This window comes from Ursus maritimus, unplaced genomic scaffold (genome assembly GCF_017311325.1).
Source record: "Ursus maritimus isolate PB19 unplaced genomic scaffold, ASM1731132v1 scaffold_4, whole genome shotgun sequence".
In the NCBI taxonomy this organism is placed as follows: domain Eukaryota; kingdom Metazoa; phylum Chordata; class Mammalia; order Carnivora; family Ursidae; genus Ursus; species Ursus maritimus.
Window position 1 is genome coordinate 83,487,936 of NW_024426552.1, and position 144,179 is coordinate 83,632,114.

At 38.8% G+C, this 144,179-nt stretch overlaps 3 protein-coding genes across 7 annotated transcripts; 1 reads left to right on the forward strand and 2 right to left on the reverse strand.

Annotated features, from left to right (window-relative positions):
• Window positions 1–8,487: 8,487 nt before the first annotated feature.
• GNB4 (G protein subunit beta 4) lies at window positions 8,488–63,840 on the forward strand. 3 transcript variants are annotated; one of them, XM_040621577.1, is made up of 11 exons: window positions 8,488–8,666; window positions 19,220–19,267; window positions 34,108–34,205; window positions 41,571–41,609; window positions 42,525–42,631; window positions 44,055–44,118; window positions 45,930–46,092; window positions 47,221–47,287; window positions 47,391–47,592; window positions 57,517–57,733; window positions 59,635–63,840. In XM_040621577.1, exons 3-11 carry the CDS (start codon window positions 34,149–34,151, stop codon window positions 59,739–59,741), a joined length of 1,023 nt encoding a protein of 340 aa, XP_040477511.1. In that variant the 5' UTR covers window positions 8,488–8,666; window positions 19,220–19,267; window positions 34,108–34,148; the 3' UTR covers window positions 59,742–63,840. The 3 variants fall into 3 exon arrangements, with proteins under 3 accessions (XP_040477511.1, XP_040477510.1, XP_040477513.1); XM_040621576.1 differs by lacking the exon at window positions 19,220–19,267; XM_040621579.1 differs by lacking the exons at window positions 19,220–19,267; window positions 41,571–41,609; window positions 42,525–42,631; window positions 44,055–44,118.
• Window positions 63,841–64,343: 503 nt separating this feature from the next.
• Window positions 64,344–95,413, reverse strand: MFN1 (mitofusin 1). Of its 2 annotated transcripts, none has more exons than XM_040621575.1 (18): window positions 95,395–95,413; window positions 94,001–94,119; window positions 92,695–92,830; window positions 90,957–91,119; window positions 88,557–88,681; window positions 86,831–86,939; window positions 85,326–85,433; window positions 82,614–82,767; window positions 82,444–82,511; window positions 76,488–76,609; window positions 74,768–74,894; window positions 74,382–74,486; window positions 74,006–74,108; window positions 73,640–73,869; window positions 71,843–71,995; window positions 70,734–70,930; window positions 68,511–68,645; window positions 64,344–66,463 (listed from the first exon to the last, which is right to left on the reverse strand). In XM_040621575.1, exons 2-18 carry the CDS (start codon window positions 94,110–94,112, stop codon window positions 66,376–66,378), a joined length of 2,235 nt encoding a protein of 744 aa, XP_040477509.1. In that variant the 5' UTR covers window positions 94,113–94,119; window positions 95,395–95,413; the 3' UTR covers window positions 64,344–66,375. The 2 variants fall into 2 exon arrangements, with proteins under 2 accessions (XP_040477509.1, XP_008703528.1); XM_008705306.2 differs by lacking the exon at window positions 95,395–95,413 and adding an exon at window positions 95,091–95,224.
• An 8,641-nt stretch (window positions 95,414–104,054) lies between these two features.
• On the reverse strand, window positions 104,055–116,827 carry ZNF639 (zinc finger protein 639). Of its 2 annotated transcripts, none has more exons than XM_040621580.1 (6): window positions 116,520–116,827; window positions 113,153–113,224; window positions 112,439–112,507; window positions 110,978–111,088; window positions 108,785–108,919; window positions 104,055–108,651 (listed from the first exon to the last, which is right to left on the reverse strand). In XM_040621580.1, the coding sequence occupies exons 3-6, from the start codon at window positions 112,494–112,496 to the stop codon at window positions 107,498–107,500; spliced, it is 1,458 nt and encodes a 485-aa protein (XP_040477514.1). In that variant the 5' UTR covers window positions 112,497–112,507; window positions 113,153–113,224; window positions 116,520–116,827; the 3' UTR covers window positions 104,055–107,497. The 2 variants fall into 2 exon arrangements, with proteins under 2 accessions (XP_040477514.1, XP_040477515.1); XM_040621581.1 differs by lacking the exon at window positions 116,520–116,827 and adding an exon at window positions 116,295–116,392.
• Between the last annotated feature and the right edge of the window lie 27,352 nt (window positions 116,828–144,179).

Sequence of the window (144,179 nt, forward strand, 5' to 3'; positions counted from 1 at the left end):
TTCATGTCTTCTGTCCATTTCTTGATTGGCTTATTTTTTCTTCAGGTGTTGAGTTTGATGAGTTCTTTATGGATTTTGGATAATAGCCCTTTATCAGATATGTCATTTGCAAATATCTTCTCCCATTCTGAAGGTTGCTTTTTAGTTTTGTTGATTGTTTCCTTCACTGTGCAGAAGCTTTTTATTTTGATGAAGTCCCAATAGTTCATTTTTGCTTTTGTTTCCCTTGCCTCCAGAGACGTGTCTGGTAAGACGTTTCTATGGCCAATGTCAAAGAGGTTGCTGCCTGTGTTCTTCTCTAGGATTTTGATGGATTCCTGTCTCAAATTTAGGTCTTTCATCCATTTTGAGTCTATTTTTGTGTATGGTATAAGGAAATGGTCCACTTTCATTCTTCTGCATGTGGCTGTCCAATTTTCCCAACACCGTTTGTTAAAGAGACTGTCTTTTTTCCATTGGATATTCTTTCCGGCTTTGTCGAAGATTAGCTGACCATAGAGTTGAGGGTCCGTTTCTGAGCTCTCTATTCTGTTCCATTGATCTATGTGTCTGTTTTTGTGCCAGTACCATACTGTCTGGATGATTACAGCTTTATAATAGAGCTTGAAGTCCAGGACTGTGATGCTACCAGTTTTGTTTTTCTTTCTCAACATTCCTTTGACTATTCGGGGTCTTTTCTGGTTCTATACAAATTTTAGGATTATTTGTTCCAGCTTTGTGAAAAAAGTTGATGGTATTTTGATAGGGATTGCACTGAATATACAGATTGCTCTTCCAATCCATGAGCATGGAATGTTTTTCCATTTCTTTGTGTCTTCCTCAATTTCCTTCATGAGTGTTTTATAGTTTTCTGAGTACAGATCCCTTGCCTCTTTGGTTAGGTTTATTCCTAGATATCTTATGGTTTTGGGTGCAATTGTATATGGGATCTTTCTTCTGTCTCATTGTTAGTGTATAGAAATGCAACTGATTTCTGTGCATTGATTTTATATCCTGCCACTTTGCTGAATTCTTATATGAATTCTAGCAATTTTGGGGTGAAGTCTTTCGGGTTTTCCACTTAGAGTATCATGTCATCTGCAAAGAGTGGAGTTTGACTTCTCTTTTGCCAATTCAGATGCCTTTTATTTCTTTTTGTTGTCTGATTGCTGAGGCTAGGACTTCTAGTGCTATGTTGAACAGCAGTGGTGATAGTGGACATCCTTGCTGAAGATAGCTTTTCATCTGAGAACTCATCAAGTACTTACAAATGAATGAGTGATGCTCCCAGTGACTTCTTCTTAGCACTCTCATTCATTCCTTCATTCATTGATCAAACATTGATGGGTCCCTACTATGTGCAGGTGCTGTGCTAAGACTATGAATATAGTGATAAAATGGGAGCCCTTCAGGAATGAAATTTTGGCATAAAATAGTCAGGCAATTGCAAACTTTTAGATCATACAAAAGAATATATTGTGCTCTAGATGCTGTAATTATGGGCATAATAATTGCACAAGGAGGAAGGTATGTAAGTGTAACTGAAATACATCATACACTTGACCTGAACTGAATTTGCTATCATTAACAATTTCACTTGATTTCTTTAGAATTTATTTGGGCTGGTGGAAACATGATTTGAATATTCTGGTCCACTTAGAGAAGATGGCTAAGGAAGTTGGAACTCATAACTCCATTTTAAGCAGAGCAAGTTCAAAGTCATTCCCTTAATCTTAGAGATTTGTTTTAAAGAACAGGTTCATTAATGTTTGTTATTAGTGATGTTTCTACCACCAAATAAAAATGTTTAGAGCAATAATTGATTTACATACCTGCTTTTCATTTTTTTTAAACCTCCTAAGAAAAGTTTGAAGCCCAGGCAAAATGATTTGGTATCAGACCAAAGCAACTGTTTCCAACAGAAAATTATTAATGTTATTAAATTATTCTTTCTCAGCTTCCAGTGCTAAAGGGAAATGACATATTGTTGACAGCTATCAGAACTCTTTATGCTTTATCGGAAAGTTACTTGAAAAATTACCATATCATTAAACTCAAATCTCGAAAATATTTCAAAAATCTCTCTGAGAACTTCTAAGACAGACATAATATCATTACTATATATTCACTCTTTGCCTTCTAGTGTTCAGACATTGGTTAAAGGGGGAATGAGTTTGGGGAAGGAAATGTCCCAAGGCGAATGCAGCATCAGGAAGAGAGATTAACCCCCTATCTTGGTTTCTCTCCCCTCTCCAAGGTAGGGGTTCTTAATAGAATTGCTTGGAAAGTTTTTGATCTCTATAAGCAAAGGAGATCCATTCCCCAGCTGGATACTTGCCCAGTCCTGGATTTGCTGACCTGTCCAGGGGGGTCCTCTAAGAGCCTGGGAGAGTGTCTGAGAGAGATTGCACAGCACTGTATAGTGGTGTAGCCAGCACAAAAGGGCCAGGAGAGTCCCCTTACAATTCTTGGGTCTTGAAAGATACAGAGGGAAGAATGGAAGAGCCGGTTTTGAGAACAGCACTGAGAAAGATAAAAAGGCACAGGACCCTACTCTCTGAAGAGCAAAAGGACTGAGTGGAGTGAAAAATAGAGCAAAGTAGTAAAAGATGGGCCTGGAGAGGTAGGTTGGAGCCAGATTCAGTAAGGCCTTGCGTGCCAGGGCAAGGAAGATATATTCAATTCAGTAAATAATTGGAAACCATTGTACGTCCTTTGAGCCAAAAAGGGATCTAATCAGTGCTGTGTTTCAGGAAAATTAATTTGACAGAAATGCATGGAATGGATCTGGGCAGGAAAAGGCAGGAGATAACATGCATGTGTGATGCTGGAGAAGATTCCAAATTAAAGCACTGTTATGAGACACCACTACACACTCATTTGAGTGGCAAAATTCTTAAAAATGTAAACTGACAGTATCAAGTGCTGGCAAGGACCCAGGAGCATCTGGAACTCTCATACATTGCTGGTGAGAATGAAAAATGAACGATCCACTCAGGAAAACAATTTTGCAATTTCTCATAAGGTTAAACATACACTAGCCATATAACCCAACAATCCCACTCGTGGTTATCTACCCTAGAGAAATGAAAACATATGTTAATATAAAAACCTGTACATGAGTGTTTATAGAAACTACTCATAATTATGAATTATGAATCCCAAAACTGGAAAGCACCCCAAATATCCTTGAGTAGGTGAGTGAATAAACAAACTGTCGTACTTTCACACCATGGAATACTATTCAGCAACAAGAAGGAACAAGACATTATGATGAATGAAAGAAGTCAGTCTCAAAAGTTTTCACATGGTATGATTCCACTTACATAATATTCTTGAAAAAACAATACTATAGAGATGGAGGACAGATTAATGATTGTTGGGGGTTAGGGGAGGGAGGTGAGCTAGTAACAACAACAATAACAACAACAACAACAACAATAATAGTAATAATAATGGGATAGCATGAGGAAGTTCTTTGGGGGTGATGAAACTATTTTGTATACCGATTCTAGAGGTGGTTACATGAATCTGTACTTGTGTCTAAAATCATAGAACCATAAAAAAGTCATAGAACCATATATGAAGAGAAAGAGGTCAATTTTACAGTATGTTAATTTTAAAAATTAAAATTAAAAAAAGAAAGCAAGGCCAAACAAACAAATTAGCAAGGAAAGCAAGATATTTTCCCTTGTTTGAAATATCTTTTGGGTAGAGCACATTAGTATAAATAAGCAAAGTCAATGCTAAGTGGGAGGAAGGACTGGAAAAACAGATTCTTAGATTGTGAGACTCATAGATTAACCCAGGGTTAGCAAATACGCTTGTTTGTGGCAGACTGTATTTCCAAAAATGGCTGCAACATTAGGTGTCAGCCTATCTTACTACTCCTCCATCAAGAGGTCTGTGTCCCTACCACTTGAACTTGAGATTGCATACACAAGAGAGTACGGTGAAAGCTGCGGTATGCGCTTCCTGAGGCTAAGTCATAAAAACGCTATGCACTTCCTCCTTGTTCCCGCAGAACACTTGCTCTTAGAACCCAGTTAGTGTATCGTGAGGACTTCCGAGTAGCCCATGGAAAGGCTTATGTGAAGAGGAATGGAGGTCTTTGTCCACAGCCCTGGCCCATCTTCCAACCAGTAGCCAGCACCAACTTGCCAACCCTATGAGAGCCACCTTGAAAGTAAAATCAAACTAGGTGAATTGCCTAGAGCAAAGAGTGTGTTAGCTAAGGCCTGTCTAAGTTGTCTAAGTTACCCATGGGCAAAGTAAATGATTTTTGTTCTAATCCACTAAGTTTTGGGATGACCTTTTACACAGCAATGGGGAGCTAATAGAATGTTTTCACTTGTCAGCACCAACAGACGAGACTTCCCTGGCATTCCTGGGATGGGTCAAGTTTAGAGGAAGAGAATGCATGACTATCAGTGAAGTTGGACACTGGGCATAGTACTGAGTGCTGGTATCCGTGCTATTTGCCCGTCCTGCCACATCCAGCACTCCCGTTTTATATTTGAGTAAGAGACAGAGTGCAGGTTGGTTGTGGTCTGCTCGAGATCACACAGATATTTCGTTGCAGAGTCAGAACTCAGAATCAAGTCTTCCGATGTGCAGTTTAGTAGTCTTTTCACTCTGCCTGTCCCTTTCCACTAACAGATTCCAGAGACCCGAACCAAGGATCTGGGGCAGTAAATATATGCCGGGTGCTTCTCCTTACCCTTCTCACGCCTGTGACAGACATCGTTAGTTAAGTACAGCGCTCTCCTAAGGTCACTGATGAGCGTGGAGATCATAGACCCAAATTGCCACTAGAGAATCTGAGTAGAAAGATGCCAAGAGCTCTAACTGATTTGTATCAGGAGTGTCAGAAGAATACAGCAAAGGCAATCTTGAAACGTAAGCTGGAAAATGATCTAATATGGAAGTGCATCTTGCATGAGAAAAAGGAAAGTATTTAGATATAACCACTTAGGATCAAGGATGTCTGAAATGACACGTAAACTTCTTATAGAATTGACTAAGGAATCAATTCCCACATCGTTGAGGAAACCTGTTGTACATTCTATTAGACAATTTCCATTTCATATTTTAAAACTTATTCAGTGGGGTGCCTGAGTGGCTCAGTCAGTTGAGCATCCAACTCTTGGTTTCAGCTCAGGTCATGATCTCAGGGTTGTGGGATCGAGCCCTGTGTCGGGCTCCATGCTCAGCAGGGAGTCTGATTGGGATTCTCTCTCTCCCTTCTCCCTGCCCCCCCCAACTCTAAAATAAATAAATAAATCTTTAAAGAAAAACTTATTTTGTTGTTAGAAGAAAATCTGTTACTTTAGTTCCATAAAGTGTATTGTATATTTAAATTTTAGCCTCATCCTGAATACAACAGAATTGGAACGCTTACAACACATTCAACAGAGCAGTGCTGGTGTATCGTACACTTTGATGGTTCTGTTCTTCGTAATGTGCTTGTCATTGAGAACCAAGCAGGCTCAGAAAAAAAAATATATGATTTTTAGAGTATAATTTAAAAGCGGAGGTTATAAAGCTAGGGCACTGTGAATTTTAGGGTCACTCCCTGAGAACCAGATTCTCAGGTTCATTCAACATAGGACCGAGAGCGGGGCTTCTCTGAACTTGACCGTAGGCGTACCCTTCTGTGTACCCTGCAGAAGCAACCGCAACCAAACTCCCAGAAAAATAATGATCACTCTCTCCCTTTTTATGATTCTGAGTAGGGCATGGGGTTAGGGCTAGGTATGAAGATTATTTGAGTAAACCAAAGTGGCCAAGTTCCTTCATTAATTCATTTGTTCACTGAGTACCTACTATGTGCAAGGTCTTCTGTTAAACACTACTTGGAATACAGGGATGAAATGGGGCTTTTATCTTCAAAGGTTCTCTAGCTCGGACCCAATCCTCTCTTTTCATAGAGTAAGATTTGAGAACAAGAGCCTAATGAATTAGAAATCTAAATATCAGCCAGTGACACCCAAACACAAGAACTGGGTTTAAGCGTTAGAAGCAGGATACATCACTACAATTGTTTACACAAATCAGCAGGCTTCAAAAATATTAGCACAACCCTTTCTCTCTCTCTCTCTCTCTCTCTCCCTCGTTTTCTCTTGACGTGGATTACATTACCATTTGCAATATTACTAATTGCTGGATCACTTAGACGCATTACTGTGCTCTTAGGAAATTATTCCTGGTAATGAAATTCTTTTCATCAGTTCTACTTTCAGATTTGCAATACAGGCTTGTCCTTTAACAAGTAAGTATTCTTTTCAGAAAAAATATGCAGCAGATGTGGCAAAACAGAAATATAATATTCTTGGAAGTGCGTTAGTTTGGATAACAATTGAACTTTCGTACTTGGACTTTATTCTACTAGTAATTTCTCTGTCCGCATCAGATTTTCATTAAGGTTGAAGTCATCATTTTGTGTAATTTATTCTCAAATCTTCAACTTTTTTTTAAAAGATTTTATTTATTTATTTGACAGAGATAGAGACAGCCGGCGAGAGAGGGAACACAGGCAGGGGGAGTGGGAGAGGAAGAAGCAGGCTCATAGCGGAGGAGCCTGATGTGGGGCTCGATCTCATAACGCCGGGATCACGCCCTGAGCCGAAAGCGCTTAACCGGGCGCCACCCAGGCACCCCTATTCTCAAATCTTCAAACAAAGGTCAGTAAAATTCTTGTTACATCTTTTTAGATTTTTGTAGTAAGGAGCTGTTGATTTATATTTCCCCCATTCTTTTCTGCAATAGACTATCTCAGTAATTTCCACCAGGTTTTCCTAAATACCAGCAACTTGTTTTTCAACTAATAAACTTGACCTGATTACCTCTCAAGGGCCTATAATATCTGTTACGTTCCAGGGCACAAGAACAAGAAAGAAAATATCTAAAGAAAGTGGATTTGGAAGTCAATCCAATCTGGGTTCCATGTAGGCTTTGCCATTCCCCGTGTGACTTTAGGTAAATGACTTAATCTCACTGAGCCTCAGTTTCCTTATCTGTGAAATGGGGATAAAGTGCACATTGTAAGGTCATTATGAGAGGTCATTATAAGCACAGTACAAGAAAGCAGAGAGCCTGGTGTATAATAGGAGTTCCTTAAATAATAATTTCCCTTTGCTTCCTTTTAAAAACGACAGTGCTTAAAGCTCAGGATTTAATCATTAAAACAAACGGTGACAGATGCAAACCATTCAAGTCTCAATCAACTTTTCTGACACTTCGGTATGTAGAATATTTGACATTTCTCCTTCTTCATGGAAAAAGCACCTCACATTAAGGAAAATGAAAAATTTGGGGGAAAACACCTATAATTTCATCATCTTAGCACTACAACAGTTTCCATTTTTGTCATGGTCTGGCTTTTATACAAAACGGCCACATTTTCTGCACAGTCGCCATCAGACCGCGCTTCGCATGGCAGCATCTTCTTTAAGGTACGAAGAGATTTATTCCAGGTGATAGTGGGAAGCTGCCGAAGAGGAAAGCATGCGAAGCTGCGGAGGTGTTGAAGTTCTCTCACATTGTTCAAACCTTCCTCCGGCACAGAACTCCACAAAGAACTCCTCTGCAGTGTTCGTTACCCAGGGCGGTTTCTTTAAATTGTTTGACGTCAGAGAAGGAATGCTATAGCAACAGTCTGTCAAACTGGAATTAACTCCGAAGAAAGATGGGGGTGGGGAGAGGAAAACTGCTCCCGGGCGGTACTGACTTCAGAGGAAGCAAATTGGGTAGTTGCATTCATTTTATGACATTTTAAACATAAAACACCCGGAGAAATGTGGGGAAAAAGTCGGTTGAGATGCATGTGATGTTTAACTCATGCAGGGATCAGCGACTTGCCAGGGTTCTCTGAAAGGCCTGGTTTCATCGGTAACAATAACTTCCAAGTATTGATCATTTATCTGGAGGCAGGCCCAGTGCAAACAGTATCTCATTTGATATTTTAGCACCTTTATGAGGCAGGTATCATCCCTATTTTGCCCATGACCAGGCTCAGTCGCTGAGACGTACACGGTCACCCGACCAGCGATGGTCAGAGCTGGGATTCCAACGCAATGTAGTGTGACTCTGGGCTCCAGTGTACTTTCTTAAACGCAGAATTCCCGACTGTTAAACCCAAACGGGACCTTGGGGTCTTCTACGTCAGCCCCCATCCTGCCCACGAGCAAACTGAGGCTTCTGCGGTGCCAGGAAGGAAACCGGCCACACCACTTGGGCGCAACTCAGAAGTGTGCTCCGGCGTCCAGGCGCCACAACGACAAGAAAACGAAACTGCCTGGGAATTAATGTTTTTCTTCTTCTTCTAGCAGGAAACGAGAGAGAAAATAGGAAGCAGAAGCTGCGCGCGGCGCCCGCTGCCTTCGCCCCCCGTCCCCCGCCCGGGCGACGCGCGCTCCAGGGTGCGCGCGTGCCCGCGGCGCGTCCCCAGCGGCCCCGCGCGCCTCGTGCCTCGCGCCTCGCGCCTCGAGCCACGTCCCCGCCCCGGCCCTGGCGCGCCGCGGAGTTGGCTGCTGGGCGGCGCGGGCCTGGGTGTGGCCGGCGGATCTCCGCGGCGCTGGTCTCGGCGGTGCGCTGTGCTCTGCACGCCGGCTCCGCGCTCGAGGGGCTGCTGAGCTCCCCGCGGACTCAGGCAGCGGCCGGTCGACGCGGACCCGAGCTCCCTCCAGGTAGGCGGCGACCGCACGCGTCGCGGCTTGTCGGAGCGCCCCGCAGGGGGATCCTGGGCTTCCCGCAGGGGGCGTGGGGCGCCTCGGGGCCGCCCCGGCGGAACCCCGCCCGGTGGTGGCGTGGGGCTGGCCGGGTCGGGCGCCCTGGGCGGCGGAGCCTGCCCGGGAGGGACGGGACGGGCGCGCCTTGGTCGCGCTGTGCTCCCGCGCGGGGGCCAGCCCCTCGGCCGCCGCCTCGGGCACTTCCTGGGCGGCTCGGACCGCTCGCTCTGGGAGGCGAGGGGGCGGCCTGTAGTCCCCGGCCTCCAGACCCCCAGGTCGGTCCCGACGCCCCGAGGCCTCGCTGGGGGACCCAGAGCGCGAGCTCGTGGCTGCCCCGAAAATAGCGGTTATTCGGGACTGCCCAGAAGGGTTATTGGGTGGAGAGCTCTGGGAAAGCTCATAAAAGTTTTCCGCTGAGTGCTAAAAATGAGACTAGTGGTTTCGTGTTAAATTTGTTTTGGAAATGATATGTCCAGTATTGGGGCGGGGGTAATGGATTATGAATTCTTGTAAATTCTGTACGTGATCAAATGTTTTCCTTTTCTCTCCACATTCTTTTTCTGCTTCAAAACACAAATGATTGCCTTCTTTGATATTTATTGCTATACGGTAAGGGAAGACTGAATTTCCAAAAGTTTAAAAACAGACTTTCATTTGTTTATAGAAGTGATGCTTTGTTATTTTGCATCTCTCTGCCTGTCTCTCTCTGTCTCTCTTCCCTTTTCTCCCACTCCTTCCCTTTCTCTTTTGGTAGAGGATGTGGATACATCTTTTTCTCTTTCGGCCACTGGCAGAATAGCTCGGCGTGTGGATTAGCACCCTGCTGGGAAGTTTTCTTAAGACATTTGAGATTTAATTGTTGATCGGAACGCTTTATTATCATTCCTTCTTAGTTGCAAACTGAGATTGTGACCTTTGAGTACTTCTCCTAGAACACAGAGCACACACTGCTTATTTAAGATGAAAGGGAAGTCTTTTCTAGTCGTGGAGGAAAAGGACGGTTTGGATCCATGAAATTGTATGCTTTGAGTCTCTTTGCCATTGTACATTTTAAGATTCTTTAGTGTGGGGCTTTTGGGTTATTACAGATCCGCGGCTCTGAAAGTTTATTGTATATTTCAGAATTTGGCTAAAGATCATTTTAAGATTTTCTGTGTTGCATTTTGGTTTGTAGGTGAATTTGAAACTGAAATAGAAGCTGTTAAAATACCGTTATATTGAACGTGGTTAACTGTGTTGTGTACACACATTTATAAAATTGGCTAACGTGGCTTGCAGTGCGTTGAGGTTCATCTCTGTGAGCCGTAAGCATTGCTTAGGAGGTTATTTCTGAGTTTTTGGTCTTTGTTAACCTGTAGAATTGCTTCTTTGATCATTTTTTTCCAGCTTTATTGAGATACAGTTGACATACAACATGATATAAGTTTAAAGTGTACAACGTGATGACTTGATATTCATATATATTGCAAAACGATGATCGTGGTAAGGTTAGTTAACACATTCATCACCTCATGTAATTACCTGTGTGTGTGCATGGCTGTGTTGAGCAATTTTCCAGTATAGAATACAGTATTGTTAACAATAGTAACCATGCTGTACCTTATATCCCCAGAGCATACTCTCTTGTAACTGGACGTTTGTACCATTTGATCAACATCCCCCCAGAATTGTTTCTTTTAAGTCATTGGCGCTTTAGTATGTCAGCACATATTTTTACACTTTAAAAATAGATTCTGGGACATTTTGAAAATTGAGAATTGGAACAAAGTATCGGACATTTTTTTGCCCTTACCAAGTACTGCCTGAGATGGTGTGAATTCTCAAAGAGTTTTTCAGGCATGTTACTAAAGTACACTTTGTTACTAGTTTCTTTACCTTGTTGACTGGTTTAACCTGCATTTGTTATAGGGACTAATTAGACATTTGTTCTGGGCCAGGGATATGCTACACATTATTCTATTTATATGTTACATGAACTTGGCAAAGGAGGCATTATCCAGTTCTACAGGTGAGGAAACGATGCCCCTGAGATCTTAAATAACTTGCCTGTGGTCCTGTGGTCATGTAGCTGTTTAGTCACTCAACTGGCGTTCAAAGCCAGACCTCTCTGAGTCTGAAGACTACGTTCTTTCCTCTGTGCCACATTGACTTCGTGCCAGAACATGCGGAATGACCCTCAGTTACTAGTTAGCATATTTGTGAATTTTCCAAGACGTGCCAGAGATGTGGGTTTGTTTTTCCAGCATGACTGTTACTAATCTGTGTTATTGTACAGATCCTCGTGTCAGCCGTTCTCCTCTCACCTCTCTGTTCCTGGTTCAATGTCTGGCTTAAAGTTCAAGACCTCCCTCTTGTGAGGGCAGGTTTTCTCCTATTGACATTAATAGGTAGTGAAAACTTGATTATCCTTCCAAAATAAAATCCCCATTTTAATGTGGGTTTTCTAGAGCCATAGATGCAACTATTTTGGAAGGTTATAAACAGTATGGCAGTCTCTTTTGGAATATGGGAGCCCTCTGATATTCCTCAAATTAAACCAGAAGATATTTCTTTTAAAGGTTTTATTTTTTGATTTGTCAGAGAGAGAGAGCATAAAGAGGGGGAGCAGCAGGGAGAGGGAGAAGCAGGCTCCCTGCTGAGCAAGGAGCCCAATGCGGGGCTGGATTCCAGGACCCTGGGGTCATGCTTAACTGACTGAGCCACCCAGGCACTCCTGTGTCTCCCATCTTAAAATTCTTTTCTTGATCTAGTATTCTGCCCCATGTCTCTGGCTCCACATTGAGAAAGCATCATTTTTTTTTTTTTTAGAAAATGTAATTTTTTTGGTAGAATAAAAATAAATACAGGAGAGGATAACAAGAAACTAATTAGTTACCTTCGGGGGGTGGGTAGGAACTGAGTAGAAGTTATAGCGAAGGGAACAGCACTGCTGTGATTATCTCTTTTTGTATAGTTTTGGAAACTTGTTTATGTTTTGTATGTTAAAAAATAAAATTAACAAGGTTGAAAGAAAAAAACCTCCAAAATTGAATACAAACAAAACAAAGGAACCAACTGTATTTCAATGAATAACATGAACTCTCTGAAGAAAAGAAAAATCCAAGTAAGTTTTTAACACAGCACCTGGAACTATCTACCTTTAATCTAAAGATAGAAAGGACTGCAAAAAAAAAAAAAAAAAGAACAACAACAACAACAACAAGAAAATCAACTTGAACCCTGTGTAGCAAACTGGTTTTTTATAGTGGCAGAGATATAGCAACTCTGGAACTATTTTGTACGTATCATAGAAATGAACAAATGAGTAAATTCATTGATATTTTTTTGAGGTAGCATTTTCACTGTGGGAGAAGGGAAATAAAGATACGAAATGGAGAAGGCGGTGAAGCACTCTCTGGTGTTGGATTGGATTTAGAGTTATATATTTCCTAGCTCTGTCTGATGGAAAGGTCTAGAAGCAATGATACCCTAGAAGCCCTGAGCACAAGTAGTGCCCAGATCTAAATGGCTGGTTCAAGGGCTGGGGCAGGGGAAGTAGAAGGCAAGAAAGTGTTCCCAAAAATGGTGGCGGCACATCAGAAGGACATAGGAACTAGCTTGAGCAGCCAAATCTGGGAAAATTTGAGCTGCAAAATGAATAATGATAGTAATGGATTATAACCCACTGAATAAAATAAGAATCCACAAGTTCATAATAAATAAAGGAAAAGCAAGTAGACTGCCAATAAAAAGGTAGAAGGAGCAATAAAGTTAGAAGAGTGACTGGCTTGCCACCATCATGGTCATGTTGATTCACGAAAGCATTACTGATGGAGAAAATGGAATGGGGAAAAGGGTACTAATACAGTTTCCGGTGGTCTCTCCAGAGATTAATGACCCAGGGGAAAAGGAATACTTCACAGTGCAGAAGTCTGGCAGACACCATCTCAACCAGATGATCAAAGTTAACATCACCAATAGCCAGATAAACAGGTTCCTCTTGGGGCGCCTGGGTGGCTCAGTCGGTGAAGCTTCTGCCTTTGGCTCAAGGCATGATCCCAGGGTCCTGGGGTGGAGCCCCGTGTTGGCCTCCCTGCTCAGCCGGGAGTCTGCTTCTTTCTCTCTCCGCTGCTCCTGCTCTCTCTCAAATAAATAAATAAAATCTTAATAAACAAAACAAAACAGGTTCCTCTTGATGTGCTTGAACTGGGGACATCATAACCTTTCGGTGGTTTTTCTAAAATGCATAACCAAAATCTACAAAGAGGAAACAATTGAGGGACCTTAATTGAGGGTCCTCCCACAAATGAGCTTTTCCCAATATGTTAATGTCAGGAAAGAGAAAGGCAAAGGAAATGTTCTAGATGAGGTTTGGGGTGCTTGAGTGGCTCAGTGGGTCAAGCATCTGCCTTCGGCTCAGGTCATGATCCCAGGGTTGTGGATCCAGTCCCCATCAGGCTCCCTGCTCAGCCGGGAGTCTGCTTCTCCCTCTCCTTTGCCCCTTCCCCCTGCTTGTGTGCACCCTCTCTCCTCTCTTTCCCTCTCTCTGTCTTTCGTGCGCGCCCTCTTTTGCTCAAATAAATAAAATCTTTAAAAAAAAAAGAATGCTAAAAAAAATAAATAAAGGAAGCTTAAGAACCCGACAAAGTGCAACGCATAAAATCCTGCGTTGGATCTTGGGTTGGAAAAGCTAACTGACCTAAGACTATTATCAGGACATTGGCAAAATTTGAATATGTACTGAATATGAAATAATAGTATTGCATCAATGTTAAGTTTCCTGAATTTGGTCATTGTACTGTGTTATATAAGACAATGCCCTTGTTCTTAGAAGATACACAGTGAATTATTAGGAGTAAATGGTCAAAATATCTTCAGTATACTCTCAAATGAACAAGCCATAATTAATTATTACATATGAAGAGAGAATGATAAAGCCAACATGGCAAATATTAACAATTAGTGAATCTAAGTGAAAGGTCTAAGAGTATTTATTCACCATACTACTTTTTTCAACTTTAAATTTGAAATTTTAAAAAATGAAATGTTAAAAATAAAACTTCAAAAAACAGTAAAGCTTTGTGTCCAAAAACAACAAAAAAAATCTTCGAAGGAGTCCATGCCGGCTGTGTCTACTCCTCAGCTCCCCATCTCCTCTTTTCTAAACCCCCTGCAGAGTGACTTTGTCCTTCCTGTGCTGTGAAAAAAACCATTCTTCCCAAGGTCACCAGTGACATCAGTCTTGCCACATTAGATCGCTCGGCCACATTTAACACGGGTGATAGAGGACTCCTTCCTGTTGAAGCAATTTTCCCTTGGCTTCTGGGACACGGACTCTGATTTTCATCCTGTTTCACCGGCGAGAGCTTCTTACTCTCCTCAGAAAATGGTGTTATCATCCACCCAGTTGCTTAGGCTAACAATCCTAAGAGTTAGCTTTAATTCTCCTGTTTCGCTCATGGTACATCTCTTCCCCCATTGGCAACTATAATGGGCTCTAACTTATTATTATCCCCAATTTGGCTATTTTTTATTGTTTCTACTGCCACTACCCTTGTGTCAAACCAGCATCTTCTGGGGCCTGGACTACAGCAGGAGCTCCTGACTGCTCTTTCAGCTTCCAGTCTCAGGCAGCAGAGCCCATTACTGTTAGATAAAATCTGAAGCTTTTACTGTGGTCAAGAGGCCCACATGATTACATGGTTGGTCTCCTGCCCACCCCCTCTAATCTCTTCTGCTTTGCTCACTCCCCTCCAGCCTCACTATCCTCTCTGCTGTTGATTCAACATGCCAAGTTAGTTTCTGCCTCAGGACCTTTGCATTTACTGTTTATTCTTCCTGGAATGCTCTTCTCCCATTTAAGGCATGGCTCATTGGATCATTTCATTCAGACTTTACAGATTGATTTATTTAAAAATAGCCTTCCTTGTTGCTAACTTCTTGCAGGTTTTTTTCTCCTGCATAGTACTTATCTGTACTTGAAATTGTTGTTTATTTATGTGCTTTATTATCTGTCTCCTAGACAGATATAGAATAAAGCTCCATGACAACAGGGCCTTTTGTTTGTTTTGTTTACTGCTGAATCCCTAGAGCCTGGAATGTGTCTGGCATGTGGTCGGAACTCAGATATTTGTTGAATGAATGAATAAATGCATGAATCAATATATTCCAGCTTTTTTGTTATATTTTAACTAATACCGTCTCAAATGGAGAAGACTGTCTCAGAGAATCCTATAATGTAAGTGCTGTTTAAAGTTTCTTGGTGATCTGCTAAAGCTTCTCTGGAAGCTAACAAGTTGTTAATTTTGTTTGCTGGCTTCGTCTCCCTTTTGTCTGCCCTCTGGTGGAGGTAACACTGATAGGCAGCCAGACGAGTGCAGTAGGTCACTAGGAAGAAACAAAAAGGGAAGAACCTTGACCACAGATTGGATAATTAACTTTTAATTACAAAGATTACAAAATTTTAATTTTTGGCAAGCCTCTAAATTAACCGTATTGATATTGGAAAGAATGACAAGAAAAAGGACAATATTTAAAGTGAGATCTGGGGGGCGCCTGGGTGGCACAGCGGTTAAGCGTCTGCCTTGGGCTCAGGGCGTGATCCCGGCGTTATGGGATCGAGCCCCACATCAGGCTCCTCTGCTATGAGCCTGCTTCTTCCTCTCCCACTCCCCCTGCTTGTGTTCCCTCTCTCGCTGGCTGTCTCTATCTCTGTTGAATAAATAAATAAAATCTTAAAAAAATAAATAAATAAAAAAAAAATAAAGTGAGATCTGGGTTAGGATGTAAAAAACAACAACAAACTATCTCCAAGATGTTTTGATTATTTAAAATAATTCCTGCTTAAGTATACTTCTTTCTCTTAAAATATGTATTTTTTAAAGATTGCATTTATTTATTTGAGAGAGAGAGCACCGGCAGGGGGAGAGGGAGAGGGAGAAGCAGACTCCCCGCTGAGCAGAGCGCCCTGGGATCAGGACCTGAGCCGAAGGCAGATGTTCAACCGACTGAGCCACCCAGGCACCCCTCTCTTAAAATATTTTTAATATTTTTCCATTTTTATTTTACAGACACCTTTTTCTCAACTACTATTAATTTCAGTTAATCTTCCGACTTTTCCGTATGTCAGTTAACATATGCCAGTGGAGAAGGCAGTATCCAAACCCCAACAGTTGTGTCGTAGAGACAGCACTCTTAATTATTATGCTACCGGACAGCCTTCTACTGTCCAGGGATGGCACGGGTACCAAAAAATTTCCCTTGGTGCAAGAGTGATGAACAAAAAATGCTTGATAAGTTTATAATATATGTTCCTCAATACCGTTTTTCCAGCACGCCTTATGGAGAGCCTTCTAGAATTGCTCAAAGTTATATCTTATTTAATTTGTTTTGTAGCAGCAATCACATTAAGTGATTTTAACACTCGTGTACTACTGACTTGCTAAAATAATATAAATTTAAAGTTTCTCTTAATGTCCATCTTTAATATTTAAGGCAGTACACAGCTTAAATTACCCCCTTCTCCCACCCAGTTTTGGCTTTAGCAGGGTTGTTTCCTGTGCTGTTTGGTTATTACCAAGGAGGCTTAGTATACACCTTGCTGGGTAAGGGTGTACTCCCACCAAAATGCTTATCTTACAGTTGGAACCCCAAAAGGGAGCATTGTTCAGGGGATGTCTTTAGTGCCGGCATCTTTGCAAGTATTTAGAGCTCTGAGGTTCTCATCTTAACAGCTGCATAATATTTCATTGTATGGAGGTACTGTATCTGCTCGCCTGTTGATTCATGTTTGTAACTTTTTGCTATATAAACAATCGAAGAGTGATGGTCCTTAAACATTCATTCTTATTTATTAAAAAATACTATGTTTTTAGAAGTCTTACTGCTTCTTCTTCATCACCTAACTTGTAATGCATTTTTAGCTATGGAGAAATTGATATAATCTGTACCGTCGAGAGAGAACGCTACTTTGGAATACACAGAGATGAGGACAGTGGTCCCTGTGCTCAAAGGGCTATTAATTAGTCCCTGGGCTTGTGTATAGGGATTTTTGATATTTTTGTTAAGGTAACATGTAGCAATGGCTTGACTCATTTTTTTTCCCCTTCAATTTTTATGAGTTCCCCACCTACACATCCTTACCCTGGAATTGTTAAAAATTGAAAATTGGGCTTTAACTATTTAGTAATGTAAAATTAAAAACCCCGTAATACCCCTTCAGCTAAATGAGACTTTGTTGTTTAACTGGCATGCAGCAGAGATTATACATTTTATTTAGGGTAGTTAACAAGATTTATAGCGACCAGGTTTTCATAAGGAAATAATTTAAACATTTTTTTATTTTCTAGACTTCCGTAAATTAAATTATGTACTTAATAGAAAAATGGAGGACAGCTAATTATTTAAGGAAATTGAAATTCGTCAACAAGGGATCTTCATTATTTGTATTACTTATGAAATGGGTCTCTGGGGAGGCTGTTGTGGGAGTAGGAGTCAACTTTTTGAAAAATGTGGTTTTAGGGCATCTGGCTGGCTCAGTAGGAAGAACATGAGACTCTTGATCTTGGGGCCTTGAGTTCGAACCCCATGTTGGGTGTAGAGATTACTTAAATAAATAAACATTTAAGAAAAAAAAAAAAAAGAAAACTGTGGTCATCTTGTCCCATGACATAAAAAGCAAAAGCAGTTGGTCTTTAAACATTTTTCAAACTTAAATATTTGTTTTCATGGTTGTGTGTTAATGTTTATGGGAACGAAAGCTTATCAAGAGATTTCATTATTTCATTGATTATTAATGTGCCACTAGGGAAGCTTTTGGGGGAAAAATATTTAAAAACGCACACAGAAATGCTCCTCTGAGACTTAGGAAGGATATAAAGAAGGAGAGGAATGTGGCTGTGTAAATTTCATCCATGGTTAGGTGCTCATTTTCAGTGAGGAAACATCTTTGTAAAGTTTTTAGAGATGATGGTGAGACGCATCATGACGGGCTAGAAAAGCATCACCAGTAGCGTGTGTTTCTCAACACTGCCGAAGAGCGATGTTGGTGCGCGGGAGTGTGCGCTGCTGAAACACTGTTCCCTCCTGGGAGAGTTAAGACCCCTTGGACTGACGGCTGTTGCGAACCTTAGTGGTGGGGGAGGGAGTTGAGGATGGAGTGGAATCACAGATAGCTAGTGTGGTTTATTAGCTGTTTGTTTCAACCCAAGAAAGCAGTCCTATGATATTTTGGTAAATAAAGTGTGATCCTGAAGCAGCATTGGTGGATATCTGTGCATCCCAGACCAATACCACGTAGGTGCATTTGCTTTTTAATTAGTAAAACCTCTGAAGTTTCACCTTCTGCCTAGGCATTAATGGCTTTATGTTAGAAAGAATGAGATCTGTACTGGGAGAAAGACACTGAGTGATGCACTCTATTTCTGCTTATTATTGGTACCTTTAAGATAATCTTACTTTTTTTGAAAAAAGATATTTTACTTTTATTAAAGCTGTGAACACATGAAGTTGTAGCTGCCTTTCCATGAATATGTTAATTGCACGTCGCATTTTGTCCCGTGAAGCCAAATTAGCAAATAAGCTAGATCATGATGCCTTATAAACATTTATAACCTTACAAACATTTGTTAGATGAAATTCTGCGAGCTGCTGTTGTCATATTTTCATCCTTTAGTGATGGGATTCATTTAAACATTTTTTTGAGATATAATCAAGAGTAATATGTAATTCTGTTAAACTGAAGGGATTGTTTTTGGTTAAAAAAACAAATTATGTGACTTTAAAGTGACCTAAGACCATGTGACTTAGTGATACAGAGATGAACCATACGTGGTCCTATCAAAAAAATCCAAGAGGTAACAATACTTGAGTGAAGTCATCTGAGAAAAGACTGTCTGAGAAGGTTAGGGTTTGTAATTTACATAATCATTTATTTTCCTAATGTCTGAGTCATAGAGTCTTAGAAATACTAAAATTAGAGGCTGCTCAGCTTAGAGAAGGTACTTTTAGGACTAAGTAGAAGGAAATTCCCTGCCATTTTACATAGCTGCCAGTGAATTCATAGAACTTGTTGCTTTAAGAGGTAGTGCAGCTAAAAATATGAGCACACTAGAAACGGTTTCAGTTTAAGGGAATTCCTCAGTATGGTAAGTTCAGTCTTATTCTCATGAAACATTAGGTTTTGGTGACGTAACATTTGAAATACGTGCTCTATTGCAGCCCTTACATCCTGAGGTCATTGTTACTAGTTTCTCATGAGAAGATGAACTCTTCTGATGGGGGTGGGTCGGTGTGGGTACCCGGTGCGGGGCAGGCGTTAAAAGATGTTTGTTGGGTGGAAGAATGAATCACGTGACGATTTGGATTGACCGTAGGTCAGAATGGTGTTCATTTCTTATGTACTTTAGGACTATAGCTAAAAATAATAGGAATAATGCAGGGAGAAAAATCTTTCTGAAAGCTTTTCCAAGTGTTGACTAGAAAAAAGCTAAACCTCTTCCCTTAACGCTTCCATTTTCTCTCCGATTCTGTAGGTATGATACACTAAAAGAAAGGAAACACATGGACTCTGCATTTAAAAGGTGCGCTCTGCATCAGGTTTTTGTGTTGTACCTGGTATTACTGTAATTTTAGGTTTTGTTACTGCCTTTGCCTCCAAGAGTTCTTCCCTTCTTTTCCTTGGTTTAAAGGATACTTTTACAATTTATAATTTAAAAATTAAACCTAAAGAATTTATGATTAAACACTCAGCTTTTATAAATGGCAAAGAGTTTAAAACACTACAGTTATCACACGTTTTATTTATAACACACAAATGTAAAAAGGTGTGGGAATGAAACAAAATCCATTTGCTTTTAATTCCATGAATAATGAATACCTGTCCTTTTTTTTTTTTTTCACTTTTATGCGTGACATTTTATTGGGCCGCGGAATTTACCACCTCAGTTTAGATTTCTGCCAAGATGACAAATCCTGTTCAATGAGAGACCCTGTAATTCTTTTTTTTTTTAAAGATTTTATTTATTTGACAGAGAGAGAGCCAGCGAGAGAGGGAACACAAGCAGGGGGAGTGGGAGAGGAAGAAGCAGGCTCATAGCAGAGGAGCCTGATGTGGGGCTCGATCCCATAACGCCGGGATCACGCCCTGAGCCGAAGGCAGACGCTTAACCGTTGTGCCACCCAGGCGCCCCGAGACCCTGTAATTCTTAACCAAACGGTTCAACCCCAGTGGATCTGTTTATGATACCTGGATAAAGAGCTTGTTTTCTCGTTAGTTGATTATGACTGTGTGGACTGATCATGTTGTGACTTGTTAACAAAAGTAAATCACAAGTTCTTAAAAAAAAAAAAAAGAAAAAGAAAAGAAAGGTAGTAAGAGCTACTTTTGGCAGTTGAGAATCTAAGTCCCTTTCTTAGTTAACTCCGGAGATACTTGAAACACTATTGGCAGGTATTTTCTCACATGCTTCACTACTTTAACAAAGATTAATGCATTTAAGCCTTAAATTAAAAACTTGTTTTCAAGTATCTCTCTTTTCAGGTGTCCTGGGTATTTCCTGATAGAAGATAGCTGATTCCTAAGCTGTTCTTTCAACTCTTGAATTTATTTCATTCTTACATTTCTTAAAGAGTAAAAGCAAGACCAAATACAGATTCTTTTAAAGAAGGTGATGGCTGCCAAAAAAATTCAAGTTTTTGCCAGATGCATTGTTTCCCTTGAAGGAAGATAACACCTGAAATACATCAAGAAATCGTTGATGATTTCTTTGTAAAAACGTTTTTAAGTTGTGTTTGAGAAATAGGAAATTTATATGGGGAGCGTCTCTTTTTTCTCTTTTCCCATTCTGAAGGCATTCCTCAGGAAAAAAATTCAAAAAATTTTCACAATTCAGATATGGGAAATAATTCTGCCCTATTTAAAAGCTGATAGGAACGGGAATGATTTTTTTCTGAAATCATGTATTCCAACTACTATCTTTATTTTTTAAAGTATTTAGAAGTTTTGTTTGACCAGAAAGATAATATAAATGCCATTTAGTTGTTTTTAGGAACCTATTTTTTAAGATTTTATTTATTGAGAGCGAGCCGGAGAGCACAAGCAGCAGGGAGGGGCAGAGGGAGAGGGAGAAGCAGACTCCCTGCTGAGCAGGGAGCCTGATGCTGAGCCACCAGGTGCCCCAGAACTTTAAAAAAAAAAAAAAAGATTTATTTATTTATTTTAAAGAGTCAGAGGGGAAGGACAGGGAGAGAATCTCAAGTGGACTCCATGCTGAGTGCAGAGCCCCAATCCCACAACCCCAAGATCATGACCTAAGCCAAAATCAGGAGTTAGATGCTTAACCCACTGAGCCACCCAGGCGCCTCAGTCTTTTTAGGAACTTCTTAATGCATAAACACACATTTTTTTTTTAAGATTGTAAGTAATCTCTACACCCAACGTGGGCCTTGAACTCAACTCCGAAATCAGGAGTTGTGTGCTCTAACAACTGGGCCAGCCAGGCACCCCATGAACACACACACTTTTTTTTTTAAGATTTTATTTGAGAAAGAGCGCAAGTGTGTGCACACACGAGCAGGGGGAGGGGCAGAAGGAGAGGGAGACCCCAACTCTGCTGAGCCGGGGCTCAATCTCATGACCCCAGTCATGACCTGAGCCGGAGGCAGACGCTTAACCAACTGAGCCACCCAGGTGCCCCTAAATCAACACACATTCTTGAACATTCCCTCAATGAAATGGTTTTAGATTTGTTTCCTATGTGTTTCTCAGACTGTAGGAGGCACCGGAATTAGGGTGCTTGTTAAGCACTGATCGCTGGGCTCCATGCTCAGAGTTTGCTGTTTAGGCCTGGGAAAGGGCCTAAACGTGTGCGTTTCTAGCAATTCCTCAGTGATGCTGCTGCTGCCCCTGGTCCCCACACTTTGAGAACCCCTGATGAGGTTATTAGTTGAATTGGTGGTTATGAGCCATGCTTCTTCCCTTCCACACCTGAAGGCTATAGCAGTAATCAGCAGTGCTTCAATCCAGGAGTCAGGGCAAGAGGGCGGGGTGGGCGGGGTGGGCGGCGTGCTGGGGTGGGCCAGGTACTGCTGTCTTCGCGAGGTGGGTGTCGTTTGAGAAAGGCCTTCACGTGATTGGATGCTTTCTCTCCTACCCACTCATTAGAGAGTCCTGGTCTATATAACAGGGGGTAGGGGTAGCGTACTCTCCTTGCAGGCGGACGGAAGTCGTCTCCGGAGTTCACAGGTAGGAATCTCAGCGCTTCTCAAGGAGTTACGGAGAGAGCACAGGGGTTACCAACAAGGGGTTACGCGGCAGCATAACTGGGATGCTGAGGCCATGAAAACATTTCTTTCTGGTAATCATTGTATTTTTCTTTTTGTTGAAAGTGTTTTGCATTGTATATTGATCCGGATGTAGATACCGGCCTGTGTACGCAGGCGAGCAATTTCTGGGGTCACGCAGGAAGGATACTGGGGGTGAGTCAGCACTCTCTTAGGTTCTATGAACTCAGGTAAGTGCGGTAACCTCTGTAACCTGTAGTTCCCTCGCCTGTGGCATGGGGATCCTATTAGCCCGTACCTTCTGAGGTCGATTTGCGGCCATTAGATGAGTTCCCGAGAAGAGTTCTGCAAAGTGCATGGCACAGAAGTGCTCAGTGAGTGCCATCCCTTGGTTCACTGACTCCTACTAATGCCTCTGTTCTGGGCTTGTCCTGACTTTGTGCCACGTAATCTTCCTCTTACGCATTACAGGTCCATAATCTCTCCACAGAGACCCAGAATGCTATGAAAACGGCAGGCTTTTCCATACATCACTTAGTGGCAAAATTTTATGTGATTTGGACTCCTGTCGTGCCACAGCCTGGCCTGATCTACCACGAAACTAGTCTGTTTTTCCCCCACCTGGTTGTGAATGTGCTTATGTTTTGCTACAGAAATACTCCTTGACCTTTTTAAAATCTGAAAACTTCCCAGATCTAAACCACACGTGGTGCTAGGGCTTCGGATAGTGGGATTATGGACCTATGTGAGTATCTTATATGTCTGTTTTCCTCCTTGACCGTGAGCTGGGGAGCTGGGCCTGTCCCTTTCACGTGTAGCCTCAGGTCTTTGCGTATGATGGGCATTCGGTAAATGTTTGGTGAAAGAATGAACCAGGCCACAACATACCAGTTAGGTGAAGGGGAACAGAATGAAGAAACAGCACCTTATGTATTTTCTGGAACACGGACATGCCTGTGGTTCACAAGAGGCAGAATTTTTTTACTTGGGGCATTTAAGTGTTCAAGGGGATGAGAAAGAAAGAAACCTGAATGCCTATGCTGCCCTTCGAGCAGCTCCAACTTCTATTTTTCTGTCTCCTCCATTCGCCCCCTGCTGCCCATTTTTCTGTCTCCTCCATTCGCCCCCTGCTGCCCTATGTTTTTAGCTAACTTCTTGTGAAAGCCACATGGGGATATCTGTAAATGGAGTACTTGGGGTGGATAGGCAAGTGTGCTTTTAAGTTCCATGCTAAGAATGATCGTAAAAACTTTAAATACCTAATGCATTATGGACTTGCAGTTGGGTTTGGTTTTTTTTTTTTTTTTTTTTTTTTTATTTCACAAAGTATAGAAATTAACAAAGATGGCAAAGAGAAACGTAGAACATTAGGGATTCCAGTAACAAACTTGAATTTTTCTGATGACATCAGGAAGCAAAAGTAGTTTTATGCCTAAATTTACAACTTAAAATATTCTTTTCATGCCTTGCAAGCTTTCGTGATCAGTATTAAATTATTAGTAGCTAAGAAATATCCCATTTCCTTGTCGCATATAGATGAAATTGCCTGTTCACTAACACAGCAGTATAATTGTACAGCCTACATAATGCCTTGCTTTGGTAAAATTTCTGTGGACATTTTAAGAAGTAGAGAAGCTGAATTATGCAACTGTATTTTTTTAATTCGTGTGGATACAGTGGCTCATTGGCACTTTTTTATATGTGTAACTGGCACAGCTGAACTTTTTAAAAGATAACTAATATGCTGCTTCTCAGCTTACAATGCTTTCATTATATAATAATTTCAATTGTGTTAAATGAATCATTCATGTTGAAAAAGAACTTAGTCAAGTTATGGTAACTGAAAGACACTGTGCTGATATTAAACTAATTTCTATTAAATTATTAGTTTAAAATTGCTTTCGTCTTCCGTTTCAATACCACTTCAGAGATTGTGATGAATAGCTCCAATTTGACCTAGAGTAAAAATCACCATTGGTGAAATTTCTTGACAATTACACTGTACCCTTCTGATGTTTTTTGCTTGTGTGTTTTGTTCTTGGTTGTGTTTTTTTTCTTATGTATAATTTTAAAAACAATTTTAAGATTTTAAGTAACCTCTACACCCAACGTGGGGCTTGAACTCATGACCGTGAGAGTCGCACGGTCCACCAGCTAAGCCAGCCGGGCACTGCCCCCCTGTGGTTGTTGTGGGTTTTTTTGTTTTTTGTTTTGTGTTTTGGTAAAGGAATGTAGAGATGGCTCATATGTATCTTGTATTCCTTTATCTTTCCTTCCTCCCAGGAGGAAAGTGTCTTAACTATCTGGCTGAAGATAGATCCTGGCAAACACAAGTAAGAAATGAATGGGGTTGGGGGGAGACAGCAAAAAACCCAGAGAAAACAATAGTCTGTGAAGTACAAGGAGGACCTAGGAGGTTGGGGTGTGAAAGCCATAGCAATAAAGTGAATAAGGAGGGACTATCATTGGTCAGATTCAGCAGAGAAGTCTAATGAGCTGCCCTTTGAAAAGAGGTAGTGTGGCAGGGTGGTTGAGATCCTGGGTTCCAGAGGTGCACACACACTCAGATTCAGTTCCCATCTGTGCTTCCAGTCTCAGGCAAGTTATTTAACCTGTCTGAGCCTCAGGGTTGGTTTGTTTGGTTTTTTTTCTTTAAGATTTTATTTATTTGACAGAGAGGGAACACAAGCAAGGGGCGTGGGAGAGGGAGAAGTGGGCTTCCCACTCAGCAGGGAGCCCGATTCGGGGCTGGATCCCAGGACCCTGGGATCATGACCTGAGCTGCAGGCAGACGCTTAACGGCTGAGCCACCCAGGCTCCCCTTGGCCTCAGCTTCTTTTTGTCTTTATTTTTATCTCATTCCACTTATTTTATGGTTCCCAGTGGACTTCAGGTGTGTTAAGAGGTAAACTGAGGCATATTGAACATTTTAAGTTGTTTTTTGTTTTTGTTTTAGCAAAAATCAATTCAGGTTGGGCATAGGTAGGGGCAAGATTTTTATAGAGAAGGAAGCAAAGCAAGGGAATTATTTGATTAGCTCTAGCCCTGTGGTTGCCTTATTTGGAAAGCCTAGTTGACTGTGATTGGTTGTCCTTGGGTTTTACAGGCTTAGGTTTGGGTTTGCTTACATAGTTTGCTAAGGTATTCGAACCGCCTCAGTCCTAATGGTCTCCTTGTTTAATTTAGTACAAGAGTTGGATTAACTATAAATATATTTATTGTGGATCCATGTATGACTCACTTTTTTTTTTAAGATTTTATTTATTTGACAGAGACAGTGAGAGAGGGTGACTCACTTTTATATATTTATATTTACTTGCTTATTGGTAACATAAACACCTGTAAAGCAAATACCCAACTCAGGAATTTGAAAATTAACAATTATTTGCAACTATTGTACTTGTGTGTTTCTCCCTTGTACTGTTTTATCATTCCCTTCAAAAACCTTTTATTAGATATGTGTGCATTCCTAAATAGTCTTAGTTGTTTTTGAGTTTCATAAAAAGAGTATTATGCTGGTATGTGTCTTCTGGAACTTGTTCCACCCCCCCCCCCATATTATTGTTCAGATTAGTCTACATTGTCTATATCTGTAGTTCATTTGTTTTCATTGTGATACAATAATTCAACATGAAAACACTACAGTTATCCATTCTGTTGGTGGGCATTAGTGTTCGGTTTATTGCTCTTACAAGTAGTACTATATGAACCCAGCTTTTTTTTTTTTTTTTAAGATTTTATTTATTTATTTGAGAGAGACAGCCAGCGAGAGAGGGAACACAAGCAGGGAGAGTGGGAGAGGGAGAAGCGGGCTCCCAGGGGAGGAACCTGATGTGGGGCTCGATCCCAGAATGCTGAGATCACGCCCTGAGCCAAAGGCAGATGCTTAACAACTGATCCACCCAGGCGCCCCTATATGAACCCAGCTCTTGAGCACATGAGCACATGTACTTGAGTTTCCTTTAGGGCTTATATACCCAGAAATGGAATTAAATCTTTTTTTTTCTTTAATAAATTTTTTAAAAGTTTTATTTAAGTAATCTGTATACCCCATGTAGAACTTGAACTCATGACTCCAAGATCAAGAGTGGCATGTCTTACCAACTGAGCCAGCCAGGCGCCCCCAGAAATGGAATTGTCATATTGAAACATAGAGGTATCATCGCCTTTGTTAGATATTGGCCAAGTTGCTTTCCAACCAAAATGAGTTACCACTTACCCCAACCTTGCCAATTCTTTTTTTTTTTTTCCTTTTTAATTTAATCTCTATACCCAATGTGGGGCTTGAACTCATGACCTCGAGATTAAGAGTCACACGCCTTACCCCGACTAAGCCAACCAGGCGCCCCAACCTTGCTGATTCTTGGTTGAGATGCAGTTTGATCGATCTGATAGGTATGAAATTCTTATTGCATTGCCCTGATTATTGAGGTTGAATACCTTTTCATTTGTATATTAGCTTCTGTAGTTGTACCTGCTGTGGTTTGCTGATTCATATCTATGAACATTTTTCAGTTAGATCATTGGTCTTTTTTATTAGTTTGGAGGAATTGTTTTTAAACTCCAGATGCTAATCCTTTATCTTAATTTTAGCTTGTAACTATCTTTTCCCTGTCTGTGGCTTGGTTGCCCCTAGCACCCCTCCCCCCCCATAGAAGAGAAACTCTTCTCGTTATACATCTAAATATTAGCTAGCCCTTCTAGCTGACCTTTTCTCTTCTCAGCCTTCTTGTAATTGTAAGAATCAGTGTCCACAGTATGTTGGGGGGGGGGTGTGAATGCAGCCGACCATGGGGCTATTTAGTAAGCCTTGAGGTTGATTCTCTTACCATATGTTGAAAGCTCTAAGAAAAAAAAAAAAGCGTAATTGATGTCTCTTTGCCTTCGGCTTTATGTCTGAGTTCGCAGAAATCCTCCTCCATTTTCTGTTAGCCATATGACCAGTGTAGATGGAAACCTTAATTTCTGCCTAACATCGCTTCCTTTTGTAGTCATTAATTCAGGTAAAGTCTGATCAGTGAGAGACTGTTTTGGTTTACTCCCTTCTGGGGTTGGGTTCTTGATCACCTTAAACCTTCAGGACGGTTTGGAGTTAATTTATGTGGCAGTTCACCTGGCTCTACCCAATGGAGAATTTCTTCAGTGGTGGATGACCGTTTATCTTACTGGTTTTCTTTCTCCTGCCATTATTTTCATATGCCCCCCCCCCACATTGAATTTACAAAGTTTTATGAACTATTTTGCCGTTTCCCTGGTTTTTGTTCTGTATTACTGTGGATGTAAAGGACCTGCAGGAGGGCAAGTAGTTGGATGCCTCCTGTTGCCCTAGTCAAATATGTGCCCCTGGAGGACCTCACTTCTCTGAATTGGAGCGTGCTTTAGATCTGCGGGTTGGGGGAGCGACTTACTAAACTGTACCTCATGCAACAGTATCCTCAAGAATTCAGAGCTTTCATAGCTGCGTTACATACACAGACCATGTCAGTACATTGATTGGCCACTTCGTTAGATCTCCTGTAGACCTTCAAAACATCATAGGATTTATCTTATAGGTTTCACCTTGGGGGTATCTTGTGGCCTCAGTTTACCCTAGTCAGCCTCTAGGCTTGTACGGAAGTTGTTTATAATCTAGTCTATAATGTGCTCCTTATTGGTATTCTCAGCAATCCAGTAATTGTCAGGTGGGTAGAAAAGATCACCAGAAAGTGTGTAATCAAAATATTCTTTCTCCTTAGTGACAGAACCAATAAGTTTTTCTTAAAGAGTGAAAAACTAGTTCTTCCTTTCGCAGTAGCTAATGGAAGGTGGGGGAAGGCAGCTTTAAGATTTCTTTTCAAGCATCCAGAGAAAGTTTGCTGTTGTCTCTGTAGGGGAGAAATAATGATTTTCCCTTTACTCTTCTGAGTTCTTGGCTGACACCCTGCAATAAAAGGAAAGGAGAAAAGTTTATGACCGTGTATTCCTCAGGTAATACGTGGGAGATTCCCCGGGGGGAAAATGTATAACTCCCTAAGGTAGCCCCGGGCACCAGCTTAAATATGGTCTTCAGCTAAAGAAAGAAGAAAGTGTGCCTCTGGGAGTGAGTGGGGGTGGGGAGGGGGCCCAGTCCTGGGAGGTTATCAGGAAAGGCAAGGGTAAACAAAGGTAAGGTTTGTTGTGCAGATTTAAATCCGAGCATTCTCCATTGGTTAAGATTCTCTGGTGATTTAGAGTCCTTTCCTTCCTAGAACAGAGAGGGAGACACCCTTACAAATGGAGATTTTCTTTATAAATGTAAATTTCCATTTCAGAGGAGTAACTTCTCTTGTTTTCAGTCTCTCCTGTGTCTTGCTGTTTCTCTGAATAATCCTATGCCACATCCTTAGGCCGTCTTTGCAGTGGCATAGTCTGCTACCTTTCAGTTGGTACAAGCATCACAAGGGCTCTGATTTTGCCACTAGAAACCTTTCTCAGGGGCGCCTGGGTGGCGCAGTCGTTAGGCATCTGCCTTCTGCTCAGGGCGTGATCCCAGAGTTATGGGATCAAGCCCCACATCAGGCTCCTCCGCTATGAGCCTGCTTCTTCCTCTCCCACTCCCCCTGCTTGTGTTCCCTCTCTCGCTGGCTGTCTCTGTCAAATAAATAAATAAAATCTTAAAAAAAAAAAAAAGAAACCTTTCTGAGACCCGTGCTTTCTGACAGCCCCTCCTTTTCCATGGTGCCCGGTTCAACTTAGTGGAAGGTGGCTGGACAGGAGTGAGGCTTGAGAATTCAGAATTTCATGTGAAGAAAAGGGGTCATGTGTAGGCTGCTCTATTTGAGGGTTCATAATGAAGGATAGAAAAAGGAGGGTCCATGATGGTGAAATGTGGAATCAAGGCATTGTCTGTCTGTCTGTCTGTCTCTCTGTGTCTTTTAAGGGAGAGACTTGAGCATGTTTAACCCTGATAGAAGGCATCCAGTTGAAAGTGAAAGGTTACCCACCCGTGGTGGTTTGGCAGATGAAAGTGAGGAATTACAACTTTACAATAGACTGAACTGTTAACCCCTGAATACCCTGACCAATCTTAGCTTTACAAATAGTGCGTAAACAAAGATGATTTGTTCAGATTCATTACACTATGAAGGTTGCTGTGTTACCTAGAAGTATTCCTGCCAGACACGTTGAACTTGACTATCATCTAATCTGTAGACCTAACTTACGGTTTACTGGCAGTGTAGAGGATAAACAAGTTACCCTAAGGAAGTAAACAAAATGTGGAACATTCTATAGGACAAGTGGTTCATTCTGTCCAGTAAGTCAGCATTCTAGCGGTAATAAAGCAGGCAGTGGATACTTCTAGATGGAGAGACTCAGGAGACATAACCAAGTGTATTATGTAGTCCGTAATTAGATCCTAATTTGAATAAATCAGATGTAAAAAGACATTGGTAGAGTAATTGGGGAAATTTGAAAATGGACTAGGTATATTAGCTCCTGAATAATTACTGTTAATTTTGGTAGATCTATTAATGGCATTACAGTTTAATAGATAAGTGTCCTAATATTTTTGGAGATGTATGCTGACATATTTCAGAGTGGAATGTCTTGATGTCTGTGATTGATTTTAAAATACTTCAGCAAATTGGGGCTCCTTGGTGGCTCAGTCGGTTAAGCGTCTGCCTTCAGTTCAGGTCATGATCTCTCAGGGTCTTGGGATCGAGCCCTGTGTTGTTGGGCTCCCTGCTTCTCCCTCACCTCCTACCCCCCGCCCCCGCTTGTATTGTGTGTGTGTGTGTGTCTGTTTCTCTCAAATAAATAAAATCTTAAAAAAAAAAAAGAAATGAAAATACTTCAGCAAAAACAAGAAGCAAATACAACAATAATATTAACAATTTGTAAATCACATGGTGGGTATTGTGGGTGTCCATTATACTGATTTCTCTACCTTTCTCTGTGTTTGAAATTTTTCCCAAAAGACTAAAACAATGAGGAAAATGAGAGCTCGAATGTTCTAGAAGAGATAATTAGAAGTGTAAGATTACTGAAAAGACGGTAGATAGGATTTAAAGCATAGGTGGAGGAATTGGACCAAATGACAGAAAAGTCAGTTCCTCTATTCTTAATAGAGGGAAAGGAGAATGTGATGAGTCCGTTATGTTTGTATAGTTTTATATATCTAGTCGTAGAAAATTGAAAGAGTTCATGTCTGATGGCTTCTGTTTTCTCTGATGTAGAAGGCAAGCTCATCTGTAAGAGGGGGTGTGAAAGGTCAGAAGCTTAAAGAGTTCAAAGGAACTGACATAGTTGATAGTAAGAGTGGAAGTGATGAGTAAAAAGCTGTGTAGGGTTGCCGGGTGGTTTTGAGGGCCCAGTTGAGATGCGTGAAGTAACTTTGCAGTATAACTAATACTCCCTGTTTGACTCTTTTGGTCAGTGTTTGGTCGCTTGAGTACTGGCCAAAAGAAAGTAGGTGGTTGGGTTCATACAAGGTTGTGGTTTTTGTCTGTTGCGTATGATAGCATAAAATGGTTGGGAAACTAGGGTGCTGGCAAAATTGTGGGTGAAGTGCTAGACCTGGAATCTCACCTGTTTAAGAAGGGAAGTGCATTTGCAGGTAGAGGGTGAACGAGTTCTGGAGATCTGCGGGGCACAGTGATGACAGTCAGCTGCACGGTAGTGTATGCTTCAAAGTTGCTGAGAGACTAGATCCTAAGTGTTCTCTCTACAGAGAGGAGAGGGTAATTGTGTGATGGGATAGTTAACTCTTTGGTAATCATATTGTAATATATAAATGTCAAATCACATTCTGTAACTAAAACTTACAGAGTAACTAACACAATGTTATAGGTCAATTTTATCTCCATAAAAAGGAGAGATGTACCACAAACTTGCGATATTTCACATTGAACTCATCTCTCTTATCAACCTTCTCCTTCAAGGACTTCAAAGTGTCTGGGATTTTAACTACTTACATGCTAGTAAATTAGCCTGTTACTGTTTCATGGATGCTAGCAGAAGACGTGAGACTCCTTGGTCAGAGACCGAGGACTTTATTACAGCACAGGAAGTAGCCTGTCCTGGTGTTGATTTGTGCTGATTCCCCCATGTTCCTCAATTCCTGTGGGGTTAACACAGGGGGCCCTAGATAGATGCCGCACAGACACTGGGTTTGTGTCCAGTGCCCAGAAACACTGACCCTGGGGAACTTAGCACTTTCAGAGTAAGTGGAAGCAAGCCTGCTCTGTCCCGGCGGGGAGACATGGTCTCATCCCTCAAGGTTGCTTGCTCCAAATACATGTCTCAGAAATGGCCCAGGTGAAAGTGCTTAAGGCCTTATATTTGGCACATCCAGGAAAAATGTATAGGGGTATTCAGGGCCCATGGCCTGTCCCCAAAGTAACGCATCCATAGAGTGGCAGTGAGGCGGAAACTGCTTTCTATTTGCCATTTCTGTTCATGGTACTCCATCCTTTTGGGCGTGCAGGTTGGAAAATCTCCTCCACTTGTACAGATCCTACCATAGCCTGAGTGGCTCTTGCTAGCCATGTGACCTGAAACTGGGTTTGCCTCTTGGTGAGTGTTGAGCCAAAAGACACAACCTAGCCAAAGAAAAGGAAAAGGAAGGGTTTTACTTGCAATAAGTAAAGGAGAACAGTGGGTCCCCCCTCCCCAAATCAGTGTCTCCCAGAAGGACAAAATTTGGGGACCTTTTAAGCTAAGGGTGCAGATGTATTCATGAAGGGGCTTGGGCAATGGGGAATACCGCATGGAGGTGAGGCAAAAGTCGTCCTAAGTTAGAAGACGGAGTCCAGGTCAGAGTCACGAGGAGCTGCAAAAGCAGAGGCCAGCATTGTTAATTCTCTGGCTCCAGTTGGCCTGGTGTGAGTGCTCAAAGGGATTTGATCGGCGAAGGTAAGTTGAGAGTGTGGGTCCGGTCAGTCTCCCGGCCTGATGGCCTGATCGTGGCTGTTTGTTTTACATTTTTTCCCAAGATGTCTGGGGACCTGAAATGACTTTTCAAGATAGTATGTCTATTGGTCTTTTTCGGGGACCCCTCTTTCTGCTTACAGCTGCCGATAAGCTCCGCTTTAAAGAGGCAGTTGTACGTGGCTGGCTGTTGGGGTGGGAAGGCAGTAGTGGGGGGAAGTGGTGGCTTTGAACACCCTGAAACTAGTGAGATCTGTGAGGGTCCCTTGATACTCCTTTTTAGTACCTTAGCGGCTCAGTAGAGCTTGACACCAGCTTGGCATGCCCAGGATTTTTTTGGAACTCAGAAAATAAAGAAACATCAGAACCAGAGTTTTTAGGATTTGGGGGCCAGTGATATCCTCAGTATGGTTCAGCAAGGGTAATTAAGGTTGTGAATTTAAAGAACTCGAATGCTCCTTATCTTCAGTTAGGCACAATCATATTCCAGATTGGCTGTAATCTAACCAGTCTGGTACTCTCTAAGGAACATACTAAATTGTTAAACAGAACTTCGTCAAGAAATGGTTAAGCCTTATAATTATCAAAATTTGTTGGAAGTTTAGATAAATGGAGAGCTATATCATAGTAGTAAATTGAACATGGACTATTAGAATGATGTCAGTTCTTCTTACTTCATAGTTTAATGCCATTCCAAGCAATCCTAACAGATTAACTTATTATTCTGACAAAATAAAGTTAACCCTAATAAACAGATACTTGTACTACAGTTGAAGTGAATGACGGATGACACCAGAAACAGTCTCTCTTATGGGAATCAGAGTTTCTCTTATGGGAATTTGGAGATGGGGGTAGTCCTTTGGGTCTCTTAATTTTGACCTGAGGAAATACAATCTGGGTCTTCTGCTTGGAGAAGCAGAAAAAGTTATTTCGTAGAAAGAAGAACAACAAATAGAAAGAGAAACAGGAAGTTCAGGTAGACAATACTACCAGTTTTCAGCTTTGGTTTCTTCCTGAGGTGGTGATATCCCTGCCTTTGGGTTCTATGATTCATCCTAAATCCTTAAAATTTTTTTTCCTTTATTAAGCTATTTCAGATTAGTTTATTTACTGGAGAAGTGCCTAGGTGCTAGGGATGTAGCTAAAAAATAAACCGAACAAAGTCCCTGCCGCAAGGAGCTTACATTCACCAGGAGGAAACCAACAACAAGTAAGCAACACGCTAGATGGTGGTGAGTCCTCATGTGGCCTTACAGGTCAGGTGGGTGCATATGGGCTGTCAGCAAACGTCCCTCTGAGGAGGTACCATTTGAGCAAAAGTCAGCAAGCAATGAAAATAACAGGGATAAGAGCATTTCAGGTCGGGGGAAGAGCAAGTATAAAGACACTGAGACTAGATCCTATTTAGCGTGTTCAAAGGACATCGAAGTCTTTGGAGTGGCTGGAGCATAGCGAGGGATAGCTTGATCGATAAGGTCAGAGGGGTGTGCGTAAGAGATTGGGTAGGGCTCTGGAGGTCAAGATAGAGTTAGGTTTTCCTCTGAATGGGAGTGGAAAACTTTGTAGGATTTAAAGGAGAAGAAAGACTGGTGTTTTAAGAAAGGATGACTCTGTTGCTGTATTTAGGATAGACTGGGGCGTGGTCAAGAGCAGTAGAGAGGAGACCAGGTGAGAGATGGTGGTGGCTCAAGGTAGGCAGAGTGGAGGTAATCGGGGTTGATCAGATCCTAGATAATTTTCTGAAGGAAGAACTGGCAGGCTTTGCTGATGGATTGCATGTGGGGTGTGAAAAACATAAGATTGACTCCCGGGTGTTGGGCTTGAAGGGTTGACAGGACTGAATTTCCATTTACTGAGACAGGGAAGACCTGGGGGTGGAGTGGGGTTCAGCTTTGAGGTATGAACTCTGGTGCCCATTAGACATCTAAATGGGGAATAAATAGATATTATGGGTGCTCTCTGAAGTATTGTAAAGTATTTCTCACTGGGCTGCATTCTAATACTAACAGTCTGTAATTTAGTCTTGAATATTACGACTCAAGATTTCTTTTCCATCCTCGGATCGCCTTCTTTATCAGACCATTAATCTCGATCTGTACTTACTAAGTCGGCTGTTATGGAACTTGGAATTGCTAGCTCAGTTGAGTTTCAGAAGAATCAAAAAGAAACTCTAGGTCAGTAGTTTAAAAAGTAGATTGATATGGAAATGGAGAACTGAATTCAGCTTGCTCTGTTTTTTTTTTTTTTACAGTTGCTTTCACTTGCTAATTTCCGAGGCAAACACGTGGAAGGATGAGTGAACTGGAGCAGTTGAGGCAGGAGGCCGAACAGCTGCGGAATCAGATCCAGGTAAGAACAAAGTTTCTAGTTTTGGAGTGTTAACACTTTTATTTAGTACCAGCAATGAATGAGATGTGTTCGTTACTGCATCAGTCTACATATATTAAATGTATCAGTCTTGAAGTGTCAATTTGGTTTTATCCTACCTCAAAAGTACTCTCTAAAAAGCATTCCTAACAAATATCTGTGTGGACTTACGACCTCTGTGTCCCTGAGAAGTTAATTTTCTATATGTAATTCCTGCTGAAAGACAAACCTAATCCTCTTAGTCACACACTTGGAATCATAGTTTGGTTTTTGGTGCAATGTGATGAGGCAGATGTTACCACATTGTGATACCCTAGGAAAATACGAATCTCTAAAATAGTAGATTGCAGAAAAACATTAAAAGTTATTAGTGGCATAATAAAGACACGTCTGTCATCTTTTACTCTTGGAAATCAACTCAAAACAGCAAAGAACTTAAATACAAGTTCCATCTGACAACAAAATCAGAAGACACTTAGAGCTTCGCGTCACAAATCAGAGTGATGCGTCAGGGTGTGGGAAGGCTCAGAGGGAGGGCTTCTGCCAAGTGGGTAGTATTCCTCAGTAAAAACACCAGTAATCCTCTGGAACAGTGGAAACCGGTTTGCCTGGACGGAGGAATATCAAGGAAGCTCGCATGCCGTGAAAGATGGCACGTGTGTATTTCTTCGTGTGTCGGAAGCCTCTCGGTGAGCGGGGTCGAGGGAAGAGACTGAATTGTAGCCTGGCTCTGCCTGCTTACTTCGGAGACAGCAAGGACGGAAACAGTAAGGGAGAGACCTGAAGAACTTCAGCGCAAAGCCAGGAGAATCCCTAAGGACTCGGAACGCCGCTGGCCCCCCCACAACCCCTACATGTCCCCCCAGCCCCCCGGCCGTGAACCTCTGCGAGGGCTGGTTCAGAACCCCTCTGATGGGGTGAGTGAAGAATCGGAAGAAAGGATCGAGCACAGATCTGTACAAGGATATTACGAGAAGAGAGAGGAAAGGAGCAGGAGGAAGCAGCGCGACGGCTGAAGAACACTCACCAAGAAAATGTTGATTCTGATTGGATTAAATCCTGACCGAATCTCACTGCCAGGAACTCAAGGAAGTGGATGATTTGGATGAATGAGGACTCTGAGTTTGATAGTTTAGGTGTCCGACAAAGTTGTGGAAACAAAGGAGGGATTTATTTTGCCCGGGATGAGGAGAGAAGGCTTCACAGAATAATCTCTGAAGTAGATGTTGTTGCCAGCACCAGAATGGATTCTCTGCCGTCTCTGCTTTCTGTCACTTACTCCAGAGCTGAACAGGACTGACTGGCTAAGCACATGGTCACATGACTGTGTCATTAAAAAAAAAAAAAGTTCTGTATGAGCTTGGATTTTTTTTTTTTTTTTTTTTGGATTACATATACATGAGATCATATGGTATTTGTCTTTGGCTTCTTTCACTTAATGCTCACAGGGTCCACCCATGTTGTTGGAAATGGCAAATTTTTTTAATGGCTGAATAATACTCCATGTGTACGTACCACCTATGTTTTCTTCTGGAAGTTTGATGGTTTCAAATGTTCAGTCCATCTTGAGTTTATTTTTGTGTATCGTGTAAGGTGGTGGTACAGTTCCATTCTTTTGCTTGTGGCTGTCCAGTTCTCCCAACACCATTTTAAAGAGACAGTCTTTCCCCTGTTGTCATAAATTCACTGACCATACGTGCGTGGATGTATTTCTGGGCTCTCTGTTCTATTGATCCGTGTGTCCATGTTTATGCTAATACCATACTGTTTGATTACTATCATTTCGTCATGTAGTTTGAGAACCGATGCCTCCTGTTGTATTCTTTTGTCTCAAAATTTCTTTGGCTACTCAGGATCTTTTGCAGTTTCATACAGAATTTAGGATGTAAAATTGTATTTGTGTGAAAAATGCTGTTTGAATTTTGATAGGGACTGCATCGCATCCGTAGCTTGCTTTGGGCAGTATGGACATTTTAACAGTCTTCTTCCGATCCATGAGGGTAGAACAGCTTTCTATTGATTTGTGTGTTGTTTCTTTCATCTGTGTCTTAGTGGTTTTCAGTGTACAGGTTTCTCACCTCCTTGGTTACATTTATCCCTAAGTGTTTTATTTTTTTGGATGCAATTGTAAATGGGATTGTTTTCCTGATTTTTCTTTCTGATAGTACTGAGTATATAGAAATGATAGATTTTGGTGTATCTTGTATGTATTTTGTATATCTTGCAGCTTTACTGAATTTATTTCTAATGTGGTTTTTTTTGTTGTTGCTGCTGCTGTTTTTGTGGAGTCTTTAGGGTTTCCTATATAATATCATGTCATCTGCAAGCAGTGACAGTTTTATTTCTTTCCAGTTTGGATGCCTTTATTCCTTTTTCTTGCCTAATTGCTCTGGTGAGGACTTGCAGTAACGTGTTGCATTAAAGTGGGAAGAGTGGGCATCCTTGTCTTGTTCCTGATGTTAGAGGGAAAGGTTTCAGCTTTTCATTGTTATGATGTTAGCTGTGGGCTTGTCATATAGGACCTTTATTATGTTGAGGTACACTTCCTCTATACCCACTTTTCTGAGAGTTTTTCTCATAAATGGATGTTGAGTTTTGTCAAATGCCTTTCTGCATTTGACAAAAACTGCATACGTTTTTATCTTTCATTTTGTTAATGTATCTATCATTGATTTGTGGATGTTGAGCCATCCTTGCATCCCTGAAATAAGTCTCACTTGATTATGGTGTGATTGTTTTAATGCATGGTTGAATTCGGTTTGCTAATAGTTTGTTGAGGATTTTTTTTTTAAGATTTTATTTATTTATTCAACAGAGATAGAGACAGCCAGCGAGAGAGGGAACACAAGCAGGGGAGTGGAAGAGGAAGAAGCAGGCTCACAGCGGAGGAGCCTGATATGGGGCTCGATCCCATAACGCCAGGATCACGCCCTGAGCCGAAGGCAGACGCCCAACCGCTGTGCCACCCAGGCGCCCCTGTTGAGGATTTTTACGTCTATGTTCATCAGGGATATTGATCTATAAGTTCCTAGTGGTGTCCTTGCCTGGCATGATTGGCCAAACACATGTTCTCATGTGAATTTCATTAATCCTCTTAGCAACCCTGTGAGGCAGATGGTGTTGCTTTGTTTTATAGCTGAGGAAACTGATCCTCAGAGATGAAATAACTTGCCAAGTTCACATAACTACTAAGTGGTAGCTCCAGGATTCAGGTCAGGTTCATATATATTTTTTTAAAGATTTTGTTTATTGGAGAGAGTGCTTGCGTGCGAACGCACGAGCTGTGGGGAGGGGGAGAGGGAGAAGCTGACCCACCTAGCAGGGGAGTCCGATGTGGGGATCGATCCCAGGACCCTGCGATCATGACCCGAGCTGACGGCAGACACTCCATGGACTGAGCCACCCAGGCGCCCCTCTGGCCAGGTATATTTTGATTCCAGATGCTGTGCCCTCCCAGCCCTGCGGCCTGTGCTCACATCCCGCTCTGCGGCCTCTGTTGTAGTCCTGTGAGTCTGGCGGCTGTTCCCTGGACGTGCATTGCTCTTCTCCCCTTCGTCATCCTTTTACAGATGGTATCCTTTGCCCAGGATTATACTACCTTTGCTCCAGTGTTTCTCCCGCGACTCCTTTTCATTGAGTCCCAGTCGTCTGAAAAGCCTCACCAGGGTCCTGTACTCAGATTGATTCTGCTTTTATTGGAAGGCAGGCAGCATGGCATGGTGGAAAGTGCATGGGCTCCAGCTTTTCATTCTTCTGTGCCATGAGCAAGTTTAACTTCTATAATTCTTGATATCTTTCCTGTAAAGTGAGAGAATACTAGGGCCCACTGTGGAGGTCTGTGGGGAGGATCATCGTGTGAAATGACGGGCAAAGGACTTACCAGTAAATGGTTAGCTGGCCTTGTTTTAGAGTTCCTTGTGTGCATTTGCCTCTGCTCCTCGTACTTGGCTGGCAAATTCTGTGTCCTCGCCCTTTTTCACAGCTCACCAGCATCCCAAACACAGCGGTGTGGGTGCAGGTGCTTACATTCCTCTCCTGTGATTTCAAGTAGCCACGTGTATGTGAGGTGCCATGTACTGTCCTCCGTTTAATCGTGTCATGCTACATTTAAAGACCCTCCCTCTATCTTTCCCCCTCAGTTCTAGAATATAATCTGTGTACTTCACTATGGTATAAACATGTGACATAATAGAAATGTATGCAATCTTACACAATAGGATTTATTTTAAATTAAAAAAACAGAATTAGAGAAAACAGATTTTTCTTTTGTAATTGTTATTTGGAGTGAAAAATACGTCCCCTTTCTCTTGCACAAAAATGTCTTATAGTGGATAATACGGACTTCCACCTTTAATTGGGAATAATTTTATATTCAGTTTTATAATGGATAAGTGTTCATAAGAGTAAATTCTTCTGCATGTGAGTAGAATCTTTGCATGATCTGCAGGAAACTGTTACTTGTAGAATGCTTATATTCCTGGGTTTAATTTTTACCAATTTGCACTATTCAATAATTTTCACTGACAATTTAATTGTACTGTTAATATTACAAGCCCTCTATGAGGGCTGGCATTTCTGGTTTGTCTCCTGCTGTAACTGTGTGCCCAGAATAGTACCTGACACAGATTTTTTTTTTTAATTGAGTGACTGAATTAAGAAAGATGACCTAAACAACGATAGTTCGTTTTCACAAACGCTGTTTCTAGAATTTGGTCTGTAACTCCACCAGTTTTGGAACACGGCTCAGGCCATCACTGTCATTTCTGAAAATTCTTTTCATTGTAGGAAACTGGACTAAATTATTCCTTGCCAAATGAGGTTTCGCAACCCACAATTTGACTAAGAATGAGAGAATCAAATCATATGTTTGTGTAACTACTTATGAACATCCTTACATAGAAGTACTCGAAGTGTTATAAATAGGTTGAAAGGTCGTGTGTTCCATCTAGTCTTTGCCGCAAGCGGAGGCGGCCTTTTTCCCTTGGCTGACGGGGACAAGTTGTCCGTTTGGGGCATTTCTTCAGATACGGTGTGCTTCCTCTTGGCCCAGGAGTACCTGAGTACTGTAGGGAAAGCGTTGAAGAGGATACTACCCTTTTGAGAGGGGAAAAAATGGTTTCAAGTCTAGTAGGAAGAATTGTGCTTCTGATTGGCCCATGTTATATGAATCCTCTCAATTTATTGAGAAACTCGGTTTAAAACCTCTTGCTGCTTATTAAATGTTTTGTTCTATTGATTTGTTTCACTGTTACCTTAGTTTTGATAATTCCCTTCAGTTTGTGTAAACATTTAAGGTCTCTCTGAAAGGCTGTCCTGTCATGCTTAAACATAAACACCTGCTCACATGTAGGCCTTGCTATTCGTATGTAGGTGTGACTCAGTAGGAGCCGTTCCTGTTACAGAAATTGTCTTCCTGATTTTCCTATCTTTTCCTCATTGGCTCTAAAATATTTTATTTCTAATTGCAGGTACACTGTTTACAGATACTAAGCATTTTAAAGAAGTGCTTATATATTTATAAAAATATTTCTGAAATGACCCAAGCATGCTATAAATATCCTTCCTGTCACCTCAACTTCTAGATGCCAGAACAAACCAAAAGGGAACTCTGAACCTTTTTTCTGAAGCTTAGTAACAAATATAACTCTGAATACTGTGGGCTTATTAAATCAACCTAGTTCATGTTTACTTATGGGGATGCAATTTAAAATCTTTTAATCATAAACCAGAAGTATATTCACACAGTGGAATAGAATTGAGTCCCTAAATGAACCCGTATATCTAGGGCCGATTGATTTTTCAACGAGGATAACAAGACCATTTGAGAGGGAAAGACAGTCTTTTCAACAGATGGTGCTGGGACAACTGGATATCCACATACAAAAGAATGAATTTGGACTCCTACCTCATACCACTTATAAAAATTAACTGAAAATGGTACCTAAATATAAACGCTAAAAGTGTAAAAAAAAAAAAAATTTAGGGGCGCCTGGGTGGTGCAGTCAGTTAAGTGTCCAACTCTTGGTTTTGGCTTGGGTCATGATCTCAGGGTTCTGGGATCAAGACCCGCATCAGGCTCCAGCTCCGTGCTCAGGGTGGAGTCTGCTTGAGATGCTCTTTTTCTCTTTGCCCCTCCCACTCATGCGTGCACGCTCTCTCAAATAAAATCTTTTTTAAAAAAGTGTTAAAATTTTAGAACTAAACATCTTTGACCTTGGATTCGGCAGCAGTTTAGTATGACACTGGAAGCCCAACCAACAGAAGAAATAGATAAATCGGACTTCATTAAAATTAAAAACTTGTATAAGGACACTATAATCAAGAAAATGAAAAGACAACCTACAGAATGGGAGAAAATATTTGCAAATCATACATCTGATAAGGATCTAGTCTCCAGAATATGTAAAGAGCTCCTACAATTCAACAATAATGCAATTTAAAAATGGGCAAAGGATTTGAATAGGCCTTTCTCCAAAGACCTACGGATGGCCGGTAGGCACGTGTACAGATAGATACTCCACATGAAAAAGATGGTCACCAGCACTAATCCTTAGGGAAATGCAAATCAAAACTACAGTGAGAGAGCACTTCACAACCATGAAAATGGATAAAATAATAAAGGACGACAGTGGGTGAGGATGAGAAATCGGAAAGCTCATCGTCCGTTTCTGGTGGGAATGTAAAATGGTGCAGCTGCTGTGAGGAATACAATTAGACACCTGATTAAAGAGTCAGTTGCAGAGTTACCACATCACCACTCTTAGGTACACACCCAGGAGAACTGAAAACGTGTACACACAACCCGTACATGAATGTTCACAGCCTCATTATTCACAAAAGCCAAAAAGTGGAAAGAACTTAAATGTCCGTCAGTTAATGGGTAAACAGCGTGATCCATCCATACAGTGGAATATTAGCCATAAAAAGAAGCGGAGTACTGACATTTGCTACAACATGGATAGACCCTGAAAACCTACATTAAGTGAAAGAAGCCAGACACAGAAGTTCCTATTATGGGATTCCATTTACATGAGATGTCCAGAATGGGCAAGTCCATAGAGACGTAAAGGAGAGTAGTGATTACCGGGGAATAAGGGAGTTAGGAGGTATAGGGATTTTTTTTTGTTTCTTTGTTTCTTCTTCTTCTTCTTTTTAATGGCAAGTGTTCTAGAATTAGTGGTGGTGGTTGCACGAAGTTGTCAAGGTACTAACCACTGAACTTTAAAGAATGTGTGGTACAGTGAAAGGTGTATTTGTAAGTCCACATTTTCGAGGAAAGTAGTATTTTAAGTCCTAGCCAGACGGGTCCACGTTTAAATGGCTTACCATCCTCTTTCTTTACTTCAGGATGCCAGGAAAGCATGTAATGATGCAACGCTTATTCAGGTAAAGTGTTTTTTCCCCCCTCCATTCATTTTAGTAATTCACATGAAAGAGCTTGACATGGATGCAAATGACATTTAGATGGTTTTTGTTAGTATTTAATTGAAAAAAAAGTGAGATCTGTATTTAAAAACTAATTCGTCAGATGCTATACGTGTGCTTTTTAAAGCTTGTTAAAATAGAAGCCTGTGAAAAAGCAAATACTGTAAAAATACGTAGATTCATAATGTGTTTTTTTAGGTAACTTCTGATTCTTTTCAGTATGTGGTGGTTGTACTTTTTTTTCCTTACATCAACTCTTAGGGAGGTTTCATTAGTTTAACTTATATTGATAATGTTTATTATTATTATTATTTTTTAAAGATTTTATTTATTTATTCGACAGAGATAGAGACAGCCAGCGAAGAGAGGGAACACAAGCAGGGGGAATGGGAGAGGAAGAAGCAGGCTCATAGCGGAGGAGCCTGATGTGGGGCTCGATCCCAGGACCCTGGGATCACGCCCTGAGCCGAAGGCAGACGCTTAACCGCTGTGCCACCCAGGCGCCCCGATAATGTTTATTATTTTATGTGCTGTACTAAAGCTCGCTTTCTCATAGACCGTGAAAAGTATCCACGTTTTACTCTTTGATCATCTATTTGACCTTTATTTGTGGCTTTTTTTTTTTCTTTTTTTTACTGAAGTTGGGAGGTATGTCAGTTCTTAAAAGTTAATAGTCTGTAATAGATATTCTCACTGGAAGGTGTGCAAATAGGATCATTTTAAGTCATAGTTTTTCTTCAGCTTACTGATCCTGTAATGGCTCTGGAATTATTTAAACTATCTTCAGTTGCCAGAAATTTGTCTTCTGTCTTATGCCTGTTATTTCTACTTTATTGTCTGAGATGTAAAAAATAATATTCTCGGTGCTTTCTAAAGATCACATCAAATATGGATTCCGTGGGCCGAATCCAAATGCGAACGAGGCGTACGTTGAGGGGTCACCTAGCTAAGATATATGCTATGCACTGGGGATATGATTCAAGGTTTGTACCTGCCTTTTTTTTTTTTCTTTTTTCTTTTTTTAAGAGATGGGGGGGAGAGGGGTGGGAGGAAAGAGGAGAGAGAACCTCACGCAGACTCCTCGCTGAGCAGGGAGCCCAAGGCAGGCCTCAGTCCCAGGACCCTGGGATCATGACCTGAGCCAAAGACAGGCACTTAACCTCTTAACCAGCTGAGCCACCCAGGCGCCCCACCAATTGATTTTTAAAGAATTCTTTCAGGGGTGCCTCGGTGGCTCATTCAGTTAAGTGTCCAACTCTTGATCTCAGCTCAGGTCGTGATCTCAGGGTTGTTGAGTTCAAGGTGCACATGGAGCCTACCTAAAAAAAAAAAAAAAAAAATCAGCTTCTGCCCCATATCCTACTGTTATCTTCCCTTTCATAAAAAAAAAAAATTTGTGGCAGCTGCTACATAAATTCCTGCTAATGTTATTTACCTATAGGGAAGGGATCCAGGTGGCTTGGTGACAGGGTTCGGAAGGTGACTCCCCCCCCACCCCCCACTGGGTAGCTTTTTTGCATCTTCTGAATTTTATACCCTAGTGAAAGTGTCCAAAGCAAAACTTCAGTAACTAATAGTTATTTAGTCAAGGGTCATGTTTAGCCAGCAAACAAAGCTTTCTGCTTCTCAAGCCCAGTCCACTTTCCTCAGCTGTTTTGCCCATGTCTCAGACATTCTGTGCAGCTGGAAAATTCGCAATTCCTCAAACACTTGTTGTATTTTTCCTCCTCTCGTCAGTGAACATACGCTCACAGAACACACGCTTCTACCGTCAGCTTACAGAATTCCGTTGTTCAGTATGGGTTCTTTTTGGCAGGACTCAACAAGCGGGTATTTGTCCCCCCTTTTACTTTCCTGTAGCATTGACTGTGACAGTTTTCACTTCATTGATTGTAAACATGTGTAAATACCTTCTTTCTGCCACGCGGGGAGGCCTCAAAGGCAGGAGGCATATCCCGCATTGTACCCATAACACTGCCTCACCTTCCCAGGCCCTCGGTTAAGATCTTTAGGTGGCGTGAAATATGGTTGTTAGGCTAATATGTACTCCACTGTCCTTAAATTTAAGTCAGTAAATAATGAGCCGGTCAGCTACTATCTGTCAGAATCTTGAATAAGAACTAGAATGTTGTCACCATAAAAAGTTGAATCATTTTTTTAAAAAAGTCAAATTATAACCAGAGACATCTGTAGTAAAATGTTTAAGTTTTGCTAAATTCTATGGCCTATTGAAAACTTTTGGCATGCAGAAAAAAATTTATTAAGTTGGGAGGATATTTTCTGGTATCAAGATTTTAATTAGAAAAATATTTTTTTCTGAACTGACCTGCAGTAATGCAGTGCATGACTAATTTCAACTACCTTTGTCCTCTAAGTGTCGAATTATTTTTGTGTTTGTTCCTCTAGGCTACTAGTCAGTGCTTCCCAAGATGGAAAATTAATTATTTGGGATAGTTACACAACAAATAAGGTAGGATTTCTTAATCGTTCTCTTTCACCTTTTATTTGGCCTGGTGTCTAACTGTTCTTTATTTAATTACTTCAAACTTAATTTCCTTCAAAGATAAATTTATTCCATTTATTTTAATCTAGATCCTCTCTTTGGGCTTCATGTTTGCTTTTAATATTAAGCCCTTTTATGTTCCCAAGGACAGTGGTAGGACTGTCCTTCAGTGTATGTTACTTGAGTCTCCTGCTTTGTATTTTAGTAGTAGAAAAGGGTGTGCATCAGGAAGCTATACGAGTGATTTACTTTCTTTTTCTTAAAGTTTTATTTATTGGAGTAATCTCTGCATTCAACATGGGGCTCAAACTCATGACCTTGAGATCAGGAGTCATGCGCTCTTCTGACTGAGCCAGACTGGTGCCCCTGTACGTGATTTTTTTTTTTTTTTAACTTACCCATTTCCAAATGGGCAGTGACCCTGAGATTTTTATTTCTAGTTATGGGTAAGCCAGAATGCTACCGTGAGGCTTTTCTTGGGTCCATTGATTTGTGTTTCTAGCCATTGATTTGTGTTTCTGGATTGCTCAGACGGTGCGGTCGCTGGGAGGCAAATCACAACTTTTTCCTATCTCTTGGCAGAGCCCACTGGGTCCTCCTAAGGTGTCCACGGGAACCCCTTGATGTAAGGGGGTTGAGTGGTAGCGGAAAAACTTCGAGAGAACTTACACACATGAAATACCTTTTAGATTCTGTGTATACTTCTGTCACTGTTTTTATTAAAGACTTAAAAGTACTGTTTTGTGAAGTAAAGAGTAACTTCAGCCTGGTTGAGATTTTAAAGCTAGCTAAGGCAGATTTATAACAGTTTTTCTATATTAATTGGCCCATCCAGTATGTCTTTCAACTATATTTTCTAGAACAAAAATACTTTTTAAAATATTTTAGGTTTAGTGAGAGCGTAGTAGTAATCACCCAGTGCGTCGATTCCCTGGACCATTTAGCCTGCTGTTCCCGTGCGCGTTCAGTGTCGCCGCCTGCTCGCAGATGATCGGGGTTGGGTGGTAAGGCCCCAGCGTGGTGTGGGCAGGGTGTGGGCAGATCATGCTAACTATTGCCGTTTTTAAAATTTGGGTGCAGAGTATATATCGTACTATTAGAAAGTTACGGTGCTCTCTCTCTGTCTCTCTCAAGATTTATTTATTTGAGAGAGAGAGAGCACAAGCCAGGAGGAGAGGCAGAGGGAGGGAGAAGCAGGCTCCCTGCTGAGCAGGGAGCCCTATTCAGGACTCGATCCCAGGACCCCGGGATCATGACCCGAGCAGAAGGCAGATGCTTAACCAACTGAGCCACCCAGGTGCCCCAGACCGTGCCATCTCATCATGGGAGAACCATTTTATTTATTTTTTTTATGGAAGAACCATTTTAATTGGCTCTGATACTTGATTGTTCAGTGTTATATTGGAGGAAATTCCTCTTTTGACTTCTGTTAGCAAAACAAAGAATTTTATTGACTTCTTTAACATTTTGCACTTAATATTTTGAATGGATATATTAGCATTGAAACATTCTACTTCCTTCTCTTAAAATAATTTCTGAAAAAGAACACTTAAATTCAAATGAATTGCTGATAAGTACTATGTGCCTATTACTTTTTCTGTATTAGTGTTTTATTTTTCATTGTTCACTTAAACCGTTGCATTTTTAATTTGGCTTATTTTTAGTTAGACGCATCTAATTTTTAGTCATTTGCTTTGTTGTAAATCGGTTTGATAAATGGTCTGTTTTCGTACTTTTAGTGTTTTATAAATAAAACGTGTGTTTTATTTGTGGTACAGATGCATGCTATTCCTTTGAGATCTTCCTGGGTGATGACCTGTGCCTACGCTCCCTCCGGTAATTACGTCGCGTGTGGAGGGCTGGACAACATCTGCTCTATCTATAACTTAAAAACCAGAGAGGGAAACGTGAGAGTGAGCCGAGAGTTACCGGGTCACACAGGTGAGCTCCGCTAAATATTGTCTTTTCCTACCAAATACGAGATGAGGACTCCTGAGTGAGCCAGTCAGCAAGAACGAGCGACAAATCGTGCTCAGCTGCTGAAGGTTGAGTGTTTATCAGGTGAGAGCAGAAATGACTGAGTCAGTGAAGCACCAACTTTATAGTTCTACAAACGATGACTGTAACTTTTTCTTTCAAAAATGGCACAATTTTATAAAAATGGACAGATTGATTGCAAAATATTCAAACAATAAAGAAAAAGAGAGCAAATACAGGGGTGCTTGGATGGCTCAGTCAAGTGTCTGACTCTTGAATTCAGCTCAGGTCACGATGTCAGGGTCGTGAGTTCAAGCCCTGTGTTGGGCTCCATGCTGGGCATGGAGCCTACTTTAAAAAAATGTATATGCGTTTTCTGTTTTCTCTGCAGCCATGTAACGATTACAGGATTTCGGCATCTGTACTTGGTTACGTAACTGAATGTGTGTTAGGTGCACAGTGAGAAGTACTCATAAGCGCGATAGTGCGTTGCTTGGTTTGCCAGGATGCGTGCCGTAGGGTGTACGCCGTACTGTAGCGTTTGGTTGGCAGTGTTAGTAAGGAATTTATTGCCACTCGCCAGGCTTCTGCCTCTCTGAATTGTTGGTAGTACTGTCTGACGATGCTTTTTACAAAAATCCTGCCGTGTCCATATTTGGAGACACTGGTGAGTTCTGAGCAGTCAGGTGACCCTTTTCCAAGAAGCCTTGGCTGAGGTGGTGTGATTTCGCACAGTACGAGAGGATTTCCCAGCGTCCTGAAGCTTGTCTGCCACAGACGGTACAGGGTTGTGTAAAGGAACCTCTCTCTTAGGCAGTCTAGTGGGCAGAAGGGACTGTGTCCTAAGCGCATCATTTTCAGAGTACCTAGCAGGACGTGCCATCCACATAGAAAATACTGAGAGTTTGTTGATAAAATTGGGTTGCAGACAGCATAGATCTTGAAGTAATTAAAAGTAGAACTATAGTATACTAATAAACATTTGTTGCCCACGTATCGGGTTTTAAAAACTGAAATGTGCATTACTATTCACGTGGTGGCTGGGTCCCGTGGTCAGTGATAACCTAAAATGTGTTGCTCTCTGTGCTGTAGGCTACTTGTCCTGCTGTCGATTTTTAGATGACAGCCAAATTGTTACAAGTTCAGGAGACACAACTTGGTAAGTGTGGCCCACAAGAACACTGATTTGGGGGTCGAGGGTGATGGTAGGAACTAACATAAGGGAAGAGCTAATAGTCATTTTAATTTATGTTTAATTGCAGTGCTTTATGGGACATCGAAACTGCCCAGCAGACCACCACGTTCACTGGGCATTCTGGAGATGTGATGAGTCTTTCTCTGAGTCCGGACATGAGGACTTTTGTTTCTGGTGCTTGTGATGCCTCTTCCAAATTGTGGGATATTCGCGATGGAATGTGCAGACAGTCTTTCACCGGACATGTGTCAGATATTAATGCTGTCAGTGTAAGTAAATAGCATTTCTAAGGAAACTGTAATTTGCATAGAAACTGCTGAAATGTAGAACATGACTTTAACAACAAAAACTCCAGACAGGTTAACCACAAATCGATTACGCCAGGTAAATAGTCCGTGTATATGAGCATAAACGAATCATATGTGGTTATTGTCCTGTGTAGGCCAAATGCTAAACCGTATAGAAATGACTAGCATTTCCAAAAGTACTCTGCATGCAAACGCTTATGCGTATAAGACACTTCTAATTTCGTAAGAAGATGTATTTGGGCGGAAAAATTGGTTTCTACTTATTCACATATTGAAAGCCATTTTTTGTAATTTTGTTGAACGTCTGAGGAAGTCAGTGCTTTGTTACCCTCATCCTCTGTTATTAGGCCAGCCTGGTTAGAAGAAGAGAATTTCAGAGCAGGTAAACCTAGTCTCCATCTCTCATCCTATCACCTCTATTGGGTTGATGTAGTCTCTTCCTAATTTGCTTAGATTTTGTCAGGGATGAATGGAGTTTATTAAATATTTCCGCTTCATTTGATGAGATGATCGTGTGGTTTTTGTTTTTTAGTCTGTTAAATGGTGAATTCACATTGATATCCCCCCCATTTTAACCCAACCCTGTATTTCTGGGGCAAACCACACTTGGTCATCATGCATAATTGTTTTTATATATTAGTGCATTTGATTTATGAAAGTTTTTATGAAGTTTTACGGCCATATTCATTAAAGTTCTATTTTTCCTTTCTTGAAATGTTTTTTTTCTGATTCGATACCAGACGAAGGCTGGCGTAGGCAGAGGTGGGGAGCATTCCCTCCACCTCAGTTGTCTGGGCAGTTTGTGCAGAATCGGTGTTATTTTTTCCTTAAATGTTTGGTTGAATTTCTCTGTGAAATTTAAGCATGAGACTTAACCACAAACGTAATGTCGTATTTAGATATAGGCCTGTTGAGGTTATCTATTTATCCGTTGAGTCCTGACCCCCACTACGTCAGCGTGTGACCTTATTTGAAAATAGGGCTGTTGGGGATGTGATGAGCTGAGTCAGACCAGATTGGAGGTCTTTTAATCCAGGATGACTGGTATCCTTAGAAAAAAGGGGAAACTCCAGACCAATAAGCAGAGAAAGTAAACAGTGTGAAGAGTCACAGGGAAAAGACTGCCATCTACAGCCAGCAGACACCTTGACTGCAGCTTCCAGCCTCCAGAGCTGTTGGACCTTAAATGTGTGCTGGGTAAGCCACCCAGTTTGTGGTGCTGTGTTCTTTATCTTCTCAAAGAACCATGTTTTGGTTTGAACGATTTGCTCTATTTTTCGAACAATTTGCTCTGTCTTATTTCATTGATTTTTTTTTTTTTTTTCTTACTGTTTGATTTGAATTTTCACTCTTTTTATTTCTTTGCTGTGTAGTTGGGTTTCATTTTCTTTTCTAGGTGTGTAAGGTAGAAGTTGATTTGAAACTTTTTTCCCCCTTAATATTGAAGCTTAAAGTGGTCAGTTTGTAAACATTGCTTTTGGTGCATTCCACAGATATGGATGTGCTGTGTTTTCATTTTCATTTAGTTAAAAATTCTTTATAATTTTGGTCTCTTTGACCCAGGACTTTTTTAGAAATACGTTATATAATTCTCAAATATGTGGAGATTTTCTTGATATTTTTATTTTTGTTTTTAATTGTATTATGGTCCAAGAATACACTTCGTAGGATTTATAAGATTCTAAACTTCTTGAGACTTGTTTTATGGTCCAGCATATGGTCTGACCTGGTCATTGTTCTGCACTTGAAAAGAATCTCTGTTCTACTGTTATACTGGATGGAGAAGTCCACAGATAACAATTATCTCAAGTTGGTTAATAGTAGTATTCAGGTCTTCAGAGCCTGGGGGAGGGTGGTGGGGAAAAAAATAGTATTATTCAGGTCTTCTGTACCCTTATTGATACTTGTCAGTTCTATTTATTATTCAGAGAGGGCTGTTGAAATCTCTGATTGTGTATTTGTCCATTTTTCCTTGCAGTTTATTAGTTTTTCTTCAATGAGTTTTTTTTTTTTAAGTTTTTATTTATTTATTTATTTGACAGAGAGACAGCCGCGAGAGAGGGAACACAAGCAGGGGGAGTAGGAGAGGAAGAAGCAGGCTCATAGCAGAGGAGCCTGATGTGGGGCTCAATCCCAGAATGCCGGGATCACGCCCTGAGCTGAAGGCAGGCGCTTAACCGCTGTGCCACCCAGGCGCCCCTTTCAATGAGTATTTGAAAGCATAAACCTTTAGGGTTATTGTGTTCTCTGGGTCAGTTGATTTCTTTGTCATTATGACATTTATCCCCGGGAATGTTATTTACTCTGAAGCTTTTGTCTGATATTAATAGAGCTACCCTAGCTTGCTTTTGATTAGTCTTAGCAGGGGCATATCTTTTTCCTTGCTTTTCCTTGCTATTTGTGTTTTTATTTTCAAAGCGATTTTCTTATAGGGCAGTAGTTGGGTCTAGAGAATCCTATTTCGGGGCGCCTGGGTGGCGCAGTCAGTTAAGCATCTGCCCCTGGCTCAGGTCATGATCCCTGGATCCTGGCATCAAGTCCTGCATTGGGCTCCCTGCTCAGCAGCGAGTCGGCTTCTCTCTCTCTCTCCCCCTTCCCCTCCCCTGCTCATGCTTGCTCACTCGCTCGCGCTCTCAAATCTTTTTTTTTTTTAAAGTCCTATTTCTGCCTTTTATTGTTTAGACCATTTACATTTTGTATGATTATTGTATTGACATGATTAGGTTTAAATCCACCATCTTGCTCTTTGCCTTTTGTCCTGTCTATTCTTTGTTCTTCTTTTTCTGCCTTGTTTTGCGTGTTTTAAAAATTTTTTGAATTTTTAAATTTCCTTTCTTGGCTTTTTAGCAACATTTTTGTTGGTTTTTGTTGTGGTGGTGGTTGCCGAGAGAATGTGTGGTGCACCTGTACCGTTCGTGGCAGTTTACTTTAAGTGCTGCTATATCACTTTTCCGTGTAGATAAGAACCTTTTACCTGGATTCCCCCACTTCTCCCCCTCCCAGCCTTTGTGCAGTTGTTGTTATTTTACTTTTATAGGTCTAAGCCCTACAAGACATTGATATTATTGTTGCTTTCAAGAGCTGATGTTCCTTTAGGGAGATTTAAAAAATAAAGTCTTTACATTTATTAACATAGTTACCGTTTTCTGTGCTCCTCATTCTTTTGTTTATAGATTCAGATTTTCAACTATTTTTCTCCTTGAAGGGCTTCCTTTAATGTTTCTTATAGTGCAAATCTGTTAAAGTCCCTCATTCAGCTTGTGTATATCTAAAACATTTTTTATTTTGCCTTCATTTCTGAAAAATATTATCACTGTTTTGTTTTGTTTTTTTTCTTCTGTTGATACTCTGTCTTCCAGCTTCTGGTTTATGTTAATACCGGTGTGAGATGTCCTATCATTCTATTTGGTCTCTACACAGTGTGTCCTTTATTTTCCTCTGGCTGCTTTTAATATTTTCTGGGTTTTTTTTTGTTTGTTTGTTTCTTAAAGACTTTATCCATTTATTTCAGAGAGAGAACAAGTTGAGCTGGGGCATGGGAACGGGGCAGAGGGAGAGGCGGAGAGAGAATCTCAAGCAGGCTCTGTGCTGGGCATGGAGCCCGATGCAGGGCTTGATCCCACAAGCCCAATACTGTGACCTGAGCCGAAACCAAGAGTTAGCGGCTGAGCCAACCGAACCACCCAGGTGTCTTTTCTCTTTGTTTTTAAGCAACTTGATTATGAAGTGTCTTTGTATAATTTTCTTATTTCTTGTGTCTGGAACTGTGGATTATAGTTTTCATCAAATTTGGAAAATTGCCAGCTGTTACCATTAAAATGTATTTTTGTCTCTACTGCTCTAGGGACTCGAAATACACATACATTAAGACACCTGGAGTGTTCCCACAGTTCGCTCATACTGTGTTCATTTTATTTTTCAGTCTTGTTACTTGCTGTATTTCACTCTGGATAGTTGCTGTTTCTGTGTCTTCCAGCTCACTACTCTTCTTCTGCAGTGTCTCATCTGCCATTAAACCCATACAGGCTTCTTCTTAAGCTCCGACATTGCTTTTGTCCTTGTCTTTTAATTCTATCATCTGTGATATTTTGGAGGTTTGTGTCCGCTGAGTAATTTTTTTTCCCTCCTAATTATGGGTCATATTTTCTTGCTTTTGCATGTCTGGTTTTCATTAGATGTGATGCCAGACATTGTAAATTTTACCTTGGTGGGTGATGGGTCATTTTGTATTTATATGAATACTATTTAGCTTTGTTCTAGGGCATAGTTATTTGGAATAATTTGATCTGTTCAGGTCTTACCTTTCAGTTCTGTTCGGTGGGCCCAGAGCAGCACTTTGTACTGAAGTTTGTCCCACCCTTGAGGGAAAACCTTATGATCTCTCTTCCTAGTGAACTGTGAGGTTTTCCCTCTTGGTAGGAGGGACAGACATTATTCTTGGCCCTGGATGAGCATCAGCTTGTTTCCTGTTATCTTTATGGGTGTCTCCTCTGCTTGAGAAGTTTCCTCACGCACCTGTGCTCAGTACTCAGCTGAATACCTGAGGGGCCCCTTATCATCTCCTGACTTTCCTGTCTGCCAAGGGTTGTCCTTTCTGGTGCTCTGGCTCGTGAGCTCTAGCTGCCTTGGACTCCCTGGATTCCCAGCTCTGTCTCCTCAACTCGGATGTCAGTGGGCTCCATTTAGGTTCTCCTTCCCAGCACCATGACCTGTAAACTCTCTCCAGGCAGGAAGTTGGGGCAGTTACGGGGCTTACTTCATTTGTGTCCTGTCTTTCAGGGACCACTCTCCTTTGTTGACTGTTACCCAGTGTCTTTAGAACCATGTTTCATATATTTGGTCAATTTTCTTTCTTTTGTTTTTTTTTGTTAGCATGGGGGTAAATGTAATCATTGTTACTCCATTTTGACTGAAAGTGGAGGTATAGCAAAGAAATAATTTTTTTAAAAATGAGCTGAAGAAAGAAAACAACGTAAAGGGGCTTGCCCAGTATTGAAAAGTAATTTATAAAGACCAACATAGACATATTCTCTTGAATTTAAGATATCAAAACATGACAAAAAATTCTAGAAATATTCAAAATGAAAAAGTAGATTACCTAGATACAACAGATAAGAAGTCAGGCTAGCCTCACACTTATCCATAATAAACAGGGCTGGGAGACTCCTGAACAGTGTCTGCTGAGTGTTGAGGGAGAAATATTGTGACCCAGGGATTTTAAGTATCAGAGGTCATATTTTAGGGGAGAAAAATTCCAGTAAATATAACCTAGGATAAGAGCTTAAGACCACATATAGTAACTCAAGGCAATACATGTAAATGGCTGCCACTATTAAAAGATACATTGTGAATCAAACTATATATTGTTTACAACAGGAGCTACCTCTAAAACAAAATGGCCCAGGAAAGCTAACAGTAAAAATGGAAGAGTGGGCAAATGATAAACTAAAAGAAAACTGTAGTAATATTACTATATTTCTATTATGCAAAGTAAAATGGAAACAAAAACTGTAAGACGAGAAGTTTTACATTAACAAGAGATGGTCAGTAGTGAGGCTATGACACTGAAATACTCATAAAGCCAAAGCCATTAGAAATGCAAGGAGAGGGGCGCCTGGGTGGCATAGCGGTTAAGCGTCTGCCTTCGGCTCAGGGCGTGATCCCAGCGTTATGGGATCGAGCCCCACATCAGGCTCCTCCGCTGGGAGCCTGCTTCTTCCTCTCCCACTCCCCCTGCTTGTGTTCCCTCTCTCACTGGCTGTCTCTATCTCTGTCAAATAAATAAATAAAATCTTTAAAAAAAAAAAAAAGAAATGCAAGGAGAAATGACCCCAGAACACTGTTGTGTAGGAGACTTGCGCGTACAACTTTGAGCTACTGATAGGTAGGCAAGAAAAAAGAGGAAGGATTTGAGTAATGTAGTTTAATAATGTTGACTGAATAAACATTACACTCTGCACTGGACAGGTCTTCTTAAACATAGCCAGTTGCATAGTAGGCCGCTAAAGAAATAATAAACCAGAAGAAATAGCTCAGGACTTCGGAAAAAAGAACAGTTCACATGAGGAGAGGGAGAGGAAGGAGCTTAAGAGAACAAGGATAAATATTGCAGATACATAAAATTAAGAATAGTAAAGGTTATATTACTACATATAAAAGATTTTATTTTATTACTTTTTTAAAGATTTTAAAAATCATAAAACATGTAACTTACAGTAATTCTAAGTCAGTTTTCCAAAACTGACTCAATAAATGAAAACTTGACTAGCTCGATAATTTTTTTAAAACTACTTTTTATTGAAATGTTCAGACCCATGTAGTTTATTGGCAAATAACCTGTACTTTGAAGAAACAGAAAATTTCAGCACTATTAAAACTGTTCCTGAGCGCAGAAAAAGACAAAAAGTTTCCCAGTTCATTATGTCAGACTAGCATAACCCTTATACCAAAACACAGGAAAGGGTCTCCCTTAAGACTAGAGAAAAGCATCTTAGGAAAAATTACAGCAAATCAAATCCAACAATGTGTCAAGGTTAAAAAGATACATTATATATATAGTGAAAATTAGTTCTAGGGATGTAAGAATGACTTAATATGGGGGAATCTATTAATGAGATTTACCAAGTCATTTTGTCAGTATTTTGGATACCGAAAAGTATCTGATAAAAAGCAAACACCCCTTTCTAAAAAACAAAAAACTCAGTACTGGAAAGGTCTTCTCTATCATTAAAAACAAACCCAAAGAAACCCAACTTGAATGAACAGCCAACATCACACGCACTTTTCTTTAAATGCATCTGGCATATTTAATATATATTCAGATATTTCCTCTAATTCTGAGGGCTTCCTAAGCTCCCAGGCAATTAAAACTAGTCCATCGTATTGGTAAGGTGAGCCTCTATCATCCAAACTAGGGAATGTGAAATTCTGAGTGTGAAAGAATGTCGTTCCCAGTTTTCCTCAGGAGAAAGGCGTAACGGGGACGATCCTATACAAAACGGGATGTCTGGCCATCCTGTGTCTTGGACATAGACTGTTGGCACGCTGTGCCCCTTACGCTGAGCTGAAAGGGGTGACCTTTGTGGCTGGGTGTTCTGCGCCAGCGTCCTTTACTGCACTACAGCTTCTGTTTCGGTCCGTGGTAGAGAACAGGTTTAACCCATACATGCTGGTAAATGTATACAAATGGTATTGTTGGACCTCCTGCAAAGGAACAATGGAGAGTATCTTGCTGGCTCTTAGAATGGAAGAAAGTGGTCAAAATCGTTAGCCTCTAGGTAGGTAGTAAGAGTTTGCTGAAGCCTTTCACTTGCTTAAGGGCCTTCTTTCTAAACTTCACTGTGGTCTGGGAGGACTAATGATTGGATCCTTGGTAGATAGAGGAAATTGTGGCTAGAGGTTCCTTACGCCTTTGGGGAATTTGAAAAGGGAAAGTAGTTCCTTGTTTTTGATGTGGAAAAACTATCTCTGCTGGAACCAGGCTTGAAGCATCCTAAAAGCATTAAAGTAAAAAGTACTTGCATTTCTGAGAGCCTGTTACCCTGTTAATCCCTGCCTTCCTCCACCATCATCCTGAATGTGGGGGAGGGGGAACTTCTTAACACTGAAAACACTGGAGGCATTCTTATTGTATTAAGTAACAAGACGATAATACCATCACCCTAGTTTAAATTGTTCTGAAACTTTCAGCTGATGTAGTTGGACCCAAAGCTGAATTCGAAAGTAGAAAAAATGTCATTATTTGCAGGTGATATAGTCTGGCTGTCTAGGTATCACAAAGAGTTTGGTGTATTTTCTGGGTGACAGACACTATTTTAAAATCAATAACTTTATTGTATACACCAGTAATAACCAGGTAGAAGAGAACAGAAAGGAAGAAAATCCTATTGGGAATAGCAACAGAAATTAGGAAAGAGGCATACATTTAGCAAGAAATGTGTAGAATCTTTATAATCATAAAATTTTGTTGAAACTTTTTTTTAATTCCATATTCCTGGGGCACCTGGCTGGCTGTCAGTGGAGCATGTAACTCTTGATCTCGGGGTTGTGAGATCAGGCACTATGTTGGGTATAGAGATTACTTAAAAATAATCGTGGGGTGCCTGGGTGGCTTAGTTAAGTGTCAGCTCTTGATTTCAGCTTGGGTCCCGAGATGGAGCCGCACGTCGGGCTCCTCGCTGGGCGTGGAGCCTGCTTAAGATTCTCTCCCTCCCTCCCCCTACCAACTCTTGCACTCCCTTTCTCTAAATTAAAAAATAAAGTCTTTTTAAAAATACCATCTTCCTGAATGAGAAGACTGCATATAATAAGCTAATCATTTGTCCCTCAAACTAATTTTTAGGCTTAATACAGATTTTAATCAAAACCCAAGTGGAGGGGTGGCTGGGTGGTACCATCTGTTAAGTGTCCAACTCCTGTTTCCGGCTCAGGTTGTGATCTCCCGGTCATGCGATGGAGCCCTGAGTCCAGGGAGAGTCTGCCGGGATTCTCTCCCCCTCCCTCAAAAGAAACCCAAGTGGATTTTGTTGTTGTTGTTGTTGTTGTTGAGATGAGTCAGAGGAATATGGAGAAAAGAAACTTGATCAAACGTCTGTGAAATTGAAGTGGGGGAGAGGAGAAAACACTCTGACTTGAATCAGAGTACCATAGTATTCTGCCATGCCAGATAGAAAAATTTACTATCAAGTTATGATTTTTTTTTAAAGATTTTTTTATTTATTTGACAGAGACAGCCAGCGAGAGAGGGAACACAAGCAGGGGGAGTGGGAGAGGAAGAAGCAGGCTCCTAGTGGGGCTCGATCCCAGAATGCCGGGATCACACCCTGAGCCGAAGGCAGACACTTAACGACTGCGCCACTCAGGTGCCCCAATCAAGTTATGATTTTTAAAAAGTGTGATACAGGTATAAGAAAGGATATAGACACAACTAACATTTTTGTGAATATAAGAGTTCAGTGAATTAAAGATGTAACAAAAAATCAGTAAAATGATTAATCAATTGTGGGGACAGTTACTTGACTATTAAGTTAGATCTTTATACTGAATGCTGTATATCAAATCCTGGATAGATAAAAATTAAGATGTGAAAAATGAAATTACTTTAAGAAATTAGAAAAAGATATAAGTGAACATCAGCTAATAAGCCTGAGAAAGGACTTTATTCATAAAAACAATGGAAGAAATCTCAAATGGAAAGATAAATTTGATTACATAAAAAGGAAATTGTTTATTTTTTTAAAAGGAAACTATAAAAAACTAAAATTTGCAAAAAAAACTTTTGTAGTCATCTTATTTCTACAAATCAAGTACTAACAGGATAGTAAAAAATAAGCAAAGGTCGTGAAGAATGAGTTCACAAAAATAATACAGATGACCAAAAGATACATGAAAAAAAAAAAAAAGGTCTGTTTAAAAAATCAATGTTGAGTAGTGCTAGGTTCTGAGAAAAGGGGATTCACAAACATAATGCAGAGTTTACTACTAGCTTAACTTCATACGTCGCCTAACCGGGACGATTTATGTTCTCTTCTGTAAAATCTCTGCTATTTATTTCTCCCGTGGGATTCTGGAATGGTTAATGCGAGCACCGTGAACAGTGCTGTCCGATCGCAGTCTCGGCGTCGGCCGGGGGAGGAGCAGAGCCGCCTGCCCTGGGGACTGGCCTTGCGCCCGGCCCGGCCCCGCGCGCTCCTTCCGTCAGTCCTGCCCAGCACTCGGAAGCCAAGGCCCGGAGTGCGTGAGAGTTTCGGGGCGACAGTTCTCACCTGCTCAGAAGCCAAGTCGGAGTTGAGCCTAGCCCTGTCTTACCCGAGTCCGTTACCTCGCCGCCGCTGCGCGGGTTTCGTACCCTTCTGCGCGGTCAGCGTCTGTTCCTTTGCCTTCTAGTTTTTCCCAAACGGCTATGCCTTCGCCACGGGCTCCGACGACGCCACGTGCCGGCTCTTCGACCTCCGCGCAGACCAGGAGCTGCTGCTCTACTCGCACGACAACATCATCTGCGGGATCACTTCCGTGGCGTTCTCAAAGAGCGGCCGCCTCCTGTTAGCCGGTTACGACGACTTCAACTGTAACGTGTGGGACACGCTCAAAGGCGACCGCGCAGGTTGGTGCGCAGCCCAGCAGGCTGCGCTCGGCTCAGGACGCGGGGACGGGTCCCGCGGGGCCGCGGGCAGCGGCACCCTGGCGGTTCTCGCTCGTGGGCCGTGGTGACGTTCCCGTTAGGTCAAGAGTAGTAACATCTAGTTCCAGAGTATGTTCTTGTTCGGTCAGTTTTGTTCCAAAGATGAAGCGTGGGTCTAATTCAGTGTGGTCTTCTCCAGATTGGTTTCTTCCCACCTGACGGGAAGCGCTGTAACTGCCGGGAATCTTCTTGCATCCGGAGCAGATCTTGTCTGGGGCAGGACCTGTTCCCACCTTCCCCTTAGCCCCATGCCCTGAGTGCTCCCCCGTCGCTTCCAGAATATTAGGGACTGTATCAAGTCACACTGGGGACTGTCAGGAATAACAACTTACACAGTGATTTTAAGTATTCTTTAGAATCAGTATTATGCATATGCAAACAGGTACATGGCTTGTTACCAAACAGCAGTCCTCTGGCCCCAGCCCTCATTTCCTGTTCCCTAAGGTAGCTCCTAAGTATTTCTTTCCAGATCTCTAAATAATAGTCCTCTCTTGCTATTCCTTGATTGTGTGCGTGCGCACTCCAACATGGTTTATTAGTATCCGCACTGGGGGGCGGTGGGAGAGTGATGGTGAAGCTGAACCCTCAACAGAGAATGTCTGGAAGCTTTAGAACAATTCGAATGAGTCATTGATTTTTTTTTTTCTTTTCAACTTCTTGGCGTTCTCTGTTGGGGTTCAGCTTTAACATCTTTCCTCCCACCACGGCCACCTCCTTTGTGTCTTCTAATGTTTCCCATGTACAGCGGATTTTATTTAGAACGCCAGTCAGTGTTTACACAATTAGGACTTTTGTTTAAAGAGGTATTAGGTGTTTTGCCTGTATTGAATCAATTAGTATCCCTAACAAAATTAGAATGTGTTTGTTTTCCATAATTTAGCATATGCTTGAGTTAGTTTTGCTTTGCTTACAGCTGCTTGGTTTCAGGTTGGCTCCACTGGATACTTCACAGTAAATTTGAATGACAACTTGTGAATTGCTAATTCATTTTCCTTTCCAACGTGACTTGGAGTATCTAGTCACAGTGCTCATTTGTTGTTTCAACCCATAATTGTACAGTTGTCCGTTGCTACACGCTGCTGTGCCGGGGGTTCTGCAGAGAGCATTGCGTTAGACAAGAGTATGTTCCTGAGGTTGGGCGAACATGATTTTGCTTTGTTACAGAGATACTGCAAACTCAAACACAGTTTATTAAAGAAAAAATTCTTGAATTTGATATATTCTAAGTTTTCTTGTAGATCTTCACGTTTCTTATTTTCCTCGCAGTTATTTGGGAATATTCGTTTTATCCCATGTGGTGATCTATCAAATGAATTTAACTTTAATATACGAAACTATAACTAGATGAGTTGGGTGGTTTCACAAAGTTATAACCAAAACATTGCGGTGTTTACTGTTTAACAGAACAAAGTACATAAATTACATTGGTGTTTTTGGAAGTGGTGAGGTCAGGCAACTTCATTCCTATTCTTGCTGTTCTTGTGGTGAAAGGCCGCTTCACTGAACTGCATTTGAGATTCTGTTTTGAAAACAGCAGTGGCAACATCTGGCAGATCATGAACTTATTAGAGATGTAAAGTATACATCTCTTTTCCTAGAGCTAAGCAAGCATGACTATAAAGTATGTCAAGAGTGATAAGCATGGGCTGATGTACGCGCCAGAAATTCATATAATGCGAAGAACTGTATTTCACATATCTAGCTTACCTCTTGCACCCAGTCTCCCAGGTTAGGTTTTAAATACCCTTCTAGATCTTTTATGCATATACCTGTTTAATTCTGAAAGTTGCCTGTTAACTTTTTACCGAACTTTTGTTTTTCAGGTGTTCTTGCTGGTCATGATAACCGCGTCAGCTGTTTAGGTGTAACCGATGATGGCATGGCTGTGGCAACAGGCTCTTGGGACAGTTTTCTTAGAATCTGGAATTAATAGTGTGTACAGGTTTTCTGTTCTCCGTTGCAATCTGGAGAAATCAGTGCTACAGCCTATCGCTGTGAGAAGAAAATTCTACCTTATATTTGCAGGTGAAGATTTTTCTATTGAGATTATTATATACAAAAAGATGATTTCAGTAAACTACAAAACAAAAAAGTGGGGGGAAAATGCAAGGGTGCTTGCTGAGATCAAAAGGACCAGTGCATTAATTTGAGGAGTTGAGCTAATTTAACCTTGATGAATTTTTGCTTGTACTCAAATTTGTTATTTTCTTTGTGTAGGACAGAATGTACACATTATAGCTGTTTTCATGTTTGATTGTGTTTGCATTTTTTAAGACCTACATTTTTAACTTTCTATACATAAGAAGTATCACATTTTTGAGTTTTGTAATGGAAGAAGTAGGCACAGTAATAGATGGAGGTGATCCCCTATGTATGTGTACTTATGTTTGAAGAAAGGCTTCTTGATTTCTGACCTCCCTTTTTCATCCAAAAGAGCTCCTGGTTGCTTCATGTCTCAAATGCTAGCAGGCCTAGTAACTCAGAGGGTAGTCTCTGTTGAGTAGATAATTAGTTTCTGCGGCATCCTTTGCCATCCTACGAATTTAAATAAGTGCTCATTTTCAGTCCTTGGAGGGGGAGGTAATCTGAAGGCCAGGGAATCGAGATTTCATTCTGAAATTCTAGACCTATATGAGAAACTCTTACATTAATAGCAGTAATTGCGTAAAAATGGTTCTTGACATTTAAAAAATCTGGTTACGATCAAATGACACTTTGAGTAGCCCTCTAAATAGTTGGGCTTTCCTAGTGATTTTATAATCTAGAACCGAGTTTGTAGGGTCCACTCATTATTTCAGATTAACATTTAGATCGTCCTTGTAGCTGAAGAATTTTCCCCAGTGTTCTCCGTTGATACACATGTAGATGGGAAATACAATGTGATGGTATTATGTTGTTGAAAGGAGTGTTAAAATCTAACCAGTCACTACACTTGATTAGTTATAATTGTGTAGCAAGGTAGCTTTATGAATTCATGTTCAAATAGTTTATATCAATTCAGATTTTATATTATCTGTGACTTAAATTTTAAAAAGGAAATATTCAGACTTCTTGCTCTTCTGTAATTCTTCTCTTGGCACAAAATAATGGTTTCTAAGTGATTTTGCCAAAAAGAAGCCTTAGATCCAAGGGACTCCACTTTAAAGCCAAAAGAAAAATTCCAGGAGCGGTTCTTAAAGGAGTCAGAGGAAAATACTAAGCAACTCCTGTTTGTCAATGATATAATGTGTCTATTGCTAGAATGCGTCCCCCCCATTGAAACAAAGATACTTTCCCCCTATAACTAAAGCTAAAGGACAATAGAAGATTGTTAGTCTTGCTTGATGGTGAAGTCATGGATTATTCTCATATATAGAAGTGCATTATTTTTGTAATTTAGCGAACCATGTCCGTTACTGTTGAGATGGGTCTCAACTTTTGATCACATGTAACCCTAAATACTCCCCAAATTTTACTTGTGAATTTTCATTTTTGTGAATGTGCTAGTAAGTGCATCAACTATAATGAAGTCTCTATCAGTTTTAAGATCAGCTGATAATAAAAAGGAAATGGATAAAGATTAAGATATAGGACCAAAAAAAAAGACTATTGTAGATGGCAGGCATGAATGTATATTTATAAACACATATAAGATTTCTATGAACTTTTTTTGCAATTAATGTTTGTGGACTGTCATTTCATAAGGAATAGCTCTTTGAGGTAAGGCAAGAATATTTTAAAGGAACGTATTCATTTCCCAAAAAGGTGAGGGTTTGCCATGTATGTAGTTCAGCAATTCATTCAAAATTCCTGTTCAAGAAACCACTTCTGCCATGTTCAAAATAGCCATATATATATATATAATGTGTAAGAGTATCTCTACTTTGAAAGTTATTCTAGTAACAAAGATACTTTTGTCGGAGATACACAGACTACAAGAATTTCATGGTCTTTATTAGCATGTTGATAGAATGAGTTAAAGTCTTCGTAGATAAGCTTAAAAGCAGTTCCCATAATTCAGTGTGTACTAGGCAACTAAGACCCAACCACTACAGTGGCTATTTATACAGAAGATAAAATGGTGACTCATTACCACATTAACTTACTAGCTAAACCTTTGCTCTCTAGTAATCAAGGTTCAAATTGCTAAATATATTTATTTACTTGCAGTTTGAGTTCAGCTGATAGTCTTAAGTGTTGTGTGTAAGACTTGTAACCAGTAAGAGTAATAGAGTATTACTGTGCAGTTTTAAAGACTTTGCATCAAGATTGTTGCATTTATCTGGTGCCTGTTTTCTTTTACCTTATAAGAAACATTTAAACATAATATGCCTCAGCATGTTTGTTTATAGATTCATTAATCACTTCATAAAGACTGTTTTTTTCAGATCTGGCAAGAATAATTTAAGAGAACATATTCTTTTCTAAAAGGAGTGAGTGATTGCCATGTGGTTCAGCAGATGGTCCCGAAAGCTGATAGCAAAGACCTCTCCACCCTGATGGACAGGCAGGCCTCCTTTTTGGCAGCTGTGTTAGAGGTTTAGACTCCCTCCCTCCCTCCCTCCGATTTTTCTAGTTGTGATCCCATGGTTCCATGCACCACACCGAATTCATCTTCACAGGGGCAAAAATTTGGGTTTAACATTTCAATTATATAAGTCTAATAGGCCATTCTCATTTTAATGTAGACTCAGCTGAACTACTGCACGATGATAGTTAACTAGTATCCTAGACATATGGATGTTTGTGCTTCTGGAACATGTTAAGCAATTTTAAAGTTAACCTATTGAGAGAAATGGATCTTGCCTTCTCCAGGTGACAATGAAATTTTTATTGTTAAAATATACCATGCCAATATCATAACTGACCTTTTCCGACACTATTGCGGTCTTAGATTTAACAATTTTAACCTTTTTAAAAGTGAAAACATTCAGGGAAATTTATGCTTTGGTTACTGTTGAATGTTTCACATTTTAAACTACAAGGCAAGTGAATACTTGTGGCTTATCTGTTGATGTTTAAACTTATGGAAACTGATTAAACAGTCTTCTAAATGGGCCTTTCATTTTCACAATATTCTCTCTAGAATCTTTACGGTATAAATCATGCTTAAAAATTCTTGCTTTTAAATCAAGTACTATGTTCAGCTTCAAATTTCCCTTTTGCCATTGTGGAAAGCAAAATTTTAAACTCTTATCTCCTGTTAGAATTTTTTAAAACACTCTCAAGTTTAGCCCATCCTTCTTGTGAGAAAGAGTAGCACAATGAAAAAAACTGGTATTGTGAATTAAGTTTCATCTTTACTAGTTTTTCCTCCCGTTCATTTTGAGTTGCCTTAAATTCTGTGGTATATCTAAAAATATTGGTTACAATAGGTACTCATTAAAATGGTTTGTAGTTGAATGTTTAAGGTAGCAGTGTATCTTTTAAAAGTTTATTAGTCACAGATTGATGGTACACCTTGTATTTAGCGGATGTGTTTGCATGTTGATAAAATTTCCTGAGTCTTTTTCTTAAGTCCAATTACTGATCCTATAAAATAGTTATAATGCAGCATCATGAAGAAACTGGTTATGTGTTTCAACTGGTGTTAAGTGTTCCCGAAAAAATCTTACATCATATAGTATTTATTTTTTAATTGAACTTCAGTGATACTTGGTAGGTAGTTCAAGCCTTTTGTCTTTTACACAATGGTGCTCTATTCTATTGTTTTCAAAGCATCTGAACACTTGGATTCGCATATTCTTATCCAAAGGCATCCACACAGAAGTGGGTTTTTAAAGCTGAGTAAAATGTTTTTCACCTACCGTGGTTTCTATAGAACAAACTTGTAGCCAATTGACTTGGAATGTCAGTAGTATGACTATGGGCAAGATGAACGTAGCTTAAAGCTCTTATAAAAGCTTTCAACCAAACTATGGACTTGTACCATGATTTAATAGTATTCTTGGATCTTTCTTGCACAATGATTCATTCCTTTATTTGTACAGTAGCTCTGTGAAATGTTGCTGTGAATTGATATTGTAATCAATAAATTGCTTTTAACCAGATTTCACGTAATGTGTTCTAATTTTTAAAAAATCACACTAAAACTGGGTGCCTGGGTGGCTCAGTTGGTTAAGCATCTACCTTTGGCTCAGGTCATGATCCCAGGGTTCTGGGATTGAGACCACACTGGGCTCCCTCCTCAAGGAGGAGCCTGCTTCTTCCTCTCCTTCTGCCCTACCCGCCCTTCTGTGTCTCTGAAATGAATAAATAAAATCTTAATCACTAAAAATTAAGCCTTTCAAACTCCAAGTCTAGTATTTCATGCTCAACCCTTTTTCCTTTCCTTAACCTACTCCTTATCACTGTAAATGCTGCCTACTGTTAAAAGGCTAAAAAATTACTTACTTAGGGCTTTCATTTCATTACCACATCCTTGCAGAATGAATGAGGGAACTTCCTTCCTTGGCCAGGTGCATGAGCCAGTCTACTCAAGATACTGGATATGCCTACTGCAAACATGAAGATTAAAACTCACTGCCAGTATAAATGCTCCATTTATCAACTATCAGGCAAACAAATTTTATTTTCACCTTGCATACTTGTAAAAATGTAGTTCTATAAAAAGTTTAAGGTTATACAAAGTTACAAATAATCCTGCAAACATACATAGTAAACCATCAAGCGTGTGCAACGACTTAACTACAGCTGTGAATTACATAATTCTGTATAAAATTCATGGGCTTAGAGGTGCACATATCTCCAGGCAGAAAGGTTGGGTTTCATTATTTTAGTGTTCCATTTCCAACATTCATGCATTTTCAAACTTGATCAGGTGGAACTGCATTCACACTGGTGATGGAGAACTACCGTAGCTTCACTATACCAGAACCACTATTCCAGGTAGTTCTCAGACTTGATCATGCATCAGGTCACCTGGACGACTTGTTAGACCGCTGGTTCCCAAACACTACTGGATTCAGTAGGTCTGGGGGGGACCCTGCAATGTGCACGTCTCAGAAGTTTACAAGTGATGGATAGTTAATCCAGGGACCAAACTTTGACAGCCACTGTGCTATTACTAAGGAGGTGATACCAAACCACTATGCTGTTTCAAAAAGTTCACGTACTTTCATACAAAGATTAAGGTCTTGAACCTGTAACCTAAAAAAGCAGTACCCAGGCTTAGACATCAGTTTTTCATGTGGCAGTTGCTACCTAATCCCATTTGTTGGTAGCTTGTACTATTTTTTGGTTATAAAGCAACGACAAAAGCTATAAACTAGTATTTGGATTTCAATACTGCATCCTAGTACCTGATCTGCATAAAAATATATTTTTGAAAGGCTTCTGTGACCTAAGTAATGTTATTTTCTCCTTAAAATATCCTGGAAAATAGTGCTGCACCTGCTATGAAAAGACTGAGTAGCATTCGGGAGCTTCAAAGGCACAAGAAAGGAAATATTAAGAATTATGGATAAAAGAGCCTAACATGTTACCCTCTGTGGAAAAGCAGAAACTGCCCCTGACCAAATGCACTGTCATTCTGCCTCTAACAAGCATCTAGATGCTGCTGCTTTGGAGATCCTCGGGGCTACATTCTGCGTAGCAAAGCCCTAGAATGCCATTCTTCATGTTTCCAAATCAGTTCTATTAGTTTTTACACAGAAACAGATACAGTACTTGAACTCATGAACATTTCATTAAGTTAAAAATTAACAGTGCCCTGGCAAATTCATACAATAAAAGTAAAAGCTACCCAGGGGAACAATCCAGCAGTATCCCTGCCGAACACCCTCTGCAGAACAGCATTTGCACATGACCATAACCACCAAAAATTCAGAGCTCCCATAGCTTTGGCTATTTCTGTCACTTCAAACTATTCCTAAAACCGAGATAGGTTTCCTTGCCATAATCATAGTTGAAGTGGAAAATGCTTCTTTAGAAGCAGATCAAGCAACTATTCATTCAGACCCGGATACTTTTATAAGAGACTTCATGATAACAAATCTTTATACCATTTTTACATCAGTTTTAATGGGAAAAAAGAGGGAGTAAAAACAGTATATTAGTGGTTTACATACCTGCCAGGATGGCAAAAGTGATTGTAACTTGCATAAACAATACACTCAAGAACATTCCACACTCCTCCTTGCTAGAGCAATAATACAGTTTAGAAAACAACAAAAACAAATGACTATTCCCATTAAAATAGGCATCAAAAATTAGTTTTGAGAAAAGATGAAAGGAACATTCTCTAACTCCTGGATGCCAGGAAGCAGAGTTTTTCAGAATCAAAAACAAAGAGAGCCCTTAATTAAGAACAAGGCCCCACCCCTCAGGGGTCACATAGTTGGTTCTGTTGCTTTTAACTAATTCATTTTTAACACAATTTAGCCTTTTCTTTACCCAAAATTAAAACTAAAAATACATCATAACACTCTTCAGAAATGCAAACACCCTGAGATAGATCATTACCAGAATCTACACAAGGATTTGCTAATAGGTACAGTTAGTGTAATTCATATTTAAAGTAATTTCATAAACTGTCCCAATCTTCCAAGTTCCATTTTCTCCTATGATGATCACCAAAGCAATCTCTACTGTTTAGATTCTTCTTCATTGCTTGAATGTAGAAACTGCTTAGTAAAATTCTCCAGCTCATTTTCAAGTTGAACGGCTTTATTTCTAATTTAAAAAAAAAAATGAATAAAATACCAATCTAATTATCATAAAGGCCAAAGAGAGAAAAATGCATTTCATCCAATCTTAAGAAGAAAATCACTAGTCAGGTGCTGCTACATAGTTATCTGAACTCAGATTAAACTATTACCACCTGTTAAGAGTATGTATATATGCTATTATAGCTTTGCTGTAAACACAGAATCCAGTGTCCAGAACTTTAAAAAGGTACACTGAGGTAAAAACCAAAAACTGAAGAATGAAAAGCGTAAGAGACAATGGAGTCCTATTACCTTACATGGGAGTTATATTCTGAGTCACAGACTCATAACTGTCCCTGAATTCCCTTAAGTGAAGCATATAGCATAGAACTGGGTTTATGTATACATAAGTAGCTGTCAGAGGTCAAAGACCGTGGTATACCAACAGTTTGTTTTTTTAATACTAGAATCATACCTGATGCAGCCAAATACCCTAAAACAAGAGGACTGTTGCCACTGACAGAGGAACACAGCTTGTGGCTCCCATTCGCATACTATGTCAGGGCGCACACATACCTGAATGAGCTTCTCTCTTTTCTCTTGGTCTTGTACTGTTGCTGGGTGCATATGGTCAAGGTCATATGAGTTAATGGACTCCCCTGTATGCTTCTTCAGGCAACTCTCCTCAAGCATGAGGTAAGTTAAGTTTTATCTGAACTGCTGAGCCTAATCTAGTAACAATGGAGATTCTAAATACTATGGTATTTGTTATTTTAAACTTTCCTGTTAGAAAAAGGATTAGCAGATCAAAACTATTCACACTTACTCAAGTCAGTCCTGCCAAAATCAAAAAGCTACAGTAAGTGCCAGTAATATCATTTACATTTTACTCTAACAAGATGAAACACTACTAAAAAAACTTACCTAAGTAAAAAAAAACAAAAAATTATACTACATATAATTTTACTAAATTTGAAAGGCTGTATTTGAGATGATCTAACTTAAAACAGGCCGAACGGAATAAATGAAATTTACTTGGGTGTGTTTGTATGTATAAGGAGTTTGGAGTCTAAGTGACAGGCAGTTGTCTTTTCCAGAGATTATGAAACTGAGGAGCGATGACAATGTCACTGCAAATCAGATTATGACACCGTGGATAGACTCAACTGCAGGTGTTTTAGATGTATGTCCCAAAATTTAGCTCCATTTGGAGACACCGCAAGCTGCTCTTACATGGGCAACTGTATGTAGCATTAATTACCAAGGAACTAATTACCAGGAATTAACTGATGCTTAAGTATACTTATAAGTGAGCCAGCTAACGGGTAAAAGCTGAACGTTAAGACCTACCAAGAAGTAGTCACCTCATGGTGACACTCCTGGTCAGGTCCTCACAGGCAAACTTTACTTAATCACACAGAATCCATGTTAAGTCAATATTAAACCAGAATTGCAAAAATTAGGCTATCTTGTTTACCTCTGTTGCTTCAAATTTAAGCACACCCAACAGTCCCCCAGTGAAAATGAAAGTTAAGGGTCTTGAATACACAGGACTAAAAACTCACACTTTTGGGCACCTGGGGGCTCAGTCAGTGGAGTGTCCGGCTCTTGGTTTTGGCTCAGGTCATGAGCTCATGGGTCCTGGGACGGAGCCCTGCATCAGGCTCCATGCTCAGCGGAGAGTCTGCTTGAAGATTCTGTCCCTTTCCCCCACCCCCCAACTCGTACAGGTGGTACAAGTGTGTAAGCACACACTCGCTCTCTAAAATAAAGAAATCTTAAAAACAAAACAAAACCTCGAACTTTTAATTACCAAACTTCTCCTCTGAATGGGGATGAGTATGGCTTAACAGAGCTTTAGATAAAGATCTAAAAAATTCCTTTTAATCTTTTAATTTAGATTTGCTTTTTCTTGTTAAATAGGTTTCACTGAAAATGAAAAACATATGAAATATGGAAAATAATAATTTAAACCCATGTAGAAAGTTTTAACACAAATTCACTAATTTTACATAATTCAGGTAATGAAACTAATAAATGCTCATATTATTGAGAAAAAAAGGTTCAAATACCTTAAGAACTTTGAACTGTTTTGTATTTTCTCCAGCTGATCTATTTCTTTGGATAATCTAGCAATTTCTTCTTCCAGATGTCTTTGTGTAATATCAACTTGTTGGCATAGGCGAGCAAAAGTGGTTGCCATTTCCCTTAAAATAAAAAATGGTTTTTTTCAGCAGTCATGAATGTCTTTTAAAATGAGCAAAGCTTTAATTTAAAGCTTATATAGGAAGACTGCAAGTGTAAAATAAACCTAAAACATAACGTATCAAAGAACACTGTTACGAATGTTATGGGGGAGGGTGTGGCACTTGTAGGCTTAATTTCATCTGGCCTCAAGACAAATGCTCAACAGGCAGTATCAACCTCTAACACGCAGTTGTGAATATGAAAAAGCTATAAAAAGGCAGATGGGTGTGTTTCTTCAGAAGCACAATAAGCTTTACTCGTCCCTTGCCCATAGAAATAACAATTACTGAGAACAGGCAAGAAAATTTCATGAGCTTATGTGACTTAGACAAAAAATAATTTAAATCATAGCCAACACTGAACCATGCTTCTACAACCAAAGGGTTATATTTAATTTGTGTGCCAGTTAATATGGTAGCTTTGGCAAACATGTTATTTTTGCAACTGGGAGCATGCCTAGTAGGTGTGTACCTCTGGAATAGGATTAGCTTTTCTCTGCAACTATTCTCCTGTGCATATTCATATTTCCCATGGTCTTTTTTCCTCTCCATTCTCAACCCATTCCACCATTTATCAATATTAGACAAATTAAGCATCTTTCATTATTTTCATATTTCATTAAATAAATATTTAGCTAGTATTATTTTGAGTAATTATTTGAGGCTGCCTCCATTAGGATGTAAAGCCTTCTAAGAAAGAGATCAAGCTCTCTATGTCCTACAACCACCTCTAGCAAAGTTACTAGCACATGGTAGGCAATTAGCAAAAGATGATCAGATGAATGAAAACCTTCATTAACTTTGTTTTTACATATGTGACCTCAGCTGATTTCTTCTGGAGGTCTAGCTACCTCCATTAGAGAAAAGATCTCTAATATAAATATAAACTGTGTAAGACAAGAGCTCAATAAATATTTGGCAAATATCCTCCGATCTGTGCCCTCGTTGTTTCCATTCTCTGAAGTACAGACTTTGACCTTGTGTCTGAAAATTTAATCACCCTGCAATTCTTGTCTCGTTAGCCTAAACCACTCAATACACCACACCACTGCAGTTATTTGTTTCAGAGCTAAATATCGATGACATCACTCCCAGGACTCCCAAATATCCAAGCTCCTGTCCTAGTATTAGGTGTCTATTCGAATGTACCCCCTCATATACACATCTGCTACACTGAAATTTTCTCATGTTTCCGAACACATTTCTTTCCCCACTACTTTCTTTCTTTTGGTTTGGGGTGTTTCTCTGCTACATCTTCCTATTCCGCACATTCAAAACTCATTAGGCTACTCTTCCTTGTGGGAAGTCTTTTTTGACCCACTATCCTTCATGATTTAAGAGTCCAGAGCCTCATTTTTTGAGGCCTACTTACCACTTACATTAACATATTTCAACTTTTATTATAATTATGTACATGTTATTTCTTCCCTTAAATCACAATCATCTTCAGCTCAGAAAACATTTTAATTCAGCTCTCGATAGCATCCAAATATAGACTACTATGCACTGACTTAATTGGAGTTCTTTATATTTTTATTAGATCAATGAAATAAATTTTAAGATATATAAAAGAAACTAGTGGACCCAGTATATTCTAAAATTCTCTTGAGTTCTAAAAGAATTATGCCTTTAAACTTATAAATCCGGTGGGGCACCTGGGTGGCTCAATTGGTTAAGTGTCTGCCTTCGGCTCAGGTCACAATCCCAGGGTCCTAGGATCGAGCCCCATGTCGGGCTTCCTGCTCAGTGGGGAGTCTGCTTCTCCCTCGTCCTCTGCCCCTACCCCTGCTTGGTCGTGCTCTCTCTCTGAAAAAACAAAATCTTAAACTCGTAAATCTGGGCTGTGACAGTAGAAGTAAATTACACATACCATCATGCATTTTTGAGCCCACTTGTTTTATAATCATTGTTTTTTCACCTTGGTGGTGATTACATAACGTGTTCACATTGTGATAATTCTTTGGAGCTAAACCCTTGGTTGTGCATTTTCTACACATATGTCATATATCAATAATCCTTAAAAAATAAAAGACACATCTTTCAACTTACTGTTGTACTTGATGACTACAGTTTGCACTTGTGAAGCTAACAATCATCTGCAGTTTTTCAGTTGCATAGTTCACAAACTGCTGTTTAAAGGCTCTCTCCTTAGCGCGCGTGGTCCACGTCAACCTCTCGTAAAGATACAAAGCTCCATACATGCTTAATGAAACAGATATGAGTTTCCACCCTACAGTTTTCCAAATCTGTAGGATAAATTCACAGGTTACTTCCAGAAAGAATATCACCACTAGGGAGATTGTATGTTAAGGCATTTTAACAAACTCATCAGCTCCCTACAGATCTTTGACTCAAATACGTATTTAAAAAAAAAAAAAGATATATTCTCTGTGAGAAAATCTGAAATTACTGAAAATCAATCAAGATGAAAAAGGAGCAGTACATAAATATCAGGCAAGAATGTTTATAACCTGCCAGACATTTGCTAAGTTGATATAATGTGTCTCAAAAAGGGACGTGATTTTTTTTTTTTAGGTCAGAGATTTTAAAAAACAAGTAAACCTATGTTGTTAATGATGTGAAAAAAAAAATTTAACAGTTAAAACAGTTAAAAATAATCTTTACTACTTTAAGGCAGTTAAAAAAAAATTAAACAGTTAAAACAGTTAAAAATAATCTTTACTACTTTAAGGCAGATCCCTTTGGTATTCAGAGAGGGCCAGATAAGGAATTTGAATCATTCCTGTTACTCCAAAGTACAAATATCATTTCTTTATGTGCTGTGAAGTGAAAACAGGAAGCACTGTTTTAAGGACTAGCTAGTTGGTGGTTTGTTTTTTTTTCTTCCCTAACGAAGTATTTGTTAAAAATGTATACTGTGGTAATCATTTTGCAATACATGTATATCAAATCATTATCTTGTATGCCTAGAATACAAGGTTATGTCAATTATATTTCAATTTTAACAAATAAATTTGTATTTTTAAAAACTTAAGATTAGACCTGTGAAACTCATCTTTATTCACTAATTTTAACAACTTTTCATGTCATTTTATAGACTATTCTGGAAATAAAAGTAAGTATACCTTTCTTTTCATGATCTAGCAGACAGCTTTGCAAAAATTCCAATTTTAATTATACTAAAAAGGACTTCTTACCACTCCTCCAACAACGATGATGCCCATAGAAGTTCTAGACGTGAGAGAGGCTAATCCTGTTATTAAGGTAACCATGATTTCTTCCTGTGATGCATTGTCTGGTGTTGCAGGATTGGTTGGAGCAGTGGGAGTAGAGGCTAAAGATCTGGGGAGCTGATAAAGTTGGGGAAAAAGGATTATTACAATTAAATAACTACAAATGGAAGAGTTACATCTATAATGTTCTATTGTATTTTTTGTATAATTATAGTAGCATATCTATAAAAAGAATGACTCCAATAATGAGTTTACCATAAATATATGAAGAAAATAAAAATGGTCTGAAAATTATTTTCTATGATCAATACTGAACCAATGATATCATGATGAATAATAAGTTTTCATACTAAATGATTCTACCTGTAACAGTAGGCCTTCAACTCTCAAGAGGAATTAAAACTGTATTTTAAAATTCTCACACCAAAGACACATCCTTTAAAAAAATTTTTTTTAACTTAAAAATTAAAACCTTCTACACTTCAAACTATACCAAACGAAAATTAAAAGACAAGCCACAGACTAGAAAAACATACTTGGAAATCATGTATATGACAAGACTTTTATCTAGAGAATAAAGAACTCCTACAGTTAAGAAGCCAAATAATCCAATTAAAAAATGATCTGAACAGACATTTCAAAAGATATACGAATGGCCAATACAAGCACATGGAAAGATGTTCAAAATCATTAGTCATTAGGGAAACACAAATTGAAACTACATGAAATATCCCTTCACATCCACTAAATAGAAAAGACAGACAATAACAAGTCTTGATGAGAACGTTGAGAAACAGAACCTTAATATACTGCTGGTGGTAATGTAAAATGGTGTAGCTGCTTTGGAAAACAAGTTTGGCAGTTCCTCAGAAAGTTAAACATGGAGTTACCGCATGGCCCAGCAATTTCATTCCTAGGTATATACTCAAGAGAAATGAAAACAGATGTCCACATAAAAATAGTACATGAGTGTTCATAGCAGCATTATTCATAATTGCCAAAAAGGTACAAACAACTCAAGTGTCCATCAACTGAATAAAATGTGTGATGTCTATAATGGAATATTATTCACCTATTAGAAAAAATGAAGAACTGATACATGCTACAACATTCATGTACCATGATGATGAACCTTGAAAATACTATGCTAAGCGAAAGGTGCCCAGTCACAGACGGCCATATTTTTTATTATTCCATTTATAGGAAATGTCCAGAAAGGGCAAAATATGATAGTTACAGAAAGCTGACTAGCAATAGGGCTAGAAGTGGAAATAATGATTACCTGCAAATGGGCACAAAGGTACCATTTTGGGGTGACAGGTTCTAAAACTGGATTGTGATGATGGTTTTACAACTCCATAGATTTTCTGAAAAAGTACTGAATTGATCAAGTTTTTTCTAAATGCTTACATTTAACTCTAATTTAGTTGAAGGCAAAACTTCAGTTTTAATCTGAAAACAAAACTTTTAAGGAAAAAAAACCATTTCAAAAATGAATGCAGAACCTACAACACTACCAAATGAAAATGCTGGAACTGCCTTTCCCTTTGGATAGTATACCTAATTCAGAAATGGCTCTACACAATAGATATTAGCTCATAAATATGCAAATTGGACACAACTAGTTCTGTTAAGAGAAATCACATAAGCAAAATAAAAAAGAATCTTAACTGGTTGAATCAAAGATATGTAACTGTGTAGTAGGAACAGTAACAAAATAAAAAGCTTACTCAAAAAAAAAAAAAAAAAAAAAAAAGATACCTGGAAGATGGGTTCTGATAATCCCAGTAGCACCCTCTGAGCATTCACTGGGCCCAAGAAACGATGGACAAGGGAAGACCAGCCCAGGGAGAAACGAAATACAATATCCTCTTGAAAATCTGAACATAACTTGTGGCAATTTAGGTCATAACTGAGATCAAATTTCTTGCAAGGAATCAGTGTATGTAGTTTATTTTGTATACCAGTTGGAAGTAACGGCTTCAAATTTTCTAGACAAAACAAAATATATTTAAGAAATAACAGTAAATAATGTTTTGTATTTTATAAAACACCTAATGGAAAATAAATCCTTTCCCAACGAAATAAATAAAAAACTACACATGAACTTATAGACAGAAACATTACCAATTATTTCTTGCTGGGATTGAAGCATTGAAGCATTGACTTCATTGGTGCACCGATCGGCCAAATTTCTTCCCATACCATCTTCTATGTGCTTATTTAACTCCTGTTAACATGGTACATGGGCCCATTATTTTTTCTCTAGAATATGTACAAATTTTACAAAAACTTAAAAAGTGTAGTAAATGATCTTATTATAAGAGGACAATGTTGTGTACTTTATACAAGATAGTTTACATTTATTACAAGAGTGCACAGGAGACAGAAGAGTTCAATCATGTACAGATTGCCATGAAGACACTAAAATGACTAATCCACTAAATAAAATTGTAGAATAAGGTGAGGAAAACTGAGTACTTTTAACAACGATTTAACTTACATTTTTATATACTTTCAATACACTTGGAGTAGGATGAAACTCAGAACAAAATTCATCAACCAAAACAGACAGTCGACAAATTTCATCTGTCATTGCACAGGAAACCTGAAAATATGAAGTTAAAAAAATGAAACAAGATTATCAACTACTCAACCAAATTGTAAAAAACTTAATAAAATGTGCCTTTAGGGTAACAGGGATAACATTTTTAGGATTATCAAAAATATTTTCATTTCTAGAAATTTATTTAAAGATTTTATTTTTGAGTAATCCTACACCCAATATGGGGCTCAAACTCACAACCCCAAGATCAAGAGTGGCATGCTCTACTGACTGAGCCAGTCTCTTCATTCCCAGAAATTTTAATCATAAAGTCACCAACCCACCTTGTTTGCCACCTCTTCTGTAACCGCCCTGATTTTTTTCTTAACATCCAGCGTTAAAAGGTTCATCTGGTTTCGGATAAAGTCCAGTCTATCAATTTGGTCTTCCCTCTCTTCCATTGAATAAACCCTATTATAGTATGCAGAGTAATTAATTCTCAGGATATATTAAAGTCCCGAAGCAATTAAGCTAGGGCATTCACTTATGTAATGAACCATCTGTTAGCATGATATAGGGGTGGGAAAATGAATCTTGTATTTCAATATCTAAAAGGATTCAAATAATATTTCACTTATAAAATATTTTCTAGATGACTGGATATAAACTACTTTGTGTCTCTGCACATGTGGCATCTGAATCCCACAAAGAATAAGGATGCTCCAAACACAGATATGGTCACAGTAAAAATACTGACTTCATTTAATAAACAGGGGTCAGCAAATGGCAGCCTGAAAGCCAAATCCAGTCAGCTGCTAGTCTTTGTTATGGTTTCCAAGACCATTCATATGCCTATCATCTATATGGCTGCCTTTGCCCTAGAACTGCAGAACTGAGCAGTTGCAAAAGAGAAAGTACAACCCACAAAACCTAAAATATCTACTATCTAGCTTTTACAGAAAATCTGTTGACCACTACAGGATACAGGAAAACAAAGACTTGAGATCCCAAGACATGATTACAGAAACCATCCTCAAATCACATCTTCTTTGTGCTATGTTTAGTTCAATGTCCTATATTTTTAAAATCAGTAATATGAAGGTCAACCGGTGGACCAAATACTCATTTTGGATACTATGATAAAGCAACTGAGCTGAAAGAGGTATAAATGACAACACAGTCTCATACAGAAACAGCGCACAGGGCCTGAGATCAGATTCTGATTTCTCATTCTTGTGTTTATTTATATATTAGAAATTCTCTAACTTTATACATGATGCATTCCAGCAAAAGTGTCAAAATTAGGCAATAGATTTAGGTGTATTTGTTTCCAGTAAGATCAAATGCATTTAAAATTCCCAATTTAATGTCCTCTTAATCCCTGATGCTTTGTATCTTTCCCTTGATTGGCTTACGACCACTAATGGTTCATTTAAGGCTTAACATTACCTGTGTCACATCTAGTAACATCCTCAACTTTGTTTCAGGTGTAACAAGTTCGTGAGAATTACCCTTTTCTTCAATGTTAGCAATTTCATGTATTTATTTTCATCTTTATAAGGTAATAAATGGAGTAACAGGGCAGTACAATGACATATAGGGTAGTGCTTACCCAAATGACTTTCTGGCTGGCAGGTAATATCACCTTGCACTACCAGTTGATTAAAAAAAACCACAACTGGCATCAAAGAGAGATTTCAAGGTATCAATGTATAAATATATGAAAAATGGGTCATAGGTTGAATGTAACAAAAAAGAGGGCCACCTCCCTTTTGGACTTCTTCAAAAAATTCCACTTATAAGAAACGGTTCTTTCACTGCTTTAAAGGTATTTTAAAACAATGAAACATGTTAAGTCATGAGAATATTGAGTTCTAGGAAATGTAAATGATGTATTTAAGGTTGTAGAATATTTGTAATTTCAAATATTCATTTAAAAACATGCAAGCAGGTTGTTGACTTTAGTGTAAAAGTATTTAAAATACAACAATTTAAAACCTTAGTCTAAGAAATGTATACTGACATGAACTGACATTTTTATTTTGCAGTAAAATGAATTCATACCTTTTCTCTGCTGCTGCCACGTTTATTGAATCCATTATGTTTTTCACAGTATCTAGTATCTGTTTAGCTCTGATAGTGTGCTGTTCAAACTTTGTTTTCACTGCTGACTGCGAGATACACTCCTGCGAGGGCCCAAGCCATAACACATTACTGTAATTCCATCTCAACATTTTCAGGAATTTAAACACAAAAACTTGCTGTTTGTAATGATAACCAAAACATAAATAAGGGCAGAAAATAAATGCATGATAAACAGAACTTAAAGTAACAAAGGTTAAAAAACCTACAAGAAATCAAAAGTTTTTAAAAAGGGCATTAACAGCAAGTTCATACCTTTGTGTAATTTTACACAGTAATGTGCAATGGTGTCTTGTCTATATTTTTAAAAATAAATAAATAAAAAAGCAGGGTACTGTTTTCAATGTTAAAGCTTTCTCCATTAAAATTACTAATTTTATCAGGATTGCCTTTAATCTACTTCTAGTCTGCCTTGATTTTTCTCACGCTTGCAACAGATAACCTAATGAAGTTCTTAAGTTGTGAATTAGAATTCCACATTTTAAGAAATTAGTTGAATGACAGGACTCTAACATAAAGTTATTAAAAATTAGGACTTGTATATATTAAAACTTGAACAACTTGAAAAATACTCTTTAGCAACAAACAACCTAAATATTTTGTTTAGAAAAATATCTACAGGTATTTCAAAGATAATCTTGTTATTGTCTTTGCTCTATAATTTGTGCATACAGGTTCAAATGATGCCCTATCTCATGTTTCACCTTCAAGCTCACCGTAGCTTATAAACCATTCACAGCTGAAGAGATCAGGTTTCATGACCAGTGGGTTTTTTTTTTTAAACAGAAGAGAATACATTAGAATGCATCACATATAGTAATGGATACATTTATACTATAAAATTAGTTTCAATTTCAATACATGTGCATACTACTTGTTACCTGAAATATTTACTATGAATTCATTGAAAGCTCACAAAATTACATTAAAACTCCTTTCATTCTTACTTCACAGAAAGTTAAATTCTGCACTGACACAACATCTAAAACAACTACAAGTGTTTACAGAGGAAGGCCATCTGGTCTTTGACAATCAAGAAATGCTTGCCTGGGTCACAGCAGCAATGACCATAATAAGGTGTTTTGTAGGAAGCCACATTTATTCCCTGTGATGAATTTTTAAAAATTAGGGATATACCCCAACTCTCCATGATTTCCATGAATTCATCTTCTTGAGCCTCTTTTTATTGTAACCAGTATAAACTGTGGTAACTATCCTTTGTTAAAATAAATCGCTTTCAAGCTTTAAAAGGTCTTCACTTAATACTATAGTACTTGTTACCTTGAAATCATTAGTATGTTACATTCATTCAAAACACTATTTATAACCTAGAGCCTCCACATCTCTAAAATGATTACCTGTTCGATTCACTAAGATAGAAAAAACTTTTAAAATTTCTTTTGCCATTTTAGCTGTCCTCTTCAGTAGTTTGAGGTATGAAAAATAAAACAGATTCACTTCTTTAGCTATAGGACACGTGAGGTAATTCATCTACTTAACAGTTTATAAAGCCGTAACTCAAGCCCATTACTTTCTTTCACTGTATAGCCTAACTTTTGTTCATGGTTAAACTTATTTATACATCACTCAACATCACTAATCCTGAAAAGATTAGTTGTGGGAAGTTACGGTATTCCCTGATCCGTATGTGCCTACAGAAAAGCCACCAATAACTACACAACACTGAACAGTTAAAAGTATAAACTGCTTATTTTTAACAACCAAAACAAAGCTCTGATTTTCTTTAAATAACTGTATCCCATAAACTGACAAATTAACCTCCATAAAAATGATAATAAAAGCATAAAAATATTTTTAAAAGAAAAAAAGGTTAAAAGAAATTCTATGTTCCTCGATGAAGCAGATCTAGATATCAGCAATGAAGATCCAAAATTTATAGATAACAGCACAGTATTAGAGCTAGACCAGAAAGAAAACATTTTCAAAAGTTATTAGGCAATATAAAAGTCATTCCTTGATTTAAAAATATACAATCATGTCATGAATAAACATAAAGAGAATAAGCAATTTTCTTCTAGTTAAGAAGTATCCCACACTGATGTTCCCACTGATCACAACAGTATCAAGTCAACCTGCAAAGAAATACTCTATTCTGAGGTGTGGGAAATGTTAATTTAAATACAAGTTTTTTAAATTGAATTACTTCTCCAAACCCTCACTACACTGATATGCTTATGAATCCCCAAAGGGAACATACATAGTGAGCAGCAGTTTCCAGACTTACTTTATCAGGAACTCTAATTTTCCCAGAAGAAGATTAAAATACTATACCAAACCATCTTAAATGCCATCTTGTCAGATTACCCTATAGACTATCTTAAAACTTATTAAGGATTTAGAAACAAAACATTAATCACATCTCAGTGAAGACAGTTTCCTAACTTTCTAATAATATCTAAAGAAGCCAGCTGGTAGTTAATTACAGTGATAGATGTGTAGATATTAATATTTATGTGTAATTAAGATCTAAAATAACTTTGTTAAATCCTCTTAACAGACCCCAAACACCCAATAACATGCTAGTCATCACTTCCAACTTATTATTTTGAAAGATTTTAAATTGAGGGGGCAGTGCAAGAATACATACTAATATACAATACACCTTTTCCCATTTGTTTACCTTTCCTTCTCCCTCTCCATACACATATCTATATAGAGAGATATACACGTTATTTTTATAGGTATTTTTTTCCTGCTGACTTTACTACTAAATATATTAACATGTGTCCCTTGGAATGGGACCATTTTCCTATACAACCAAGAAACAATTACTGCGTTCCCTGGGGCAATACTATTAACGTAATACACAGTCACCAGTTGTCCCAGAATGTTCTTTACAACAAACTCACTGACATTTTAGAGTAGAATTATTTTATACCTGTTTTCCATCTTATAATCAAAACTATTAAGAACAGTTAATGGCCAAATATTTGAGCAAAGATACTTAGATTTCTTAAATTATCTCTAGAATATTCACTTGTTCAAATACAGGTTTAAAACAGTAAGAAACATATTGACAGAATTAACGCTGATTGTCTTGATTGATTTTAACTGATTTAATTTTCAAGTCTTAAACTTGGTACTCCAAATGTTCCTATAGTGTTTTGCTCCTTAAGAACCAAATGAAATCCAAAAAGTCTATGGCAAAGATCAGACCGCTAAAAATAAACTTGGTACAACTTTTCTTTTCACAAAAATCATTTTCTAAGTCTCCAAAAAAAAAAGTGAATTCTAAAAACAAAGAGAAAATGTATATAAAGGACAGTCTGTGATCACAATGCAAAGAAACCAAGAAATAACCATAAGTTGGATGAAAAGAATCAAAACATCCGATTTTTAACAACTCCTGTATTGAACAGAAAATGCCAACATCTACAATTAAAAACTATGAAAAACAATGAAAACTAAACTGGATACTGAAACCCATGGAATATGTCCAAAGTTACATTACAAATTCACAGCCCTAAATTATCTCCTAAAGAAAAAGCAAAAGATAATTCCACTTAAAAAAAGTATAAAAAAGCAGAAGAAACTATGTTTAAAGATTAACATAGAATTTATGAATAAAAACCAAAAAATGCTATTTATGAATGGAAAAATTAACCAAAGTCTGGGGCCAGGTCTTTGGAGGATAAAGCAGAACAGTTAAATCACTGGCGAATCCAATTAAGGTTAGAATATATACGTGTGTGTGTGTGTGTACATATATATATATACATATATATATGTACGTCTATATAGAAATGAGAAAGAATACAGAAGTTTTAAAAATGAACAATTTTATCCTACTACATTATAAGTTCTTAAAAATGCCCCAATTTACAGGAGGTCTTAAATTACCAAAATTGATTTAAGAAGTAACACATTTCACTCTGGAAAAAAAAAGGTGAAAAGAGTTGCCAATGTAATCATCAAAAAATGCTTTGGCCCCCAAGACAAGACTTTTTGCCCATCTGATTATTTCTTTAGGTAAGTTCAAATAATTTCTAGCTGATTCTCATGTTAAATCTATCATACTTTTAATGAACAAACATTGAACTATTACAATAAAAAAACTGCCAAGTTTCTTCTAAAAACATTAAAAATGGTAATTCCTAGGTCTGCCTGATTATTGCCATCACTTGGGGAGCTTTGAATATATACGGATTCCTAGGTCCATCCCAGCCCCACCGGGTAGGTGTCTGGGATAATTCAGGAGTCTGCAGTTCTCTAAAGCACCTCATGTGATTCTCCTGATCAGCCAAGGTTTAGGAACCAGTGCTCTACAGCACAGCTTTTATTCTTCTCATTTCCACTTCTTCAAGGAGATATTCTGTCTGGGTAGCAGGAACCAATATGAAAGACGTTATAAATGCATAAGAGAACAATATGATTTTGTAGGAGAAATCAATGACAAATATCTAACACACATAGAAGGAAAGAAAGAAAAGGTCAATAAATTAGACAAACGGAGACAGAACAAGACATTCTCTCCCCAGTGTTTCCCCCATGGATGAAATAATTGAGAAGGAGTGAGGACAGCACTGAATCTTGTGAAAGCAATAAGAATATAAACAATGGTCTCTGAGTGACTGGGACTTCATGTAATCTATGGTTCGGCTTGGGCCGAGGTATGCTAATATCCCAGGGGCCTCTAACTTTAGAAGAGATCTTACCAAGATAGCCACTAGTGGGCTTTCCTTCCTTAAATACTTTGTCTTCATCTACTTAATATTCTATCTCCAACTCACCAAATTAAAGATGGGGGATAGTGAGCAAAAGTTTAATTTAAAAAATTCTGCCAGGGTGCCTGGGTGGCACAGCGGTTAAGCGTCTGCCTTCAGCTCAGGGCGTGACCCCGGCGTTATGGGATCGAGCCCCATATCAGGCTCTTCTACTATGAGCCTGCTTCTTTCTCTCCCACTCCCCCTGCTTGTGTTCCCTCTCTCACTGGCTGTCTCTATCTCTAATAAATAAATAAAATCTTTAAAAAAAAAAAAAAATTCTGCCAAGTACATTCAACATTCATGTCCTTACTATTAAAGCTGTTAACGACTTGAAGAATAATTACAAAGTTTTTTTTTAGTTCTGAAGTTTCCGTGTTCATTCATGGGTGAAAAGGGGATATGCAATCTAAGCAGAGATAAATTAAACAGGGCCAAATAAGAGTTTGGAAATTAACATCTAAAGAACTTATCGGTCAAATGCAGGATGAGTTTTAATGTCTCTGAATAAAATCCTACACCGAAATATAAGGAAGTATCCTTCCTTCCCAATGCTGCAAATACATTAGCTATTCATGTGCCCCAGTAAGTAGTTCCTACCACATTCCTAAACTAGAGGATACCCTATATCCTAATTATTTTTGTATTCATTCGTTTAGGACATTTGACAAAAAATGTGGAGAATAAACAGGTGACAACACAGTTTAAAATGTAATAAGCTTCTGTCAAATGACATTAACCACATTCTGTACGTATCAACAGTATGGTACAAAAGAAAAAGATGATCTTCACTTTGCTCCATTACCCATTCCAACAGCAATTACATTTATTTAATCTTGCCTCAAATTACTGAATAAAGAGAATTTCACTCACTGCACAACACATGCAATATTAGAAAAACAGTTTCCCATTTAAATACAACTACATAAGAAAAAATAAGAAATTACAATCTTTATTTCTCAATTCTTACGATCATCCATTTTGCAGGGGTTTCCTTTCTTCAAACTTGTTTCACTTGCTGTAGCAGTAACTATACTAAATAACAGCAAGCAAAGGTTATTTGACAAAGATAAACAGTGGAAACAGAAGATTGTGATCATTCGCCAACAAATGCTAGGGTGTTACATTAGTCAATACATTCACAAAATTCCTACCTCGAAAATTTGTTCAAAATTCTGAAACTCCTGTAATCTTGCCTGGAATCCTTCAGCAAGTGCCCCACCTGTAATATTCAGGTGAGGAGGTTAAAACCTAGGATGCAGTAAGTAAGATTTCTAGCATGTTACTTCTTGTATTTCAAAAGACAATCTGTAATAATACATACCACCTTCTGGCATCCCCTGTGCTTTGTGCTTTCTAGCACTAAGAACTTCCTTTGCGGAAACAAAGAAAATACGATTCTGTGCCTCTGAAGGATCCACAACTTTCAGCTCCTCCACCAAGAAATGTATACATCTTTCCATGTGCTGTCTGCGTACCTAGAGAAAACAGGGTACTGAAATAATTCTAGTAATTAAACAAACATAACTGACAGCTTTACGCCTATACTAAACTCCATTTATAGTGGTATTATAGTAATAGCTCCCATATACTTAACAAATCCAAAAATTCGAATAAACGAAGTTTGATACTTGCTCACAGAATACTTCCTCTTAAAGTAATGATCCTTCTTTGACTCTTTAAAATTCTGATGGACCACCAAATACTACGCAGCCACTTCCAAACATATTACAGACAAATACTGGTACTTACTGCTATGGGAAAAGAAAGGTTCTTATTTCTGTATTATTGACATACATGACTATACTACAAAAAAGAAATATGTATATATATTTATCAAAATTAATAGGTGGCATGTAGGCAACAACCACAAACCAGGTGGCATTTTTATTTCCTCCTTATGCTTATTTCCCAAATTTTCTTACAATGAAGCTATCTATTAATACCTTTGATATCAGAAAATAAGTGCTACAATTAATTTGCTACAATGAAGCTATTTTTATTGAGAAATCAGAACATATATAGTCTATTTTTCTTAAAACACTGTGAATTAAAGTTGGGGAGAACACATTAGCTAGGGATTAGGGTTGCAACATTAGGTTTAAGATTAGCACTTAGGTATTACAATTAGGACTAAAAGGGGCACCTGGCTGGTTTAGTCAGTACACTATGTGACTCGATCTTGGGGTTGTGAGTTCGAGCCCCATGTTGGGTGTAGGGATTACTTAAAATTTTTAAAAAATTAAAAAAAAATAGGACTAAGGGTAAAACTAGTTAGGGTTTAGTACTAGCCTCTAGCATTGTGGCTATGATAAGAGATCTCTATCTTAAGACTTAATTTAAAAAATTAAGCTAAATAAGAATGGAAAAAACCAATCTGTGACTATTTCCTAAATCTCTGATGATTAAATGAGACCCCAATTTGAAAGAGTATAATCACACAAGAGTTAATAATAGCAGGATATAAAGCTTCATATTAAACAAAATTCCAATTTTGGGGGTGGGGGAAAGAATGAAAACAAATAATCTAACATGTAAACAGTGATGGGATAGTGTAAATTTTAATTTTTTTAGTAAATAAACACAAACTATGATTAAAATCAGAAAAAGAAATTATCGGGCAAATTTTATATATTTTTTTATAGATCACAGACCAAATTCCAGATACTCTATTCTTTTTAAAAAGAAGTTTCTAGAGGCGCCTGGGTGGCTCAGTTGGTTAAGCGTCTGCCTTCCACTCAGGTCATGTTCCCAGAGTCCTGGGATTGAGTCCCATAACAGGGTCCTCGCTCAACAGGGAGCCTGCTTCTTCCTCTGCCTGCCACTCCCTCTGCTTGTGCTTGCTCTCTCTGACAAATAAAATCTTAAAACAAAACAAAACAAAAACAAAAACAAACCAAAAAAGTAGTTTCTAAAACCACCAGCATGACTAAAATTTAAAACAACAAAAAATACCAAGTGTTGGTAAGGATATATAAATCACTTGGAACTCCCAATCTGCTTGGGAGTATAAACTGGTACAAGCACTTTAGAAAACTCTTGGGGTCTGTGCTTACTGAAACATAATATTCTCTACCTATAATCCAGCAATTCTACTCCTAGATATATACTCACAGATTACTCATCTCTGCAGTACTGACATTCTGAGTCAGATAAATCTTTGGTTGGGAGAGCTGTTCTGTGTTATGGGACTTTGAACAGCTCTTAGCCTCTACTCAACAGATGCCAGTAGCACACTCCCAGAGCTGTGACAATCAAAAATATCTTCAGACATGGCCAAATATTCCCTGGAGATCAAAACTGCCCAACTCCTCAGGTTGAGAACTACTGGTATATACCCAACAGAAATATATACCTATGTGCACCAAAGAGACGTATGTAAGAATATGTACAGCAACACTACTCAAAACAGCTAAACATAGGAAATTTACCCAAATGCCCATCACTAGCAGAATGAATAAATCAAATGCAGTTATTCAAAGGCTGAAATACTATACAGTAATGACAATGCACTTCAACTATGCACAAGAATTTGGACGCATATCACAAATGTAATGTTGAACAAAAGAAACCTGACACAAAAGTAGATACTATATGATCCCACTAAATAAAGTTGAACAACCAAAACATTAAGCAAGGGTGTTAGAAGTCATGGTAAGTGCTCATTCTTGTGAGGGTGGACAGAGACTGGAAAGGGGGTACTGAGAATGTTCTGCTTCTTGAGCTGGATCCCGACACAGGTGTGTTCAATTTGTAAAATTCACTGAGCCGGACACTTAGGATCTGCACACTTTTCTGTTATGTTATACTTCAATAAAGAACTGTAACAAAACAAAGTTTCAATATCTAAAATGATTGGTAGTACTTCTATAACAATGTTCCTCCAAAGTACCTTAATATTCTGGTCTCTATTACATAAGTCTTTTCTCAAGAAAAAGAACAGCTACTTAGGATGTTCTATTCTATAAGGTATATTGTTTTCTCAGATAACAATGTACATGACTATATTTCACACCTTAAAAGAAAAATAACTTACGTCTTCCATATATTCTGGCTCTGATGCAGAGGCATCCCAACGATTATTCAAAATGAAAATATTAGGCTTGGAAAGTCGCTCATTTACCTTGTGAAAAAACTGCTTTTCCTAAAAAACATCAAATACCCAAGAGTATGTTCACTTTTAACAGCTATTTTATATTTACATTTATAGCTGAAGCTCTAATCTAAAAGTCTGAACCATTTAGACAACAGTGATTAATACCCATTGATAAAGGATCCCAAAGCTCTGAGCATTACACTTCTCAAAGAAGAGAAAAATAAATTTTAAGAAGGCAAAAGTGAAGATTTTATTGCTCCTGCCATGAGTCTTTTCTGAAATTCAATTTAATAAATATTTACGTCTCCACTATAGTGCAGAACACAATTGATACTGCTGGGTAATATAGTCCATATTTTCAAAAAGCTACCTCAAATCTTTTTGCAGATTTAGTCCAAGTAAATTAGTAAAATGTAAGACCTATGTACATCATAATAAATAACAGAGAAAGGTATGTGCCTTAAATGCTATAAATGAATGTATGCTTATTCAAAGGAAAGGCAAGGTATCTAGTTGGAATTAGGAAAAGCTCCATAAAGAAGGAAGTGGTGATAAAGATGTGCTTAAAACTACTGATAATGGCTTTGTGAAAGATAAGAAGTTGGGAGTGGGGGAAAAATTGTGGGCAAAGAATATCAAACGAAGACACAGAAGTCAGAATGTACATCAAAGCTTGTTTATCAATATCCAAATACTGGGGTTATTCTAACAAAGATTTTAAACATTTATCTGTTTCTCATATCATGAGATTATAAAAAACTTGTCACAGCAAACCGGTCCATGTGATATAGATCAGGTTATACAAAAACTATTAACAGCGGCAAAACAGAGGTCTTGCTGGTAACACCTAGGTTATAATGGTGTTTTAAAAAATCGTACCATAGTTCTGGATATCAGATGTCTACAAACTCTGGAGTTTATGTGGGATGAGGATGGCTCTAGGTTATCTATTAAGTTTGACAGCAGCTTAGAATATACACAGGTACGCTGGAACCTACAGTGTACACAAGTAAAGCTGGGAAACGCTGACAAAACTTTAAGTATGAAAAGCCTTGCCTGCTGAACGTGAGGACTGGGGGGAGGGTGTGAGGTGGGAGTGTTAAACTGTATTCAAAAGACTTAAATTTAAATCATCACCCTAACAATTCTGGTGCCCATTCCTTCTGAAACTGGCAAATAACCACAATCAGTGTCACCACCACACACGTATCACACCTTGAACTTAAAAGATTCACTAGAAGCTAGAGCCATCAAACCCTAGATTCCCTATGGGAACACTCAAGAAGACCAGCATCAGCTTTTCTGGCCCCATGGCAACACAAACTCCTTTGTTCACCCTTGATATTATAGGTTCTTTCTAATCCATGATTTGGATTTCCCTCTTTTCAGAACAGACACTATCTCATTTCCTACCACTCAAACATAATAATATGATTAAATCCTACCGTGTTCATTAGTGTTGATTCAGAGTTTGCAACCAAAACGAAGACATCAGCATCTAAGCAAAACTTATCAATCCAGCTATCCAGTTCTGTAGTGACATCTGTACCTGGACTAATGGGAATAAGATAATATTGTATTTTATAATATTTTTTAAAAAGAAAATTTGATTATAGACTTTTTTTAAAATTTTATAAATTGAAGGCTAAAGGACGGATTTCTACCAGTTTTCAGCACAAAGCCTAAGAGATTTACTTTTTCACCTATAAGAGAGCACCTGTGGCTGAGTCTGTGTTTTATGAACCTCTGTATTTATTCTGCTGACAAAGAACTCCCAGAGCCTACCCAACTGACAACTTAACAAAAGCTAAAAAAAAGTTTATTTAGTAAAAAGAAATAACCTTGGGCACCTGGGTGGCTCAGTCAGTTAAGGTCTGCCTTCAGCTCAGGTCACGATCCTAGGTCCTGGGATGGAGCCCGTCATCAGACTCCCTATCCCTTCGGCCCTCCCCCCTGCTTGTGCTCTCTCTCGCTCTCCCTCTCAAATAAATAAATAAAATCTTTAAAATAAAATAAAATAAAAATAACCTTGTGATTTTTCACAAAGTAAATAACACAATCAATATTTTAATCTTTTAAAACTGCTTTGGAAAGATGAAAAATAAGTACTAAAAAAACAAAACCAAAAAACAAACAGGCTAATATATAACCAAAATCAAAGGTGCAAGCAGCTATGTCCAGTACAGCTCAGAAAATATTTAAGTGCTCATGAGCATAAATAATAAAACACCCTCTGCTAAGACCTAAGTTTAATATACTACCTATACTATAAAAATTATAGTGCAACTGTCTACACACTGGCTTGATGTAGCCTAAGACAACGTGGCAAGATGAGAGGCTGGGTCATGGACATATTCTGGCCATGAAAGAAAGCAAAATTAAAAGCCCATCACCAAAACCAAAATGACTTCCATACAACACTGAAATTTTAACTGAAGAAAACAAAAGAGCATATCAAAGTTTTGAAAAATCATTTAACTACCTTTTTTAGTTAAAGACATGGCTTAGCAGATGTGCATTATCATTTTACTTAGCACCAACGCAGTAAAAACACACATAATAAATGAAGACTCATCAGAAGAGCTGAAACAAAATTCCAAACGTATTCAATTCTTGAACAATGAAAAGCTATGTAACCTGTCCAGTAAGTTATCTTGGGAAACTTGGGTCTTAAGCATAAATTTATTACTGGGGCGCCTGGGTGGCTCAGTCAGTTAAGTGTTGGACTCTTGGTTTCAGCTCAGGTTGTGATCTCAGGGTGGTGAGATCAAGCCTGCAATCAGACTCCATGCTCTGCTACCCCCCCAACACAGCACGTGTGCATTCTTCCAAGTCTTAAAAAAAAAGGTATTACTAGTTTAAAAAATTTACCTAATCAGAGTTACCTACCTAGTTATCTAGAATTAGACAATCTCTAAGACCCAGATACTTATCCAAACTACAATCTAGAGGGGGGAAAAGTGGCTATCCTTGAAATTTCTTCTAATAGAATTAGACTAAGAAACTGGCACTTCATGTAACCAGTAAAACACATAAACCAACACCTTATCTATTCCTTAACAATCTAACAAATGAGAACAAGGCAGCAACTGTACATTTAAATTTTTATGTAATACTGTTCTATCAAATAAACCTTTACAAGGAGAAAATGCAGTTCATATGCAATTTTACCTGTCCACTAAAACCAGGTCATCTCTCAAGAGGGCACATTTTGCCTTTGGCCAAAACACATGTACAAGGCAGCCAGCTTTCAAGTCTTTGTCCATATGAAGGGCATGGGCCAGCTGATTAACTGTCTGAAGTGGAAGGGAAAGAAAAAACAAAACCCTGTAATAAAACTCAATAAAAATTAAAAACACTATGATTTGGTACATTTAGTTTTGCAAAACATATACAAAAAGCAGAACTAAATAATTTCAAATAAAACCACCTCAGCAATCTTGAGAAACTGAGTTTTAGAATTACCAAGTAGGGGGAGAAAAAAAGATACCCTTAGAACAGTTTACTCATCCACTCTGCAAAAATAGAGCTGGTAACGTTTCAAATGCCCAATAAATGAACTATGGCAGTGGAATCCTATGTAACACCTGAAGCTGATATTGTATGTATGAAAATAAATTTACAATATATTAAGAGAAAAAAGGCAAGTCAAAATAGCACACATGAAACCATTTTGTTACAAAATACAGAGGAACACACATTTAACTCTATACCACAGGGAAGAGTTTCCACTGGCTTTAGGGAGCATGTGTGTTTTTTAGTTTCTTTTTGCCCATTTGTATTTCCTGTCTCTTCTAAAACGTACTGCTCAGTAGTAAGGGGTGAAAACAGAAGAAACATTATTAAAACAGGTTTAAAAACACCAGAGTAATAAGACCGAAACAATACAAGAGAAGCTCAATACATATTCTTTTAATATAAAGGATTTTTCTCAGCAGTTATTTACTCACATAAGCCTGCTTGACATCAATGACTATGCCTTCTTTCCACTTGAATTCACTAAAATATTTCTATTTCTTAAGGTGATTTCTGACATATGCTAATTTATTAATGTGTTATTTTAATACCGTTCATGTATATGTTAAATATACAATAAATACAAAGGGCTTAATATAAAATTAATATTCAAGGAAAAGACATCAGCACACACACAAACGAACTGCAGAGGTATTAATTTTTAAAGGGAAACATCTATTTTCAAATGGGCACAACAGTCCTGATCAGGGTTGAGGTGAATCTCCATAGTGACAATGTTAGCCAGGTTTTATTTTTGCTTGCTTTCATAAACTTTTTGGTAGAATTATAAACTTGTACTAAAATCTTGATGCCTGGTCTATAAAATTAAGATAATAAAAGCACCCATCTGACAGAGTTGTGAGGTTTGAGTTACCGCAGGTACTTAGAATACTGCCTGGTACTTAGTGTACAATGAAGTATTAGCTGTTAATATTGCATTTTTTTTTTTACTAAGTAAACTATTACAGCACAAGACTCGAAGTCTATACCTTAAAGCAGGCCACAACTTGAGGTAAACAAATTTAAATTCTGGAGTAAGGGAGAGGAGCAAAAGAGCATGAAGGAAGTAGAGAGCACAGGCCAAGGAAAAAGGAGATGATTACTTTAAAATATCATAGTACATTTTACTTTTAGGATCTAAAGCCACGCGTAGTTTGAATCCTGATTTGGTAAAAATTCTGATTAAGAAGTGATTCCTTCATTTGAATGGGTTAAAAGTTTGAAAATATCTTCATAAACATCACCTCCTTTATTTGTCATAACTAATCTAAAGGGTATTACACAGACTGAGTTATCCGAGCTAAATCAAACAGCAAACTCACAGAACAGTAACTAGACTGGTGAATTCAACTCAGTTTTGCAAAATTTAATATGGCATGGATCTTTAAGCACTAAACTTTTGCATTTGTGGAGGAGATCTTAAGATGTAAGAGAAAGTGGGGGAAAACAAAGATTTGAGAAAGTGATGATACTGAGAAACACTTTTTTCCCTTCTTTTGGCTGAAGGAACCTAGTGGCACTGGGTTCCTTAAGAAATTTATGAAAGGTAGGGAATTGCCAATGGCCCTTATCTGATAAAACTATTACATTTATTCATGAATGTGCTCACTAAATACTTCAAAGATAAAATAGTTTCTAAAGGCACAGACATGCCTCAAAAACATTCCAGAGCCCAATTTTTTAAACAAAGTTTTCTTTCAAAAGATGAAATTCAATTTGAGATTAAATAGCAACAATACACTTCAATAATGTTATTTCCACTGAGAACATTATTTTTAAAATGTAATAAACTTTTAACTTTAATTTACTTTAAGGACAAGTTTTATTCTTCTAATAAGGTATGCTTTAAGGTATATTCTTCTAATAATTTAGCTCCGAAGCAAAAAAGTTTTAGAGAATTCAAAATATTAGTGATGGCTTTAAAGCTACAAACAGAAACAGTAATGGTTCTTCTATCTGTAGCAATGTAGACATCTTACAAAAATTTTTAAAAAAAAGAACAAGTTAAGGACATTATTTCAGGTACATTATGTTGCTAATAGCCAAATATTTTACCTTCACACTCCTTTTTTCATCTGATCCTTCTGTCATAAGATAGGCTTTATCTCCGTCAGTTCCCTCAACACTCAGGAAGCAATTGGTTGTATGGCCAATACCACTAGGGAGGACTTTATCCCACAACATTGCATTGATAACAGAGCTCTTTCCACTGCTTGTCCTGAAGAATGAATATAAAAAATCATGAAAATAAAACAGTAAAAACTTTATTCTTTCACTGGCTCTAAGGCCAACCTTTTTTAGAATTCAAACTTTGTTGAAATTTCATCAGGTTGCATTTTTTACAAAAAAGTTGCCAACCTGATTTACACAAATACCAGGAATGTACATATTAGAAAAATAAAGGAACACAAACCCCATCTTTCCTATATAGTTATCCTTGCCTTTTTTTAATCTTTCTTGCTTCTTGTGACAATCTGAAATCACAGCCCCAAATCCTTCCCATCACAAGCTATAGTCTAGAGTCCCCAACTCCTTAAATCAGGGCTGGATCTTTTTCACATCCAAAGCTATTACCTATTTCTCCTTCTCAAATAGGACAACGGAGTCATCACCTCACCAGGAGGCCTCTTCCTTCCCATTCCCACTCCACCCTAATCTGAGTTAAGGCCCATTTATGGACTTACCTCATACTAGACTCTGCAAGGCCCTGAGAGTAAGGTCAAGCAGGAGAAGCAGACAAAAAAATAAAACAAAACAAAAACAAACAGCACAGCTTTGTGGAAAAGGCTTAAAGGGCATAAACAGGGCACTTTAGAAGAGAATAACTGAGAAGGAATACTTTAGAGCAGTCAGGGAAGGTTTCTCAGGTTGTAACATTTAGGATGAGATCTGAAGAGTGAGAAAGAGCCAGGCATAGATGAAACAAGGCTAAGGGAATTCTAAGTATAGGAAATCACAAATGCTAAAAAAGCCCTAAGATGGGCTTAAAACTTAGTTTTGTGAGGAAATAAACGTTTCTGTTGATACACAGCACATGATATGGGCCTACTCATTTGTCTTTGCATCCCTAGTGCCTAACAGAGTGCACAGTACACAGGAAGTTAACAAATGATTCTTAAATGAACATGAGCTGTGTCAGAGACTGCTCTATCACTCCAGATAGTTATGTTAACAAATGGCATTTCCTACTCTCCCCCTGGGAATCGTGGGGCTGAGAATCCTTTTTGGAAGGCACACCTGATTATTAAGAGAAACTTAAAAACTCACAAGTTATGCATATCATTTATCTTTTTTTCTTTTTTTTTAAGATTTTATTTATTCATTCGACAGAGATAGAGACAGCCAGCGAGAGAGGGAACACAAGCAGGGGGAGTGGGAGAGGAAGAAGCAGGCTCATAGCGGAAGAGCCTGATGTGGGGCTCGATCCCATAACGCCGGGATCACGCCCTGAGCCGAAGGCAGACGCTTAACCGCTGTGCCACCCAGGCGCCCCGCATATCATTTATCTTTATTTCTATTCTTTGGACTGGCTGAGAAGCTAATTCTTAGAGATCAGCATCCTTAAAAAGTAAAAATACGACTGATCTTTAGAAAGCTTCACTTTATACCAAGAGCTAAAATGAACAAATGCTTTTTCATGCTAACAGCTTTAGCATTTAGCAAAGGGAGAAACTCTTTGTGGGGCAAAGGGGGAGAAATACCACTTGCTGAAACATCAGAAACAAAGTCGGGGATATGACTTAGAAAAGCTGATTTCTGGAAACTACCCTTGAGAGAAACAATAAAGGATTACCTGCCAAAAAATGCCACTTTCATATGTCTCCGAGACAGCACCTCACCAATGATGGAAAGCTTGTTTCTATAAGCCTGTATTTCTATCAGATCATCCTCAGTAGCTATTTGATCAAGTTCTGGATTCCTGTATGTTGCTACAAAATTGAAAAGGTGTTAGAAAAAGCGATAAAAATGAATATCAGGTTAATTATACAATTATACCTAAGATATGCACATATTTTCCATATTTTGGCTTTGCTCTATATTAACATGGCCATTTGAAAAGTAAAAATGCCACAGAATCTGAGTATTTGGTAAAAGGTGAATGCCTGTTGCAACACGTCATAAGAATCCCCTCCCCAAAATATCAAAACTATTAAAAATTACAGGGGCTATCCTCAAGCTAAAAATCTGGTGAGGGAGCATTAGGAAGGACAAGTAAAAAAGTCTGACTCAACCAACCTACCAAATGTTTCCCCACTGTCCCTGAAGAAATATATAGAATCCCTCCCTTTTCATTGTACCCTTGACAGTCATGTAATCTTAAGAACCAGAAAAGCTTTCAACAGTTACCTCCAAAGCAGTATTCCCCAGTAAGACATTCCTCACCAACCTTGAACACTCACTCTAAGAAAACATCTTTTACCCTTTCCCCCACCACATTCCAGCCTCATCTGAGAAGATTAGATAAGTCTGAGATCTAGACTGACAGCTGACTTGGGGAAGAGATAAGTATGATGGCTTAAATGTGGGCTGCCTGATTTTTAGTCTGGGCATTTACTAGCTAGGTGATCTTGGGTAAGTTGCTTAAAGTTTCCGTGCCTTGGTTTCTTCATCTTTAAAATAACTGCAATTAGGGACGCCTGGGTGGCTCAGTCGGTTAAGTAACTGCCTTCAGCTCAGGTCATGATCCCAGGGTCCTGGGATCGAGTTCCACAATGGGCTGGCTCCCTGCTCAGTGCGGAGCCTGCTTCTCCCTCTGCCTGCCGTTCCCCCTACTTGTGCCCTCTGACAAATAAATAAAATCCTTAAAAATAATGATAAAATAATTGCCATTTAAATCTGTCTCAGCATTAATATGAAGATTAAATGCATTATTACTATAATACAGTGCTTAGTGGTATCATAAAAACAACCACTTATATCTTAGGTTATTAATATCACTTAATCTTCCTTTGAGGGCAGAAATGGGTTTTATTTGTTATGGCATCTCTCTTAGACTATACAGCAATGCCTTATGTATGTGTTCAGTAACTAAGAGTGAAAGGATTACGCACCTGTATATACTTTCAACCGCATTATTTTAAAAACTTAGAGAAACTAACCTTCAACAAAATGGGATCCTTCAGTAACAAACTCCAGTAATTGGTCAAAGATTGCAGTAATTGCCCTCTTAGCCAGCACAAAGTGCTTCAGTGGAGAAGCAGTTTCTGCCATTATGTTACTGGGGAAAGAAAATTAAAGTTAGAAAAGCACAAATTAGGGGTGCCTGGGTGGCGCAGTTGGTTGGGCATCCGACTCTTGGTTTCTGCTCAGGTTGTGACGTCAGGGTCCTGAGATCCAGGCCCACTGTCAAGCTCCAAGCTGGGGGGGGGCGGAGGGCTGCTTAAGTTTCTCTCTCTCCCTGCCTTTTCCCCCCTCCCCCACTCTCTCACTCTGTCTCTCTCTAAAATAAACAAGTCTTTAAAAAGAAAAAATAAAAGCACAAGTTAAACTACATGATAAAGACATGCAAATTAATGACACCTTCCTACCACATTAACTCCCCAGTGAAATAACCTAAACTGCCAAAATACTTTGGATAAATGTTTTTTGAAGAGTGCTTTAGGCAAGTAATTAAAGACTACTTTTCAGTGGTAGTCCATTAAAATAATTAACTCTATTGGACAAAATCTTGGTTGCAATTTCTATTTTATATCCCTTTGGTGAAGATGAAATTGGCAAATTGTGACTGCACGTGACTCTTAAGAACAGGGTTAGTGAGATGGAGCAAGTTCTCAAACAAGAAGTTTCTCAACCTGGAGCTCTAGGGGACGGAGATGGATACCCAGAATGAAGAAACAAAATTCCAATACCATAATGTAATTCCGACGTTTAAAAAAATTAGTTCTCGTCACAACAAAAAAAGCAGGCAACGCTTAAAGCGAGCATTAACGTTTCCAGCTAAAGTACCGAGAACTTCAAAGAATGTAAGTTAAAACAAATTTTCTTTTTTGCCAACTTCTCATGAAAAAGACACCAAACGAAAACGATTACACTCCAGTCTACTCCCGGTATGTATGCGTGTGGAATGGAGCAGAGTGGCCATAAAAAAGGCCGAGCCTTCCAGAGGGTCAGGAAATGACTTACTGAAGGAGCTGTGTGGGAAAAGCGGGCGAGGGCAACGACCCGGTTCAACCGGCTGTGAACACCTACCTTGGGGAAAGGCTTTCCACACCGGCGCTGGAGCCCCGCCCGCAGAGCTGGGGACCGGACCTCTCCACCGCCCCGCGAGCGCCAGCCCCAGACCGGGCTCCAGGCTCCGGCCTCGCGGCTTCCGCGGGCCGACCCGGCCGAGGGCCCCGCTCGCAAGTCCGCTCGCTAGCTCCTTTCCCGCAGACCCGTGGCGGTGCCTCGTCACAGAGCTCCGGCGCACGACTCCCCGCCCCTTGTCCCTGGCCGCACGAAGGTCACCCCGAGCGAACTGAACCCGCCGGCGGCCGAGGCAGCGAGCACTCACACTGTCCCGGCTCCGACTTGTCACCCGGCAGCCGCAGACCAGCCTCAACCCCCAGGCCTCTTCATACTCCCAGAAGAGACTGGGAAGAGGAGAGGAGGTGGGAGGGGTGCCAAAAGGGCGGTCACTTCCGGTTTCTTCTCCGCCCCGATTTTGTTTGGCTCCGTGGCCGGAAGTGCAGCCACGCCGACCTCCATTTTTCTTAAGGGCAGAAGGCAGGGCTTGTTGAGGCTAGGGAATGCTACCGGATTGGTTTTCCGACACTCCACCCCGCCGTGTGTTTGCTTCCCGTCTCTTCTCCCAGCAAAGTCTCCAAAGCTCTGCTTTGTTTAGGCATAGCTACCTTCCACTTTAGTGAGGGACATTTTAAAAGGAGGTGGGGTGAACTGGGATGAGATGGGGTTAGGGCTGCCAGACCAAAGGGATTTCTGCTTACAGCAGCAGCCCCAATAAAGGAAAACCTTTTGACCGCTCCACTACTCTCTTCTGTTGTATGATTGGCTTCGTGGGCTTGGAGTACGGGTGTGTGTGTGTGTGTGTGTGTGTGTGTAATTACTTTAGAAGTGAGACTTAAGAAATTGGTATATTGTTGACGAGTGTTTTTAAAATTTTATACTTAGAAATCACCTGTGAATCTTGTTAAACTGCACATTCTGACCACTGGGTCAGAAGTGAGGACTGAGAGCGTGCATTTCTGACATCCTTGGAGAGCTGCTGCTGCTGGTGTGTACACGGCTTAACAGTTGGTTTGGAGATTTCTTTCCAGAGCTAGTAAGTGAGATGCAGTTTTGTAAGTGAAGCCACTTCATCTTTCTGAGCCTCAGGCACTTCATATATAACTGGACTACTAATAATACCTACCTTATAGGTCGTTGTGAAAATTAAATGGGTCGATAGCATGTAAAGTGCTTACAACACTGCTGGGTATATAGTTAGAGCTAGATAAAGAAATAATGTTCTATTGGGATAGATGAATATCTAAAAAAAAAAATAAATGAGATCATTTCGGATGTGCTTCCTACTCTAAAAAAAAGAAAAAGTGACAATGGGATAGACTATGGGAAGAAAAATGAGAAAAACTGAGCGACACAGGGTGATCCTTTCTGGGGAGTTAATATGTCCTTGATTTTCCCAGGAAACCAAACCTTGGAATATAGGAGGAAGAGTGCCCCAAACAGTGGGAACAGGAAGCCCAAAGGCCCATAGGAAGGAGAGTGGTATGGTGGGTGAGAAAGAAAAGGCCAGTATATCCGGGAAGCAGGGAGGGAGAAAAAAATGTGGGAAGTTTAGAGAGGTTAAGTAGCTGTAGAATCATATAGGCCAAGATCAGAAGTTTGGATTTTATTGTAAGGGCAATAGCTAGCTGTTTTAAACTTGGGGACTGATACGATTTACATTTTAAAGTGTCACTTTGATTGCCCTCTAGGTACTGGACTCTACCAAGATTCCACACAGTGTTTATTAAAGGGCCAGTCCACTGGCTGGAATTAGAGGCATTTCATTTAAAAATGGCTTTTAGTATTAGTAATATACTAAAGTTGTAGGCATAATTGCAAAATAAACTGGAATCATTTGACTTCAGTGTTCTATGCTTTTTAATCCCTTATCGCCTTTTACCAATCTCTCTCCACACTATAAACAAACGCACACACATAAACAGTATGCTAATCATTCCGCTAGGAGTCCTTATATTGTATTTCTATCAAATTTGTTTTCCAATAAAGATCTACTTCAGGGTGCCTGGGTGGCTCAGTCAGTGAAGTGTCTGCCTTCGGCTCTGGTCATGATCCCAGGGTCCTTGGGATGGAGCCCTGTGTTGGGCTCCCTGCTTGGCAGGGGAGCCTGCTTTTCCCTTTCCCTCTGCCCTTGCTCACGTGCTCTTTCTCTCACTCGCTCTGTCTCTCAAATAAATAAATAAAATCTTATTTTAAGAAAAAGATCTATTTCTACAATAGATAAAGATCTGTTTATGTAAGAAAACTTTGCATTATAATGTAAATGCCCATGTGCAGTCGCAAACTTTGCTGGTGGGAGGGTTATAGTGTGTATCAGTCAGGATTCCGAGGGCAAGAGATTCATTGCAAAGAATTGGCTTCTGTGATGGTGAGGCCTGGCTAGGCAAATCCAATATTTGTAGGGCAAGCTGTCAATAAGGGCAGAATAGAAATCTCCCTCCTCCTCTTCCTCCTTCTCCTCCTCCTCCTCCTCCTCCTCCTCCTTCTTCTTTTTTTTAATTAAGAGGCAGATTCCGTGGCTCTTAAAGGGGCAGAGTGGAAATCCTTGGGCAGGACCTGATACTGCAGTCCACAGGCACAATTCCTTTTTAGGAAAATTTCTATTCTCCTCTTAAAGCCTTTTAACTGGTTGGGTCAAGCCCACCCACATCATCCCAAAATAATTTTCTTTACATAAAATCAACTGCTTGTAGGGGCGTCTGGGTGGCTCAGTCAGTTAAGCGGCTGCCTTCTGCTCAGGTCATGATCCTGAGGTCCTGGGATCGAGCCCCACATGAGGCCCCCTGCTCAGCGGAGAGCCTGCTTCTCCCTCTCCCTCTGCCTGGCGCTCTGCCTACTTGTGTTCTCTCTCTGTCAAATAAAATAAATAAAATCTTAAAAAAAAAAAAAACCTCAACTGCTTGTAAATGTTAATCACTTATACTTTCCCAGAAACAAGTAGATTCGTGTTTGATTGAATAACTGGGTATTATAGGCTACTCAAGTTGACACATAAAACTGTCTATAACATTGTTGTGAACTATTTGGGAAAATTATTCAAAATTTATAATGTGAAGGCCTTTTGACCCAGCAATCCCAGGAAAATAAACATGTGAACAGACATTGGGCTATAAATATATAACCAAATATTATAAATATATTCAAAAATACAAATAAATATTTAGTAAAATATTATTTAAAACCATGAAAAATTGTAAACAATCCATGTTCCCCCAAAGGAGATGGGTTAAATAAATGATGGTATGTGGACAGTATGGAATATGATGTAGTCATTAAAGTTTGTTTTAGAAAAATACTTGACACAGATATAATCACCAGTATATAAAAATATTTCTGTAAATTGTGTAATACATATATTTTATTTCTGGATGATGATATTACATGTGATTTTTTTTTTCTTTGTAGTTCTCTATTTTCACATTTTCTATATTAAGCATGTATTTCTATAGTGAGAAATACATAGTTTTTATTTGTAATTCTTTTTTTTTTAAAGATTTTATTTATTTATTCGATAGAGATAGAGACAGCCAGCGAGAGAGGGAACACAAGCAGGGGAGTGGGAGAGGAAGAAGCAGGCTCATAGCGGAAGAGCCCGATGTGGGGCTCGATCCCATAACACCGGGATCACACCCTGAGCCGAAGGCAGACGCTCAACCGCTGTGCCACCCAGGCACCCCTTTATTTGTAATTCTTAATAAAATACATACATGTCTAGTAACAATTCTGACTGGTAAGCACTATAATTTACAATGGCGTTAAGGCATTAAGCAAAGAGGCATGAAATTTTAAGGACGAATTTCAAGCATCAACCAGCATGTGGAGGGTGAAAGCATTCACCACTTTTAAGATCTGTTCATATGTTCATTCGACTAATACATATTGAAGAAGAAATCTTTTAATGCAAGAGTGTGGAACTTGAAATCTGAAGACCTCAGTTCAAATCTAGACTATACCACTTAAGAGCTATGTGAAACCCTTAACTATGCAAATCAGTTTTGAACATAGCGAATCTCAAAGGGAACTTTTGCTTTATTTATATTGTTTGAATTTTTAAAATCTTGACGGTGTCCCTTTGTTAGTTCTGTAAATAATAATTAACATGTTTATATAATTATTGTTTTTTAAAGTTAAAATGAGTTATAAATCGCATTATAACAAATGTTTTACTATAATAAGTAATAAATAATTTAATGCATTTTTTCTTTTAATGGAACAGACCTCATAGGCAAAAACCAGCAGAGTAAACATAAAGAAAAAAAATTAAAATACAAAGACTAAAACAAATAGATTAACAAAAACTAAAATGTAATAATTCAAAAAACTTATAAATTTGACATACCACTGCCAAATCTGTTCAAGAATGTCAAAAACAAGAAGACACAAATCAAGGGGAAAGTAACTCTAGTTTTATACCATAAAGCCAATAAATTTGAGAACTTAAATGAAGTGTAAAATTTCTGGGAAGCCATCAAATACCAAAATTATCCCGAGGAATAAAAGGAAAATTGAATAAGTTAATAATCACTCAAGACACTGAAATGGCAATTTCCAATGTATATGTATTTTTTAAAGCCACGCCTAGATGATTTTAGAGGTGACTTTTCACCAAATCCTTTAAGAAGAGATTAATCTTATCTCATACAGGTTTTGGCCGAGAACAGAACAAGAGAGGAAACACCCAACTCATTTACAAGAATAGAATAACCTTGATACTACACTGGACAGGACGTGCAAGTAAGAAAAATTACATTTGTGAATGTAGAGGCAAACATTCTTCATGAAATATTAGCTAACTGAATTCAACATTGTGTTTGAAAAAAGTTTTTGTCCAAACAGGGTTTTCCTGGAAATACAAAGATAATTCAACATCTGAAAATCAACCAATGTAATTTGTTGTATTAGTAGAGTGGAGGAGAAATCCCACCTATTTATCTTAATAGGTGCAGAAAAAGTCATTGCTTAAGTTTAATACCTATTTATATAATAAAAGTTCTTAGAAAACTAAGAAACCTAATAAAGACTACCTACCAAACGCTACAGTAAATAAACCTACTGGAGAAACTTCAGGAATCTTACATCTAAGAGTAGAAACAAAAAACGGAATGCCTGCTATTGTTGGTTCTGCTCACTAATAACGGTGCTCATTAGTAATAAGAGTGGAAGTCACAACCAAATTCTGCCATAAGAAAAAAGAGCTGTTAAGGACATTTAATCCCTTAAATTTATGTCATTCAGAGCAGATTATATGATTATTTACATTAAAAATTGAGCAAAGATGGCTATTAGAACTGAGAAGACTAGAGCCTGAAAAGGTGTCTATATACAAAATCAATGTTTAAAAAACCAGAAGCCTTTCTGTGTACCTGTAATATCCCGTTAGAAAATAAGTATGCCAAAGAAACCCAAACTGTAAAGACTCTAGGCATTGCCTTAACAAAAACTACCTATGACGTTCATGAACAAAATTTAAAAAAGAACATTAAAAAGAGACTTGAGTGAATGGAGAAATATACAATATTTACCAAAGGAAAAATTTCAGTGTTGTGAAGATGTTAATTCCCTCTAAAATGATTTAAAATTTTCATGCCATTACAACAAGACTTCAGATGGAATTGGAACTAATCCTAAATTTACATGGAAGAAGAGAAAGTCCACCAATAACTAGTACAGTTCTCCCAAAGAGTAGACGGAATAAATCCACACTACCTGATATTAAGACACATTACAAAGCCCTAATATTTTAAGCATACTGTAACTGTAAGCTTGAGGTACTGTTGCTAGAACAGAGGAATATAATGAGTATAGACACAGACCTGTATGCCAGTTATGCCCGTGGGCAGTTGCTATACTATAAAATTGGTAGGAACACTGAAGGAAGATGCATCATTTAACAAATGGTATTAGGGAAATTGGCTCACTTGAATGGAAACAACAACAACAACAACAAAAGAACAACTTGACTCATACCAACACACAAAGAAACTCAGACCTGGACATGCAAGGTATAGCCAGAAAATTATTAGGAGAAAATGTAGGAAAATAATTTTATGACATTGGGGTTAAAGAGGATGCTGTAAACAAGATGCAGAGAGCACAACTTGTAAAGGGAAAATGTAATGGATCTAACTAGTTAAAGATTTCTGTTCAACAAAAGACATCAGTAATAGATAATAATCTGGGATTTTTGTTTTTGCAGTGTACATAGAAAACAAAAGACCGATATTTAAAATTTATTAAGAACTTTTGAAAGTCAACCAGGAGAGACAGTTTGCAAAATAAGAAACCAAAATATCTCAAAAGTATATTAAGATATTTTCAATCTTGTTAGTAATCTGATAATACAAATCCAAGCAATAATAATGTACTACTTTATGCCCCTCAGATTTGCAGAAAATTAGAAAGTGGTGTGATATTAACTTTCGGTGAGGATGTAGTGATATATGATCTTCTGATGGGAATATAAATTTTAGCCATTCTGGATAATATTTTGGAAGTATTTAATCACAAGTATACTATGTGTATACGTAAGTCAACCCACCCACCCACCCTCAAAGAAAACCAACACAAACCCAAAATACCTCAACACATACAAGAATGTTCTGGTAGCTTGTGCATAAAACAAATACAAATGCAAAAGTCACTCAAGTTTGATATTTAACTGAATTGACTTCAGAAATGTGAGAGAAGAATTTCCTGCCTTATATGGTGAATCTCTTTGAGGACAAGAACCATAGTTTATTTATCCTCATATCCCTGAGCACATGGCCTGATAATAGATATTCCATAACTATTTGTTAAATTGAAGAGTAGTGAAATAGAAGTTTTTAAGGAGTTGCAGAGACTCCATGGACTATTTGAGAAAAATTTAGTAACATTATGTCCGTTGTTCATGGTTGTAGTGATACAATTGATAGTTAGCAAACAGGGCTTAGAAATCACTCGTGTTTGGGTCCAGTACTGTCATTTTCTCTTTTCAGGTGTCTAGTATAACATTCTGTGAAAAAAAAAAAAGGCACATTTTAACTTTTTCTAAAGAAAAATTTTTGAAGAGTGATAGGGAAATTAGAAGTTCTGTTTATTCTAGCTTAAAAAACATTTGGCTGGGGCGTCTGGGTGGCTCAGCTGTTTAAGTGTCTGACTCTTGGTTTCACCTCAGGTCATGGTCTCAGGGTCATGGGTTTGAGCCCTGCTTCAGGCTCTGCACTCAGCATGGAGCCTGCAGGAGATTATCTTCCTCTTCCTCTCCCTCTTCCTCTCCCTCTGCTCCTGCTCCTGCTTGTGTGCTCACACTCTCTCTCTAAAGTAAATAAATAAATAAATAAATAAATAAATAAATAAATAAAATCTTTAAAAAAGCATTTGACTAATGATATTAGATAACCATTTTTCTAAGCTATAAATGAAGAAGCTTTGATCAGAATTTTGTATTCTCAAATTTCAGACTTCCATGTATCACCTACCCAACTTTTTCCATGTCTATGTATCATTACTTACTTATTTTTCTTCAATCTGCTTTTTTCTTAAAAAGATGTTTTGTCCTAAGTAAAAATATTCATGAATCAGATTAGATGTGACAGTTAACTTATAATTTATAACCATGAAAATAAGACTTGTACCACATACAATTATTTTTATATGTTGTGCACTTCATGAGTCTGGATTAGATGACCTCTGAGGTCCTCCCAGACAGACTAACATTCTGTCATTCCAGGTTAGTTCCTCCACTTCAGTGTTTTAATTATTTAGTAAAGAACACTGAATCAGTGCCATAAGGAACTTAACCATCATTTCGTGACCATAAAGAAGTATTTATTAAGATCCGTGCCATGATATTCTGCTCCTTAAAATCCAAGATAGATACACTGAAATTTATAAATTCAGCACAACCAACTACTGTTAGACAGAAACATGTAAAATATTTATATACAGAAACCAGTGGTGTGGTATATGGTGTGAAGGAAGTAAGTTATTTTAAAGTTTGGAGGATAGAAGAATTAAAGAAAACGAATTTACTCTCACCCTGTTAATTGGGAAAACTTTAATCTTATGAGACTTTCTGGAAACTTAAGTGAGGTGTGGAAGAGTTGCAAAGATGAAGGTAATCAACCGTAGATTTTGTTAGAGGAATATGTTTTAGAAACATGAATAATGCCATTAAAAGAAGAGGTAACCCTAAATAAAATGAACAGGGTAGGCAGGAAAAGAGAATCTAATATTCTCAAACTTCAGTCAATTCAAATTCAGAACATAATGGCTAATGGCCTTTACATAGAGGATTAAGGAAAAAAAATTACCCACCAGAAATTACATTTGATGAGAACGATTCCAATTCCTGCTCTCAGGTTATTCTAAATAGAAAGGCAACAAAAGTATCAACTATTTCAACTATAATGTTTTTTGGTAGTGGACACTATCTGGGTTAAGGTTAAAAACTAGAAAACTTTGAGTTTCCATTCAAAACATACTTTCCATTAAATTTCCCAGGGTATAGGTCATTCAGCTCAGTATTTTTAGGAAAAAAAAAAAGACTATTCAGGTTATATTCACTTGCCTTTTTAAGACCAAAAATAACACTTTTGAAAGTTTTAATAACAAAAATTCCTTTAAAAAACTGTCTAAATAATCACCCTTCTTAAAATGTGGGAATAATACTAATAGATAATACAATATTACTATGTAGCAGTGTGAGAAAATTATTTTTTTAGTTTTTATTTTTTAAAAGGATTTTAAGTAATCTCTATACCCAACATGGGGCTTGAACTCACAACCCTGAGATCAAGAGTCTCATGCCCTGACTGAGCTAGCCTACTGCCCCCCCAATATTGTTTCTTTTTAGAATGAAGAAATTAATTTTCATAAATGAGATTTATTTTGGGTTTGGGCAGTTACCAGTTTAACACCAAGATTACTAAGGAGAATGAACTTAAGGAAGTTGTGATGGCTGATGCTTTAATACAGAAAGTCTTTATCCAGAAAATTATTTTCAATGGCTAGTATGAAGTAGGCTTCAAACAACACTGTCTTAAAATTTTAGTTTTTACATTTACAAATTGAACATACAACTTCATATAATTACATGACAACTTTTAGCTTTGTGAATTTATATTTTACAACACAAATGTACACATTTCTTTCTCCTAGATTTGAATGTTGTCTTAAAAGATTAATTTATCGAAAGCTAAACCAATATAAGGAGTACATGTAAATCCATAACCTAAATGCCATGAACAAAAATTCTTGTAGGTACTCTATCTTCAGTCATCAGAACTGAAAGTTATAGGCAAAGGAATATATACCCCCAAATCTCATTTAAATTTGTAGGAATGAGACTGTGCTAATTATAGGGTAAACCTGACCAACCAAATTTTCTTCTCCATTGGGAAGTTTGGTCTTTATTTGTTTTCACTTAAATTCTTTTTTTTTTTTTTAAAGATTTTATTTATTTATTTGACAGACAGAGATAGAGACAGCCAGCGAAAGAGGGAACACAGCAGGGGGAGTGGGAGAGGAAGAAGCAGGCTCATAGCAGAGGAGCCCGATGTGGGGCTCGATCCCATAACGCCAGGATCACGCCCTGAGCCGAAGGCAGCGCCTATCCGCTGTGCCACCCAGGCGCCCCTCACTTAAATTCTTAACGAATATTGATTTTTTGGTAAACCAATCTGCTTCCCAAGAGGATTGTGGCCATTTGATTTTTATTAGCTTTTTCAAATTTGTATTAAGTCATAGTGCTTTTTAGGCATTAAAATTCCATTAAAAGTGAATCATAGTGGTTTGGGAAACATATTAAACCTCTTGCAAAAGGTAGTAATACTGACAAAACAAGCAAAAGTAAGGTTAATGGTAAAGTGCCAGAAATTAAGTAATACAATGTTTTGCAAATCAGATTTAAAAATTAGGACTAGTGTTAGTCTATTAAAAAAACCCAAAAAACCTTTCATATACTACACCTGCCAACAATTCAGCAATTACCTAACAACAGGCTACGGACTCTGTGAAATGGAGAAGCTGGTTAGTATGTGATGACACAGATTCAGGAAATCTAAGAGAGGTGATTTAAAATGGTAAAACTGGTGAATTTACAAACAGGAAGAGAGGCTTTTGAGTAGTGCAGAATCACTTTCAAATTTTAGAGTACAGGGGAAATTTGGAATTTCTTAAGTAATAAGTCATTGCAAGGTGAAGATAAAAAAAGCAAGAAATAAAAAATGGCCCAACACTACTGCCAAGAATTCTATTGTAGTGCATAAACATCACTATCAGTTATGTATTCTTAGACTTAAACTGTGCTTCAAATCACAAGAGTTCAGTGGAAATGTTTGTTTTCGAGGGGGAAAAACCCAGTAGTTAGAAAAGTCTCTTTTTAGTTAGGGTTGTTTTTCCAAATAAGTTCTTTAAGCTAAAAATATAAATCAGCTATCCAAGCAATTTATGGTGCCATTGACTTATTTGAAAGCTGAGTCAAAGCAAAAAGTTTTTAGTGGACAAACTGCCTCAAGATGCAGATACATCAAAAAGTAAAAAATTACATGGTTCTAAAACTTGGATTAATATCTCTAGAGGTTTCATTACAATTATTTTGATTACTAAGGTGATCAAATGCAAAGCAATAAAATACAAATTTGAAAAAAACCCACCAAGGCATTACTTATTTAGTCTGTTTCCTAAAAATAAAATTCTTGAAGGTGGATGTATGTAAAAAAGGCATAAAAACAATTACCCAGAAGGTAGCCGAACAGCTAGGTTAAGTAGTCATGAAAAACACCCCAAGGACGAAGCTTAGATTTTAATGTAACATGGTGTAATGGAAACATTATCACACTGGAAGCCAAATAACTCGGATTCCACTTCTGTCTGCTACAAGTGGTTTGTGACCTTGGCCTATTTCTACAAGAAACTCAGAGAACTAGAGGGTTTAGATCAGATGGTTTCTAAGGTTCTCTTCCAGTTTAAACCACTCTGATATTAAGTCTTCTCAGAAACATTTCTAACAGGTAGCCCTACCTGGAATGTTCCAATCAGATGAGTTTCTAGGAATACAATTATGCATATATGACAATAGTAGAGCTAAAAATGATTTGTTTTGAAAAAACTTGTTGCTGCCACCATTCTCAAAATAGACTAAATTTCCATGGTTCTTGTAGTGGGAAACCATAGGTTGTAAATTGATCTCTTCAACTATATCAATATTCCTCAACAATACTGTTTGTCAGCAGCAGTGTTTATTAGAATTCAATGATAGACAAAATCATATCTTTGTGATACTGCTATTTAAGAAGTTGCTATTGAATTGTGGTTATGTCTCTTTCTCCCATCCCCCAATTCAAATGTTGAAATCCTGAGCCCCAGTACCTAAAAATATGACTGTATTTGGAGATAGGATCTTTACTGGGTTAAAATAAGGTCATTAGGGTTAGCCCTAATCCGGTATGACTGGTGACCTCATAAAAAGGGGTAGTTTGAGAAACAGACTTGCATACAAGGAGAACACCATGTGAATGAAGACGGCCATCTACAAGCCAAGAAGAAAGCCAGAACCCCTTATCTTCCAGATCTTCCTAATTCTAGATTAATACCTCAGTGGGTTTTCTCAGTGAATAAATGATTTGACATCAGCAGTTTGGGCTTACTTTGCTATAACTGAAAATGAATTGTGAAAAGGTTGAGCTATGAAATGTTCATTTTTATTGTCTAACCCCTTACCAGTTCCTCCTCACTCCCATCTTAAATCATTTAACTCATAGATAGGGGCTAAAATAGAATGAGAATTAAAAAAAAAAAAAAAAAAAAGACTGCCAACAAAACTGGATCTTCCCTTCCTACTATAACACTTGCCTCCTAGTGTTGTTAAAAGAATTACACAGATGGAGAGTCCACTGAGTCTTGGGGATAATTCCTGTTGGGGATTATCTGGGACGGTTTGGGTTCTTATTAATGGGAATATCAGTGGGCTTCATTGTATGGTACATTGCATTTAAGTTCTGATAGTGCAGTACTTTAATGACCTCATACATGAAAAACTGAGTTTGTCTGGAGTTTAAAAAAGTTAATAGCACCCATGGTTATGGAAGGAAAACTGTAGTCTAGTTTCTTTAGTACATCTGTTTCTCATCAATTCATGAAATCAGAGCTTATGTAAGAAACAAGACAACAGACACCAAGAGTGGTTAAAACTACCATGCACTGAAAATACCACATTTAGGATACCATTGTATACTGAAAAATGTACCAATGCCAAGAAAATTGGACAATTAAAAAAATCTTGTTAAAAGCAATTCTCATAAGTTATGTTTAAAATTATCCATTTTAACATCTCCAAAAAAGTCAAATTTATTATCTTACATTAACATTATGGCAGTTAAAGAAAATAATCAAGTTGTCTCATGGACCGGAAGGTGACTTATTAATTCCCTCTCATTTCCAAACCTCATCAAGCAGTCACTACATTTATGAGGTAAGTCAGCTGAATGCTTGAAATCTAGATGAATTTTAAGATCTTCAATTTGTCCTGTTGAATATTCACAGTATTGACATAAATAAATCCCTTCAGATAAGTGTGAATTTAAATGTTTGCAATATTCTAGCATACTTGAAAAGCCTTTCCCACAGTCATCACAAACATGAGGAAAAATTTTAGTATGTTCAATAGCAACATGCCTGTTAACATTTGTATGAAGCCTACTCCGAAAACCACATACTTGACATACAAAGAAGTTTTTACATTTGTCAAAAGTAATTTTGCTTAAGAGGCTGTACTGTCCATGTTCTCCATTGTTATACTTATCACTTAACTCAATTAATTTACATGCATGTTCATTTACCACATGGCTATGCAAATCTTCTGGATCATTTGTTTCATGCTCACAAAACTGACACAAGTACTGTTCATCACAGCTGTGCTCCTGGAAATGTAGGTAGAGTTCACTGCTTGAGGAGAACTGTACATCGCACTGTTCACACCAATAGAGGTGGTCACTAAAATGGGTGTCTGCAATGTGCTGGCTGAGGTTCTCAAAAATCACTGTTTTATAATCACAGTATTTACAAATGTAGGGATCCTCTTCATGCAGTTTGGCATGTTCGATCAAAAGCATGTTGGTAGAGAAACTTTCCTTGCATACTCGACACACATTTGAATCAGTACGCTTATGCTTCAGGATCATATGCTGCTTTAAATCAGAAAAATATTTGCTGTTAAACTCACAAAGTTCACACTTATAGAGGCCACTGCTATTGGCTCTCAGTAAAGGCCATTTCTGTTGGGCAGTCACATTCAAAGCTTGGCTCTTGTCAAGAATTTTACAAAGTTTAGCTGGTGGCTCCTCATCAGTTTGGTCTTGCAGACTTTCCGAGGAATTGTTTTCTGTCTCTATATCATAATCTTCAGAAATCGCATGTACTTCTGCAGCAATTGGAACATCTTCAGCAGTGTGAACTTCTATAGGGCTCTCCTCTTGAGTTTGCTGGTTGACTGACTCAGGTGAGTCACACTCTTCATCACAAATTTCAATATCAGCAGATTTTTCTGAAAAATATAACATGTCTATTATTATTACTAAATAAGACCTACTGAAAAATTGGCAAAAAATGTATTTTATACATAATTTTTTCATTAATCTATATAAAATAAGTAAATGCTATTAACTGATTTCCCTAACCTGCAGAAAAGGCAGTGTGGTCTAGAATTCTAAGTACAGGACTGGGAACCAGGTAGTTCTGATTTCTATTTCTGGCCTTGATTCCATCTGTAAATTTTGGCAAGTCATTTGATGTCTCTGTATCAGAATCATCATCTGTAAAAAGAGATTTGGAAAAATACTTATTATTTATATCAAAGCATTAAATACTAATTATTATTAAACAAAGCACTAAGCATTTTAAACATAATTTTGAATTCCAACAGGAACTAAAGGACTTAGATTTAGCCAGAAAAAGGGATATTATCCAACAGACACACACAAAAATCTGTCAACAAGCAACTGCTTTTGCATCCGTGCCCCATTTGGACTAGAATATACTTTTTAAAGTTACTTAGGAATTTTCAGTTTAAATTACTGAGTTTGAATAAGCCTTTATTCTCTCAGTCCAGACCCAATGTTTTAAAGTTAGCATGGGAAAACTGAAATACAGGTCAGTAGAAAAAACTGGGCTTCAACATCATCATGTCACTGTTGTTTTTAAAAGACTTTATTTTTTAGAAGTTCTCAGAAAAAATTTGAGAAGATAGTACAGAGAATTCCCAGATATTCTGCATTCAGTTTCTCATTCTCTTACATTACATTTCAGTTTCCCCATTCCCCTAATATGATACATTTGTTCCAATTAATAACCAATACCAGTAAGATGGTATTAACTAAAGTCCATACTTAAGCAGATTTCCTTAATTTTTACCTAAGGTCCTTTTTCTGTTTCAAGATCCTAAGATTCCACATCACATTTAGCTATCCCCTCTCTCTAGGATACTGTTAGCTGTGGCAGTTTCTCAGACTTTCCCTGTTTTTGATGACCATGACAGTTTTGAGGAGTGGAGTGTCAGGTATTTTGTAGGATGGCCCATGATTGGACTGGGATTATGGGTTACTAGAGGTAGACCAGAAAGGCAAGCTGCCATTTTTATCACATCATATCAAGGGTGCGTAGTACTAACACGATTTATTACTGTAGATGTTGACGGTGATCACCTGGTTGAAGGAGTATCGGTCAGGTTTCTCTGCTGTAAAATCACTCTTTTACTTTCCATACTCCATGCTTTGGAATGAAGTCCCTGTATGCAGTCCCCATTTAAGGAGTGGAAAGTTATGTTCCACCTCCTTGAGGGAGGAGCGTCTGCATAAATAATTTGGACTTCTGTACAGTTTCTATTTATTTACTCATTCAATCACATCAGTATGGACTCAGGAATATTTATTTTATATTTTGAGTTATAATTCTTTTTTTTCTCTCAAATTGTTTCAGCTTTGGCTACTGGGAGCTCTTTTAGTTGGCTCCTGTGTTCCTTTGACGTACCTGTATGGTGTGCGTGTATTGAGTACTTCCTTATTTTCTGGCACCACAAAACACTCCAGGCTCATCGTACGTATTTCCCACCTCAGAACTAGAACCAGCCATTTCTCTAAGTGCTAGTTGGTTTTGTTGGAGAATGGTTTTAGAAACCAAAATCTGGGCTCACTCCTACTGGGGCATCATTTCTTTTAGGCCCTCTCAGCTAACAGAGTAAAAACATTTGTATATTGCTACATATACATGGACATATCAATAAATATCTCTGTATGTAACCATCTGTATCTCTATTAAGCCAAACATGAGTTCCTACAAATGTCTCCAACTCCTTATGCTTTTTAAAAAATTATGTTTCTGTGCCTCTGATAGAAGCTCAAGGAAATTGGCAGTTTTGATGGTTGCAAAGAAAGAAGACAGTAAATGCAAATTTTTATCATTTACCCAACACTCTCGACAAGTCACTAAAAGATGCAAGACTGAAAAACACCAAATCCTTCTCCCTCTGCTCCTTCCATTAGCCCTCTAGACTACAGCTGAGTGGGAGAACTGTGTAACACTACTCCTAACCTTTCATCATAAATGCTTCCAGCTCTGGGTCAGTCTTACTTTTCCACCAATTCCTTGCCACCAAAAATGGACTTAGGAAAGTGTGGTTTTTATTTATAGGTCTGAAATAATGTTAAAAATTAAAAATTCATACTTGCTTTCTTTCAAAAAACGTCATTTCCTTACATTTAAACAAACTGAATACTTGCCCATTTAAAAGTGATAACTTTCACCCACATTTTCAAGTAAGAAATAAAAACACATAAAAGCAACTTAAAGGATATTTTGGAAAGTATTAGATATACCTTTGTTGTCAAAATATTTTAAGTCTGGTTGTCTCATAGAACAAACACTATAACAATGATCAGAAAAAATTCCATTGAATCCATCTGCAATTCTGCTTATTCCAGAGGAATCTGAACATAAAAACAAAATTTGAAAAATTTAAAAAATATATACATTTAATAACAGCCATCCCTTTATCCAACATATATAAATCTTCATATTTGTAATGAGGTATTAATATTTCCCTCAATTCTGAAAGCTTCTATATTCCAGATCTGATTTTGACATTGAGCTTTGAAAGAAACACAAATTACATGACTTACAATATAACACTTGAAGCACACAAAGATAGATCGGCCTTACTGTCAGGATTCCACAGATTGTAAATATGCAATAAATGTACTAACTGCAAAAAACATTGAATTAACATTGAATTAACTACCAAGAAGATCTGCCATGTAGTGAAGAGAATGCACAAGGCACAGGGGAAATGGTCTGAGGACCAATTAGGGCTTCTGAATAGTCATTTCAAGTCTTGTCTGGGAGGGGCTAGGAGGCAGTAAATCAGGCTTAATTTCCTCAGATATGAAGAATGTGTAGCTTGGGTGGGCTAGCGGGTATGTCAGAGACTGTCTCAAACATTGATATGTGAGATTAGTTACAGGAGGCCACAAAGACCTCTCTCTTTTTCTTTGTGCACCAACATATACTTTATTATTTTTTAAACTTATTTAAATTCAATTAATTAACATATATTATTAGTTTCAGAGGTAGAGTTCAGGGATTCATCAGTCTCATATAACACCTAGTGCTCATTATATCACATGACCTCCTTAATGTCCATCACCCAGTTAGCCCCTCCCCCCACCCCAGCAACCCTGTTTGTTTCCCATGATGAAGAGTCTCTTATGGTTTGTCTTCCTCTGATTTCATCTTGTTTTATTTTTCCCTCCCTTCCCCTATGTCCTCTGTTTTGTTTCTTAAATTCCACGAGTCAAATCAAAAACCTCTCTTCTTAAGACCTCTCTTATTGCCAAGATAGCAGAGCCAACCTCAACCAAAGGACCTAAAATAACATAATTAAAATAAAGTTCACATTTCTGAAAATAATGTATAGGATAAAAATTTTTTCCCAATGATCCAAATATCTTCCACCAAGGTTAATGTTGTGCCTTAAGAACAAGTTTGGGAATCACACAAGCAAATCTCAATTATGCTGTATAAGCATGCAACCTTGGATATCTAATTTTAAATACCTATCAACCATTAAGTTGTAAGTATTAAATAATGTCTGTAAACTTCTGATGTGTGCCTAGCACATGGTAGACAATGAGGAATATATATTCAGAGAACTTAAAATTTTCTCTTACCTAAAAATTGACCCAGATATTTAACTGTTATCTGATTCTTTATGAGAAAATGGTAAGAATACAAATGCATGGTACTTAATCCAAGGCCCAACTTTAAAATAACCGACTGACCTGAGTAACGAGAAGGGTGTAATGTCTTCCTTTTTCTTTTTTTAGGATATTCATTCATATCTTTTCAATCTAAAAATGGAAAAATTTAACAAAAATACCACAAATAAAGACTGTTAATATTTTATAAAAATTCCTTCTAACCAAATAACTTACTGGTAATAAGAAATGTGTGCGCCACTTGAAAATCTACTTTGTAAGATAAGTGCTAAACAATGCTTCTGTTTATATTTTGGATTTATTTTTCTGATCAAGTTTAAAGGCAGGACACTAACACCTGTTTTTTTTTTTTCTTGGTGAGGTTGAGAAGTCCATTTCAAATGCTGATGTAATTTTGAGGACTGGATAATTACAATAAGCCATACTCTTAAATTATCTTTTATTAAAAAAATTGTTATAGTACCCTATTAAGAATAAGACAGGTACATTTCTTACAAATGGGAATATGTTGATACAGTTTTCAAGCTAAAGATGGATATATTCCCTTATAAAAATATTGTTACAAATCTATATCGATACCGACTTCCAGAAAATATACTCATCACATAGAAGCTCAGAATATATTTTTTAAGAAAAAATCCTTTTCTTATTTATAAGGTCACATTCAACATTCTATTTTGAACAAAACAGGCAGCAACTTTTGTTTAATCATTAAATGATTAAATTCCCACGGACTGTTACAAAATTGACTAATTGGTTTTACCACATTCCACTTACTTGGTATAATTCTTAATACTGTAGTGAGGAGAAATGAATTACAGGAAAGTTTTCACAGATGGTAAAAAATGCCTGTAGGAAAAAACACAACAGAAGTCACATAAGCAAAAATGTATTTCACTTCTGAGACTCAAGAACACGATGGCACCAGGTCTTTAATTAACTGGAAAGTTACATGGATTTAATCCAAGTATAAATAATCTTTTGAGTATACTGTATTAAGCACTAAAAACTGATAAATATATGAGTATATACATGTGTCATTTCTGTGAAATGAATTTACCTTCTAAAGCTATAGCTTTAGAAAACAGGACTACAAATAGGAATACAAATCTGCTTCTTCAGCCATAATGAAAGCAAATACAATGAAAGCAAACCAAATCAGACTTCAAGCTGTTTAAGTCCTTATAGACTATTTAACAATATAAGGACAATGACCAATCATGTGCCAGGCTGTGCACATGCTTTATCTTATTTAATCCTATAATATGAAAAATATACACTTTCTCAAAATTGATTATTTACCCTTTGTTATTGAAGAGGAAACTGAGGCACAATAAAATTAAGGCAATTCTTAATAAGTGGTAGAGTTGGAATTTGAATAAAGATCTAATTTTAAAGCGCAAGCTTTGGAAACAAATAGATAAAAGTGATCACCCCAATTCAAGTAACAGATTAGTGTCAGAATCAGAATCATCTCTTTCATTTCAGGTTAGTGTTCTTTCATTGTAGAAGTGGGCAAGTAAGGAATGTCAGAAAAAGAAATGGACGTTTCCTCCACCAGCTTTATATGCTGCTTTTCTCTTTGTCAAAGTGATATACATAGCAGGTAGAACTTGGTATCATTACTGAGACCATCTTGTTTCTAAGGGTAAATAAGATACCTGAGGTGCACACACTATTTTTGCTGCTTCACTAAGTTCTGGGCATATTAATTAAAACTCCAGGTGATGTGATCATACAGTAATAAGATAGTGCTTTTTAGTTTATTGAGCATTTTCCTCTTATTTTATTTGATCTTCACAACAATCCTGTGAGGTACATAGAAGGGCTACCACCAAACTCACTCCAATTTTAGTGATGAAGCATACAGTGAAAGTCAACTCAACTAAATGGCAGAACCAGAGCTGAAAGAGCATGTCTTCTGCTCTTGAGTTTTGAACAACTAATTCTGTGTAAGTAATTTTCATTGCTAATCGCTATTACTAGCAAGCTACATCTTCCAGTTCTTACTCAGTCACCAATTGGGAGGAAGGGAAGGGAATCACCCAAAGAAACCGACAACAGTGAGATTTAGAAATAGTATCTCTATATTTAACGGTTCACCTAACACAAATAGCATTCCTTGAACCCTTCAAAGCCAATCAAGTGCATTCAAAAATCAAAAATTTATTATGTAATAAACTAAAATCTCAAGACTTATTCCTAATACCCGTTCTGTACACTTCCGGAATTTATACAGCCCAAAGCACTACACTTCATGTTTTAAATATTCTAAAACTATCAAGGAGAACAATGGAAACTATCGGCCAAACATTAAAGTAGCCTCTTGCTATTTCAGAATACACTTTAAATTCTTTCCAACTTGAAGAATGAAAAAGTAAGTAAAGGAAACCAAGCATGGCATTAAAATTAACATTGCAAGCTGGCCTGGATTCAGACTGTCAGGTGAGAGGAATAGGATCACCTTGATCAGGAAAGGTCTGACTCCTACCTAGGGCTGAACAATACCCAAACATTTATCAGGCACCCTTTCAGCATGATGCTAGAATGCCTACTCAAGACCAGAAATGCTAACCATCCTTCATTTCAGCAAATATTCTCATGTGCTTTTTGTATACGTAACTGTCCTGATGAAGAAGTTTGGCTTTTTACTCCAAGATGTCATATGAACATTGCTCACTAGTCTTCCTCTTGCGGGGAAGATTCTGAATCACACGAACCTTACCATTCACTCCCTCTTCCCCACTTAACAAACTACCCATGTAATACATGTCACTGCAGGAAAATTAGAAAAAAGGTTAGAAATTAATTTAAATTAATTAAATCACCTTGCATCTATTCAACCAGAAAAACCGTTGTTAACATTTTGGTATATAGACATCTAGACATTTTCCTATGCTAAGGTAGGTGTGTGTGTGTGTATTACATTTACAAAAATGACACCATGCCACACGAAACATTAAATTTTTAACTTACAAAATACATATCAGCATCTTTCCACCTTTTTTTTTTTTAACAAAAATGTCTACAAAATGCCATATAACAGGCAATCAGTACCTATATCAAATAGATCAACATCTAAAGCTTTTCAAGTAATATAAATATTCTCTAACTGGTATCAAAATAAGGTGAGTATTTACAATCAAAAGCTCCATTTTTTACAATAAGATTTTAAAAGCAAGTTCTTTTTCACCCTCATTTCAAAATAAGTATATATTCTCCAGATTTTAAAAGAACTGAAACACAAAAATGTTTCAGGAGAGTTTTTGAATTAGAACCCACGGTACATCCCACTTGAGTGTCAGTCTTTGCCCAAGTACAAATTTTTTATCTCTTTGCAGAGACATAAGCTGCTTCATATTACTCGCGTTCCTAGGTTGTACTGAAAAAGAAAAGCAAAAGGGGTGTATGAGCACCCTAAGGAGCGGCCCAGGCGACTGGCCGGAGACGAGAGCGCCAGGACGGACGCCTGCTTTCTGCGGCCGTGGCTCGGGGGCGAACAAGGGATGCGCTGCCAGAGGGTCCCGAAGCCGCTCCGCACGGCCAGGGGCCAGCCTGGCACGGACGGGCATCGGGAGCCCAGCCGCCCCCGGACACTGCGCGGGTCAGAGCGGCCGCGCAGCAGCACCCTGGACCCAGCCGCGTCCACGCCCGCGCCACGCGCCGGGCCCAGCAGGGCCAGGCGACCAGAGGGGACTGCCAAACCCCGACCCCAAAGGCGCCATAAGGCAAACAGCAGCAGGGGGCCGAGACGTCCTCCGCGGGGGGTGGAACTGCCTCCGGGATGGGGGAGGGGCCGCCATCCCGCCATAAAACGGAGGCAGAGTTTCATCTTAAAAGACGCCGTCAGGTCTTCCCTGCCCTCTCCCGTGGGAGGCTGCGTCCGCACGCCGCTGGCCCGCTCCTCCCTCACACTCACCAGGACCCCGGGGCCCGCCCGGCCAGCCCAGGCGCAGCTCTGAGGCGGCGGCAGTCGAGGAGCCCGAGTGCGGGCGGAGCGGACGCGCGGCCCTGCCGGCGGGCGGCGCCGCTGTGGCCCTCGCGCTCCCGGGCGCTCCCCCGGGCCGGCCCGGCCCTTCTCCCTCCCGCGCGCCTCACGCCCTGCCCGCCAGGCCCCAGGCCCAGGCTCGGCGGCCGCACTCACCGCCTCGCTCCGCGCCTGCGCCGCGCACCTCAGGGGCCCGCCGACTGGGCGGGGAGGTGACGAGGTGAGAGTGGGGGGGCAGGGGATCGCGCGGCGCGGCCACGCCGCACACCAGACCTGGGAGGGACCACCGGCCTTTAGCCCGGGGGTGGCCAGGCGGCCCGCGCCCCCTGCCGGCACTTCTTTGCCGCCGCAGGCTTCTTCCGGGCTGGGTACCGCCCCTCCGGAGCCAAGCGGGTGATTCCACTCCCTAGAATTGTTCCCCGCAAGGCCGCCGAGGGAACTCCCCCCCCGCCGCGGGCTCCCAGCCCTTCCTCTCGCCTCCAGAGAGGTGGGAGAAGAGCAGCGAGCTAGCGGCCCCTTTCCCACGCGGCTCCTCCAGGGGGCGTCCGAGAGCGGTCTTGCACAAGTTAGATTTGGCAAATAGCATTTCAACCCCCAGAGTGGCAGCTGCTTGCTGGGGATCTGAAGGGCGACGGCCGTGTCAAGGTTTTACTGAGGCCCCACCAAAGAAATACGCAGGGCTGCGATGCTGTTCACAGGGCAGGAGGTTGAGAATCTTGAAGATCTCGAGTCGTTATTAGGCTTTAGCCGGATTCCTTGATTCAAGAAATCCCGGTGGAATGAATGTAAAATTATAGGGGATTGGATTAGATTATTTAATTCCTTGTCGGATTTAGAGCTCCTATGAGCAGACGTGGAGAGGATTAAATTGAACAAGCATAAATAAACCTGTGAGCACGGTTTCAAAAATGAACATCTCTGTACAAGGGTGGTCATATGTTTAATTTTTGATACTAAATTGAAGTTGTCAGTCCCAATTTACAAATTAGAAAAGCGAGGGTCTAAAGACGAGGTCTTACTCATTTTTGTAACCTTAGCACCCGGGTTCAAATAATTGTTAAGTAGATGAATGGGGCCCATGTGGATTATCACGTGCTCAAGGTCACTCGGATGGTTAGGGCTGCAGTCCATGTCTTTTCATCCACATCCACTGTGCTTTTTTTGATTACTACATGCTACCCAACCAATCAAACGCTAGAGAGTAATAATCACAGACCTTACTACCATTCCTTCACCTTTATCCCAGAAGATAAAGCCGTATTTTAAAGGGACACCAGTTTGCGATGCTTAGTTTTTATGACCTCAGCTTTTAAGTGTGTACTCAGCCCAGATAAGTGAATGTTTACGAGTGCTGGCATGGCCTGAATAAAGAACGAAGAGATTTAATGGTATCTTTTAATCCTAGTATAGTTAGTATCTGCCACCGAATAGGGAATGGACACGTGTTTGTTGAATTTATGAAAACGGTATGCATGGTTCCGTCCTCGGGTAGTTGGGCTGTTTCCCGATGTGACACAGTGGAAGCCACAAGGGGGTGGTATGGGACCATTTTAAGTTGCTGTTTCGCTCACGCGTTGCCTTGCGCCAAACAAAATCTTTAAATTCTAGGCTGAATTTCAAAACATTCTGTAGTGAGAGCAAACACCCGCCCCAGCGCAGCACATTACTTAAACAAGCAAACAAACAAATCCACACTATTTTCCTTTACCCCGAGAAGTAAATATGAAGAGCTTCACGATGTTGACGTGTCTTTTAGCATAATCACAAATCGGGCTGCTTAATGTTCTTTGATTAGCTGGAGTACGTTTTCCAGTTTCATTTTTGCGTCTCCCTTTTCCTTTCCTCCTCTTAACGGAGGGTTGTGGCTGCGGGGATGAAACCCTCAAATCTCAAAAGATTACCGAGTTGTAGAGTTTGCTATCTTCTCATGTAATTTTGATCCAAGGGGTATTAAATCATCATCATTTTCTCCTACTTTTTATCACACTGGTAGTATAGCTCAATTTTTTTCCTGATTAGAAAAGGGATACATCTTTATCACAGAATAGAGATAATAGCAAAGTATGAATAGCAAAAGAAAAAGTTATAACCGTGCAACCCAGAGCTAACCAATGGCAATATTTTGCTCAAGGGTTGTACATTATATATATTTTTAAATCTATATCCATTTAGAATTGGTTTTAAAAATTTGGACCGTATTAGGTTATTCTGTAGCAGCCCCGCCCCCAATATAGCACGATATACTTTATGCTATGCTATGTTAGTGGCACCTTGGAATTCCACTTTAAATAACCAACCGTACAGTTAAATAGTGGATGATTAAGTTGTTTCTATCTTTAAAAAATGCTCTGCTAATTTGGTAAATAAATCATAGTATTCCATCTTAATTTGTATTTGTTTTTTGTGAACTTGAATATTTTCTCGTGTGTTTACTGGCCATTTGTATTTTTCTCAGTTTATGTCTTTTGTCCATTTGTCTACAGGCTGTTTATCTTCTTCTTTTTTTTTTTTTTAATGATTTTTTATTATATTATGTTAGTCACCATACAGTACATCCCCGGTTTCCGATGTAAGGCTCGATGATTCATTAGTTGCGTATAACACCCAGTGCACCATGCAACACGTGCCCTCCTTACCACCCATCACCGGTCTATCCCATTCCCCCACCCCCTCCCCTCTGAGGCCCTCAGTTTGTTTCTCATAGTCCATAGTCTCATGTTTCATTCCCCCTTCTGATTACCCCCCCTTTCTTTATCCCTTTCTTCCCCTACTGATCATCCTAGTTCTTATGTTCCATAGATGAGAGAAATCATATGATAGTTGTCTTTCTCTGCTTGACTTATTTCACTTAGCATTATCTCCTCCAGTGCCGTCCATGTTGCAGCAAATGTTGAGAACTCGTTCTTTCTGATAGCTGAGTAATATTCCATTGTATATATGGACCACAACTTCTTAATCCAGTCATCTGTTGAAGGGCATCTCGGCTCCTTCCACGATTTAGCTATTGTGGACATTGCTGCTATGAACATTGGGGTGCATATGGCCCTTCTCTTCACTACGTCTGTATCTTTGGGGTAAATACCCAGTAGTGCAATGGCTGGATCATAGGGTAGCTCAATTTTTAACTTTTTAAGGGACCTCCACACTGTTTTCCAGAGTGGCTGTACCAACTTGCATTCCCACCAACAATGTAGGAGGGATCCCCTTTCTCCACATCCTCTCCAACAATTGTTGTTTCTTGCCTTGTCTATTTTTGCCATTCTAACTGGCGTAAGGTGGTATCTCAGTGTGGTTTTGATTTGAATTTCCCTGATGGCTAATGATTTTGAACATTTTTTCATGTGTCCGTTAGCCATTTGTATGTCTTCATTGGAAAAGTGTCTGTTCATATCTTCTGCCCATTTTTTGATTTGTTTATTTGTTTCTCGTGTATGAGTTTGAGAAGTTCTTTGTAGATCTTGGATACCAGTCTTTATCTGTAGTGTCATTTGCATATATAGTCTCCCATTCCGTGGGCTGCCTCTTAGTTTTTTTGACTGTTTCCTTGGCTGTGCAGAAGCTTTTTATCTTGATGAAGTCCCATAAGTTCATTTTATCTTTTGTTTCTCTTGCCTTTGGGGATGTGTCATGAAAAAGGTTGCTTTGGCCGATGTCGTAGAGGTTGCTGTACAGGCTGTTTATCTTCTTAAAGAAAGTTAAAATTTTTAGCCTTTTACTCGAGCTATATGTTGCATATATTTCTTTCTAGTTTGTTGTTTACCTTTCAATTGTGTTAGTGCTACAAATGTTTTAAATTGCTGTGAAACTGAGTCTATTAATCTTTTTCTCTACAGATTCTATTATTCACCTTATGCTGAGATAATCTTTTCTTCTACCCAATATCTGGTTGCATTTTTTACTTTAACTTTTTAGCTTATCTGTAATTTATTTTGGGGTGTGAGATGAAGAGAACTCATTCTCTTTCTCTCATAATCCTTTTTTTCTCATTTCTCTCCCTCTTGTTTAACAGCCTGAAATTAAATTTGTAAGGATAGCCTCGTCTGATGCTCAGTTAGCTTCTTAGGGCATTGTTTTTCAAACTTTGACTGCGTCAGAATCACTAGCAGGTCATGTCAAACTATAGATGCCTGTGCACTAGCCCCAGTTTCCTTTTTTCCTTTTTTTTTTTTTAAAGATTTTATTTATTTATTTGACAGAGAGAGAGACAGCCAGCGAGAGAGGGAACACAAGCAGGGGGAGTGGGAGAGGAAGAAGCAGGCTTCCTGCTGAGCAGGGAGCCCTATGTGGGGCTCGATGTGGGGCTCGATGTGGGGCTCGATCCAGAACCCTGGGATCATGACCTGAGCCGAAGGCAGTTGCTTAACAACTGAGCCACCCATATACCCCTCTGGCCCTGGTTTCTATTTAGGTAAATCTGGGCTGGAGCTGGGTGATGCTGATGTTGTTGGCCCAGGATCACACTTCGAGAGCCACTATCCTAAGGCTTTCCCCGCCCAACCCTAGCCAAATAGCACTTCTCATTATTCCACAGATAGGCTCTAGCTCTTTCTCACCATTGTGTTTCAGCATGTTTTTTCCACCTGCAAGGTCTTTGCCTTGTTTCTGTCTGTAAAGTCAAGCTCACAATTTATCTCTTCTGTGAAATCTTTTTTTTTTTTAGATGGTGGGTTTTTTTTTTTTTAAGATTTTATTTATTCACCTGACAGAGAGGGACAGCCAGCGAGAGAGGGAACACAAGCAGGGGGAGTGGGAGAGGAAGAAGCAGGCTCCCAGCGGAGGAGCCTGATGTGGGGCTCGATCCCAGAACGCTGGGATCACGCCCTGAGCCGAAGGCAGGCGCTTAACGACTGTGCCACCCAGGTACCCCTCTTCTGTGAAATCTTTGATTATCCCCAGCAGAGATCTCTGATCACTCTTCAGAGACTCCGCAGTATTTGGTACATTGGTCCACCTGTCACCAGAGATGTATTTACTGCAAAGGAAACAGAACTTAAACCTCAAGTCCTCTCAATTGCATGAACCTTTTCCAAGATGAGGTAGTTGTAATTTGATATTCTGGTATAATTTTGTATTTAAATAAAATTTTATATTTGTAATTTTATATTCTTTTTCTTAACAATTTCATTCCCCCAATTTGCATAAGGTTCCCTCCTCACAAAAATTGGCTTCACCCCTGTTTATCATATTTTTTCTCTACAGACTTCTAATTGTGTTTTTATTGTATTCCAGTCTGTTCCATTTCCCTGCTTAGCTGTGTCTTGTCTAGACTCTCATTAATTTTTTAAATAAAATATTCACTGCAGGGGCGCCTAGGTGGCGCAGTTGGTTAAGCGACCAACTCTTGGTTTTGGCTCAGGTTGTAGATCTCAGGGTCATGAGATTGAGCCCCGTATGGGGCTCTGTGCTCAGCCTGGAGTCTGCTTGAGACTCTTTCTCCCTCTCTCTCTCTCTGCCCCTCTCCCTCCCTCTTTCTCTCTGTCAAAAAAAAAAAAATTCACTGTATATGGGGGGAATAAAATATTCACTGCATATGTACCTTGGGTCTAGCGCTATACTAGGTACTGGGGATACAGTGTGATCAAGATAGATATAGCCCTTGCCCTGCTGCTCCTTATAGTAGAGTAGGGGAAATAGGCAATTAAACAGCACTAGAATGTGATGACTAAACTTATTTAAAGTAAATGAAGAGTGTTATGGGAGCACATGATAGGTGGCCTAGTTTGGTCTAAGGAGGATGGGGGCAGGTAAAGAGTGTAGGCATTCAACTTGTTGAATGGATTGGTAAACTCTGTCCTAGCCACTTAGCTTGCTAGCACCAGTGCAGACCTGACCGCGCGACATACTCCTGACTCAGACATGAGGCAGCTGCATGCCATAGCCTTGAGTCAGGGACCTCACATCCCCAACAGAGACACCTGGACTCCATAATTATGAGCCACTCAGACAGCAGAGGTCCTCCAAGCAGCCAGCCCAGTGCTTTCAAAACCAGCAAGTCCAGATTTAGCCACCTAGTCAGCCCACTCAGACATTGATTCCTTAAAATGGAACACAGAGAGAGGCTTTTGGCTTTAAAAGACTTATTCCATTTTCCCTTCCTTGACCCTTATCACCAAGAGTCTACCTAGACTCTATTCTGGATCAAGTTCCCTGCTTTGCTATCAGACTTTTTCACTCAATGCTGAATTTTCAATTGCTATTATTCTTTATTTTTTCTTCAACTGGATAAACGAATGAATGAATAAAATCTGACTAGCCTTCCTTATTAGAATATTAATAATAATTTCTACATGTATGGCACTTTTATTTTCTAGAGTACTGACTTTATTTACAGCATTTGGGAATGAAGGTCAAGTGTTGTATCCGTTTGATAGATTTAGACTTAGACATATATGCCTGCAAAGATCTGAAGGCTGAGCCATGTCAAGGGCGATTGAGATTAATAGATGATGAAAAGGAAGGATTTCCCTAGTAAATAGATATATCTGTTATCCCTAGAAAGAAATCTAATTGTTTAGGTATGTATAAGGCATTACTACTGTTGCACAATATCCAATCTCTGGTGCTCTCTGCTTTCAGGCATATGGAGATCATTCAGGAGATGATACTCCCTGTCCTGTTTGAAGTCAGGTAGAGCCACGTGACTTGTGTTGGGCATGAAGATGTCTGTACAAGTGTTATGTGTGACTTCTAGGTGGAGGCATTTCATTTCCAGCGCTTGCTTCTCTAGCCCTCCCTTCCTCTGTGTGGAGAACTATGAACATCCATAGCAGACCGGACATGAACAAAAAACATACTGAAGCCATTAAGTAAGGAAAAAAGATTTAGGAGAAACATCATGATGAATGCAGGTCTTGATTTTTCTGCCTTTCACAGATATAAAATCCCTTTGTTTAAGAATTTTTAGGAGAAGAGTTAAGATGGCAGAGTGGTAGGTGGACCCGGTGCTTGCCTCCTCCCTTGAACACAACTAGATAAATATCAAATCATTCTGAATATCCAAGAAATCAATCTGAGGACTAACAGAACAAATTGCACAACTAGAGGGAGAGAAGAGACCACATTATGGAAGGTAGAAGATATGGAGACATGATTTGGGGGAGAAAAGGATCAAGGGTGGTACAGAGAGGAGGAAGCCCTGCTCATGGAGAAAGGAGAGAGAGAGCCAGAGCAGAGGAGAGAGAGAGTGAGAGTGAGCGATCAAGCAGTGCACAGGGGATTGCACAAGGAAACTGCTTCCCCAAAGCCATGGGCTGGGAAAACAAGAGCAGCTGATTATTGTGAGTTTTTACAACCAGTGGAGCTTAAAGACTGGAGTTTTAGATGTTCATGCCTTGGCCAGTGTTGAGCTTGGTGGGCACTGTAGTGGTCCTGTGGAGAAGGAGGGCAGAGGCTCTGGGAGCAGACAGCTGTAATCTGGGGACCCCCTGGGACACATTGGGAGAGACAGTTCCCCCTTCTTGTAGCACATCTGGGAGAGGTGGCATTGCCTCTCAGAGACAAAAGAACTGGCAGGCACCATTGTGCTCTCCTGTCCCTTAAGCAGAGGGGCAGAGACTCCTGCTGAGCGCAGCTAACCTGCACTCAGGCACTTTACTCTAGACTCCAAGCTCCTGCATGTTGGTGCAATTGCTCTTCTGGGACAAACCAGCACCAGCCAGAGTGTGGGGAGACCCTTGGCCAGAGGACCAGTTCACGTCCATGCCACGCCCCTGATATTTGGAGTATTGAAACTCACCTGGCATGTCTGAGATAAAACACAGGTGCACTGCACTGCCAGGTGAGCAGATGGCCTGGACACAGAGAAGGTGAAGGCAGGAATCTGAGGGATGCCTGGGACAAACGAGGAGTGATTGTTTGCTCTTCTGTGAGTGCTTTCCAGACAGAGTTGGCATGAACTCCCCTCTCTAGGGAGGAGGGAGAAGACTGGTGCCATTTTCCTCCCCCACCCATCAGCACAGACACACTTCAGTGAGCAGTACAGTACCCACAGTGGAAGCCTGAGCTGCTTATACTGAGCCCCACCCTTCTGTGCTCTGCAGATGCTTTTTTGGTAGTGCAGGTGTGCCTGAGAGCCAGAGCAGCAGTGGGCCCTTTCCCCCAGAAGACCAGCACAAGCTCCCCTCATGCACCAAGTCTGCTGATCATAGAGTGCTGCAAAGCTTCAGCTCTAGTGGAAATAGGATCAGGCCTCTTTTGACAAGCAGATCAGAGCACACCTAGTTAAAACTCACCATACTCTGGACAAGGGCCAATACTCCCCACTGCAGGCAAGGAGAAACTCTGCAGAGGACTGANNNGAGGGAAAGAGCAGCCAAAACATAGCAGCAGAGTGCACACAGCGTACACCAGCAACACTTCCTGAAGTGCCAGGCCCTGGATTATATGACTTCTTCTTAATAAAGGCATTACTCTCAGGAACAGGAAACATAACAGGCTTTCTTAATACACAGAAGGCAAAGACCTAGACAAAATGCCAAGGTGGAGGAATTCATCCTAAAAGAAAGAAGAAGAAAAGGTCATGGCCAGGAATCTAATCAAAACAGACATAAGTAATATGTGTGATTCAGAATTTAAAACAACAATCATAAGGATATTAGCTGAGCTTGAGAAAAGCGTAGAAGACACCAGGGAGTCCCTTACCGCAGAGGTAAAAGACCTAAAAACTAATCAGGCTGAAATTTAAAAATGCTATAACCAAGATGCAAAACTGACTGAATGCAACGACAACAAGGATGGAAGAAATGGAGGAATGAATAAGTGATCTAGAAGATAAAATTATGGAAAATAATGAAGCTGAAAAGATGAGCGAAAGAAAGATATTGGATTATGAATGTAGACTTAGGGAACTCAGTGACACCATAAAGCATACTAACATTTGTATCATAGAAGTCCCAAAGAAGAAGAGTGGGGAAAGGGAGCAGAAGGTTTATTTGAGCAAATTATAGCTGAAAACTTCCCTAATCTAAGGAAGGAAACAGACTTCTAAATCCTGGACGCACAGAGAACTCCCATCAAAATCAATAAAAGCAGGCCAACACCAAGATATATTGTAGTAAAATTTGCAAAGTATAGAGTTAAGGGAAAAAATCCTAAAATCAGCAAGGGAAAAGAAATCCCTAACCTACAAAGGAAGACAACTAAGGGTAGGAGCGGATCCTCCCACAGAAACTTGGCAGGCCAGAAGACAGTGGCATGATATATTCAACATGCTGAGTGGGAAAAATCTGCAGCCAAGAATACTCTATCCTGCAAGGCTGTCACTCAGAATAGAAGGAGAGATAAAAGAATTTCCCAAATAAACAAAAACTAAAGGAGTTTGTGATCACTAAACCAATCCTACAAGGAATATTAAAGGGACTCTTTGAGTGGGAAAGGAAGACCAAAAGCAGCAAAGACTCAAAAGGAACAGAGAAAATCTCCAGAAATAATGTCTTTTTTTTTTTTTAAGATTTTATTTATTTATTTGACAGAGAGACAGCCAGCGAGAGGGGGAACACAAGCAGGGGGAGTGGGAGAGGAAGAAGCAGGCTCCCAGCGGAGGAGCCTGATGCGGGGCTCAATCCCAGGACCCTGGGATCATGCCCTGAGCCGAAGGCAGATGCTTAACGACTGAGCCACCCAGGCGCCCCCAGAAATAATGTCTTTTTTTTTTTTAATTTTTTTTTATTATATTATGTTAGTCAGCATACAGTACATCCCCGGTTTCCGACGTAAAGCTCGATGATTCATTAGTTGCGTATAACACCCAGTGCACCATGCAATCAGAAATAATGTCTTAACAAGTAATACTTTGACACTAAATTCATATCTATCAATTATCACTCCAAATGTAAGTGGACTAAATGTTCCAATCAAAAGACATAGGGTATCAGAATGGATAAAAAACCAAGACCCATCTAAATGCTGCCTACAAGAGACTTATTTCAGACCTAAAGACACCTGCAGATTGAAAGTGAGAGGATAGAGAATCATTTGCCATGCTAATGGATATCAAAAGAAAGCCAGAGTACCCATACTTATATCAGACAAACTAGATTTTAAACCAAAGACTGTAATAAGGGAGGAAGAAGGGCACTGTATCATACTAAAGGGATCTATCCAACAAGAAGATCTAACAATTGTAAATATTTATGCCCCCAACTTGGGAGCAGCCAAATATATAAAACAATTAATAATGAACATAAAGAAACTGATTGATAATAATACAATAATAGTAGGGGACATTAACAACCCACTTACATCAATAGACAGATCATCTAAGCAGAAAATCAACAAGGAAACAATGGCTTTGAACGACACACTGGGCCAGATGGAATTAACAGATACATTCAGAACATTTCATCCTAAAACCACAGAATACACATTCTTTTCGAGTACACGTGGGATATTCTCCAGAATAGATCACATACTGAGTCACAAATCAGGCCTCAACAAATACAAAAAGATTGAGATCATACCATTCATATTTTCTGACCACAACACTATGAAACTTGAAGTCAACCACAAGAAAAGATTTGGAAAGGCTACAAATACGTGGAGGGTAAAGAACATCCTACTAAAGAATGAATAGGTTAACCATGGTATTAAAGAGGAAATTTAAAAAAGAACATGGAAGCAAATGAAACTGAAAACATGACAGTCCAAAATCTTTGGGAAGCAGCAAAAGTGGGTTGAAGAGGGAAGAAAATAGCAATACGGGCCTTCCTAAGAGGCAAGAAAAGTCTCAAATACACAACCTAATCTTACACCTAAAGGCTGGGAAAAAAAAAAACACCAAAAACAAAAACCAAATGAAGCCTAAAAGCAGAAGAAGGGAAATAATAAAGATTAGAGCAGAAACAAATGATATAGAAACAAGCAAACAAAAAAACCCAGTAGGACAGATAAATGAAACCAGGAGCTTGTTCTTTGAAAGAATTAATAAAATTGATAACCCCCTAGCCAGACTTATCAAAAAGAAAAGAGAAAGGACCCAAATAAATAAAATCACAAACAAGAGAGGAGAAATCACAACTAACACCACAGAAATACAAACAATTATAAGAGAATATTATGAAAAATTATGTGCCAACAAATTGGGCAATCTGGAAAAAATGGATAAATTCCTAGAAACATATAAACTACCAAAACTGAAACAGGAGGAAAATTTGAGTAGACTGATAACCAGCAAAGAAATTGAATCAGTAATCAAAAATCTCCCAACAAAGAAAAGGCCAAGGCTGGATAGCTTCCCAGGGGAATTCTACCAACCATTTAAAGAAGAGTTAATACCAATTCTTTTCAAGGTGTTCCAAAAAATAGAACTGGAAGGAAAACTTCCAAACTCATTCTATGAGGCCAACATTACCTTGATTCCAAAACCAGATAAAGACCACTAAAAAGCAGAATTACAGGCCAATATCCCTGATGAACATGGGTGCAAGAATGTTCAACAAAATACTAGGAAACTGAATTCAACACTACATTAAAAGGATTATTCACCACAATTAAGTGGGATTTATTCCTGGGCTGCAAGGCAATATTCACAAACCAATCAGTGTGATACACACATTAATAAAAGAAAGGGTAAGAACCACATGATCCTCTCAATAGATGCAGAAAAAGCATTTGACAAAGTACAGCATCCGCTCTTGATAAAAACCCTCAGCAAAGTAGGGATAGAGGGAACATACCTCAATATCCCATATACGAAAGACCCACAGCTAACATCATCTTCAATGGGGAAAAACAGAGCTTTTCCTCTACGGTCAGGAAAAAGACAGGGATGTTCATTCTCACCATTATTATTTAACATAGTACTGGAAGTCCTAGCTTCAGCAGTCAGACAACAGAAAGAAATAAAAGGCATCCAAATTGGCAAGGAAGAAATCAAACTTTCACTATCCACAGACAACATGATACTCTATGTAGAAAACCTGAAAGAGTCCACCAAAAAATTGCTAGCACTAATACATCAGTTCATCAAAGTCACAGGATACAAAATTAATGTACAGAAATCTGTTGCATTTCTATACAGCAATAATGAGCAGCAGAAAGAGAAATCAAGGAATCAATCCCATTTGCAATCGCACCAAAACCCATAGGAATAAACCTTTGGTTAGTAATAAACCTAACCAAAGAGGTAAAAGATTTGTATGCTGAGAACTATAGAACACTTGTGAAAGAAATTGAAGATGACACAAAGAAATGGAATGCTCATGGATTGAAAGAACAAACATTGTTAAAATGTCTATACTACCCAAAGCGATCTACACATTTAATGCAATCCCTATCAAAATACCACCAGCATTTTTCACAGAGCTAGAACAAACAATCCTAAAATTTGTATGGAATCACAAAAGACCCTGAATAGCAATCTTGAAAAAGAAAAGCAAAGCTAGAGGCAACATGATTCCCAACTTCAGGCTATATTGCAAAACTGTAGTGATCAAAACAGTATGGTACTGGCACAAAAACAGACACACAGATCAATGGAACAGAATAGAAAAACCAGAAATGGACCCACAACTATATGGTCAAGTAATCTTTAACAAAGTAGGAAAGAATATCCAATGGGGAAAAGACAGTCTCTTTAACAAATGGTGTTGGGAAAATTGGACAGCCACATGCAGAAGAATGAAACTGGACCACGTTCTTACACCATATGCAAAAATAAATTCAAAATGGATGAAAGTCCTAAATGTGAGACAGGAAACCATCAAAATCCTAGAGGAGAACACAGGCAGCAACCTCTTTGACATTGGCCATGGCAATTCTTACTAGACACATCTCTGGAGGCAAGGGAAACAAAAGCAAAAATGAACTTTTGGGACTTCATCAAAATAAAAAGCTTCTGCACAGTGAAGGAAACAATCAACAAAACTAAAAAACAACCTTCAGAATGGGAGAAGATATTTGCAAATGACATATCTGATAAAGGGCTATTATCCAAAATCTATAAAGAACTTACCAAACTCAACACCCAAAAAACAAATAATCCAGTTAAGAAATGGGCAGAAGACATGAGTAGACATTTTTCCAAAGAAGACTTACAGATGGCTAACAGACTCATGAAAAAATGCTCAACATCACTTATCATCCGGGAAATACAAATCAAAACTACAAAGAGATACCACCTTTCATCTGTCATAACGGCTGAAGTTAACAACACAGGAAACAACAGATGCTTGGGAGAATGTGGAGAAAGAGGCACCCTCCTACACTGCTGGTGGGAATACAAACTGGTGCAGCCACTCTGGAAAACAGTACGGAGGTTCCTCAGAAAGTTAAAAATAGAGCTACCCTATGACCCAGCAATTGCACTACTAGGTGTTCACCCAAAGTATACAAAAATACTGATTCAAAGGGATACTCTACCCCAATGTTCACAGCAGCATTTTCTACAATAGCCAAATTATGGAAAGAGCCCAAATGTCCATTGACTGATGAATAGATAAAGAAGAGGTGGTATATATACACAGTCAGCCATAAAAAAAGTGAAATCTTGCCATTTGCAACGATATGGGTGGAGCTAGAGTGCATTATGCTAAGTGAAATAAGTCAGAGAAAGACAAATACCGTATGATTTCACTCATATGTGGAATTCAAGAACCAAAACAGATGAATATAGGGGAAATAAAAAAAAGAGAGGGAGGCAAACCATAAGAGACTCTTAACAGTAGAGAGCAAACCAAGGGTTGGTGGAGGGAGGTGGGTGGGGTTGGGCTAGATGGGTGACGGGTATCAAGGTGGCACTTGTGTTGAGCACTGGGTGTTATATGTAAGTGATGAATCACCAAATTCTACTCCTGAAGCTAATATTATACTGTATGTTAAATAACTTGAATTTAAATAAAAACTTGAAACATTAAAAAATAATTTTTAAAGGGATGTGTCATTGATTTGCTCATAAAAATGATGAGGTTTGGTGTATTCAAAGGGTAGTTTATTTGGATGAGAATCTCAAATTTATTTTTTCCATTTTTACTCTGCCTGCTTCTTGGGTATTTTTCACAGCTTTTATAAACTTTTTCAGACATACACTAGAGAGAATAATAAATGAACCCTCATATACTCAGCATTCCATTTTCAATAATTATGAAGCTATACTTTATTTGCTTTCTCTTTTCTGTTTTTCCTTTTGCTCTCCCCCCTCCCTTACTTCCTTTTATCCTTTTCTCTCTTGTCTCAAACATTTTAAGAAGATCGCAGGTCATTTCACTCCCACATAATCCTCTATAGAATATGGACATTTTCTTACACGAACATGATGTTATTTTCACACCTAACAAAAAAGAACATTAATTCCTCATATCATCAAAAACACACATGTCTGTCTCCTCAACATCATTTTTCAGTTGGTTTGTTGAAAAATAAGATCCAAAGAAGGTCCGTAATGAAAACTAGTTGTCATGTCTCTTTAGTCTCAATTAAGCTGGAGAATTCCCTTCCCACATGTTTCATATCATTGATTTGTGAGAGACGAATTTATTTTTTACTTTCATATATTCAAATTTTGCTATAAACAGAACTCCAAAAATTTGTACTTTAAGGAATCTTTTCTGCTCTTAGTCTTTGCCAGTTTACAAAAAGCAGACAGAGTTTCAAAACAAAATAACCAGTCTTGTGGTAAGGGTGGGGGTGGGGGGGGAGGGACATTACTCTGTTTTTATTAATTTATTTGGCTTCATGATATTAAGCAGATTCAGAAATCTCATTTTTCAAGGAGAAACTAAACATTATTGGGTGCGATGTAAGTAGTTCAGTCCCATTTCCCCAGCTTATCACTATTAACACGGCTTGCTTCTTTGGCGGCTTCATTTTTTTTTTTTTGAAAGGTTTATTTATTTATTTGACAGAGAGAGAGACAGCCAGCGAGAGAGGGAGCACAAGCAGGGGGAGTGGGAGAGGAAGAAGCAGGCTCCCAGAGGAGGAGCCTGATGTGGGGCTCGATCCCAGAACACCGGGATCACGCCCTGAGTCGAAGGCAGACGCTTAACGACTGAGCCACTCAGGCGCCCCAGGCGGCTTCATTTTTATCTCTGTAAGGACCTTGGAAAATGAAAGGTTAAATGGAAATCAAGATAAATTGGGACTGAGATTTTCAGTTCCTTATCTTGCCTTCTTCCTTATGAATGAAATCCTGACCTGACGTGAGGCGGAAATGTGTTTTCCAGCCTTCCTTGAAGATAGAGGTAGTACTACAATACATCTGGCCATTGAGAAGTAGGTAGAGGTGGTTGTGATGAGAAACAAGGAGAGCTTTCAAAAAATGGAGACAGACGGTTCATAGAGAAAGAAATAGAAATGGCCTTTAAACATATGAAAAAATGCTCAAGTTAATTCATAACAATATAAATACAAATTAAAACTACCTTGAGCTGTCATTTCTCACCGTGAGGTTGGCATAAATCCAAAAATTGGAAAGTTAACTCTTTTGGAGAGGTTTGTAAGGAAACAGCCATTTCATGAATACAAAATGATACAACACCTGGGGGGAAGATCTGGACAATGTTAGCAAAATTACAGATAAATTTGCCATTCAGTTGATAAGTTCCACTTCTAGAAATTTACCCTTAAAACATACCAGCACAACTATGAAGTCACATATGCACAAGATTTGCATGTATGTGTGTGTGTGCGATAGCCTTTTCCTGAGTTTCTTAAGTCATATTTGATTATTGAAGCAAAAATCATAACATTGTCTAATGTGGTGTGCATTGTATGTAAAGGAAATACATAAAATTACTGTATTTAAAAAGAGGAGAGGGTGAAGGGACCTAAATGAAATAAGGCTTCTTCAATTCCCCCAAAGTGCTGAAACATTTATATCAGTAGGCTAGGGTAACTTGCCTATGTGTATTCTAATACACAGAGCAAACACCAAGAAAACCATACAATGCAATATACTAAATAAGCATTTCAAATAAATCAAGATGGGATCCTATGTGTCCAAATAATCTAAACACAGGAATGAGAAGCAGAGGAAACAAACAGAAAACAAGTAATAAAATGATGTACTTAAGCCCTTACATATCAATAATTACTTTAAATGTGGGTGGTTTAAATATATCCTTAAAAGACTGGCAGTGTGGTTTCAAATTGTTTTTGATCTGCGGGGAGTGGGACAATAGGCAAAATGGGTGAAGGGGAGTGGGAGATACAGGCTTCCAGTTACAGAGTGAATAAGGCAGCAGAATAAAAGGCACAGCATAGGAGATAGAGTCAGTGGTACTTAATAGTGTTGCATGGTGACAGATGGGCTAGACTTGTGGTGAGCACAGCATACTGCAGAGAGAAGTCGAATCACTATGTTGTGCACCTGAAACTAACATAACATGTCTGTCAACTATACTAATATAAAATAAAATTTGATCTAACAATATGCTGCTTATAAGAAACTTACTTCAAATTCAGTGGTATAGGTTTAGGCTGAAAATGAAAGAGAAAGCAAAATGGCCAAAAAAGATTTGATTTTTTAAAGGTTTTGCTAACATTACTTAGTGACATTTCTTTCCAAATTTTTATGGAGAGTGGAAATTCAAAACCATTTTTATTTTCTGTCAAAGCCCTTGACCCATTTTTAAATCTTTTATTTTTTCAGCTTTATTGAGATATAATTGACATATAGTATTGTGTAACTTTAATGTGTACATGATTTGCTGTGTGTAGATATCACAAAATGGTTACCACAATAAGGTTAGCTAACACATCTATCACTTCACATAGTTACTGTTTTTTTGCATGTGTAGCAAGAACTTTTAAGATCTTCTCTTTTAGCAACTTTCAAGTGTACAATACAGTATTGTTAACTGTAGTCACCATGCTGTACGTTAGATCCCTAGAACTTATTTATCTTATAATAAATGAAAGTTTGTACCCTTTGAGCAACTTCACTACTTCCCTCACCGCTTCCCCACTGGTCCCTGGAAAGTATCAATTTATTCTCTATTTCTATGAGTTTGGTTTTTTTAGATTCCTCATATAAGTGAGATCGTACAGTATTTGTTGTTCTCTGTCTGACTTAATTTACTTCACATAACACACTCAAAGTTCATTCATGTTGTTGCAAATAGCAGAATTTCCTTCCTTTTTATGGCTGAATAATTCTTATCCATTGTCCATGGATGGACTCTTCAGTTGTTCCCATGTCTTGGCTACTGTAAATATTGCTGCAGAGCACATGGTAGTGCAAATATCTCTTCAAGATAGTGATTTCACTTCCTTCAGATATATACACAGAAGGGGAATTGTTGGATGATATGATAGTTCTATTTTAAACTTTTTGAGGAACCTCCATAGTGTCTTCTGTGGTGGCTGCACCAATTACCTTTCCCATGAGCAGTGTACAAGGGTTCCGATTTTTCTACATACATGTAGCACTTGTTATCTTTTTTTGATAATAGTTATTCTAACAGGTGCAAGGCTGTAGTTCTTTGTGGTTTTGATTTACATTTCCCTGGTGATTAGTGATATTGAACACTTTTCATGTACCTGTTGGCCATTGTATATCTTTTTTTGGAAAAATGCCTGTTCAGGTCTTTTGCCCATTTTTAAATCAGATTATTTGTTTTTTTGCTATTGAGATGAATTCTGTATATATTTGGATATTAACCCCTTATTAAATAGAAGTTTGCAAAGATCTTCTCACATTCCTTAGGTTTCATTTTAATTTTGTTGACTGTTTCTTTTACTCTGCAGAAGTGTTTTAATTAGATGTATTCCCACTTGTTTATTTTTGCTTTCATTGCTTAGCTTTTGGTGTCATATAAAAAAATCATTGCCATGATCAATATCAAAGAACTTATTAAGGCAAGATTTCATTCTTTTTTATGGCTGAATAATACTCCATTATATATATAATGGAGTACTGTATATATATCTATCTCACATCTTCTTTATCAATTCATCAATCAGTGGACACTTGGACTGCTTCTATATCTTGGCTGTTGTAAATAATGCGGCTGTAAAAATAGGGGTGTGTGTGTTTTTTGAATTACTGTTCTTGTATTCTTTGGGTAAACATCTAGTGTGCAATTGCTGGATCACAAGGTAGTTCTACTGTTAACTTTTTGAGGAATCTCCATACTGTTTTCCACAATGGCTGTAGCAGTTTGTATTCCCACCAATAGTGCAAGAAGGTTCCTTTTTCTCCATATCCTTGCGGACACCTGTTGTTTCCTGGGTTGTTGATTTTAGCCATTCTGACAGAATTGAGGTGATATCTCATTATAGTTTTGATTTGCATTTCCTTGATGATAAGTGATGCTGAGCATCTTTTCATGTGTCTGTTGGCCATCTCCAAATTTCTTTGGAGAAATTTCTGTTCATGTCTTCTGCCCATTTTTTAATTGGATTATTTGTTTTTTGGGTGGTGAGTTTTATAAGTTCTTTATATGCCAGTAACTGTTTTGATTACTATAGCTTTATAATATAGTTTAAAATCAGGAAGTGTAATGTCTCCAGCTTTGCTCTTCTCTCTGAAGATTGCTTTAACTCTTCAGGGTCTTCTATGGTTCCATACAAATTTAAGATTGTTTTTTTCTATTTCCGTAAAAAAAAGTGTCATTGGAATTTTCATAGGGATTGCATTGACTCTATAGACACAATAGATGGTTTTGGCAATATAGACATTTTAACAATATTCTTCTGGTTCATGAACATGGGGTATTTTTCCATTTATTTACATTTTATTCAATTCTTTTCATCAATATATTATAGTTTTCAGTGTTTAGATTTTTCATCTTATTGGTTAAGTTTATTACTAAGTATTTTATTATTTTTGATGCTATTGTGGATGGGATTATTTTATTTTTCAGGTTGTTCATTGTTAGTATATAGTCTGGCTAAATGTCAATTTTATCCTTTCTAAGAATCAACTCTTAACTCTCATTAATCTTTTCTATTATTTTCTTATTCTTTATTTCACTTATTTCTGCTCCAATGTTTGTTATTTCATTCCTTCTGCTAATTTTGGGCTTAGTTTGTTCTTTTTGTAGTTTCTTGAGGTGTAATGTTAGGTGGTTTGAGATCTTTCTTTTTCTTATGTAGGCATTTATAGTTATGAACTTTCCTCTTGGAACTGCCTTTATTGCCTCCTGTAAGTTTTGGTATGTTGTGTTTCCATTTTTGTCTCAAGGTATTTTTGGATCCCTTCTGATTTCTTCTTTGATCCATTGGTTGTTGAGGAATGTGTTGTACAATATCAACATATTTGTTAATTTTCCAGCTTTCCTCTTGTTACTGATTTCTAGTTTCATACTATCATGGTCAGAAAAGATACTTCATATAATTTTTATCTTCTTGAATTTGTTGAGACTTGCTTCGTGACCTAACATATGATCTATCTTAGAAAATGTCCCATTTGCACTTGGGAAGAATCTATATCCTGCTACTGTCTCCAGTAACTACTGTTGGAAAGAATGTTCTGTATATGTCCGTTAGGTCCATTTGGTGTATAGTACTGTTCAAATCTACAGTTTCCTTTTTGATTCTGTATCTGGATGATGGACTATCCTTTGCTGAGAGTGGGGTGTGAAAGTCACAGCTATTACTGCATTGCTGTTTATTTCTCTTTCTTTTTTCCAGTTAGTATTTGCTTCATATATTTAGGGGCTCTGATATGGGGTGTAAGAATATTTACAATTATTATACCTTCTTCCTGAATTGGCCCCTTAATTTATAATGATCATCTTTGTCTCTTTTGACCAGTTTTAACTTAAAGTCTATTTGAGCTGAAGTCTATTCCTTCTTTCTTTTGGTATTTGTTTGGAATGTCTTTTTCCATCCCTTTACTCTCAGCCTACATGTATCCTTAAAGCTAAAATGAATCTCTTATAGGCAGCATATCATTGAATCTAATTTTCTTTTATTTTTTTTTAAATTTATTTATTTGAGAGAGAGAAACAGAGAGAGCAGGAGCAGGGGCCGCAGAGAGGGGCAGAGGGAGAGGAAGAAGCAGACTCCCCATTGAGCAGGGAGCCAAAAACAGGGTTTGATCCCAGGACCCTGAGATCATGACCTGAGCCAAAGGCACTCACTTAACCGACTAATCCCCCCAGACTTCTGGATCTAATTTTTTTTTTATCCACTCATCCATTCTATGTCTTTTGATTAGAGAATTTAATCTGTTTATGTTAAAGTGATTACTGATAGGTAAGGACTTACTATTTCTTTGTTAATTTTTTTTTTTTTATAAATCCTTTGTTCATTGCTTCCTTCTTCTGTCTTCCTTTGTGATTTGATGAGTGTTGGTGGCAATATGCTTTGACTTCTGTATCACAATCTTTGTGTATCTATGACAAATTTTTCCTTTGTAGTTACCATGAAGCTTACATAAAATATCATACATTTATAACATCCTCTTTTAACCTGATAACAATTATTTATAGAATGCATATTATGTGCCTGTGTTTATGCTACTCACTGGGGAATTCAAAGTTGAATAAAAGCGAGCCCCTACCCATGAAAACCTTATAGTCTTTTGGATTAGACAAATGTTCTCTGGGCTGGGGAGTGCAGGGTAGAAAGGGCTTCTTGGAAGATTAGCAGGAGTTAGCCATGTGGTAAAGAGGGGAGAATTTCTTGGCCAGAGGGAATGCATATACAAAGGAAATGAGAAACAACATGTTTGGCATTTCTGGAAGAAAGGGTTAAATTTGAAGGTGGATGTGTTTTTAGACTGGGAAAATGGACAGGGACCAGGTATGGGAGGGTTTTATTTGTCTTACCAAGAAGCTTAGTGTTTATGCTGTAGCCAATAGGAACATATTGATAAATGGTAGCATAAATATCAGGTTTGTATTTTAGCAAGAACAGTATGGAATAGGGGGTGCTTCCCTGGAGACAGAGAGAAGAGTTAGAAGCTATTGCATTGTTCTAGGTGACAGATGGTAAAGACTTTGAAATGGGGCAGAAGCACTAGGGACAGAGGAACAGAACAAATTCAAGAAGTATTTAGGAGGTAAAAGTGTCAGGACTAGGTGACAATAGGATGTTTGGAAGTGAGGAGGAGGGAACAGTGTAGACAGAATTCCCAGTGTCTGCCTTGTGTGACTGACTGAATTGTAGATTAACTGGCATAGCAAGGGGGGAGGGGAGCAAGGCTGGTGGCAAAGAGGGTGAGTTAAGTTTTGATCTAGTTGAATTTGACATACAGTTGGAGTTTGGTAGGCAGGTCTAACACACTGTGGAAGGACTGGGTCTGGAGATACGCGTATATGGTCAGGATTCAATGCCACAGCTGATATGCTTAGTGTGGGAGATGCTATGTCAGATTTGTTCATTCATTGATTCCTGTTTCAATATACTTTCTTCTTTTAATACTGTCAGGAACCTATGCAAGTGATAGAAACCAGATTTGAAATGTCATCAGCAATAGAGTGCTGGTCCACAGCAGTGGGAGAGAGAGAATACAACTCGTGGCAACCTCAGAGAGAGGCCAACAACATTTTAGAATCTGGAAAGTAGAGGGTTAGCTAACTTAGCAGACCACAAGAAGCTGAGTTCTGTCAACATTGACCAGAAATCACCAGCAACATACCTGGAGTTAAACAAAGTCATGTTTGTTTAGTCTTCCGCAGTAAGGGAGAACACACACCAGAGGAATCTTGGAAGCATCTCAGTATGGGAGAATGGGAAGGAATTCTTAGAGGGCTGATTTGTGCTGCATGATTCTAAAGGGAATTTAGGAAAGAGGATGGGAAATAGTTGAGAACTAGGGGAATTTCTGAAATTGGATATCTTAGAAATCTTTGTTCAGGAAACTAAGGGAACAAAACCAGGTAGGGCATGTCACTGGCAGCAAAGCAGCAGTCACAAGAAAAGATTGTTAGTTGTTTTTGCAGCTGTGGTATAGCTTTGTATAGAAATACTGTTTATTTGACCTTGTCCAGTCCATGGAAACATTGTTTATGTTCTGTTAGGACTGTTAGTCCGAATACCACCAGGCTGATTTTTATTTTCTCAAATCCAACTGCCTACAAAAGGGTAACTTCAAGAAGCAAGCCAATTTTCACAACAGTATCCTGGAAAGGCTTGAATTAGATACAGCAGGCATAGGAATGAATGGGATTGAACATTTGAAAAAGTCTATATGAAAATGAAAGTCTGCGTTAAGAAAGCAGTTGGGGGGGGGGTGCCTGGACGGCTCAGTTAGTAGAGAGTGTCTGACTCTTGTTTTCAGCTCAGGTTATGATCTCAGGGTTATGAGATTGAGCCCCGCATCGGGCTCTGCACTGGATGTGGAGCCTGCTTGAGATTCTCTCTCCTTCTCCATCTGCCCCTTCCCCACTCTCTCTCTCTCTAGAAGAAGAAGAGGAAGGAGGAGGAGGAGGAGGAGGAGGAGGAGGAGGAGAAGAAGAAGAAGAAGGAGGAGGAGAAGGAGAAGAAGAAGTAGTTAGGATTTATTATGGACCGAATATTTGTGTCTACCACTGTCCCAAATTCATATGTTGAAATCCTAACCCCTAATGTGATGTTATTAGTAGGTGGGGCCTTTGGAAGGTGATTAGATCATGAGGGTGGAGCCCTCATGTTTGGGATTAGTGCCCTTACAGAAAAGACCACAGAGAACTCCTTTGTCCCTTCCATCATTTGAAGACACAGTGAGAAGACAGCTGTCTCTGAACGAGGAAGCAGGCTCTCACCAGACACCAAAACTGCTCGTGTCTTGATATTAGACCCCCCAGCTTCCAGAACTGTGAGAAATAAATATTCGTTGTTTCAAACACTCAGCCTGGGCACCTGGGTGTCTCAGTCAGTTGAGTATCTGCCTTCAGCTCGGGTCATGATCCCAGGGTCCTGCTCAGCAGGGAGTCTGCTTCTCCCTCTCCCTCTGCCTCTCCTCCCTGCTTGTGCTCTCTCTCTCTCAAATAAATAAATGCAAATCTTAAGAAAAATAAAACAGTTGATGCTATTTTTTGTTACAGCAGCCTGAACAAATGAAAAAAGCCTCTAGAACTTTTTCTCTACATACCCATGCTCCAGTTCACTACCCCAGTAGATGTCTGAGAGTTTCCTCTGTAGAGAGGTTGAATTAGAGAGACTGGATTTGGGAATATGAGAAATAGCAAGGGGAAGGGAGATTCTACTGGGAGGTGAGGGAAAGTTTGCATAATTAAGAGTTAGACTCTAGCCTCCTGCCCCAACTCAGCTGTCGTAAAACTAATTTTTAGGCTTACAAATGGGAGGATTCTTCTTTTGGGAAACCAGTTAATCCAAAGAAAACATTTATAGATATTAGTTATAGGGAAAGTGGGCCCCAACGGAAATAGCTGAGTCCCAGCCTGATCACCCCATAGTAAAACCCATATTTAGCTTCTAACCAGCTTTTTTTATGCCTTACTCTTAAATATGGACAGAACCTGAGGACCATGAGAGATTTGAGAAAAGTATTTAATGTGAAAGAGAAAATGAAACAAATATTTTAAAAAATCTAGAGGAAAAGAGACAGTCCAAGGTGAAGATGTTATTGAATCCATGCAATAAGAAAAGGGTGCTCTAAAAATGAATATTCACTGTTCAAGAAAGAGGTTTTTGGAAATTAAAAACACAGTAGCTAAACTAAAAATTAATAGAAGCTTTGGAAGATAGACTTCTCCTTCAAAGTGGGAAAAAAAGAGTGAAATAAGGAGAGAAAAATGTAAGGAAATAGGCCCATTTTATCAGAACCTATCTTCAAATAAAGGAGTTCCCAAAAGACAGAACATAGAAGAGAGAAGAGGAAATAATCAAGGAAAAAAATACAAGAAAATTTCTCAGAACAGAAGTACACAAGTCTCCAGATCTGAAGAGTCCACTGGGGACCCAGTAAATTGAATGAACACCAACAACAAAAATCCCACACAAAGACGAAGCATTGTGAAATTTTAAAATATTAGGGTTAAAAAGATTCTAAAACTCTAGGGATGCGAGGGGAACAGATCACAAACCAAGGAGAGGAAAGCTGCAAACTGTAAGGCAATGCCTTCGAAATTCCAAGGGAAAAAGAAATCCCATCTATAATTCTATGGCTACCAGTGAAACGTGAGGGTAGAATAGAGACAAGACCTCAGAGTCTTTGCTCCAACGTGCTCTTCTCAGGCAGCTCTGGAGATGTACTCCATTGAAACAGAGGAGTGAATCAAAAGCAGAAGATGGAGGCTCCAGTAGATCAGAAACACGACCTAAGAGAAGGGAGAGGGATGATGGGATGGGTGATGGGAAAGGTGATTCCCAGAGTGCTCTAGCACAGCAGGCCTAGAGTACAAGCAACTCACATCAGAGCGGGAAGGTGGAGAGCTTGAGACAAAAGTACATTTAAAAATAAGTAAGTAAGTAGATAAACTAGTAGAGTAATTGTTATTTTTAAGATTTATTTGAGAGCGAGCAAGCAGGGGGAGGGGCAGAGGAAGAGGGATCAAGCCCCTGCCTCAGGCTCCCTGCTCAGCGGGGAGCCTGCTCTCCCTCTGCCTGCCACTCCCCGTGCTTGTGTGCGCGCGCTCTCTCTCTCTCTCTCTTTCTCTCTGACAAATAATTAAGATCTTTAAAAAACAAAAACAAAAGGGTATGGAGAGGGAGGAAGGGACTGCAGTTGTACAGTAGAAGCCTAATAAAATGATTTAACTTTTAAAAATATATACATATATTACTTTGATAAGTAAAGCATTATTTTAAAAAATCACAATAACTTGTACACATGAAACTAATATAACGCTGTATGTTAATTATACTGGAATTAAAATTAGAAAAAAAAATAAAATCAGAAAAACAAATACATGCAGCAGGAGAATTAAAAAAATGAAAGTGGATGGGCAGATTATTTCTTATGTTTGAACACATTGAAGGAGTTTTCATAGTTCTGAAATTTTGTAATAGGTAAATAAGAAATTCCTAAACGAATATTAATGGTGGTTATTCTAAATTAAACCCAAAGAACACATATATTAATGTGGTACTTTTTTTCTCAGCATATTATCACAGTATGTTATTCAGTATCCGAGAACTTTATTTAATCATAATAATGTAAACACTGGAGAGCGACATTTTTTAACCATGTTGTAATTCTTCTGAGAGTATAAGAAGAGGTAGAAGTTATGCATGGTGAAATGAGTTTTTGAGTGCTGAGTCCTCATCCTTCACAGAAAGTTAATAAATAACCTCTAAAACGGATTCAAAGGTGGTAGTATAAATACATAGAAATAGGGAGGTAAAAATACATCAAGTAGTGGAAAGGCTGTAAGGAATGGGACTTAGAAGTGGGGCTGGTTGAGCAGGGATTGCTATTTTTCTGTTTTTAAATCTAAAGTACTATTTGATCTTTTAGGAACATATACATCTCTCAGTTGGATAATAAAATTAAAATCAAGTCCAATAATTGCAAGAACTAAAACAAAAGTAAGTATTGAAAATAATTGAGGACTTACGTAAAGAAAAAAAAAATCAATAATATCCGAGAAAGGAAGGTAGATAGATGAAAACAACTGGAACCAAGAAGTAATCTCTCTGTCCCTGTCTCTCTCTCTCTCTGTCTCTCTCTCTCTCACTGTCTCTCTCTCTCTGGTCTGATGCTGTCTGTGCATCTCATTCATTTTCCCTCACTGTGGATCAGGGTTATTGGTGCTCAGTGGGGACAGAGGGACTAGACAGGGATGTGGCTACTAGCAGACACATCCTAGCTAGGGGTGGCTCCTAGCAATTCTAGAGCCATTATTCTCGTAGTTTTGCTGATTGAGAACAAAGGATTCTTCCAACTCTTTTTTTTTTTTTAAGATTTTATTTATTTATTCGACAGAGATAGAGACAGCCAGCGAGAGAGGGAACACAAGCAGGGGGAGTGGGAGAGGAAGAAGCAGGCTCCTAGCGGAGGAGCCTGATGTGGGGCTCGATCCCATAGTGCCGGGATCACGCCCTGAGCCGAAGGCAGACGCTTAACCGCTGTGCCACCCAGGCGCCCCTCTTCCAACTCTTAATAAAGAATGACATACGCTTTTCTCTCCACAGCTCTCTTCTGTATCTGTGAAGGTTATTTTAGTGTTGGCGATTATGGAAATATTTGTAAATAAAGATTTTATTTCTTGTATTTGCAAATATATTTCATTTTTCATAACAGCTTAAAGCCTCATAATGCTTTCCAGTAATAGCTGTTGCTATTACCATTTGATGAGGAGATAAAAAAGAAAGCCAACAGATTAGTGACTAGTTTTCTTGGACATAACAACCAAAGTACCTACTTAGCAGTACCACATCTTTTCAGTCCAGTGGTGTTCCTTTCTTGTCCGAAGTTGTTCTTTCCTATTGCTGAGATCTTGTTAGAAATGCAGAATCTCAGGCCCTGGAATCTGAGAATCATTCGTCAGAATCTGATTTAGTTAGCCTGGGCTATGTTTGTTTTGTTTTGTTTGTTTTAGCTCCCCAGGTAACTAGGTTGTTAACTAATGGTCTGAACAAATCATGATTCTATTCCTGCTTATTTAATATTTATGACTGAGTTAACAGAGTCAGTGTTTTTAAATAGGTCAAACAGCCAGTGTGTTCATATAGGTCACCTGGGGGTCTTATTTTTGTAACTTTTTATTTTGAAATAGTTGTAGATTCATAGGAAGCTGCAAAGACAATACACAGGGCCTGTACCCCTCACTCAGGTTCCCCCAATGGTTACATTTCGTGTAACATGAGTATACAGTAGCCGCACCAGGAGATCCATATTGGCACAATGCGTTTGCGTGGTCCTATGCTGTTCTGTTACCTGTGGAGATTCCTGTAACCATCGTTGCAGTAAAAATACACAACTATTCCAGAACCAAAAAGATCTCCCTTATGCTATCCCTTAATAATCACATGTTCCCCGTTTCCCCACTTACCATTGCACCTCTGCCAACTAATCTGTGTTCCAGCTCTATATTTTGGTCAGGTGGAGAATGTTGTATGAATGGAATCATATAGTATGTGGCCTTTTGAGATTGGCTTTTCTCACTCTGCATAATACCCTTGAGACCTATCCAAACTGTTGCCTGAAGCAATAGTTTTCTCTTTCTTTTTTATCTTGAAGTAATAATAGATTCATATATATTGCAAAAATAGCACAGAGAAACCTTGTTTCCCTCAATGGTACCATCTTAGATAACTAGGTACAGTGTGAAAACCAGGGAACTGACATTGCCACAATCCACAGACCTTATGCAGATTTTACCAGTTTTCTGTGCACTTATTTGTGTGTGTTTGAGTCTATGTAGTTCTATGCATTTTTTTTTTTTAAGTGCATGGCGGGTGGAAGGGGCAGAGGGAGAGAGAGAATCTTAAGCAGACTGTGCGCTGAGTGAGGAGCGCAATGGGGGCTCCATCTCATGGCCCTGAGATCATGACCCGAGGTGAAATTAAGAGTTGGATGCTTAACCAACTGAGCCACCCAGGTGTCCCTGTTCTATGCAATTTTAACATGTGTAGATTCATGTGACCAACACCGCAATCAAGATGCGAACTACTCCAGCACCACACAGATCCCTGTGTTACCCCCTTACAGCCACACCCACCCCTCTTCCCTCTTCCCTCTTCCACCCCATCTCTAACCCCTGGCAACCATTCATCTGTTCACCATCTCCGTAATTTTGTCATTTTAAAAATGTCATATAAATGGAACCATGTACCTGTGACCTTTTCAGATTGACCCCCCCCACTCAGCATAATGCCCTTGAGATCCATCTAAGTTGTTACCAATATCAATAGATTGTTCCTTTTTATTGCAGAGCAGTAGTCCGTGATACAGAGGCACCACAGTCTGCTTAACCGTTCATGTATCGCAGGACATTTTCTTGTTGCCATTTTGGGACTACTACAAAGGAATCTACTATGAATAATCAT

Bases quoted from the DNA above. Each gene is read 5' to 3' on its own strand.
- GNB4 (XM_040621577.1), top strand. From the start codon at position 34,149: ATGAGTGAACTGGAGCAGTTGAGGCAGGAGGCCGAACAGCTGCGGAAT. The intron at 42,632-44,054 runs GTTTGTACCTGC...TTGTTCCTCTAG, and splicing joins CACTGGGGATATGATTCAAG to GCTACTAGTCAGTGCTTCCC. The intron at 57,734-59,634 runs GTTGGTGCGCAG...TTTGTTTTTCAG, and splicing joins GCTCAAAGGCGACCGCGCAG to GTGTTCTTGCTGGTCATGAT.
- MFN1 (XM_040621575.1), bottom strand. From the start codon at position 94,112: ATGGCAGAAACTGCTTCTCCACTGAAGCACTTTGTGCTGGCTAAGAGG. The intron at 88,682-90,956 runs GTAAAATATTTG...CTTCCACTTCAG, and splicing joins ATGAAAAAAGGAGTGTGAAG to ACAGTTAATCAGCTGGCCCA. The intron at 71,996-73,639 runs GTATCTTTTTTT...CAACTTTATCAG, and splicing joins TATCAGAACCCATCTTCCAG to CTCCCCAGATCTTTAGCCTC.
- ZNF639 (XM_040621580.1), bottom strand. From the start codon at position 112,496: ATGAATGAATATCCTAAAAAAAGAAAAAGGAAGACATTACACCCTTCT. The intron at 111,089-112,438 runs GTCAGTCGGTTA...TTTTATGTTCAG, and splicing joins ACACCCTTCTCGTTACTCAG to ATTCCTCTGGAATAAGCAGA. The intron at 108,920-110,977 runs GTATATCTAATA...CTCTTTTTACAG, and splicing joins AAAATATTTTGACAACAAAG to ATGATGATTCTGATACAGAG.